Here is a 144,179-nt window from a genome sequence, read left to right as displayed (position 1 = left end):
TTTTCAAATTCTCAACACAGTAGTCAGAGAGATTACGTTCATGTGTGAATTAAATCAAGCCAGCTTTATGCTAAGATCCCTCTAATGGCTTTTTATCCACTTGGATTAAAAGTCGCAATTGTCTTAGTACATTCAGACTGCTTTTAAAAAAAAAAAAGAAAAGAAAACTACCACAAACTGGGTAGCCTAAAAACAATATAAATTTATTTCTCACAGTTCTAGAGGCTAGGAAGTCCAAGATCAAAGTACCAGCAGATTCAGTGTCTGGTGAGAGCCCACTTCTTCATGACCATCTTCTTGTTCCATCCACATATGGCACAAGGGGCAAGTGATCTCTCTGGGTTCTTTTTCATAGCATTTCTTCTCTGGTTCATGAGGGCTCCACCCTTATGACCTAATTACTCCCAGAGGCCCACTTCAAAATATTATCATATTGGGGATTAGGATATAAACACATGAATTTGGAAGGACTAAAACATCAGGCCATGGAAAATATCTCTGATCTATAAGGCCTTACCAAATATGGTTTCTATAAAGTCTGATTCCAATTCTATGACTCTCATCCCAGTTGTCTCTGTGCAGCTACAAGGGTCTCCTTAAGTTTCTCAAATATGCGTAGGCCTCTTTGTCAGACTTTTTCCCCTGTTCTTTCCTTTTCTTGAAAGGGTTTTATCATGGATAGCACCATGAGTTCCTCTACCATGAGGTCAGGTCTGTTGTCAAAATTACTCTTCAGTAAGTCACTTTGGGCTACCCTATTTAAAATATACTTCCTAATCCCTCAATAAACCAGTTTTTTTTTTTTTTTTTCATCATTGCCTTATACATTCTATCCAGTACTTATTACTCTATAACATACCACATAATTTCTTTTTTTCCAGTTTTTGTCTAGCATCAATACAATTATATACATAAAAGAAAAAAGATTTAGTCTGATTTCTTCACTGAAGAATTCCACAAATGTGAAATGGTGCTCAATCACTAAGTCATGTCTGACTCTTTGCCAACCCATGAACTATAGCCCACCAGGCTCCTATATCCATCGGATTCTCCAGGCAAGAATACTGGAGTGGGTTGCCATTTACTCCTCCAGGGGATCTTCCTGATCCAAGGATCAAATCTGCATCTCTTACATTTCCTGCATTGGTGGGCAGATGCTTTACCACTGAGTCACCTGGGAACTCCAAAATATTGTCTACAGCTAACTATCTCCTTTAGAGATCTTTCCCAAATCCTTACAAATGGCTCTCATCCAGGTTTTACAAAACACAGCATATTTGTATTTTTGAATCTATCTATATAAAACTTGGGTAGATACATTTTCTTTTGTAAAAGCTTTGTTTAGTTTTAATATCACAGTTAAGCCAACTTCCTTGACTTATAAAGGCTATATTTTTCTTTGAATAGATTTTCCACCAAAGCTAGGACAAAAGTCCCCCTAGACGTACTGAAATCAATCAAGATAGATTATCTTTTTTAAGTCAGAAGTGAATGATTTAATTTGAAAAAAAACCGTGTGCTCATTAGCAGAAGGGGGTACTTAATTGAAAGTTATAGTCACCTTACAGAAGTAAAAGCATTTTTGACCTCTTCATGTGAATGACTCTGTATGTTTCTAACTCACTGTAACTCACTAAATATTTGATTAAATAAATATTGCTGCTGTTCATAGATCTTGCCAAGCACTGAGCCAGAATATAGTGATTTACCCAGACACTATTTCCCTCAGTCGCAAAAGTGATCCTTCTTTCAGATACCATGTAAAGATATTTTGTCATATGTACCATGAATAGAAAAAAATTGGAAAGCACTAATCTAGGTTATTTTCTTTGGATTTGTAAAGCAAATAGTCTTAGTTGCAAATTCCTCTCAAATAATTTAATAAATACCAGGGAAATGAGTGAAACAGAATGTAGTAATACAAACCAAAATTTAAATATTAATTGAACCTATATGAGTTTCACCTTTAAGGGTTGATAGTTTATAAATGAAAATGCAATTATGATAATTGCCATACACACAAAGAACATTGACTGAAAATATTTATAATTCATTCCTAGCTAATGTCAGACTATTTGAAGGTCCTAAAGGGAAGTATCTGTGTGCCTACCAGATATTTGTGTTACTAATGAATTAAATACAACCAGAAATGAAAATAGTTTTATCTTTTGTAGATAACTATGGATAGCAATAGTCATGGTAATGCTGGGCTTCATTAATTAACAAGCTCATGAACACACTGCTGGGCTTGTGTATATTCGGCCACTTGTTTTCATGCCCCAAACTGATCACTATGATCACAATTCTCATGCTTATGTTACTGCTTGTTGTACTCGACCACCCCTCTGACATGTACCTTCAAACCATACTATCTTTTGTAATAATTCAGTGTGGTCTTCAGAACACATAATCATTCTACCAATACATTTCTTGTATGCAGAGCTAGAGGAAGCACAAGCTGGAATCAAGATTGCTGTGAGAAATATCAATAACCTCAGATATGCAGATGACACCACCCTTATGGCAGAAAGTGAAGAAAAACTAAAGAGCCTGTTGATGAAAATGAAAGAGGAGAGTGAAAAATTTGGCTTAAAGCTCAACATTCAGAAGACTAAGATCATGGCATCCAGTCCCACCACTTCATGGCAAATAAATGGGGAAACAGTAGAAACAGTGGCTGACTTTATTTCTCTGGGCTCCAAAATCACTGCAGATGATGACTGCAGCCATGAAATTAAAAGACGCTTACTCCTTGGAAGGAAAGTTATGACCAACCTAGACAGCATATTAAAAAGCAGAGACATTACTTTCTCAGTAAGGGCCCATCTAATCAAGGCTATGGTTTTTCCAGTGGTCATGTATGAATGTGAAAGTTGGACTGTGAAGAAAGCTGAGTGCTGAAGAATTGATGCTTTTGAACTGTGGTGTTGGAGAAGACTCTTGAGAGTCCCTTGGACTGCAAGGAGATGAGTCCAACCAGTCCATCCTAAAGGAGATGAGTCCTGGGTGTTCATTGGAAGGACTGATGTTGAAGCTGAAACTCCAATATTTTGGCCACCTGATGCGAAAAGCTGACTCATTTGAAAAGACCCTGATGCTGGGAAAGATTGAGGGCTGGAGGAGAAGGGGATGACAGAGGATGAGAAGGTTGGATGGCATCACCGACTCAATGGACATGGGTTTGGGTGGGCTTCCGGAGTTGGTGATAGACAGGGAGGCCTGGCGTGCTGCAGTTCATGGGGTCGGAAAGAGTCGGACATGACTGAGGGACTGAACTAACTAACTAAGTGCATTTCTAGTATATTAACAGGCTAAGAATTGCTTAGTTATAATTCAAGAGGCTCTGAGATTTATAGCCGCAGAATATTTGAGCGAAGTGCTTTTCCAGTATTATTTCTCATTTGATGCCCATCAGAACCAAAAATTTTAGGAAAAACTAAATATTACTATTCAAATTTCACAGCTGAGAATGGTAAGGAAAGTCTTCTCCTCTCCTTACCATTAATCTTACCATGTACAAGAAATGATTACGAATAAGGTCTGGATGTACTGATTCTGGCATTTGGGTCCCATTGCTTAAAATTCACAAGTCTATGCTTCCTTGTCTGCCAACTAAGATTTAGAAAGAAAATTTTACTCATAGGGCTATTGTGAACATCACGTAAGGTGATTTTCATAAAGTCCTTACAATAGGACCTGGAACAAGTTATGCAATGTGTAAGTGTGAGTGGACTTTATTGATATTAACAGAATTTCCCACATATAACCTCCAATTTCAATGGTCTATACCTATACAACTGGGCAAATCATTTACTTGATTGCCTTCCTTCTCATCAAATTTCTTTTCATTATGTCATTTTCATTTAAATGTGTTAAAAATCAAAGGCTTACTCCCAGCAGTTAATCTGTCATAAACAGAGGAATTTGCATGTCACTAATCTAAAACATTGTTAGTGTTTCTTTCTCAAGGCAATCTCATTTCCAGGTTTTTGAGCCTTAAGTTCCCCTTGATTTATGCTATCCTAACCTACCTACACATCATTTATTGCTCAAAAGAGGGAAAAATAATATTTGGATTTAAAGTGAGATTTGAAAGAAAGGTTGGAGGTTAGAGTAGAGTAATTCACATTGGGCTATAATGAGTCCATTTTTGACAGACGGTGGGATCATTGGATGTAAGAGAATCACTAATTCAGCTAGGTGTTGAGATTTAGATGTCTCTGATTCATGTCGTACCGTGTATCAATTTGACAGTCAGACAAGCCACATCCAAACAGAATCTAGTTTCAGAGCCTTAAGAGATTTACACATTCCTAATTAGTGGAAAAGTAGGAAAATATCATATCTGTACTGCCCTCAGGAAAAAGAAGAAATGCAATTTGGTAATTGTCAACTGCCAGAATGTGCCCTTTACTTGTCAGTCATCCTAAGAAGGAGAGCTGTGGTTACTAAATTGATCCTTTAGTAAAATAGAAGAAAGTCAGTGAGTAAAGCTATTTTCACAAGTGAATGTTATAATTCAACAGATATCAGAAACAATTACCATTAATTCACTCATATGATGTCACATTGAATATTCACATCTGGATAAGTGTTTACAAAGATTTCATTTGTGACCTTGAATAGTTTTACCAAAGATGTTAATGCAATGAGAGCTTACCAATGTAGGGAGGTTGTCCTCAGCATGACTAACTTATGATTACCCACACTAAGTCTGTACTTCACAGGGCTATGAAGAAACTTAAATGAAAACAGTCTAATTGTGCAACTAAGGAAGATATGTTCTGATGCAAAGTAGTTTCTTTTTTAATATTAGAGAAGAAACAAATTCTTGAATTCTACTAAACTGAGGGAAGATTCTGTTCAACTGTTCAAAATGTTTTCAGAAATGCCAAATAAGTTAGTTAAATGCTTGCAAAGAAAATATGTAGATCAATGCTACTCTGAATCTGTTTATCAACCTCAGCCGAAACTCCAAAATTAAATTCCAGTCTGACTACATTTTTTTCTGATAGGTTCTGATGCACTGACCACGTTGACAATTTCTAATCTTCTGCATGTTTCACTTATAAACTCTAACTCTTCTCTAGTCCCAACTCTTAGCAGATGATCATTTCTCATAATTCACACAGAAACCTGAAGTTATCAACTCACTACTTCTCCAATTTCAGACCAAAAACTCAGGAATTAATTTAAATTGCCTTGTCTAGATCTTTCTTATTATTTAAACACACTCAAGTTACTACCATATTAAAAAAAAAAAAAAGAAAAGAAAAATACAAAACTGAGATGCTACTGAATTTTTCAGACTCCTAAAACTGTTACTTCATCTTTCTCTTTCCATTCATAGTCAAACTGCTACAACTACCTCTATTAGCTATCTTTACTTCTTTAATTTGGATTAATCTTTAAATCACTGGTTCTGAGTCTCATACCTAGGCAGTTAAATTGCTTATTTTGTTTGGGAATGGTGACTTGAAATCATTATATTTAAGCTTCCCAGGGAAGATGAGGTACAAAGTTAAATAACTAATACTTCTCAGTGTCAAGACCTACTACAAAGTTACAGCAATCAAGAAAGTGTGGTCATGGTAGAAGGATAGTCATGGATAATGGGACAGAATTGAGGATCCAGAAATAAACACTTTCACTCATGGTCAATTGATATCAACAAGAATAGGATACTAATGAAGACAATCCGGTGAGGAAAAGAATAGTGCTGAATATTCACATGCAAAGAATAAAGTTGGATGCCTCTCTTATACTTCACTTGAAAATTAACTCAAGATGGACAATAGAAATACATAGAAGTATAAAAACTAGAGCATTGTTAGACAAAAATATAGGCATACATTTGACCTACATTAGTCTGAACCAGATTAGATATGACACCAAAAACATATGACAAAAAGAGAAAGATAAACTGGACTCAAAAAAAAAAGACCTTAGTACTACAAACAATGCCATTAAAAATATCAAAATTACACACACAAGGAACATATATTTAAGTCATATGTCTGATGAAAAATTGTACTCAAAACACATTTAAAAATGCTTACAACTCAATAATACAAAGGTAAATAATAAATAATAATATGTTGTCACTCAATAACATAAAGAAAATATTTTTAAAAATAGATGAAGAATCTGGTTATCAAATTCTCCAAAGAAAGCACACAGATGGTGGATGAGCACATGAAAAATATGTCCAACAGCATTATCTATTAAGGATATGGAAATCTAACCACAATCAAATACCACTTCACATATTCCATAATAGGTATAATCAAAAGAGCTAGATGATAAATGGAGTCAAGGAGAGGGAGAAATTTAGAATCTTCATACACTGCGGTTAGAGTGGAAAATGATAAAGCTGCATTAAAAAACAGTTTGACACTTCCTCTAAATGTTAAACATAGAGTTGCTATGAGATCTAGCAATTTCATTCCCAGATATGTATCCCAGATAAATGAAAACACAGTCCATGCAAAATGTGTATACTGATGTTTATAAGAATATCACTAAGCCAAAGTTAAAAGCAACCTAAATATTCTTTAGCTGATTAATGGATAAATAAGATGATAAAATGTGGTGAATTTTTATGATGGACTATAATTCACCAATAAAAAGTACTGGAGTATGATACATGATACAACATGGATAAACCGTGAAAACATTTATATAATATAGATCTTAATGTGACATAAAAATTATTCCAAGTTTTAAAGATTTAGAATAAACATTACTAAGTCCTTGCCACCAAATGATACATTTTAATTAGTTTTTTAAACAATTTTATATCATTACAAATTTTGGATTTGCGGAAGAAGTTACATTACAAAATAAAGTATAACACATTATTTATAGTCTATATAGACTTCCAGAGTGGCTCAACATTAAAGAATCCACCTGTGAATGAGAAGATGCAGGAGAAGTCCCAGGTCCAATCCCTGGGTCGGGAAGATCCCCTGGAGGAAGGCATGGAAACCCACTCCAGTGTTCTTGCCTTGGAGAATTCCATGGACAGAGAAGCCTGTAAGGCTACAGTCCATAGTGTTGCACAGAGTTGGACATGACTGATGCACTGAAAACACGTTTAGTCTATATAGGACTACCCTGGTGGCTCAGTTATAGAGTATATGGTTGCCATGCAGGAGACCCGAGTTTAATCCCTGGGTCCAGAATATCCCCTGGAGAAGGAAATAGCAACCCACTCCAATGTTCTTGCCTGGAGAATCTCCTGGACAGAGAAGCCTGGTGAGCTACAGTTCCTTGGGTGGCAAGAGTTGGACATGACTTAGTGACTAAACCACAACCATGTTCCTTATGATGCCCCAGTTTGCCTACAATTACCTTGCTAATTCATCAAAACTTCCCATGAAGAATATAGCAATTTTTCTCCATCATGCAGAAATTTTGCTATTCAGTTACTAAGTGGTGTACGATTCTTTGAGACCATAGCATGCCACACTCCTCTGTCCTCCACAATTTCTTGGAACTTGCTCATATTCACATCCATTGAGTCAGTGATGCAGAAGGATATATGGAGGCAAAGTACTATAAATGATCATCTCCAAGTGATAATTAAGTTGAATAATTATTTATGTGATATTTTCTAGCAACATAATTATAATTATTCTAAAAGAGAAAAGCACTTTTATCCATAGTAAATAGATGGAAAGGAGAATTAAGGCAATTATTTAAATAAGAAAAGGAAAAGGGAAAATATTTTCAATTTTCTAATTTTGGGTTGAGGCCTTTTTTAGGTCTAGAATCACAGGAAAAATTACCTCCTTTCTTTATTTCACTTTGTCTGTGTATATTTGAGTTCAGTACCATGATGTTTCAGTCAGTCAGTTCAGTCGCTCAGTCCTTCCAATTCTTTGCGACCCCATGGGCTGCAGCACACCAGGCTTCCCCATTCATCACCAACTCCCAGAGCTTGCTCAAACACATGTCCATCAAGTCAATGATGCCATCCAGCCATCTCATCCTCTGTCGTCCCCTTCTCCTCCCGCCTTCAATCTTTCCCAACATCAAGGTCTTTCAAATGAGTCAATTCTTTGCATCAGGTAGCCAAAGTATTGGAGTTTCAGCTTCAACATCAGTACTGTCAATGAATATTCAGGACTGATTTCCTTTAGGATAGACTGGTTGGATCTCCCTGCAGTCTGAGGGACTCTCAAGAGTCTTCTCTAACCTCACAGTTCCAAAACATCAAATTCTTCAGCTTTCTTTATAGTCCAACTCTCACATCCTTACCTGACTCCTGGAAAGACTATAGCTTTGACTAGATGGAATTTTGTTGGCAATGTCTCTGCTTTTTCTTCCAAGCAGCAAGCATCTTTTAATTTCATGGCTGCAGTCACCATCTGCAGTGATTTTGGAGCCCAGAAAAATAAAGTCTCTCACTCTTTCCATTGTTTCCCCATCTATTTGCCATAAAGTGATTAGACCAGATGCCATGATCTTAGTTTTCTGAATGTTGAGTTTTAAGCCAACTTTTTTACTCTCCTCTTTCACTTTCATCAAGAGGCTCTTTAGTTCTTCTTCACTTTCTGCCATAAGGGTGGTGTCATCTGCGTATCTGCAGTTATTGATATTTCTCCTGGAAATCTTGATTCCAGCTTGTGCTTCATGCAGCCCAGCATTTGCCTGATGTACTCCGCATATAAGTTATATAAGCAGGGTGAAAATACGCAGACTTGACTTACTCTTTGCCAATTTATCCTTATTGAAAAGTATCCAAATGATTGCTGTACATTTTACCTTGCCAAGCCCCTTCATCCAAATAAAGAAAGTATTTGGATCCATAATTAGGACATTTTCTAACCCTCATATTTCTTTTCCTTGATAAATATTTGTTAATTAAATTTATTGTTGTCGTTCAGTCACACAGTCGTGTCCAACTCTTTGTGACCCCATGAACTGCAGCATGACAGGCTTTCCTATCTTTCACCATCTCCTGGAGTTTGCTCAGATTCATATCCATTGAGTCAATGAAGCCATCCATCTATCTCATCCTCTGTCATCCCCTTCTCCTGGCTTCAATCTTTTCCAGCATCAGGGTCTTTTTAGTAAGTCAGCTCTTGGTATCAGGTGACCAAAGCTTCAACTTCAGCATCAGTCCTTTCAATAAATATTCAGAGTTGATTTCCTTTAGGATTGACTGGGTTGATCTCCTTACAGTCCAAGGGACTCTCAAGAATCTTCTCCAACACCACAGATCAAAAGCGTCAATTCTTTGATGATCAGCATTCTTTATGGTCCAACTCTCATACCTCTACATGACTACAGGAAAAATCATAGCTTTGACTATATGGAACTTTGTGGGCAATTTTTCAATATCGACTGATTCTAACAATGCATCAAAAGAGGTTGAAAGTAAGCTTATCACAAGAAAGAAAAATATACCATTTTTCCAAAAAGATTACTGACATGCATTTCTACTTAACAAATATTAAGTAGTCTAAACTTCTCCAGATGTGGTCAGAATGCAAATTAGATGGTTCTCAGTCACTTCAGTTGTGTCCGACTCTTTTGTGACCGCATGGACTATAGCTCGCCAGCCTCTATCCATGGGATTTCCCAGGCAAGAATACTAGAGTGTGTTGCCATTTCCTTCTCCAAAATTTTAGATAGTAGACCCACATATTTACCTATGTAAAGTAACCAATAGAAATTCTCTGGATTTTTACACAGACTGAAAACAACTAAGCTTTCTACTGCAATTTGGTATTTAATCAACATTTCAGGTTTTCTCTGAAGGTCAATTAAAACTAATGACTAAATATGGGTACAAATAATTGAGATTTTATTTATTTTTTCCTCTAAAGGATACAGGACAAAATTATCTTCCAATAAGAAATGAAAAACAAAAGATAGGTTTTACATATGGATTATCTAGATTTATTATACCTACTTTGAAAAATGTTCTATTTCACTCTTCACTCAGGTTAAAGAAAGATAGACCTTTTAAAAATATGGCTAAAGAATGAATTTCAAATTTACATTCTCCTTCAGCCGTTTTATTACTAAAAGAAAATAAAACTTCAAAGTGCAAAAGAAGTGAATCAGTGCTTTTGGCACTAAATTACTTATGTTAAAAGTTTCAATTCAAATTATATTGAGATTGACCAAGTCTATTATATACGGGTTTTATACAGACTATGCAAAAAGCATTACTTTTACATTTTGCTCTGTTCTGCTATCTCTATGACAATTGTAATTTCGAAGATGTCATCATATCCATTCCATATTTATGGACATGTAGAGAAAAATAACTTGTTAATGTTTGTCAAAACAGCATACTACATATTCATATACAAAATACCGAGAAATTACCTTTATTGAAACAAACTATAAAAACCTTTAAAGCTTTACAGTGACAGACTTGCTAGGCCACACAGCCAATGTAAAATTGGATTCAGTGTGATTATTTCTGGGCAATAATTCAGAGCAAACAACATCAAGGAAGGCTTGCATAAATCTGAATGGAAAAAGTGGATTTAAATCAAACTAATAGGTTGCAAAACATATGAAATATGCTTTGTACTGTGCCTTGGAGACACATGGCCAAATCCATATTCAAAAAGTAAAAACAAACCAGAGTGATTTGAGGAATAAATTACTTGTCATCGTGATCTTTAAAAATGCCAGAATTTAATGCAAAAATATAATCCTAACATTTATTGCAGCAAAAATAAATGTCAACATATTAGACTTAACTGGCGAAGCCTTGTGGTAGCATTTCTACAGAGTGAAAGGAGCATGACAAGCTGTATTTCACATTTATTAGAATGAGATTTGGTCTTCTTTATCATAAGTAGTAGATTTAAACACTTTATTTTAATTTACTTCATGGTATTGAGGAAAACACTGACTCAGATAAGAAAAAAAATGCCATATAATCTTGTTCACTGAAGAAATCCATCAATCTCAGAAGCTAAATATGTATGATGACAACACCAAGCCTTTATAGTTAGAAAGAGGAATTGAGTACTAAATGGCTGTGACATATTCCATGTACCAGGAAGCATATGTGACTGGGAAATCCTCTGTGGACCATAGTCATATATAATATATAGAGTAATTTTATGTATCTTTCTTTCATATTGTTGCAAAGCTGACAGTAAACGGCACCTTGGCCTAAGAATGTCCTTAACTTATCCTACCCAAATAAGCTCCTTCTGTAGCAGTTACAGTTTATATATATATAATAAGTAATTGTTATTTGAGTGTCATTCCTCAAAATAAACATTTCTGAGCTTTAGATATTTGATATTTTATAATCTATTTTTTAAAAATGTCCCCTATATACTCAAAAGGGAGAAAATATCCATAAAACTTAGAAACTATGGACAAAATGGCAAGCACGCTTTCTATAAACTTGCTAAAGATTGAGTATACCAACGTTCATCATATTAAAATTAAAATGTGTAGAGCACACTACATAAAGCCAATAAGTACATAAACACAATAAATATGTATATATGTAAATCCAAATGTTTGCATACACATTGAGTGTGCATAGATAAATACATAAATACCTTTTCCAGGAGGGAAAAAACTAAGTTTTTATTTGCATGAAGGAATGTGCAATTATACATGCAAATCTTGAAATGTCTAGTATGAAAATTAGTAATTTCAACACACTGCTCTCTGCAAAGATATTTACATTTAAATATGAATCCGCTTAGCAGTTAGGGAGTAAACAAAATTCCACATGTCTAAGCATAAATGTGTTTTATATAAATACCCTAAATGTTGAAAAACTATGTTATTATATGGACTCAGCATATGCTGCCATGCTGCCACTAAACACCAACAAGAAATTAATTAATGTATTTTGAAATTTTCCTGCCCAAATAGCTATTATAGAATTCTTTTATTTTAAAAAATCACTACCTAGAAATAAAGACGTTAAAAATAAACATTTTATATACATTTGTTTGACCGCTTATTGTTAATTTTAGTTGCTCAATTATTGCTCTAAACAGTATTATCATTTTACATTGTAGCGTCACAATTGCAAAGTATTGCCTTTCACATTGTTTGGGGCAAGATTGAGAAGTTTATAACACAAACTAGGAGTATGATATGCCAAATATTATAGTTTTTTTTTTCCTTAGTTTATTCTATATATTTTTCTGTCAAATTAACATGTTATAAAAATAATAAATAAATTGTGTTATAGAAATGTCTTTTTGTAATGCAATTCTGTCCACCATTTACAGCTTCTTGTTTTCACTTTTGAATCATATAAGTAGATACTAAACCCAGTGTTATGAGTGGTAGCAGGGCAGTGGAGGCCATCTGCTTCTACATCTTTGGGGCAGCAGGTAGGTAATTGTGAATATAAAGCGTAAAAATATTTGCAACAGTTAAAAGCAATTAACTAACTGAACTTTTCAAACCATGACTAAAGTGCTGGAGTGGGCAATCATTCCCTTCTCCAGGGAATCTTCCTGACCCAGGGATGAAGTCTGGATCTGCTGCATTGCAGGCAGATTCTTTACTATCTGAGCCACCAGGGAAGCCCTAAATATGTGTTACTGAAGTGAAAAATTAAATGAAAAATAAAATATATAATTGCCAAATAAAAAGTGAAAATGCATGCAAGAAAAAGAGTCATAACCATTTACAAGAACACAGATCAACATATAATGCATTAAGAACATCAGGATGGTTGCCTGTGGAAGGTGGATAGGCAGTGGGGGGATAAGGATAAAGAAAACTGGAGATAAACTTTGAAAGAATAAATGATAATATTTCATGCACTGAAGGTATATGATTTATTTATTACTCCAAACCTGAGGTCCAACAAAAGGAAAAAAAAAATCTAATCTCTCCAAAATATTTGTTTCTTCAATAGATCTCACCATAGGTACTGCCATAGTCCAAGCCTTTCTTATGTCTTAAATGGATCACTGAAGTAAATACTTTACAGTTTCATCTTTCACACCTTTATCCCTATGATCCTTTCTTCACCCAGCAGTCATAGTGAGATTTTTTAAACTTAAATCCTACCAGGTCTCCTTTACTTGCTTGTTTAAATAGCTGATAGAATTTCATATTAGATTATTTCAGTCGAAGTTAAGCTGATTGGTACATGTAGCAAAATAGATCAAACACTATAGGAGGAATATTGGGGATCTCCATAGGAAGAAGGGACTGGATATAAAATCTGGACTTGTGTTGAATGATTTTAGGGAAGGTTCACGGAAGCAAAACTTTGCTTTGGACAGGGTACTGGCAGAAAGAGGCAAATTTTATCAGTAATCGATAATTTCCATCTAGTTGGTAGAAGAATGCAGAAAAATTAAAGCTGTATCAAATTACTTACCAAAAAGAATGAGACTAACTCATGTTAGTCTAGTGAGAAGATGCTTGGTTGTATCTGTGATTTGCATTGAGTTATCTGTTTTGTCTAAGAAATGGTCTTTTCTTTTGTCTCATCCCATCACAATCCAGAGTCACAGAGTTACCTTACTTGAACTTATTTTTATGTTTAACAGGAGAAAAGCCTAGTTTTTAATGCCACGACAAACAGCTCAAAGGTTTCTTTTCTTCCCCCACCCCCCCCCCTTTTTTTAATCAAGGCAGATGAAGTTAAGTTGCAGGACATTAATTCAATATGTATAGATATTTGCCATTGCCAGCATTGTTCTGGAAGGTGTCAAGAGAATATGGTGTATGGTTACACATAATTTGGTCTGCTTTGATCTTTTTGTTGCAGACTGAATATTTGAGTTACCTCTTGTGTAAATGGCGGCAGAATCACACTCAGCACTCTGGAGAGAATTCATCAACCAACTGTAACACAGACAATTGCCAAAAATAAAGCGGCCATCACTCCTTGTAATTGATTCTAAAACCAGGGTCTTATACAACCAAACCCAGGCAATGAAAATAGGTCACAAAATGCAACTGTGACTTCACTAGTTACAGAATTGTAGAAACTAAGAATAAAGAAAGAAAAAAAAATATCAATAATAGTGATAAAAAGAGAATCAGTAATGGTGAAGATACAAAAATGACTACAAAATATACAGCTGAATCATGATAATTGCAGAGTGGGCTTTCCTGCTGGCTCAGAGGGTGAAGAATCTGCCTGCAATGCAGGAGACCTGTGTTCAATCCCTGGGTTGGGAAGATCCTCTGGAAAATGGAATGGCTACCCACACTAGTATTCTGGCCTGGAGAATTTCATGGACAGAGGAGCCTTGCAGGCTACAGTCCCTAGGGTCTCAAAGGTCTGACACGACTGTGTGACTTTCACTTTTCAAAGAACAATGGAAGGAAGCAATGATATCTTAATCTGAGTGATGAACAAGATAATAGGATTCGAGAAATTCAAAATACATTATATTTTGAATGGTCCAATGTCCTTTATGATGCTTATTGAGTTTTCTGCTCTTCTTTTCTGTGTCTCCTCCCTCTAGACTTCCAATACTACAGATAGCCTGAATAATCACTAGTACTTCTCTAGTACAGAGAATATACCAGGTAACACTGATCACTAAATATAAAGCAACAAAGAATGAAGAGTGTCTCTCTTGCTGAAAGAAACCAAAACACAACCTACATCATCATTCATATTCATATAGAATTTTCTCAGATATAGTTCTCCATCTCTAAGATTAAAAATCTGCATAGACTGTGGGAAATGAAGTTGAACAACTGCAATTGCATCTTCATGGAACTGCTTTTTAATACATCCTATATCATATTGTTATAGTTCTTCTGTGATTCACATATAAACTCCAGATTGAAGATACCCATTATCCTTTCTAGGCATCAGCAGCCATAGTTTAAGGCTATATTCCTTACTTGGAGCATATCTATGTTATTTTGTGGAATTTGCAAGTTATTTCACCAGAGACTCAAGTTTTATCTTGGTTCCTAAGAGCCTCAGTTCACAATGAAAAACTTAGGTAACCTAAGGCTAAGAGAAACTGAAAAAATAAACACACACACAAATATAAATGCAAAATTATGCCACCTGCATATATCAAAATTACTCACTTTTCAGTCTTCATAATTGAAATGAAGTAGGTCTGGAGATATTGCAGAATACCTAATTAAATAATAATTTTCAGCAGTGGGATTGCTTGTCCCTAAAATCCATAATCACAAACTGTTAGAGATAAAATGGATAAGACACATTATGTGGCACCACCCATTCATTTTCCAGCTGAAAAAAAATCAAGTGACCTGATGTCATATTCCAAGTACAATTGGTAATTCCAACTGATATGATTACCATCACCCTGCCTGTGTTAACTTATTATATTATATATTTTTCCCTCTCTCCTTTCTTCCATAAATATATGGTATCATCTGCCTACCTTAAGTGGCTTTGTTTATTGTTGAGGTTTAGCATGACACATCTCTTTGTGTATGAGCCTTCTATAAGTGGTTTTAATAATTGAATTAATAAAGGTATGAACAGCTCTTCAAAATTATCTGAAAATGAGTAACATTTAGTAAATTTTAGGTGTCATGCATGTGTGTGTGCTAAATCGCTTCAGTCGTGTCTGACTCTTTGAGACACTATGGACTGTATGTAGCCTGCCAGGCACCTCTGTCCACTGGATTCTCCAGGCAAGAATACTGGAGTGCGTTGCCATGCCCTCCTCCAGGGGATCTTCCCGATCCAGGGATCAAACCTGCCATCTTGTGAGCCTCCTGCATTGGCAGGCGGATTCTTAACACTGAGCCACCAGGGAAGCCATTTAGGTGCCATAATTATGCTTAACTGAGACTGTGAGATTTCTATGCCCTTACCAGAACATTTACTGTGTCCCTTCTATGATCTATAACTTCGAGTATGCAGATGACACCACCCTTGTGGAAGAAAGCAAAGAGGAACTAAAAAGCCTCTTGATGAAAGGGAGAGTGAAAAAGTTGGCTCAAAACTCACACTCAAAAAACTAAGATCATGGTATCAGGTCCCATCACTCCATAGTGAATAGATGGGGAAACAATGGAAACGGTGACTGCCGCCATGAAATTAAAAGACGCTTGTTCCTTGGAAGAAAAGCTATGATAAACTTATACAGCATATTAAAAAACAGAGATATTACTTTGCTGACAAAGATCTGTTATAGTCAAAGCTATGGTTTCTCCAGTAGTCATGTATGGATATGAGAGTTGAACCATAAAGAAAGCTGAGCACTGAAGAACTGATGCTTTTGAACTGTGATATTGAAGAAGACTCTTGAGAGTCCCTTGACTGCAAGAAGATCCAACCAGTCCTTCCTACAGGAGATCAGTACTGAATGTTCATTGGAAGGACTGATGCTGAAGCTGAAACTCCAATACTTTGGCTACCTGATGTGAAGAACTGACTCATTGGAAAAGACCCTGATTCTTAGAAAGACTGAAGGCAAGAGGAAAAGGGGATGACAGAAGATGAGATGGTTGGATGGCATCACCGACTCAATGGACATGAGTCTGAGCAAACTTTGGGTGTTGGTGATGGGCAGAGAAGCCTGGAGTGCTGCAATCTATGGGGTCACAAACAGTTGCACACTCCTGAGTGACTGAACTGAACTGAACTTCTATGACTTGTCATTCCAACTACTGGAGAAATAAATGGATTATCCACTGTCCATTCTAATGCAGTTGGAATGGACAGTTTGAAGAGTTGAACAATAAACTGGTAAATTCATGCAAGCATGAATATCTTCAAGGAATTACAAAAATGCAGTGTAAAAGTGAATGCTTTATGTTAGTTCAACTATGTAAAGAGAATACTTATGGATGTTCATTAGCCAAAGGAATTATACCAGTTATTTCACAGATATATATTCTTATTATTTCCTTTTCTCTGTTTGCATTGCATTTATTTTGCTCATTTTCTAGTTTGGGGTAATAGAAACTTAGACTAAGACCTTCCCTCTTTTATAATGCAACCACTGAATATTATAAGCATCCCTCCCAGTTTCAGTCTACACATTAGTCTATTTTCATTCTTATTCGGTTCTCTGTATTTTTTTTTTTTTTTGAGACTTCCTTTTTGAGTATTAAGAGCAGTGTTCTGCATATATGAAATATAGGTTTGCTTGTGTCATGGAACTTGTGACAAAATAGTTTAAAATTACACACTGCAAAAATTTCACCCTAGAACTCATTCTTGTTGGATAAGGCATCGTCTTATCTGGGAGATGCCTCACATGACATCCAATCAAAACCCAATATTGAATTAATGTTTTATTCGAGTGACTCGACACTTTAAAATAAAAAGGAGGGTTCATATGGATATAAGATACAGATTGTGGTGGAATAAAATAATAAAGAAAATTCTGGACTAGTTACTAGTGAAACTGGACTCTGGCTGATACTTTCGTGAGGATAGTGAATGTGACATAAGATGGTAGTAGACATGAGATAATCTATGAGTACTGCTCTGAAAGAATTGGTTTGGGGTAGATGAAGGCATAGGTTGCTCTGACCTAGGAGATATGTGAATGGGATAGAACCTTGGGAATGTTAAGAAACATTGATATAGAATTTTTACAGGCTTGAAGGTATGCAAGAAAATAAATTATTTTGGAATCATTTCAGTGGCTGGTTAGTGTTTTTTTGATCTGTACATGTTCTGAGACTGAGCCATATGTAAATGGCTTTGATTCAGGGGATCCAGAGAAACCCTGAAATATGGCCTTAGGTAATAAGTGTTGTCATTCTGCAGAGAGGACTTTCGGTTAAATAAGATCCCAAAGTCTTTGAGATAATTTAAGCAAGGATGCTAAGAGGAGAAATATTGGTGAGGCAGATGAGGCACAATATGATGTCAGGTGATTTACACTTAACTCATGATAATTCCATCTAAGTTAAGGGAGCCTAAATCCATGTCATTATAATACAAAGTCAGACAATGAATAAGACTGTGGACATTTTCTGAATTTCAGTGGCCCAAAATGTGTTTCAGTTAAACAGAATTGGGAATAAGCTTCTAGTTCCAATATAACTCATATTCAATAAAACAGGAATTTTGTTTATTTTAAATGATTTCAATATTTAACATATAGTACAAGTCTAGTATTCATTCCATCAGATCTTTTGTCCTCTTGACATATCAACTGATCTTTTTTTTTATTGCTTATGGTTACCCTTCTTTAAAAACTGATTGAATCATGCATGTTGTTAGTTCCCTAAGTTAACTATTTCTCAGATACCTTAGTACATGTAAAAGTAATCTATACTTGGCATGGAACTATAACATAATACTGTAACATTAACATCACATTTTTATTTAACACAGGCAAAGTTAATTTATATAAGCAGTGTTAGGCTAACAAGTTCAAATGGACTTAGAAAAATATTTTTAAATTTTCCTGATTTCAAGATTAATACTTGAGAAAATTAATTATATTGCATTAAGAATACCTTATTTGCCCCAGACAATCATTTCACCAATCTTGTCAACACTTTTTAAAATATTTTACATTCATTTTTAGGTTTGAATAATTAAAATATTCATCTTTTGCTGTTACAAAATATGTGTGGTCCTTTCAAATAATATCATCCACAGTTAATATAGGATAAATCAGTGTTTATACACAAAGACATATAAATGCAAATATATGAACAGAGTTTCTGTCTTAATTCAAGTATTATTGCATGCCTATACCTATGTGTGTGTGTGAGAGAGAGAGAGAATTCACATTTGGGCTCAATATTTAATGCCTTCATTTATGCTATCACTATCAATCAAACCAGCCCTAATATATACAGAGGAGTTATTTATCTCCAAACTAGCAATTACATTACTGCACTGATAGCACAACCATTCATATCCACTTTCTTTCTCACTCAATGTATTCATTCCTTTTCCTCCACCTCCCAGCACAAGGCTTTCTCATCAAATTCTAAGTGTGCATGCCAAAAGCTTATCTAGTGTGTCTCTTTTCTGTTCTTATTTGACAAATATCAATTCTGAATTGCTACCCTTGTTTGTGTCAGTTCTTGTCATATCTCCCATGTTGGGGATGCCAGTGAAGAAACAAATTTATGTTATGAAAACTGGGCACGTTTGCGTTTTGAGTCTGCTTGACTGGGCATTGCTCTGGTTGCTGTATCCTTTGTCACTGAAATATCTGCTGTCTTATAGTACACGAAGTCTTCATCAGGAAAGAAGCTGTTTTTGAATATGTTCTGAAGTCTACAGAGTAGTAATAATACTCTGTAGTACTACAGACTAATCCAATTGGAAGAAAAATGATTGGGAATCATTAAATTGTCTCTAACATTTAGAGGGCTGTGACGACTTGATCAGCTTTGTCACATAAACATTAATGCTTTCTCCTTCAGACTAGCTGTGGTTTGTGAAATCTCACTCTGACTGTCATTAAAGGCATCACCATTTCATTGAAAATTCTCACTGCACCATTCCCAGGTGCGTTCAAGTTTCTGACTAGAATGTGTGATTTTCCTATAATTAAAATATAGGGCAGAATTAGTTTCTTTTGCATGTATTTCTGCCCTGATTTTTAAGATTTCTTTCCTTCTGCTAACCCTGGGGTTCTTCATTTCTTCCTTCTTAAAGTCTACAAGCAATAAATGCTGGAGAGGGTGTGGAGAAAAGGGAACCCTCTTACACTGTTGGTGGGAATGCAAACTAGTACAGCCGCTATGGAAAACAGTGTGGAGATTTCTTAAAAAACTGGAAATAGAACTGCCATATGACCCAGCAATCCCACTTCTGGGCATACACACTGAGGAAACCAGATCTGAAAGAGACACGTGCACCCCAATGTTCATCGCAGCACTGTTTATAATAGCCAGGACATGGAAGCAACCTAGATGCCCATCAGCAGATGAATGGATAAGGAAGCTGTGGTACATATACACCATGGAATATTACTCAGCCGTTAAAAAGAATTCATTTGAACCAGTCCTAATGAGATGGATGAAGCTGGAGCCCATTATACAGAGTGAAGTAAGCCAGAAAGATAAAGAACATTACAGCATACTAACACATATATGTGGAATTTAGAAAGATGGTAATGATAACCCTATATGCAAAACAGAAAAAGAGGCACAGAAATACAGAACAGACTTTTGAACTTTGTGGGAGAATGTGAGGGTGGGATATTTCAAAAGAACAGCATGTATACTATCTATGGTGAAACAGATCACCAGCCCAGGTGGGATGCATGAGACAAGTGCTCGGACCTGGTGCACGGGGAAGACCCAGAGGATTCGGGTGGAGAGGGAGGTGGGAGGGGGGATCGGGATGGGGAATACGTGTAAATCTATGGCTGATTCATATCAATGTATGACAAAAAAATAATAATAATAATAATAATAAATATATAGGGCAGATTTAAAGTTATTTTGTGTGGGTTTCAATCTTCTTTCTGCTTCTACTTAGAAACCTGACACTGAAAATCCTTAAACCCACACAAGTCCACATGTTGCCATTTCTTTGAATACTGGCATTGGCCAAATGAAACTAAGGTAAAAACTACATTGATTTTTTCATCCAGAAAGTCCTTCTGGCTCTGTGATAAGTACCTCAAGAGGACAATTCTTTGGATGAAATCAAGACTAAGTTGGCCTCAACTTTTCAGACCCAGGAAAGATTTTCCACTCTTCATAGATGCAATTGTTTTTAAGGGGACCTAATTCACACTAATCCAATAGAAACAACTGATGTAAAACCCAGAGATTCAATCTCTTATATCCTTAAAATGATACAACTGGCAAGCTAACGAATGTGCATGGTGGAGATCAGTGCAAGATCTTTCAGTGAGAAAGCTCTATAGAAAAGAAGCTTATGATTGATACATCATATGTTAAGCACACAATCATAGCAAGGAGAAGCCCTTAAAGATTTTAATGACAAGTGTCATCAAGTCATTTGTAATTCATCTGTCATTTCTGTAGGAATAATTCTGCTCAGCAGACTGGAAGACTAGTTCAACTTACATGAAATATCTCCTCTTGACATTGAAGCTACACTGACATATCCTTGCTAGATGGAACACCTGTTCTAAGATGCTATGATAACTTCCTCTTTCTGTCTTTCTAAGGACAGAGTCTTATTCAACTAACTTGAGTAAACTTATTAAGCGATTTTTACTTCAAAGCTAATTAGGCAATACTCTTAAAAATCAGTTCACCTTTACTTGATAATTTCCTTAGCTATATACCCTACTGAACAGGATAAGGTTTATCATCCAAACTGAGACCCTATTTTGCTGGAAATACCACTATAACTAGTTTTTCCAAACAAACTAGTATATAGTATTACCTTGCATGCGTGTGTACATGGAAGTTGCTCAGTCATGTCTGACTCTTTGTGACCCTATGGACTGCAGCCCACCAGGTTCCTCTGTCCATAGGATTCTCCAGGCAAAAATGTGGAGTGGGTTGTCATGCTCTCCTCCAGGAGATCTTCCCAACCGAGGGATCAAATCCATGTCTCTTATGTCTCCTACACTGGCACGCAGGTTCTTTACCACCTGGGAAGCCTATATAGTCTTACTTTACTAGTAGGTAAGACTATACTGTTTCAGATCACTAATCTCATCTGTAGAGTTTTGTTGTTTCCTCCTTTTATATCAAATTTTATCTCAAATTCTGGTACTGAATTTTTGTCATTCTTGACTTTTTAATGACTATTGCTCTTTCCTCTATATATTTACTTTGGACTCATTGCACACTGTTATTCATTCCCTCCCCCCCTTTTTTTTTTAAACTCATACTTTCTTATTTCAATAGGTTGCTGCAGACATTAGGATTCACATGTATAATTATAATTATTTGGTTGCATATTAACAGCCTTGCTAATATGTCATATTCTCTCCATTTCATCTGAAAACTTATTTTAGGGAAGCAAGTATTGGGACAACCTTAACACATATATTCCAAGTCATCCCAAAATGTTTTTCCCTTGGCAGAGACAGTTCTATGTGCTCATATTATAATTAGCTGGGACATTCTTCCTAATAATTACTAAGGGCTGGAGGAAGGTGGAAATTATTTAATGGTTACAGAGTTTCAGTTTGCAAGCTTTGTGAATACCTAGTCACTGAATTATATATTTAAAAATGGTTTAAATATGCTATGAATATATAAATAACATGGCTTATCTTAAAATATTGGCAATTCATTCATGAAAAAAAATGTGTAAGAGTTGGATCCAAGTGTTTAGGGACTGATGCTGATGAAACATAATAATGGGTTCCTTAAAACAAGGTTAAACCATTGAATGTGTTACTGATAGGGGAGAGCATCTGTTTTTACTTATTGGAGGGAAATAAATTCTCCTCAATATTTACACATTTGATTAAATGAATTTCACACACTGGTTAGCTTCTGTTCCAAGTAATTTGAAAAAATCCCTCCCGTTCCATTACTTACATAATTCAGACCTCAGTTCTGTAGAACATTTCCAGGTGATTTCTAATTTTGCAAAATCATGTAAAAACTCCTGAAGTCTTTCTATATGAGCTGGTAATACTAGTCAGGGAAGTAATTGCAACCCCATGGAAATATCCACCTAAACTTATAAAAAATGTATCCTTCTTCAGCAGAATCTTCTTCACAGATTTTCAAAATGCTCACAGCTACCCTAAGTTAAGATGACATCCTGAGGGAAAGTGAAACAGAAGCAACGTCTCAGTGGAAAGAATTATTTCTCTTAACCAATTGAAAAAAATCACTCTGTGTTAAAAATAAACAAATTGTAATTCTGAGAGAGCAGCACCCAACGAAAGAAAGGGTAAAAAGACACTGTAGAAAAGTGATTTAATTAGCAGTGCTGAAGATACATAATATTAAACAACTTTGCTTGGATATTAAGATACAGACATTGGTATAACCTAGAACAAGACTAATAGGAATTATAGTTCCATGAGATCTTTGGGTCAGGAGAAAAGAGGAGGAGGAAGAAGGAATAAAGAGAGCTTTATACACAAAACACAGTTATTCACCAGAGCACTCACAATAAAGCAGGTGGAAAGAGATTCTGCAACAGAAGGCCTGTTCAGTGAAGCAATGGTAACAGGACAGGGAATGAATGAACTTGACTGAGTACTGGACAGAGAAGGAATGCCAGGTTTATGCACTAATGTGCAAAATATAACAAGGAGGTACTCAGAAGAGGAAGAAATGAATGGATTCAAGAAGATTTACTTGCCAACTACACTTTCCATCTTGTTAACATGACAATGTTTATCATAAAGTAAAATTATTCATAAACACTAATGAATCAACTTTAAAAAAGTACAACCTGGTGACATCTGATATGAAGCATAGATAATTGAACTCTTGTCAATTTATAGATAAAGCAGAATTATTTGATGGGCTGAGCATTCAAACTGTTAACAAAACCTGTAAGTCCTGGGAAAGAGAAATGCTACCCTGAATACTATTTTAAAAATTAATGTCTTTATATTTTTATTGGCATATATTTTGTGCTTAAGTTCAAGATACTAAAACTGAAGTTTTTAGAGAGAAGCTAAAAAGTTGATACTATGATACTAAGATTTGAGGATAACTTACATTTCATGGGTTTCCCTGGTGGCTCAGTGGTAAAGATTCCACCTGCAGTGCAGTAGGCACAGGAGACCTGGGTTTGATCCCTGGGTCAGGAAGATGCCCTAGAGGAGGGCATAGCAACCCACTCCAGTATTCTTGCTGGGAGAATCCCATGGACTGAGGAACCTGGTGGGCTGCAGTCCATAGGGTCACAAAGAGTCAGACACAACTGAAGTGACTTAGAATGTATGCATGCATATTACATACTATTCCTCATTAGTAGAAATTATGCAAATGTTCATAAAATCATAATAGAAAATTTAGAAGAAAATAAATTTTAAGCAAAAATGCACATCATAAATTATATATTATTGAATTGGTAGTTGCTTAAGAGGAACTTCCAGGGTAGCTTAAGTATTTTTTCCTATTGTTTCTTAGGATGTGGTTGATCTTGCTATGGAAAGAGAAATAGTATTTTGGATTGTAGGAGTGGAGGGTATATTCCTTCAGAGGTAATCATGACAGTAAAAACAAAATTCAGAGATCTGGAAACAATTTATCTCTGCTCTAGCAGGATGGATTATTTTCCTCAGAATGGATGACATGAAGGGAATATTGGCAAAAAGACCCCTCAAATATAAGCACCCACTGATACTCTGGAGATAAGAGATAGCTTCACTTCTAGACATCTTCATTTATTCTATTTATTTTGTTCTATCTTGTCACACTTTTATTTCTATAATTATATCCTTAAAATTTCACCTTTTGAAACTTCCTAACAGTTGGATAGATTAGACACTCCAGGCTTTTGTTCCCTCAATAAGCAGACAATGATTAAGGTCATCTTGGTCAAGATAGCACAAATGAGTAGTAACAGAAAATGGTGAGAGTCAAATTGCTTACTCTTACCTAAATAAGATGGGAATGGCAACCCACTTCAGTATTATTGCCTGGAGAACTCCATGGAGAGAGGAGCCTGGCAGGCTACAATCCATGGGTCACAAAGAGTCAGACATGACTTAGTAACAAACACACACATGCACATGCACAAATTGCTTACAGTCCATTCTCACGAAAAAAAAAAAATAATAATAATCACAGCTTATTTGAGATTATATCTGAAGTTTTATATTTTTTAGATTTTTGCATAATGCTGTGGTTTGATGATGATGATGATCTTTGTGGTTTGTGTTGAGAATCTTGGGTGTTAGGTGGTAGAAGGTGCATGTATCCATCCTTTTAGCAAGCCTATGCCAAAACATAATCACTTAAATATTTTTGGATAGTACTCTGATTTAGTTCATGGTGATCATTGTAAGAAAACTGAACCTGAACATTATTACTAAAATATGAATATTTTTATCCTTCCCTTTATTATTAAAATTTTACTGACATGCTTTGCAGAGATTACTTTCATGTTTTAGTTATTTATTAGCTTAAAAAATAAGTAAGCAGGCAAACATTTGGGTACAGTAAAGATAATCCTTTTTACTACAGTCATCCTTTAAATATAAGATTTGAAATATAGACTTTTTCAGAACTGTAAGTGAAAAACCAAGCCATCATATTTCACTTTCCTCAGGAAAACAAGTATTGATTATATACATGTGTGTGAAACTGTCTCAAAAAAGTTGGAGCTTTTGAAAATCTGCCTAGACATTTAGGCATTAATTACTTTGTGATCCTTTTGTAACACAAAAGCTGATTAACTATTACTATTAATACTAGAAATTATTCTGTGCGCTTCCAGATGAGTGTGATCTAGCATGTCAGGTAGTAATTTAAATAATTTCCCTTGAATTTAGGAATTAAGTGTTTCTTATCAATAAGTAGGTTTATACTGATACCAAAAGATCATACAAGTACATGACAGTACCTATTATTAGAGGCTCTATATTTTTAAGACAATTTAATTCTTAGGTTATTGTTGGTTTTGCATCATTGGCATTAGTTCTCTGGAAAGATAGACATAAAGGTATATTTTAAATTGGTAAAGAAAATGGAGCAAACTGAAACTGCTAGCAAAACACAATAAGCATTGTCTTTTTTTTTAAGTAGTGTATAATGCATGAAGTTTATTTATTGATTGATTGATTTTGCTTCTTTTTCTTTTATCATTTTCTCTTTTGCTGATTTTTCCCCTTCATTCTTTCTTTCCCATACGTATTTCTATTTCCTGAATTAACTTATGGTGATGTGTCTCAAGAAAATGGATGCATAATAGACAGGAAAGTGATAGTGCTGAAGAAAATAATTGGTTGTATATTTTTTCATAACTATATCTGTTCAAAGGAATTTCAAAATGTAATAAATGAAAATATTTGTGATGAAACATAAATTTTTTGACCATAAATAATTTCAGAGTTCATTTTTCTTTTGCCACAGATTTGCTGACCAGTCATTACTGAGATCCAATGATCAATTTTAACTGCTATATTTATTCCATTTGAGAGAAAAATATATTTGTATTTATTCCTCATTGTATTTTTTAATGTATTATAAAGCATGAAATTTTATTTCTTGGAAGGTTTAGTAAAACTATTTTTATAGAACACTTCACTTTTAATCTATTGAAAGCATCAATTCAATAATATTCATTGAACATTTGATATATTTTAGCCACTGTAACAATGAGGATATGATGTTGCACTGAAGAAGAAAACATTCCTGAACTTCATGCAACTGGAAAGAGCCTAATGTGGGTAGAGTTAATAAAGGAGTTTAACAAAGAAACAGAAAAATGAGTAGAGTTGGATATTGACAAATCAAAATTTCTATGAATAGAGAATGAGAATGCTACATGAAAAATAAAAGGAAAAAATGAGAAAGAGTGAAGTCTTCAAGAAGGTGACACAAGATGTTCCCCACTTCTGTCCCCCTCACAAGAAGGCCAGCGTTAGCTATGTCTATAGATAGGATACTGCTGTGAAAATCTCAGAACCGGGGAATGAGGTTGAAGCAACCTCAGGGCCTCAGAGACCTAGGACAGCAACTGGAAGGTGGAGGAGTAACTATACCGCCTGCATTGCCCCTCCCTGAGGCTAGGCCTAGGCTTCCTTCAATGGGAAAATAGTCTAAGGTGGACACCCAGCCCCCTCCTCCGGTTCCCAGTAGCCTCTTGGATCTCCTCTTGTAGGGATCACTGGGGAAATCCGTCAGGCTTTCCCATTGAAGATCAGATAGAAACAAAGGAGAGGCAAAGATTACAGCCACAAGCAATCAGCTCTTGGCAAAGCACATTTTGGAATTTCTAATTCTCAAGCAATCCTGGGCAGTGTGTTAGATATCTCCTGGGGGTTTGCATTTCAGAGAGGATGAGATTTACACCTCCCAGGAGCAAAGAAAAAATGCAAGTTTTCTCCTAGGAAGTTTGGGGTATATTTTTCTATTACCATAAGTTTAAGGCAATTACTAAGGGCTTCCCTGGTGGCTAGGAGTAAAGAACCTGCCCATCAATGCAGGAGACATGGGTTTGATACCTAGATCAGTATCTGGTGAAGAAAACAGCAAACCACTTCAGTATTTCTGACTGGGAAGTCCCACAGAAAGAAGACTGTGGTAGGCTACAATCCATGGGGTCACACAGAGTTGCACATGATTTAGAGATTAAGCATGCATGCAAGGCAATTAGTATTTAAAATGTTTCTTTGTGTCAGAAAATGAATTACTTTGGGAGCTTGTCCATCTCTCACTTGTCAATCATCACATCTTCTTTGTTCTCATTTTCACAGGGATTCTACCTCTTAGTATCCTAATCAGGCTTTGTCACAAGAGCTCAGATCTTAAACTATGTCAGCTTGCTCCCTCCAAGCTTTTCAAAATGGCACCTAAGGTCTCCAATTTATTATCCTCCTTTTCCACTTTATCTGCCAGCCCTGAAGCTGGCAGAGCAGTGGACACCTGCATATCCTTCCCTATCCTCAGCTCTTCTTCAAACTTTCTAACTAGCAATTCAACTCTTGTTGGGCATTGGTTTCCAGACAGCCTGCCCACAGTAGAGACCACCAGTGCAGAAGTGGTTCTTCTCCCCTCTTTGCTGCAGCATTAGGTGCAGTTCCTCAAATATGCACATCAGACCGGCCAGCATTTCAGAGCCATCCTCACACTCACGTGGCAGTCCACAGGCATCTAAAACCTATGGGCCACCCCTCCCTGCATAGAGGTCGATGGCCAACTCAAGATTTCTTTTGTGGATGCCTTTGCTCAAGGCCCATTTCTTCAGTTTCCTGACTGATTTGCCAATTGTTGGCCCCCACACATGGAGGTCAAGGAAAGATGCCAAAAAAAGAGGCAAGCCACTCCAGATTGGTAGGGGATAGGTTTAATAAGCAAGGGAACTTACATCCAAGGTTTGTCTTGGATGACTACAAGATGAATAGAGCTCCTCACACACCAGCTAGAATCTAAAAGTTTATATATGATTTTAACTAGGCTAAGTAACATGCACCATCAAGATGGTCTCAACAACACATTGCTCACCCAAGGCTGGGTCCTTGAAAGCGGGTCCCACTATTGGAATGGTGAGCAGAGTGTAATTACTAAGGGCAGGGGAAGAGGAGTGAGGAGACTTTGACTGCCCAAGTCCAGCTCTTGGGTCAACTGCTGGTCATGTCCTCTTAACAACCTTTTCAAAGATTTAAAGATTCTATTGCTATTTGAGAAGGTCAATTTAATTTAATGTACAGTATAAAATATAGATTCTAATCAGCTTTTTCATATAGGGTAAAAAGATTTAGTTGAAGTTTGCTGTAATGATTTTATGGTGAAAATCTTAAGTTAACAGAGGTAAGAGGTCATCCTACAGTGAAATTCATCAATCAGACTATAGTTGGAGGCTGCATCAAATGACACTATTTGATAAGAAAACTACACATATGATTATGACAATAAGAAAGGGGTAAGCACTCAGAAAAAGCACATCAAATAGCAAAATATAAAGAGTGATTTCAAAATTATTCAGTGCATATCAAGACAAAAAGAACATTTTATATATGACATTTAACAAATGCCTATTTTCAGTAATAACAAAGGAAAAAAAGTATGAAGATTATCAAATCCAATATTTTCAACAGTTTTTGAAAGACATTATTATTCAATCAATAACACATGCATGAAGAATCTACATGTTGTTAGCATCTGTAATTGCATTAAAATTGATTAAACTTATCTAAGGAAATAGTCTCCTGAAGTTACATAAAACATAATACATTCAACTGTTCATTCAATATACATTCATGCAGAGCAACCATTTTACTAAACCCACATAAAATGCTTAATCTGAAATAGGATTCAAAAATTTCAACTAAAAAGTTACCAGGAGTCAATATGAAAGAAATTCAATAAATGCATCTGGAAGTAATTTCCAAAAGAACAGTAGAACAAAACTGTAAGAATTGCATTTATCCTTAAAATAGGTTAGATTTGAAACTTTCAAAAAGAAGTGCTATACTTTGAACATTGATTATAAAAAGTTGGAAATATAAATACCACTAAGTCTAGAGAAGCATAAAAATTAATCTGCCTGAGTTAGAGAAATATGGAATATCAAATTTAAAGAAAATGTACTGTGGCCAAAGAGCTCTTTATTAAAATCAAGATATTTGTATGTATTGAACTGCATGTAAGAAGGAAAATTTGATTTTTCAAGATTTTCATTTTACTATTAATGATTTATGAGTAAGAAAGTTGGTCAACAATGCATGCCTCAACAACAACGAGAGGCGTGTCTTGTCTTTCAGACCACAGAGTACTATGGAGAGAAATTATGAAATATTTAGTATTAAAATATATATATATATATATCAACAAACAGGAGTTGGAAATGCAGCGGTGCAACTATGTACAGAGTAAAACAAGCATGAGAAAGTTAAATAACTTAAACTAATATACATTATGAGCTGAACGGTGTCCCCACAAAATTCATATGTTGAAGGTTTAACCTCAAGTATGTTAGTGTTAGGTGTTCAGTTGTGTCTGACTCTGTGTGATTCCCAAGGACTGTAGCTCACCAGGCTCCTCTGTCCATGGAATTCTCTAGGCAAGAATACTGGAGTGGGTAGCCATTTCCTTCTCCAGGGAATCTTCCCAACCCAAGGATCAAACCTGGTCTCCCCTATTGCAGGCAGATTCTTTACCATCTAAGCCACCAGGGAAGCCCGCAAGTATTTTGGAATGTCTATATTTTCAGATATGTCCTTTAAAAATAGAATTAAAGAAAGGTAATTAGGGTGGATCCTAGTCCAATGCACAATTATGGGCCATAGGATTACAAACTATATCTATTTAAAACTGAGGATAAATGAGTAAAATAGAAGTAGTTTCTTCCATGGTAAGCTAAATTATGCTTTGCAAGGAAACAATTTTACTTTAAAATAGCTAACACATAACAAAGTATTTAGAAAAGGTCAAAATTTCTAAATAACAAAAGGCAGTCAAATATTCCACACAGCTGATCAAATTCAAATGAACTCCTGGAAAAATAACTTTACATATTATTTGTCTTAGTTCAAACTATATCCTGGTGAATCCAATAAGTAGTTTTGGTCAATAAATCATATATGCAATGATCATTGGTGGTATAGTCACTAAGTTGTGTCCAACTCTTGTGAACACATGGCCTGTAGCCCACCGGCTCTTCTGTCCCTGGGATTTCCCAGGCAAGAATACTGGAGGGGGTTGGCATTTCCTTCTCTAGAGGATCTTTCTGACCCAGGGATTGAACCCATGTCTTCTCCTTCATTGCAAGCAGATTCTTACTGATTGAACCACCAGGGAAGCCCGCATAGATGTTGCACTACTTGAAAAATAGGACGCCAAGTTTAAAGGTAGATTCTTTACCACTGTGCCACCTGGGAAACCCTCAGAAAGATCATTAACTAAACTAAATTTTATTAAGATACTCCATCTCTTATTTGAAATCTAACAAAACAACCTTTAAAAAATTAGCTCCTTGTTCTCCTTCCCCTTCTTCTTTTGTTTCTTTTTGTTTTTGAAAGATGGTATTTGGAACACTAGTTTGGAATAAATTATGAAGGAGGTAAAATAACCCTATTGCCATGTATTCACATTTTGGAATGTGATCCTATTGAGATGTTTGCAGATGACAATATTTGACAGGAAGTCAGAGTTCAAAGTACTTTATAAAACTCTATCACTTGCTTTGCTTCTGCTATTTATTTAAACACTTAGTGTCCCATTTCTCAATCAGTGCAACCTCTTTTTGCCATGTGACCCCAGGGTCAGGATATTATATTATCATAAAAGCTCATGTTCATTCTGCATTTGACTTAAACTCTTGAATAATTTTTTTGACCTTCTGTCATTGTTTTAGACAAAGAGATTGAAGCTAAATGACTTATTCAAGGGCACTAGGCCAGCCAGCATTATGCTGTTGATTTAGATTAATAGTTTTTATTTTCCCAGTTGGACTGACCCCGTGAGCCTTGTCAACTCTAATTCCATTTCCATAAAATAGGGATAATAATGTTAACACCTAGATCAATTGAGTGTCTCAGTAATTATTCTCTTACACTTGTGAAGTACTTTGAGCATAGAAAGTGAAATGCAGTCTTTTAAATCGCAAGCTGCTTAGAAGAGATGGCTTGAGAGATATTATAGGTCTGTTTGATTTTTGGATGAGCTGACACTTGGCAGAGGAATTAGATTTATTCCCTGTCGCTGAAGATAGTGACTTTTCTTTCCTGGATTGTTTTTTTTTTTTTTTTTCTCTTTTACAAAATCCAACAGAATTGAAGTATCTAAACATTACTGTTGTCTCAAACGGTTACCGTGAAGGACTGGGTTATTATTTATTGAAATATCTTGACCACGCTTTTTAGTAGCCCAGTCCTCTTCCCAACAATTTAAACCCTCTTATCCAAAAGCATCTTTTCTTTTTTTTTTGAGTTGTTTTTTAAGTTATTTAATACTCACTTATTTAAATACTGTTTTTTTACAAATTAGGTTTACTTTTAAAATTCTATCATTTTTCTCTTCCTTCAATCATTTACTAATTTACAAATCCTATAGGACAGGAATGTTTGTTTATTGTTATCATTGTGGCAGTGGTGGTAGCTATTGATATCATTATTATGATTATGATTATCAATATTTTATGAGTTTACATTAAACTTCTACATAATGTCTAGCTCTGTTGGTGAAGGTCACAGAGTTAGTAGCAGAACCAGTAATTCTTTCCTAACACCATATTGTTTATCATTATCTATCTATCTATATTTATTTCTGGCTAAAATTTTACTTCTCTCTTTACATTTTTTCTTTCACTTTTCCTTTTGTGTGAGTGTGTCTGCCGTTTGATACCTTTTCCAAAATGGAAAATTGCCTGTAGACTTAAAGTGCAATTTGGAAATATAAGATGTCAATTAAAATGCTTATTTCTCAGAAATGTTATATGATTGTTCTAAGTTAGTGAATCACACAGGATCATTTTACTTTCCTTTCCTTTCCTGAATAAGCTCCCTCTTAGCTTAAATCCCACTTGTGACAATTAGCTCAGATAATGTGCACTGTATCATATGCATTACATTGCAAAATATTATTTCACTTTTACTTTCAGTATTGCCTCTGCTGTGACTCATATATTACCATCAAACATGCATTTTTGCTTATGTGTAAAATTAGATATTGTTCTTCAAAAAAGAAAAGGGCTTTGCCCATGAGGTAAAGCTGGCAAATAGTAGTATATTTTCCTACATAGTCTCAAGCATTGTATTACGCTCAGCAAAAGCTCCGCACTCAGCTACAAATTGCTCATTTACCTGTGCTTTATAAATGTAATAATTTGTTGTCATGGCATCCCCTAGAAGACGTTGGCTAACTAATCCAGATATCTCACAGCTTTAATAGTGTTAATATTTTTAATCCATATTTAACCAAAAGAGTGTTCTATTGTTTTCAGTTCATTTTACAGAGATACATAAAATATATCTAGGGTAATAAAAATTAACAATTTGGAGTTTCCAAATCATTTAATGTCAACATTTCTTATACTTTTTACTCTAACAACTTTATAAGCCGACCTCCCATGCTATACAGTAGCCCACCTTCAATTTGAAAATAGCTTTTTTTTGTAAGATTCAGTGGGAAATAGTTTTAGAAGTCCCTCAATTTTCTAATTATTTTAAAAATAGGTATCAAAATTGCTTTTATCATTCCAATTTAAGGACAAATATGAAAGTTTTAAGTAATGTTATAATACTTGCAACTTTGTTTTTAAGTGTCTGCATGATCTGTGCTATATGTGTATGTGCGTGCATGCTAAGTCATTTCAATCATGACCAACTGTGTGCAACTCTATTAACTGTAGCCAGCCAGGCTCCTCTGTTCATGGGATTCTCCAGGCAAAAATATGGAATGGGTTGCCATGTCCTTCTCCAGAGGAGCTTACTGACCCAGGGATAGAACCTGTGTCTCTTAGGTCTCCTGCTTTGGCAGGCAGGTTATATTTGCACTGTAATGAGAACGCTACAGTGCATATTGGAAAACCTAAATATGCTGTTCGGTTTAGTTCAGTTCAGTCACCCAGTCATGTACAATTCTTTGTGAACCCATGGACTGCAGCACGCCAGACTTCCCTGTTCATCACCAACTCCCGGAGCTTACTCAAACTCATGTCCATCGTGTCAGTGATACCATCCAACCATCTCATCCTCTGTCGTCCCCTTCTCCTCCCACCTTCAATCTTTCCCAGCATCAGGGTCTTTTCCAAGGAGTCACTTCTTCGCATGAGGTGGCCAAAGTATTGGAGTTTCAGCTTCAGCATCAGTCCTTCCAATGAACACTCAGGACTGATCTCCTTTAGGATGGACTGATTGGATCTCCTTGAAGTCTGAGGGACTCTCAAGAGTCTTCTCCAACACCACAGTTCAAAAGCATCAATTTTTCTGTGCTCAACTTTCTTCACAGTCCAACTCTCATATCCATACATGACCACTGGAAAAACCATAGCCTTGACTAGATGCACCCTTATTGACAAAGTAATGTCTCTGCTTTTTAATATGCTGTCTAGGTTGGTCATAACTTTCCTTCCAAGGAGCAAGCGTCTTTTAATTTCATGGCTGCAATCACCATCTGCAGTGATTTTTGGAGCCCAGAAAAAAAAGTCAGTTACTGTTTCCACTGTTTCCCCATCTATTTGCCATGAAGTGATGGGATCAGATGCCATGATCTTAGTTTTCTGAATGTTGAGCTTTAAGCCAACTTTTTCACTCTCCTCCTTCACTTTCGTCAAGACGCTTTTTAGTTCCTCTTCACTTTCTGCCATAAAGGTGGTTTCATATGCATACTTGAGGTTATTACATTAGTAAAAATCTTGTTTAATGCATGCTTTCCATGAGAGAACAAAGAATAAATTATATTTTGAATATTTCAAAGAGTAGAAAGCAACATAGCTTTTCAGTTCCTCACCTTCAGGTATATAAATTTATTCTTCGTGTAATAGGAACATTTGGATTACTATCTTTTTAATTAATTTGTTAAATATTACACTCCAATATTCTTGCCTGGAGAATCCCAAGGACAGACGAGCCTGGCAGTCTACAGTCCATGGAGTTGCAAAGAGTCAGACACAACTGAGCAACTAACATCATATATTATACATATAAGTCTTTGCAAGTATTAATTTCTGAAAATGCAAGGAAATAGATTAATGATGTAATTTAGGTATTTTTTTCAATAAAAAGATCATTTTAACACTTCTTTCTTGTTAGAAATTATTATTTTTTAATTTAAATATTAAAAACAGCCACACTTGGTTTATGCTTTGCATTAGATATGAAAAGATACTGCAATAACATGGAAGTTAATGAGATAAGCTGAATTTTATAAGCATAAACAATAAGGTAAGTTCATTAATTTTCTATTAAGGTCAAATTGTTCAGTTTACCTCTACATTGGGCTTTAAAATATTCAAATATAGAAATTTGATTAATGGTTTCTTGCTTTCTACACACACCACTAACCAGACTAATCCTTTTCTGTCATTTATTCATGTGACAGAATTGATTTATTCATTCAACATACCTGTATTGAGTCTTATAGTTTGCTAGCTAGTTCTTTAGTGGTTCCATGAAGCTTAACTCCCACCTAATTTTCAGTCCTTCTCCATCTAAAATTTCCAACTTAACCACCTTTCCTTTTTACTGTCAAACCAACAGTTCCTCTTTGGTGAACTACAAAGACCACATAATACTAGATATCCCATTCTTATTCCCACCTGCCTTTCCAGACTAATCTAACTTTAATATATTTTGAGCCACAACACTTGGAGTATGTAATCAAGTTTTGCTACCACATAATACATTTTAGTTATTTATCAAATGTTAATTATATATTCAAACTTACAATATGAGTTTTGCATTAGCTTCTGTGGGAAGGGATCATCATTCATTATGAATGTTTTTTTTTTCCCCTAATGAGGAAAGCATACATATCAAATCAATGTCATTTATATAGCTTAAATCCATGTTTTGTATTATCACACTCCTTGATTAGTTAAGACTCTCATCATGCCACCAAGATTATGATAAAATCTTCCCATCTGATGGTTCTGTGGGCTCTTCTACACTGCCAACAAATCCTCATTGTACACTCAAAGCTGACCTCTCCATTATCTTTGCACTGTACTCTGAAGACCTCCAGTACAGAAAAAAGGCCAATTCCCATGCACAGAAGACCCTCCAACACTGGCTTATTTTGCTGTTTGTTTTCTGTTTTTCTCCAAAGGTGTACTGGATATTTTACTATCTTCAGAAAACATTTGTCCCTTTTATTGTTTTGCATATTTGTTCACAATTCTTGCTTGGAATATCAGAAAAATTGAAAATAAAGAGCCATGATAAAATAGCTTTTTCATATTCTACAGCTTAAGTTGAATAATGTTAAAACATTACTTATTGCTCTCCTTCAGCGTAAGGCAATGTTATAACTTTCAGTCTTCCTGAAGTTCCTTATTTATGCAGTGAATATGCCCAGTAATAATTTATTTCTCATTTATTAAAATACTTTGTATATATAAGAAGAGCTTAGACTTTTTGGTCTCATAACTTCTTCATATTTTTTAAAATTAGTAAAGTTGCCAGTTAGATTTGTGTGAGCTATGTGGATTGGCATCTATTGTATTTTAAATAAAACTTATTTAAAAGTAATGATGCATTAGTGCCTTTATAATAATAAATCAATTACATGATACTATAAGGAATTTAATGAAAATTAAGTACGTTTTTTAAAAAGAAAAAAGTGCAAAGAGTGGTATTGTTATATTTTACAAAATTTTTAAATATCTTGCTTAATAGAAGGCATCCTGATCCTATTTTGGTTGGCATATGTGAAAAAATCTAGCCTCATACAGATAGATAATTGCAGTATTTGTTTAAAACTTCTACACAGATTTTTATTTCTTTTGACATATTGATTCTCAACATGGCAAATAAACAGTAAGTCTTGATTATTGATCTGTTTTCTTACCTACATATTGATGCTGATGTCATATGATCATTTTATCTTATGGAATCAAAATTTTATGCAAAAATATAGAGGGGGGAGATAATTCTCTGAATTATCAACTCTGAATTGCTGAGAAAACCATATGTACAAACCTTCTTCTCCATTCTCGTATTACTCTGCCCTAAGGTCTTCATTATTCTTTTGATTTCCTGTGTTTACAGTTGACCAGTTTGTATATTCTTCAGGGCTGTTTTCTCACTCTAGATGACCTCCTACAGCTTTTGAGACCACTGGTTTGACCTTCTAAAATGTCTATATGACTTAGTAAGACGTGTTCTCACTTTAACACCTCTCTTCTCTCACTGAATGTCTCTGGCAGCCCACTCCCCTCCTTTTTTTAAACAAATAAAATAGTAACATTTTTTAAATTAAATTGGGCAAAAAGAGATTGAAAACCATATTATTAACTAAATTGGTTAAATTTAAAGGATTTTTAAGGTAGTAACATTTCATACTTCTGTGGACCTTATATCTTAGGGTACTACGGGCATATTATATATATATATATATATATATATATATATATTTAGTAAATACTTTTGGGTTGGGTGATATATGTGGTAGATTGGTTGCAATGATGGCCTGGTTAATGATCTCTTGTATCCATACAACTTGATTTTGAAGCTTCTTCCTTCAATAAGTGAAATTAATTTTCCCACCTCTGAAATCTATACTGGACTTGTGATTTCTTTTTTTTAATGGAATACAATGGATGCTCTGAGTTTTGTCCTTAAGAGCCTTGAAGGCAAGGGTCTTATTTTTCTCCTCTCCTTCCTCCTCCCTTTTTTTCACTTCTCTCTCCCTTTGTCTCCCTTTTCCCCTCTTCCATCTCCACCAAGAGAAAAACTCTGGGCTAGCCTGCTGCAGTGAGTCAACATGAAAGAGGCTCTTGTCCTACAGGCAGCTTATACCTAGAAGCAGATTGCAAATTTTCAGCAGACACATAAGAAAGAGCACTGATACCAGAAGAACCACTAGAATGACCACAGGCTAAGCTGTTCAGTTGCTCAGTTTTGTCCAACGCTTTGCGACAATATGAACTGTAGCCCACAAGTTCCTCTGTCCATGGGATTTTCCCTGGCAAGAATACTGGAGTGGGATGCCAATTCCTCCTCCAGGGGATCTTCTCAACCCAGGGCTCTAACCCACATCTCCTGCATTGGCAGTTGAATTCTTTACTAATGAGCCATCAAGGAAGTCTTGCAGGCTAAATTATTGATCAAGAAAATCATGAACAAAATAGATGGTTATTACTTAAAAGATTAACATCTGGAAAGGTTTATTACTAAGCAATATGTAAATGATACAACATTGTACAGGGTTTTATATATATATATATATATTATATATTGGTTATATATAATATATATAGTGGTTATATATATATATATATATATATATATATAGTGGTTTCTTTTTCATATATTACTGTCTGGAAATTATATATTTTTGGCTTGAGATAAAATTGATTATACATTGAAAAATAAGCTTTTCAGCCTTTTCAGCTTTCTCATTTCTTGGTGAATTTCATGTTCGGTTTATTTCAGTCTCTTCTTCAGTCAAAGTTATCCATGACTCCATGACTTTGGATGGACAATCCAAGAAACTTTTGTTTTAGAGAAAGTGCTTTTATAAATAAATGTTAAATGCTAAAATTTTCTTTTCCAATTCAGCATCGCTCCAGTGTAATTTATTCAAAATATTTTCTGATTCTATTTTACTTCTGGCCTCACAGTATATTAGATATAGATAATAAAAGAAAGAAATAATGATCACTGGCAACGATTCTCATAATTTCTTAAAACAATAGTGATAAAATAAAATGATGAGTGGTAGGAGATTAATTTCCACTTCCTATTCCCTCTTTCATTTCTATTACAATAAAAAATGGATCAATCTTTAATTCATTCCACAAACAGTGTATCCACCCTGAAGCAGGTGTGGGCCAGGATCATAACAGAGTATACAATGGAGAATAAAATAAAAGTGGACTCTGCTATTATGGAGCTGATAGCAAAGCTAAGGAAAACAAATGTCATTCAATAACTACACAAATTATATATCATAGTAAGAGCTACAAAGGAAAGTTATATGACCTATAAAAAAAAATGGAAAAAAAAATTGGGGGTGAGGTGGACTATAAATTAAGGATCCACAAAAGTGTCCTGTTAAAAGTGACATTTAAAGAGAGTTAAAGTTTGAGTAGGAAGCAAATATATTGCAAGTATAGGAAAGATAATGCCAGAGAGATGAAATAACACATGTAAATGCCTTAACTTGAGAAGCATGTTACTATTTGAAAGAAATAAAATATCAGTTTAGTTATTGGAGTGAGTAAGAGATAACTGATGATCCATTAGTTTGGAGATGAAGGTGAGCAGTTGACCTCGTGTGGCTAAGTATACCTTGATGAGGATTATATATTATATCCTAAGTACACAGTGAGTCACTGAAGAGATGCAAGGAAGCTGGAGGTAAGATTCAATATATATCTTCTTTTTCTTTTAGTTGAACATTTTACAGACATAAAGTTCATAAATCATAAATGTATATTTGTATTAGTAAGGATTCTTCAGAGAAACAGAAACAGTAGGAGACAGATAGATAGATGATAAATTTATGATGAAGAATTGGCTGACATGATTATGGAGGCTGAGGTCTCATGATCTGATGTCTGCAAACTCTAGATCTAGGAAAGCCAGTAATATTATCAGTCTAAGTCTGGAGGCCTGAGAACCAGGGGAACCAACCCATGTGGTATTAAACCCAGTTTCCCAGTCAAAGGGCTGGAGAATGTGGGATGAGATGTCCCAGCCCAAAGAGGCAGGCAGGAAGCAAACAGGATAAATTTCTCCTTCCTCTACCAGTTGTTTTATTCAGACACTCAAGGGGTTGAATGATGCCCCTCCCCCACATTATTGAGCCCACTGACACAAATGTGAATCTTATATGGAAATGGTCTCATATACCCATCCAGAATCTGTCCCCTCCTCTGCCTCATGGGCATGACACACAAAATTAACCATCACAGTATTAAATAATAATAATCAAGTGAACACACCTTTGTAACTTGTGTCTGTTGCCAGAGACCACCTTCAGTAACTTCTTCCTATCTTTATCCTACCCTTTTCCTAGGGTCCATCATCCCCCTGACACTTAACATTTTAGATTAATTTTGTCTCTTTAAAATTTTGTATAAATAACATCATATAGCAAATACTCGGTGTCTGACTTATTTTATTCTGTTTCTGCCTGCAGCAGTAGTATTATACACCATCTATTTCCTGTATAATATTCTGTATTCTAACAATAGCTCTATTTATTTATTTATTCTATTATTGATGGGCATTTAGACACTACATTTGGTTTTTCTGTAAGGCTAATGCATCCATCAACACTTTGTACATTTTGTTGCATTTGTATACACACATTTTTTGTTGTTGTTGTTGAATATATACAGAAAAGAAAAATTGCTAGACCAAAGGGAATATGTATATTCAAATTTAGTACTACTAATAAAACAGTTTCCAAGGCCTGTTGTGCTCAATTGCACTTCTGCTAGCAGAATAAAGTAAAAGAGAAATAAATTTACTATAGGGAAAAAAAAAATAAGAAAGAAACTTGTCTGTTGGGATTTTGGCACCGGAAGGAAAGAAAAAGAAATCTCTCCTGAGAATTCATACTCACAAACTGGTCCTCATCTGGATTTGCAGCTAGTGAGCTAAAACTTTCAAGTTGAGAATTTATTTTTAAGTGATTCCATGTAAGTCCCTTCAGGCACCAGGCAGAAGCAAATGCAAGTACTCTCCAGAGAAATGCTTCTTTCAATCAGGTCTGACCATAATCCCATAAATAATGTTCCAGAAGAAATAAAATACAGTTAAAAAATCACACAACTAATTATAAAAGAAACAATCATGAGCAAGAACTTACAGAAACAAGACACAGAAAAGTTAAATTGACAAAAAGTACAGATTTGGGGGTTGTAAGACAAAATATAATTTAATTGAATATACATTATTTTAGATAAATAAATAAAGCAATTAAAATATAAATACTTAAGAGACAAAGCAAATATCTAAGGAGACAAGAGGAAGGATCAACTAAAATGTAAACTGAAATTATGTAAATTTTGCAAATAGAATCACAGAAGAAAAAAAGTTAAATATTTTGAAAAGAAGATAAATGCAGATGACTAAGAAGATATAATTGCCTAGATGCATAAGAAAGAGACGTGACACTATTCAAAGAGATAATAGTTGATAATTTTCCTCTACTTTTGGAGTAATCCTCAGATTTAGAAATATAATCAATTCTTAACAATTTTAAGTGGAAAGAAATCAGAACTTATACATGTCACAGTTTAATCTGCACTAAACAAAAGCTTAAAATAAAACTTGAAAATTGTATAGAATGATAAGATAAATTACCTACAGAGGCACCATGGTGAGACTGAGAACTGACTTTCCAATAGCTAAAATCGTAACTAGAAGACAGCATAATTTCATGCATTGTGCTAAGAGAAAATAACTGTGAGGCTAAGAATGAATCCCAATGGATTCTTGGACTATCTTCCAAGAATGAAGGCAAAATAAAGACATGATTGGATGAATCCAAATTTAGGTTTGTTCTCTCTCTCTTTTTTTTTTTTTTGCTTTGGTTTCTATTGTTTTTATCATCAAAATCCTTCGTATAAATATTTTCTAGATTATGCACCAGACAAAGTGGAATAAATCCCAGATAGAAAATTGTTTGGCACATACACACACAAAAAACTCATGAACCAAGATATTAGAAATATATGGGGGCATATAAATAAACATTTCTTGACAACACAATGATAGTATCACCACATTTGAGGGGTGTATTCATTTCTTTGAGCGCTGTAGCTAAGTGCCACAAACTGCATTGCTGTAAACAACAGCAATTTATTCTTTCACACTTCGGGAGGTAGAAAGTTCAGAGCTCTCTCCGAAGTCTCTAGAAGATTATTGGTTGCATACTGTTCTCTTAGCTTCTGATACTGCTGGCAAATCTTGGCATTCTTTGGCTTGTAGATGCATCATTCTTGGCACTGTTCCATTGCCACAAGGCATTCTCATTGTATGTCTGAGTATCTTTTCTCCTCTTGTAAAGAAACCAGTTATATTTGATTTAGGTCTCACTCATGGGGTTGCAAATAGTCTGACACGATTTAGCAACTAAACCACCACCACTACTGGATTAGGAGGGCTTCCAGGTGACGCTAGTGGTAAAGAATCGCCTGCCAAGGCAAGAGACCTGGATTCAATCCCTGAGTCAGGAAAATCCCCTGAAGTAGGAACAGCAAGGCTTTACAGTATTCTTGCCTGAAAAACTCCATAGACAGAAGAGCCTGGTGGGTTACAGCCCATTGGATTGCAAAAGAGTCAGACATGACTGAGCAACTGAGCAGACAGAGCTACTGCCAGTAGGACCTCATTGTAACTTGACTATGCAGAGATTCTATTTCTGAATGAAGTCAGCGTCTCAGGTAAGGAGGATTAGAATTTAAACATATCTTTTCAGGAGACGCCATCAACTCACACAATGGATTAAAATAAGATATAAAATCTAAGAATAGAAAAAAGGGAGAAAAGGGAACTACGCTAAACTGTTCTTAGGCCCTTGTAATATTCTAGAGAAGAATAAATTTATTGTTTAGTCTTTATTATTTGAGCATACATGATGAAAATATTATTTGTATGTAATTAATACTTAGTGGAAGATTAAATTCAAACTGTAGACATGTTTATGTTCTTATAAGACTAAAAGTTCTTAGCAGAGATCTTAAAACATAAACAAATGAAGGGGAAAACCTAGATTTTAGAAAATTTCCATGTGGTAACAGAGGAGTAATATGTATGTGCTTTGTCTTAAATATTCTAAAAAGAAAGAGAGTTGTTTTGTAGTTTTCAATGAATGCTTCACGTCATGATAATTAAGGAAAGAAAATGAAAATTTTTAACAAAAAAAAATATTGCTAATGGCAAAGTAAAGACACTGCATATTAGTCAATGTAAGACAAGTTTCTCTTCTGTCTCTCAGGTGCTATCACTATAAGGAACACATAGAAAATTAAGAAAAATTTGTCACAAATTATTTCTAACCAGGAAATTAGTTTTAATCAAACTTTCACATTCCTATTACTATGAGTCATGCACTGGCACACCAAAATGATTTTGTTATAAACAGTGTTCTGTAAAATGATATTTGCATCAATGAAAATTTATATGAATCAAGTAAAGAGAAAAGTAAACATTTTCTTCATGTTCTTTCCACCTGAACTTAACAACCCCTGCTTCACTTACCTGGCTTTACAGAGCCAAATATTAGATCCATCTAAATTCTACTGATAACTTTCTAACTGGAGATATTTGGAGCAAGCTTATTTGCTATTTCTACCTGCTAATTATTTGTAACAGAATTTTAAAATATCACCCTAATTTGTATCCTTATTTTCTTTTGTTCTATGCAATTCCCTGTTAGTTTGTTTAAATAGGTTATGTCTTTGGTGGTAGTTGTCTGTGAGTGAGATTCGCTCTATGTCGGGTCACTGTTGTCTGTACCCGTTATTCTAATTTTAGGACATCACAGGTCATATGTGAAAAGGAAACAGATTCTATAAAGTTTGGGTACTACATTTTATGTTTACCAATTATCAAGGGACTTGGCTGGAAAATGTGCAATTTTGTGAAAATTCTTCCTAAAAGCACTGTTTGCTGAAAGGGATTGATAGGTTCTCACATGTACAAATTAATTACTTTTGTCACATATTATTTGTGGTTGGTCTCATTCTTCTTGTCAAAAATGACAATATCTGTTCTACACATAGGTCAAGGAGGAGAACAGGCTGGGAAAGGCTAGGTCTTTCTCGTTAGCAATTAGAAGCTGCTTGATGCATTAAGTGCTTGTGGATAAATAAAACTATAATTGCAGAACCATTTTTATAATTGCATATCCATTGAGGCATTTTGCCCTGCAGCAATAAACTATCAGGCAGTACCTGAACTGTTTATATCAGTTAATTAGAAAATGGATATGTAAATGGATAGATTAATTCAACAACTTATGTAAGAATAGCAATTGTGTCTTAGCACCTCAAACCTCTACTATTTTCTTTTGTTTCCCCCCTTTCTCTTTTATATTTCAAGAACAGCAACTCATATGTGAATTTTCCATTATAAAGAAACAAGTAAAAACAAGTTGTCATTTTTCCCATTAACTGATATCAAGAAAATATTTTATTCCTATTTCTTGAACACAATGGCTATATCAAGCCTATGTATGTAGCTCACAAATGAGATGACCCTGATGGTCCAATGGTTAAGAATTCATCTGCCAATGAGGGGGATGTGGAGTCAATGTCTGGTTGGTAAGTTCCCACATGCCGCAGAGCAACTAAACCAGTGCACTGCAACCAAGTCCCAATGCAACCAACAATAAAATAAATAAATAAATGTACATGAAGCTCACAAATAATCACAATCTTCAGTCATTTGTTCTGGCTCCTTCTCTTCCTCATGAAGAAACACAGCTTCCCCTCCAATGAGCAAACTGGATATTCATTCATTTATTTATTCCACATTTTTTGAGTGCCTAGTGTAACAAGCACTAGATAAAATAAATAAAATAGAGAACAATGACATGATGGGTCAGAGAGCTTGATTTTTAGGAACTTCCCTGGAGGTCTAGCAGTTAAGAATCTGCCTGCCAGTGCCAGGGACACAGGTTCAATCCCTGGAAGGGAAATAAGCCCACATGCCATGGGGCAACTAAGGGCTCACCCTACAAAATAAGATTAGTTAATTAATTAAGATACATTAAAAGTAAAAGAAATGTTAAACTTATCCACACATTAAAAAAAAGAAACCTTGCTTTTTAAATGAGCATATATAACATAAACATAAAATACATAAAAATACTTATTCAACATGTGAAATAATATCAGGTTTTAATTTGTACTATCAATGAAATAGCAAATGTTTGCATGAAAGGATATCAGTGAGTCTACTTTAGATGCAGTGATCAGGTAAAGCTTCCATGGGGATGGGTGCTCGCCTCATGAACAGTATTGAATCACTCAAGTCAAAGAAATGGAAAGAAAAACCAAGGTCCTGAGAGTAGGAAATGGATTCCCTGTCCTCATGTCTTATTCCTCAAGTGAAACTGATAAAATGTACTGATTATTGTTTAGTAAGAAAAACACAGAATCCCATATGGTTAGAAGACAGGCTAGAGATGGATGAGCAGAACCCAATAACAAGTATTTTGGATTTTATTCTTCATACTGCAGAAAACAGCTGAACAACTTTAAGCAGGGGATCACCTTCTCTGACTTACATTTTGAAAATAAGGTATAGGTTGCTATGTGAAGAATGGATTAGTTCTGGAAAGAGGAAAGTGAGAAATCAATTAGTGAAAAATGTTGCCATTCATTAGGATAGTGGTAATTGGGATGGTGAGAAGGCTATATCCCAGGATTTGTCTTGCAAAAGATTAATAAACAGAATCTCAACTAAGTTAGCTTGAGACACCAGATGGAGATCTCTCATGCCCTACAAAGACAGCAGAGCACAATGGGAAGAAGAAATGTATCTCTTCTTTCTAGGGAAGAACTAAGTAAAAGAAAGGCCAAGAACTCTGTCTTCTATAGCTCTCCCAACTTTTCCTCTCTATAAAAGTGTTCTTCTACCCAGGCCATGTGTGGCTTGCATAAGTCACCATGTTTGCAGATCTGGAATTGCAATTCTCTACTGATCCCAAATAAACTCTTCTTTACTGGAGAGATATCTGGCAATCTGTTTGTCTCAGGTCAACAGTCTTTAGCAATTATTTGAAGGATATCGTCATTTTCTAAGATGAAAATCCTGGGCAATAATTAAATTGAAGGGAAAAGTGATGATTCTGTTTTAAAAATGTAAAGGTGGAAATATTTAAGATGTGTTCAAGTATATATGTCAAGCAAGCTGTTGTAAATGTAGTTCAAAAGAGATATCTAGACTAAAAAATGTGTATTTTGGAGTTATTGGCACATAGGTGATGTTTAAAGTCATGATATCAATGGGGTATCTTAAGGGGAGGAAATTCAAGACTTAGGTATCAGGTCAAAACATGATCTCAGGGATGGAGCAGGTGAAGGAGTAGCCATTGACGGGGGAGAGACCCTAAGAAGAGTGTTCTATGATAAGGTAAAAATGCATTTCAAGAAAAAAGTGAAGAATTTATTCTCTTGGACATCACTGATGGGTCAAGTAAGATAAGGAACTAGAATCATCTAGTAGATTTGCTCCATGTAGAACCTTGCTAGGGCTACCAAAGCAAGTTATCTAGTCACTGGGTAGATTCTGCTTTGCTGGGAAAGATATACTCAGCATAGCATAGACACACTTAATTCATAAAAAGAGGAAATTGTATGTCAGTAACCCTTTAGGATGTCATAGGATCTCTCTTCCCTATGGTACACGTTATAAGCAAAATGTGTGCCTTTTTGCTATTTCTCATAGTAACATTAGTAATCAATTCCAGATAGATTCTAATTTCATAAAATCTCTTCTAGGAAACCCAGAGAAGTTTCTTTACTATAGAAAGGTAAATAAAATGAGCATGGTAACTGCTATCATCCAGTTTATACATAACACACATTAGGACCACATAGCAGAGAATGAGAAATTCTTTGCGGCTACAGTTCTGGAAAGACTTGCAAGATAAACAATATTTAACCATGCTGAGATTAGGTGATGAAGAAAGGCTTTCTACATAGCTGCAAGTCAACATTTTTACCCAAAGTGAATTAGTGTATCTGATTTTATAAGCTGACTATGCCTCAGAAATTTTGGGAGGGTGGGAGCTGCAAAAGAAAGAGGGCATCACTTATGAAACATTGTCACAGTGAGCAAACCATGTGTGCATGATGTGTATAACTGTCTTTGTAATTAAAAGTTCACACTGTACATTAGTACATTCATTGACTACCTACACTTGAAAACCAGCTACCGAATAATACAAGGAGCAGTCTATGCTAGAAAAGATAGTTCAATGTATGAGAAAAGGCCAAGAGTGGAACATAAATAGCTTTAATTCACTTAAATATAAATATTAATAGACAAAAAAGTTATTAAAGAATTTGAAGATAAGACTTGAATTCTCTGAAATCAAATGTGAAATATTTTGTGAAGGATGCAAGTGCACCTGAAATGAATGTTCTGTTTTTGGGTAGAAGGTTGTACAAATGTCAACTATTTTGAGTTGTCTATATGTAGTAAAAGTACACTACGTTGAGAGTACTTGGCTTCAAACACAAGTTAGGTACTTACTAAGTCTACAGAGAAGTCATTTTAGCTCTCAATGTTTTATTTTCTCCTCTTTTTATCAAGGATGACATAATCTTCACAGAGTTATCATAAACATTGCTGCAATTTTAAAAACAGTTCACTATAAAGCATCACACACATGAAACCTCTTTTTTAAGAATTCTCTGAAAATCAAATAAACTGATTCACTCTATAACACAGACACAAAAATATAATAATTTTCATACTGATGGTCATACGTTCAATCTGCTTCTATCAAACTTACAACTGCACCAGTCTCCATTTTCCTTTCCATAAAATTAGAGTGAACTTGGCTTCAAAAGGAGCTACTCCCGTCCCTTTAGTATTCTTGTTTTTTCTTTATTGGCATGTAATCCAATGACTTTGGAAGTTCTGCAATGGATTATAGGTGTTCATGTCATGGAAAAGAAATGACAAGTTATAATGGAAAGGTCAACAGGAAAGAAATAAGAAACACTAATTCAAATTACAGATCTTGGGACATTCTTGGTGGTCTACTGGTTAAGATTCCACCTTCTGATGCAGGGCATGCCAGTCAAGGACCTAAGATCCCACATGCCTCATGGCCAAAAACCTAAAACATAAAACAGAAGCAATATTGTAATAAATAGACTTTAAAAATGATCCATGTCAAAAAAGTCTTTAATAAAATTGCAGATCTTTTACTATTTAATTTTTGATACAAAGGAAGCATTATACAAAATCACTTCAGACTTTAATCCAACACTAACCCATAAAATGGACCTCCCAGGTGGTGGAGTGGTAAAGAATCTGCTTGTCAATGCAGGAAACTCAAGAGACTAGGATTTGATCCCTGGGTCAGAAAGGTTCCATGGGATAAGAAATGGCAACCTGCTCCAGTAATCTTGCCTGGAAAATTCCATGGACAAAAGAGCCTGGCAGGCTACTGTCCATGTGGTCACAGAGACTTGGACACCATGGAGTACCTATGCACAGCACTCATGCATCCCATAATACACACCTATGGCAAATTTCCTGTTCTATTGGAAATCCTTTTTTATCTACAAATTGTGTACTTAGTCACGTAGTCAGGTCCAACTCTTTGCAACCCCATGGACTGTAGCTCACCAGGTCCTCTGTCCATGTGCATGCTCCAGGCAAGAATACTGGAGTGGGTTGCCAAGCTTTCCTCCAGGGAATCTTCCCAACCCAGGGAAGATTCAAACCCAGATCTCCTGCATTGCAGGCATATTCTTTACCATCTGAGCTGCCAGAGAAGCCCATCTACAAATTACTGAATATTAATAGTAAATTCATTAACTATGATAACATATATGACAGATGTAATATAGTAGTTGGCAAATTAAGTCAATCTCAATTTTTAACTATTTTTTCCTGCTCTCCCATCTTCTATCCTTCTTTCCTTTCCCCTCTTGCCTCCTTTTATCCTGAACTTCCTTCCTTTTTATGCTGCTATTTATAAAACAGGAATATCAAACAGCTCAAAAGTTTATTCCAGTTCAAATACTCAATGATAAGCTAAAAATGAATATGGAAAACTCAGAACCCTCATCATCTCAGAATTTGCACAATGATGTCATGGATGGTGCTCTATCCTCCATATAATTGCTTTCTGCCTTGGTATCAGAAGCAACTTAAAAGAACTAAAATAATAAACCTGAAAATTTGGCTCTTTTCCTGTACCTAGAACATATTAAAAATACCAAGAAGAGTTTTGGTCAGATTCCCAGATAAGAAACCCGATTCAAAGAGGTCAAAGAAAAATTAGAGAAGTCTAATATTATAATAACAAAACCCTTCTCCAGGTTTTCTATGTTTCTCTTTGGTAAGGTTACAGACAGGAAATAGGTAGTTAACAAATCAAACTGAAGAATATCATTATTCTTGTTATTTGTACCAATTATAGTTGTAAAAATGTATGAAATACAAGGCAAAATTTCTTCTTAATTTTTTATGCAATTCTGAGACAAATTTTCTCAATCTAAAATGTCTTAAAATATGAGTTAATTGTCAGAAGTCATAAGAACTCTCCTGAAGCATTAAGGTAGTGTTTTTATTTAACACTTTTAATATCAAAGAATTATATGGCTAAGGGAGGAAGGGATTCTTATGTAAGAAAAGCCTGCAATATCCTTTCTGGAAAATAGGTTTTATAGCTGAAATGCCTGAGTTTAAAACCCACCTTAACCATTTGTTGCCCAAGTTACTTGCCAGGACACTTAACCCTTCTATATCACAGTGACACCTACTATAAAGTGAAGAAAGGAACTGTATCACATGACTTTCTAATAAGGAATAATCAGGCTATATATAGGTAAAGCACTTAACACATAGTTGCATCCATATTAAACACTTGTTAAAAGATAATTTTGTAATTGAATCATTGGATTTTTATTTGAATGATCATAGAAGGGAACTCAGAGAAGGTAGGTGACTTATTCAAGGTCACATTGCATGCTGGTGGCCTTTTTACTGTGTAAGTCACATTTCAGGGTTCATTACTGATAATTCACTTACATTTAAGGACACTGAACAGATACTTGCCATTAACAATAATATTGGGGTAGCTTGAGTTTCTTGAGTATTTTTTCACATCTTTTCCTTTGTAAACAATATGCAAGTCATAATTGTCTCTATTGAGCAAATACCAAGAGAATATCATTTTGGATATTTTCATCTTAAATGGCAGATTTTTACTTGAATTTAAAGAAAGAAGTGGTACATTTCTGTGTCCATCTATAGCCTATTTCTTTGTCTTTTGTTTTCAATATACATGACACATATTAGTGAGACTGCCTATAATCAGAGAATGGGTTAACATTCACTAGCAAACCAAAAAGTACAAATATCATATTTGAAATAGCAGGACTACCTAAGTATTTTTATAGCAAAGTTTAAGTAGCTGCTTACTTAAAAGTTATAGAAGTTAAATTATAGTTTATAAAATTAAATTATGACTTTGCTTATGGAATACTGTATGGATTAGCATACTGTTTCTCAGCCTGTTATCTATGAGTCAAGAGAATTAAAATTTCCTTGGGTGCTTTGTAAAAATGTATTTTCTTAGACATCTCCATTTATACACCGAGTCAGACTGTTCTCGCCATCGTTCACCTACTACCAGGAATTCCCCTGCTTGTAAAAGTTTATATTCTTTTGGCCTAGTTCTCAAGGGCAATGTTATAGACCTGAGTTTAAATTCTAGTACCACACATGAGAGATATAGAATGTCAGGCAAATTAATCTGATTTCTACTTAGTTTTCTCATCTGTGAAAAAGAGACAAAGAACGCATCTAATTCATGGAGCTACTGTAAATTGAATGAGCTAATGTATGAAACAAACACTCCATAAGTAACAGCACATGGACCTTGGAAGAGCTTCTTGGGTGATTCTTTTCATTACAAACCATTAAGTTAAATTGTGATATCCCTAAAGACAACATCTGATTCACTTTACTTTCTATTTCAGTATCTAGAAAAAGGAATAAATTAGAAAGAGATCTGTTAATAATACAGATTATTCAATTTGTATTCTGACCTCTACCCTCGTATCCAATCCCTAGGACAAAACATTTCTGAGATTTCTGAAATTAATGTGGATTGCCCTCATTCAGTACAAATACCATAGAATTTTTCGTGTCTTTTTTCCCTCCCATCTTTGATTATCTTACAATGTATATCTAACAGAGAACTAATCTTGGCAGATGCTTCTAAAAATTGTTTCATAGTCTCATATGTAGAAAAATGTTATATCCATTGTAAAGTCCCAGAAATGTATAATTCATATTACAGGTTACAAGAAGTCTTATATCAAAGAAACTTGGTTTATTTCTTTAACTGAGGATTTCTTAAACTTACTTGGTTAAAGAATTTTTTCACTGTATAATACCTAAAAATATTTCTAAGCATAAGTGATTATCCTAGTATATTCTCTTGTTCATGTGATGTTTTCAAAATTATCCCTTTCCTCAGTCTTTCTCTTTCATGTGTTCAGAAGCTGATATTGGAATTGTAATCTAGTGTATAGACAGCCATATGTGTCTTGAAACCCTGATCCTTCACTTAGTTTTAAGTTATCTTAAGCAGGTTAACTAAACTCTCTAGACCTCCACTTTCACATTTGTAAAATGGAACTAATAACATTCAATTTTTAGTGCTTTTGTGAGGATTCTATTCCGGATGTGCTTAAAGTACTTACCCCAGTCTAGTGGCTGTGAAAATGACCTGTTAACTTCTTTTGTATTGATTTCCATTGTTGCTTAGAATTCTAACAATAATGTGAAATGTCCTTTTTTCCTTTCATAATAGTTTCAAATCACTACTTTTCTTTAAATCATTTCAAGTATCCAATGCAAGGGACTGCACTTACCTGTCAGAGAGAGGTCATTGCCCATGATCACTCACAGCAAAAGAGCAGTTAAGAACTATTAGAAGCAAAACTCTTGGTCCAACATGGGGCCTTTTTCAATGTTATCCTTATACGTGTCACTACTTCCTCTTCTGAAATGTTTGCTACCAATATCTGCTAAATTCTAAGCCAAGAAGGAAATGAAAGTCAGGGTCAGAAAGAACATGTATTTTATATGCAACTTGTTCCTTTGAGAGGAAATGCGGTATAGTTAACGTATTTTCTTTCCATTATCATTTTCTCAAGCTTACTGCTGACTGTCTCAGGTGGCAAGAGGAAGTGGTATTTGGACAAAAATAATTTAACCCTTTTGGTAAGTTTTTTTTTTTTTTAAGATAATAAAAAAACAGCTTCTTCTTAAGTTCTCCATTGTGTACTAAAGGCAAAATGTCACCAGGAACAATAAGCAAAAATGATTGCTTTAAAAATTATTGGTCAAGGCTCATTTTGGAACCACTCACTGGTCATGTGATTTGGTATGAGTGGTACCAATTTCCAGCTTTTACTCCAAAGGCAAAATCCTCCATTACCACATCTGGCCTGGATCACACATCTTGTACCCTTAGGGTTTCAAGTGTGATTCATTCTGAAAGAATATATTCCATATAACTGTATGAAAAGTTTATAATTAAGGATGGTTTGACCAGACTTTTTCTAGGGCCTCAGTGGGAGGGAAAATCTTAGTGACTTAGGTATCCCAAGAAATAGTTCAGAGTTATTCAATCTCAATTTTTAATTTCTTTCTATATCTATGAATCATGTTTTAGGGACAGAGTCATATTAACCATGTCATTACTGATACAAAGGTCAGGTTTCTATTTCATTAATTAAGAATGATATATATAAACTTCTAAAAGATCTGAAATAATCTAAACTAAATTTCTTCCCAGTTAGTGATGTGCCTAGGAAACCAAATTATAATGCAAAATTTAATAAGTGAAGGATAAGAACTTATATGGGAAGACAGATAATTTTATCTTGCTTATCATTTTTTATTTTTTATTGAAGGATAATTGCTTTACAGAATTTTGCTATTTTCCGTCAAACCTCAACGTGAATCAGTCACAGGTATACATATATCCCCTCCCTTTTGAGCCTCCCTTCCGTCTTCTGCCCCATCCCAGCCTTCTAGGTTGATACAGAACCCCTGAGCCATACAGCAAATTCCCCTTGGCTACCTATTTTACATATGGTAATGTAAGTTTCCATGTTACTCTTTCCATACATCTCACCCTCTACTCCCCTCTCCCCATGTCCATAAGTCTATTCTCTATATCTGTTTCTCCACGGCTGCTGTGTAAATAAATTCTTCAGTATGTTTCTCAATTCCATATATATGCATTAGAATATGATATGTATATTTCTCTTTCTGACTCACTTCACTCTGTATAATAGGATCTAGATTCATCCACCTCATCAGAACTGACTCAAAGGTGTTTCTTTTTATGGCTGAGTAATATTCCATTGTGTATATGTACCACTTTATCCATTCATCTGTTGATGAACATCTAGGTTGCTTCCATGTTCTAGCTATTGGAAATGATGCTGCAATGAACAAGGGATACATGTGTCTTTTTCTATTTTGGTTTCCTCAGGGTATGTGCCTATGAGTGGGATTGCTGGAATAAAACCACCATATGGAAACTCCATACTGTCTTCCATAGAGGCTGTATCAATTTACATTCCCACCAACAGTGCAAGAGCAGTCCCTTTTCTCAACCCTCTCCAGCATTTATTGTTTGTAGACTTTTTGATGATGGCAATTCTGACCCATTCTGACCCAAGCACCCATTCTGAGGTGATATCTCATTGTAGTTTTGATTTGCATTTCTCTCATAATGAGTGATGTTGAGCATATTTTCATGTGTTTGTTAGCCATCTGTAGGTCTTCTTTGGAGAAATGTCTGTTTCAGTCCTTTTCCCACTTTTTGATTGGGCTGTTTGTTTTTCTGGTATTGAGTTGTATGAGCTGCTTGTATATTTTAGAAATTAATCCTTTGTCAGTTGTTTCATTTGCTATTATTTTCACACATTCTGAGGTTGTCTTTTCACCTTGCATATAGTTTTCTTCGTTGTGCAAAAGCTTTTAAGTTTAATCAGGTCCCACTTGTTTATATCTTGCTTATCATTATACACTCATAGTAAATTTAAATTACAGATAATCCTCAAACAGCAGGGGTTTGTTTGAACTATATTGCTCCACTTACAGGTGGATATTTTTCAATAGTAAATACTATAGTACTACATAGTTTGTGGCCAGTTGAATGTGTAGATAAAGAGGAACCTCAGATATGGAGAGACAACTATGAGTTATACAGGTATCAGTCCCTGAATTGTTCAAGGGTCAACTATACTTCATTTGTTCATGTATTTTTGCAAGAACATGAACATACAAAGTCATGAGTGAGTCTTCAGTTTCTCTCTTGATCCAAGAATATGGTTCACAGAATAGAAATGTTAAAGTTTCTGCTGATATGGCCTAAATTGTTTGACTTGGTCTTCCCTTTCAAATAATCATATTCATTTATCTAATACTTGACAAGCATTTAATGGGTGCCCACTATCTGTTAGATTCTTTACTAACTTCTAGGAACATAGAGATAAATAAGAAATGGTACCTAGCCACAAGAAAGTTAAAGTATCAGACAGAATGTGGATTAGTCATAAGAAAGTTGAATGAAAGCTAATTACAAGACCATTTGATGACTGTTATGGTAGAAACAAGCATGGATTTCAACATGACCACAAAGAAGGAGTAAGATAATTCAAACCTGAGGAGCTGGGGAAGGTTTCTTGGAAAAGGTAACATTTCAGCATGCCTAGTGGTAATTAGGATTACTTGTTAACAATGGAAAGCCCTGCTAATTATTCAACAAGAGATTGAATAAACACTAAAGTAATCCATTAAAACAAAAAGATAAACAGTGAAAAATATACAAGGAAAGCAACCAGGATCACTCCAGTAATCTCAAAATCAGGAATTTATGGACTTTGTCTGTCTTGTGATAGTGATAAGATGACTTAACTCTGATGATATATAAGTTCTTCGTTTGTTTGTATTTTTGTGAGTGTATTTCATTGTTAATTTAGAAAGGTCTAATTAAGGTCAGTTGTCTATATCTGGATAAATAAGCTGTGACCAAAAGAGCAGAATAATAGAAGTGACTGGTGAAAACCTAAATCAGTATATTTGGTGCTTCTCAAGGAAAAATCTTGGGATGAGTTGACAGTCACCCAAAGAGATACCATTATCCTACTTTATGGTACTACTAGTTTTCTTCATATTCTCAATGACCTCAGTATAAATTTCAAGCAGCTTAATATATCTGACAAGGACCTTTACAGGCTGACTGGGGTTCTGCTAATCTCTCTGGACTTATTTCATTAGACCACATCTTGAAATTTAAGCCCCAGGTAAACTGCGTGATTCTTATCAGGCCCCATGAGTGTGGTTATGCTCTTTCTTTCCCATAGGCCTCTACCTTTGTCATCACCTTGAAACATGCTAAAAGGTTTGAAATCCTCTTCTTATTTGACTGATTTTTATTGTTTTTAGCTCCTTCCTATGAGATCATTTCTAATAAGAAGACTTCCTTGACTACTAAAGAATGTTCTTTTGAAGGAGTTCCCTGTTGGCCTAATGATTAAGACTCTGCCTTTCAATGCAGGGGACTCAGGTGTGACCACTGGTAGGAGAACTAAGATCCCACATGCCCCAGGGCAACTAAAGCCTGTGCACCTCAACGAAGATTCAACGTCGCCAAACAAATACATCAATATTTTAAAAAATAAAAGAATGTTCATTTCAATTCCCACAGAGACTTATTCCCATCATACTCTAAATCTATAATTTGTCTTCCTTGGACATAAATCATATCTGTCCTATTTCATATTATATTCCAAGAGCTTGCCAGAATATTAGCACAGAGTTTTTACTCAATAATTATATACTAAATCATTAACAGCAGTTCTAAATCCCAGTGTCTATTAATTTGTATATTTTTAATATTTTTCCAAAAGCTATGTTTCTTTCAGCACTGTATGGTATTCTTACAGCACTGTGCTTGGAGTATAGCTCAATAAATATAGGTCAAATAAACACCAATGAAAATAATCTTGTGATATTAAAAAATGATGTGCTCTTGTGTAAATCATATACTAACTGGTTGCTGAGACCCATCTGTCTTTACACCTCTACTTTCTCATGGCCTACAACAGTCCCTGGCACATAGGAAATGGTTCATACCTGTTATTGAATATACAAGTGAAGCAGCATCAATACCAACATGTTATTAATAGCCATAAAGCTATTCCCATTGTGGGAATTTCCTGGCAGTCCAGTGGGTAAAACTTGCTGCTTTCACTGCCAGAGCCCATGATCATTGGTAAGGGGGAAATAATTATTCTCATTGTAAGAATTTTAAGATAAGTTAAGATCAATGTCATCATAATGATCACCCAGGGTACTGTGCGGTAAAACAACTGTGCAGTGATGTGCAGAGTTTCCAAATTGAGGAGATGGCAATTAATCTGGCTTCATGGTCTGACACTTCTGTTTTTCTTATTTCAGTAATGACTTCATTTGGACTAAGAGTCATTAAGTATTATTTATTACATATAATAAATATTGATATATTTCCTATAAGATATTTGGTTTTTAATTTATTTTTGTTTCTTAGTAAAATAGTAATCACAAATGATTGTCCTTATTCTTCTCTCAGCTAAGTTCAGAAAAGGAAACTTTGAACAACTGTAGATATGCTGAAAGGCTAAGTTTTTTGTTTTGATAGATGGGAACCCCTTTTCCAGCCCCACTCTCTTTTTTCTTCCCATTTGTTATCAAAGAGGCAAAATATCTCACCTTGATGTGGGTGCAATTGGCCATTTGAGCAATGAGTGTATGTCATTTAATTTTCTGTGAGATTCCACCAGCTGGTTAGGCTTCTATGTACATCAATCCCAAGATCATATCCTTGAAGTAAAAATGATAATGGGAAGACAAAATTGGCCTTGAGAGCAGTAATCTTAAGATAAACTTTCCCTGAATATTATTAGAGGAAAAAAAAAAGTGTGATTTTTTTACAACTGAAATGGCAGGCACAAAAGGAAAGAAAAAAATGTTCAAAGTGGCAGGGTCTCTACTTGTTCAAATTCTTAAAATATGTCTTAACACATAGTTTCATAAAAAGCACTAAATAAGAGACAAAAAGAGAAAAAAAAAACAATCCTTTTTTTTTTTTTTTTGTATTCCCTCAGGAAAGCATAAAAAGACAGATGGCCCAAATAAGAGGGTCCCTGGTCAGACAAGACCTTAATAATCTTATTTGCTTTGACAAAGGAGTGCATGTGGTGAACTATGTGATGACTTTGTTCTCCCAGGAGAAAGGACAACAGAGAAGACAGAAAGACACCTAAAAAGGGCCACATCTTTGAAAACGTGGGTTATGATGCTTCGTTTTGTTAAGTAGTGAAAGAACAATAAAAGCCTTTCCTTTTATAATTTGTGCTATCCTTGCTCAATTGTAAATCTGAAAACAAAAGTTCAAAGCAGTGCAATTTCTTTTTTTTTTTTTTTTCCCTTCTGTTATATAATGAGTGAAGAACAAAGAAACTTGTTTTACTCTATCTCTGGGAAATGAATAAAGGTTAAAAAAGGGAGAGAAAGCAGAAATAATCTAAACTAACAGAACCTTAAAATCTCACACAGAACCGTTTGTGGAGTTCAAATTTCCTCCATCAAGAGCAACTAAAGACTGTCTTGAAATCATTTCAGTTCCTATAAGTTAATAATGCTTATGGAGTGAACTTCTGGACTAACTATAATAGCATGATCCTTTTAAACATATCTCTGTGACTGGAAGATAAATCACTTTTCCCTTTCAAAGACTCAATAACACTTCCTCATGCTCTACTTAGGGAAAATTTTGGATAGGAAACTGAATTTCAGAGAATCATGCATCCAATATCCAACACATTCTTTTAAATATTCCAGAAAAGAAGCACCAAAACGATTGTCTATAACATGAAGTATGATATAGTGGAAAGACTGTTTTGTGTTTTGTTTTCAAATTCCAACTGTGACTCTTGGCTGTGTTGCCTTGCTCAGATTATTTAACCTCATTGCATTGTATGTTTTTCAGACATAAAGATTATTTTTTAAAAATATATACTTCATATGTAGAAAACAAACATAGTTACTGGGGTGGGGGAAGGGGAAGGTGTGAGGTAAACTAGGAGATTTAGATTGACATATACACGTTACTATATATAAAATAAGGGCTTCTAAAGTGACATGGTGGTAAAGAATCCACCTGCCAGTGTAGGAGATATGAGAGATGTGGGTTCGATGCCTGGGCTGGGATGATCCCTCTCCAGTATTTCTTGCCTAGAAAATTCCATGGACAGAGGAGTCTGGAGGGTTATAGTCCATGGTATCACAATGAGTCAAACACGACTGCATACACACACACACATATGTATAAAATAGATAACTAATAAGGGCATACTAAATACCACAGGGACCTCTACTCAATACTCTGTAATGACCTATACGGGAAAAGAATTTTAAAAAGAATGGATATATATCTATGCATAACTAATTCACTTTGTTGTAAACTTGGAAGTAATACAACAATGTAAATCAACTATACTTCAAAAAAAATTTTTTTAAAAGAATGCAGATTGAAAATTTGGCAAAAAATAAAACCTGTATTTCAGGAAGGGTGTTTTAAAGTTTAATATCAGCGTAAGTATTGAACACAACACATTTTAGGGATTTTCTTTATTGCATATTAAAATATCAAGTATGTGTGACATTTAAAAAAAACTCTGAAATAAACCAGAGACAATGGCACACTTTCTTCCTTCCTAAGTGACAGACCCAACCAATATAGAGATAGGTCAACTCCAGCCTACAGACCAAACACAGCCCTCATTTGACTTTGTACACAAAATTATTTAGAAGACAAGCATGCCCATTCATTTCTGAACTTTCTGTTGCTGCTTACATGCTTCAGTGGTATAGTTGTGTAGTTGCAGTGGAAATCATGTGGTTTCCATATTCAGACTCTTTACTATCTACCCTTTTACAGAAAAAGTTGTGACCCTTAACTTGAAAAAAGAAGAGGGAGAGGTTAGCAAAAATTCTAGGCAGTTTCCAAGATTCAGTTCAGTTCAGTCGCTCAGCCATGTCCGACTCTTTGTGACCCCATGAATGGCAGCATGCCAGGCTTCCCTGTCCATCACCAACTCCCGGTGTCTACCCAAACCCATGTCCATTGAGTCGGTGATGAAATCCAACCATCTCATCCTCTGTTGTCCCCTTCTCCTCCTGCCCTCAATCTTTCCCAGCATCAGGGTCTTTTCAAATGAGTCAGCTCTTCGCATCAGGAGCTTCAGCTTCAACAAGAATCCTTCCAATGAACATCCAGGACTAATTTGCTTTAGAATGAACTGGTTGGATCTCCTTGCAGTCCAAGGGACTCTCAAGAGTCTTTTCCAACACCATAATTCAAAAGCATCAATTCATCAGCGCTCAGCTTTCTTTATAGTCCAACTCTCATATCTATCCATGACTACTGGAAAAACCATAGCCTCAAATAGACAGACCTTTGTGGACAAAGTAATGTCTCTACTTTTTAATATGTTGTCTAGGTTGGTTATAACTTTCCTTCGAAGGAGCAGGTGTCTTTTGATTTCATGGCTGCAATCACCATCTGCAGTGATTTTGGAGCCCAGAAAAATTAAGTCTGCCAATGTTTCCACTGTTTCCCCATCTATTTGCCATAAAGTAATAGGACTGGATGCCAGATTTTAGCTTTTTGAATGTTGAGTTTTAAGCCAGATTTTTCACTCTCCTCTCTCACTTTCATCAAGAGGTTCTTTAGTTCCTCTTCACTTTCTGCCATAAGGATGGTGCCATCTGCACATCTGAGATTATTGATATTTCTCCAGGCAATCTTGATCCCAGCTTGTGCTTCATCCAGCCCAGCATTTCACATGACATATTCCACATATAGGTTAAATAAGCTGGGTGACAATATACAGTCTTGATGTATCCTTTCCCTAATTTGGAACCAATCTGTTGTTCTATGTCCTATTCTATCTGGTGCTTCTTGACCTGCATACAGGTTTCTCATGAGACAGGTAAGGTGTTCTGGTATTCCCATCTCTTTCAGAATTTTCCACAGTTTGTTGAGATCCACACAAAGGCTTTAGCGTAGTCAATAAAGCAGAAGTAGATGTTTTTCTGGAACTCTCTTGCTTTTTCAATGATCCAGTGGATGTTGCAATTTGATCTCTGGTTCCTCTGCCTTTTCTAAAACCAGCTTGAACATCTGGAAGTTCTCGATTTATGTACTGTTGAAGCCTAGGTTTGAGAATTTTGAGCATTACTTTGCTAGCATGTGAAATGAGTGCAATTGTGTGATGGTTTGAACATTCTTGACATTGCCTTTCTTTGGAATTGGAATGAAATCTGACCTTTTCCAGTCTTGTGGCCACAGCTGAGTTTTCCAAATTTGCTGGCATATTGAGTGCAGCACTTTCACGGCATCATCTTTTAAAATTTGAAATAGCACAGCTGGATTTCCATCACCTCCTTTAGCTTTGTTCCTAGTAATCTTGTACTTTCAATATCACCAGGCAGCCAGACAGAAACCATTCAGTAAATTGATCATAGATCCTGTTATTTCTCAGAGAAAATAATTTTCAAATAATATGAATCTGTAATAGAAGAAAGAACCTATCACAGTCACAGCAGGATCACATGTTCATAAAGACTTAAACAAAAATCTTGTGAATAATTAGACTTGCATTTGCAATGTGATTATATGCAATGTATTTTTAAGCTACATTTAATTTGTTCTTACCATGTGCCAAAATTCCATTTTGAGTTCTTTACACATATTAGCTCATTTAATTTTTCTTGAGATAGATACCAATACTATACCCATTTGGCAGATAAGAAAAACAATGCATAGACTGCTTGATCTAGGACTTTGTAAATGGTGAGGATATACTGGATCTTAGTGGAGCCTAGGCACAACTATAAAACTATATCTACAACCTAGTAATATGAATTATTTTGGGGGAGCAAATGATCACTTATGATGACCAATATATTTTTATTCATTCATATATGTTCATATTTTCCACCAAAACCTACTCTGTAACAAGCAGTGTATAGCCTAGCAATCCATGAGTGATCAATAGACATGTCTTTGTCCTCATGGATATGACTGATGGATTCAATGCAAGATGAAGAGAATAAGGAAAAAAAGAAAACCAGAATGATTCTTAGAAGTTTTATCTGAGCAAGTGGATGGACATGGGCATTATTTACTGGAAATGGGTCACCAGAGCCTTAGTCAGACTCATTTTCAAAGTTTAACTAATTGGCACGACTAGAAGTTCTTATTGATGCTGATTTTTTTCCTTTTATCATAAGTTGGACACAATTAGTAACCGAAAAACATATAATGTCTGAGAGTTTTCTTTTGTCTGATATCTGACATTCAGTGCTGAGATTCATTAATACATCAGAGGCAGGAATTCACTGATTGTCAAAGTCTAACAATTTCATTTTCATTTTTTTTCTGAATACTTTTATAACAAATCATTTCTTTTTTGTATTTGCTCTCTGAAATCTCCACTTCCACATTTATGTAGTGACACCTGTTTTATTATGGGATGTAGCCATTGTTCACTATATTCTCACTCTTTTACTATTGCATAGCCTTAGTTCTAGAAGTAAATATATATCTAATTCTCACTCTCAGTCTCTCTGTTAGTGTGTCTATTCATTTTGTTGTCCAGTGCTCTGGCTCTACATACTTTTCAGAAATGGTGCATTGTAATATTTCCCAAGTTCCTGCATGTTGATAATACCTTGTCTCCACCCTTTACTATGGAGAGTTACTTTTGCCATTTATTCAATGCAAATTCCCTGGACATTTTCTGCCTTTAAACATCTGAAATACTGTTTTCTATTTCCCTGAGGCAAAAGCATTGTTCTTAAAAAAAAAGAAGAAGAAGAAGAGTAGTGTGTAATCTAATTTTCTTGTAAATTTTTCCTCACTTTGCGTAGATGCAAGAAGTTTTTACTTTTCTAAATATATCAATAATTTTTAAAGAATATATCTTTCTTAAAAGCAGTTTCTACTGAAGTATGACCAATTAGCAACGTCATGATAGTTTCAGATGGACTGCAAAGGGACTCAGCTATACACACACATATATAAGCATTCTACCGCATACTCCCCTCCCATGAAGGCTGCCATAAAGAATATATCTTGATTTGAGTTTTTCTCTGAGTAGTAGTATTTTTAGGTACATAGTGTACCCTTTCTTTTGTATGAACACTATTTCAATATAGCTTCAAGCAACTTTTAAAATTTGCATAATGGTTACATTGCACTCTACATTATTTTTTCTTAAGACTTTTATTCAGCCTTGTCTAACTCGATGAAACTATGAGCCAGGCTGTGTAGGGCCACCCAAGACGGAGAGGTCATGGTGGAGAGTTCTGACAAAATGTGGTCCACTGCGGAAGGGAATGGCAAACCACTTTAGTATTCTTGCCTTGAGAATCCCATGAACAGTATGAAAAGGCAAAAAGATAAGACACTGAAAGATGAACTCCTCAGGTGCCCAATATGCTACTGAATCAGTGGAAAAATGACTCCAGAAAGAAGGAAGAGACAGAGCCAAAGCAAATACAACACCCAGTTGTGGATGTGACTGGTGATGGAAGCAAGGTGTGATGCTATAAAGAGCAATAGTGCATAGGAACCTGGAATGTTAGGTCCATGAATCAAGGCAAACTGGACGTGGTTAAATAGGAGATGGCAAGAGTGAACATCAACATTTTAGAAATCAGTGAACTAAAAAAGACTGGAATGGGTGAACTTAAATCAGATAACCATTATATCTACTACGTGGGCGAGAATCCCTTAGAAGAAATGGAGTAGCCATCATAGTCTAAAAAAGAGTCTGAAATGAAGTACTTAGATGTAATCTCAAAAACGACAGAATGAACTCTGTTCATTTGCAAAGCAAACCATTCAATATCACAGTAATCCAAGTCTATGCCCCAACCAGTAATGCTGAAGAAGCTAAAATTGAATGGTGCTATGAAGACCTACAAGACCTTCTAGAACTAACATGCAAAAAAGATGTCCTTTTCACCATAGGGGACTGGAATGCAAAAGTAGGAGGTCAAGAAACACCCAGAGTAACAGGCAGATTTGGCCTTGGAGTACAGAATGAAGCAGGGCAAAGGCTAACAGAGTTCTGCCAGGAGAATGCACTGGTCATAGCAAACACCCTCTTCCAACAACACAAGAGAAGACTCTACACATGAACATTACCAGATGGTCAACACCTAAGTCAGATTGATTATATTCTTTGAAGCCAAAGATGAAGAAGCTCTATGCTGCTGCTGCTAAGTCGCTTCAATAGTGTCCGACTCTGCGCGACTCCAGGGATGGCAGCCCACCAGGCTCCCCTGTCCCTGGGATTCTGCAGGCAAGAACACTGGAGTGGGTTGCCATTTCCTTCTCCAATGCATGAAAGTAAAAAGTGAAAGTGAAGTCGTTCAGTCGTGTCTGACTCTTAGCGATCCCATGGACTGCAGCCCACCAGGCTCTTCCATCAATGATATTTTCCAGGCAAGAGTACTGGAGTGGGGTGCCATGGCCTTCTCCTGAAGAAGCTGTATACAGTCAGCCAAAACAAGACTGGCAGCTGACTATGGCTCAGATCATGAACTCCTTATTGCCAAATTCAGACTTAAATTGAAAGTGGGGAAAACAGCTAGACCTTTCAGGAATGACCTAAATCAAATCCCTTACAATTATACAGCAGAAGTGAGAAATAGATTTAAGGGACTAGATCTGATAGACAGAGTGCCTGGTGAACTATGGATGGAGGTTCATGACATTGTACAGGAGACAGGAATCAAGTCCATTCCCAAGAAAAAGAAATGCAAAAAAGCAAAAAAGCAAAATAGCTGTCTGAGGAGGCCTTACAAACAACTGTTAAAGAAGAGAAGCCAAAAGCAAAGGAGAAAAGGAAAGACATACCCCGTTGAATACAGAGTTCCAAAGAATAGCAAGGAAGTAAAGCCTTCCTCAGTGATCAATGCAAAGAAATAGAGGAAAACAATAGAATGGGAAAGACTAGAGATCCGTTCAAGAAAATTAGAGATACCAAGGGAACATTTTATGCAAAGATAGGCTCAATAAAGGACAGAAATATTATGAACTTAACAGAAGCAAAAGGTATTAAGAAGAGGTGGCAAGAATACACAGAAGAACTATATAAAGAAGATCTTTATGACTCAGATAATCAGGAAGTTATGATCACTCACCTGGAGCAAGACATCCTGAAATGTGAAGTCAAGTGGACCTTAGGAAGCATCACTATGAACAAAGCTAGTGGAAGTGATGGAATTCCAGTTGAGCTATTTCAAATCCTAGAAGTGGATGCTGTGAAAGTGCTGCACTCAATATGTCAGCAAAATTTGGAAAACTCAGCAGTGGCCACAGGACTGGAAAGGGTCAGTTGTCATTCATATCCCAAAGAAAGGCAATGCCAAAAAATGCTCAAACTACCACACAATTGTACCCATCTCACACATTAGTAAAGTCATGCTTAAAATTCTCCAAGCCAGGGTTCCGCAATACATGAATCGTGAACTTCCAGATGTTCAAGCTGGTTTTGGAAAAGGCAGAGAAACCAGAGATCAAATTGCCAACATCCACTGGACCATCAAAAAAGCAAACGAGTTCCAGAAAAACATCTATTTCTGCTTTATTGACTATACCAAAGCCTTTGAATGTGTGAATCACAATAAACTGTGGAAAATTGTGAAGCAGATTGGAATATCAGACCACCTGTCCTGCCTTTTGAGAAACCTGTATGCAGGTCAGGAAGCAACAGTTAGAACTAGACATGGAACAACAGACTGGTTCCAAATAGGAAAAGGAGTATATCAAGACTGTATATTGTCACCCCACTTATTTAATTTATATGTAGAGTACATCATGAGAAATGCTGGTCTAGAGGAAGCACAAGTTGGAATCAAGATTGCTGGGAGAAATATCAGTAACCTCAGATATGCAGATGAAACCATCCTTATGGCAGAATGTGAGGAAGAACTAAAGAGTCTCTTGATGAAGGTGAAAGAGGAGAGTGAAAAAGTTGGCTTAAAGCTCAACATTCAGAAAACTAAGATGATGGCATCTGATCCCATCACTTCATGGCAAACAGATGGGGAAACAATGGAAACAGTGGCTGACTTTCTTTTCTGGGCTTCAAAATCACTGCAGATGGTGATTGCAGCCATGAAATTAAAAGACACTTCTTGGAAGGAAAGTTATGACCAACCTAGACAGCATATTAAAAAGCAGAGACATTACTTTGTCAGTAAGGGTCCGTCTAGTCAAGTCTATGATTTTTCCAGTGGTCATGTATAGATGTGAGAGTTGGACTATAAAGAAGGCTGAGAGCTAAAGAATTGATGCTTTTGAACTATGGAGTTGGAAAAGACTCTTCAGAGTCCCTCAGACTGCAAGGAGATCCAACCAGTCCATCCTAAAGGAGGTCAGTCCTGAGTGTCCATTGGAAGGACTGATGCTGAAGCTGAAACTCCAATACTTTGGCCACCTGATGCAAAGAGTTGACTCATTGGAAAAGACCTGATACTGGGAGAGATTGAGGACAGGAGGAGAAGGGGACAACAGAGGATGAGATGGTTGGATGGCATTACCGACTCGATAGACATGGGTTTGGATGGACTTCTGGAGTTGGTGATGAACAGGGAGGCCTGGAGTGCTACAGTTCATGGGGTCACAAAGAGTCGGACACGACTGAACTGAGCTAATTGTAGAAGACTCTTGAGAGTCCCTTGGACTGCAAGGAAATCCAACCAGTCCATCCTAAAGGAAATCAGTCCTGAATGTTCATTGGAAGGACTGATGTTGAAGCTGAAGCTCCAATACTTTGGCCACCTGATGTGAAGAACTGACTCATTGGAAAAGATCCTGATGCTTTGAAAGATTGAAAGTGGGAGGAGAGATGGCCGACAGAGGTTGAGATGGTTGGATGGCATCACCGACTTAATGGACATGAGTTTGAGTATACTCCGAAAGTTAGTGATGGACAGGGAGGCAGGCGTGCTGCAATCCATGGGGTCGCAAAGAGTTGGACATGACTGAACGACTGAACTGAACCGAATTTTATCTATTTTTTCTTTTCTTTTCTTTTTTTTTGCTTTTAAAAGTTTATTCTTTGTCACATTCTACTCTTTCAACATATTATTATTATGATTTTTCCCTATTGCACAATTTTTCTTTTCATTTTTTAGTATTTATTTCATTTTGAATATTTCTGAGTTGTGTGGTTTTCATATCTTGTACAAATTTTTAAACGATATTTTTGTTGCTTTGAAATAGTAGATTGTTATAAAATTAGACCCCTATCTTATAGTTCTCACAAATAAATTAAAACTAAATGGACTATAATATCTGAAACCATGAAACTTCTATGAGAAAACATAGGAAAAATGCTTCTTGATATGAGTCTTAGTAATGACTTTGGATATGACATCTAAAGCATAGCAACAAATCAAAAATACACAAGTGAGACTACATCAACCTAAAATCTCTGAACATAAAGTAAACAATCTACAAAGTGGAAAAACAACTAATGAAGAGGAACAAAAATATTCACAAATCATATATCTGATGAGGGGTTAATATCTTATTTCTCTATAGAAACATGCCATCTGAATAAAGGTGTTAATGAGGAGAGAGAGAGACCTGAGGATGCACTCTTTCACTCACTCACTTTTCAAAGATTTTAAACAGTTCTAATTTTTGTAGCCTGTCTGCCAAACACTGAAGTATGAGTGCTTAAAGCGGTTCAGAATAACTAATATATTTTCATTGTTTTAATCATCAATTACATAAATGTTCTACTAATATTGACGGACTGACAATCATCTTCCAAAACAAGCAGAAAAAATGCATGTACTTTCTTAAAGAGATTCAAGAAAGAACTTCCTTTATAAGAAATCTCAGTATCATCAAGAGGAAAAGTCACTTTTTAAAATATTTTCTATTTTACCTTGTAGTATTTGAGTCATTTTCAAACTCTTATTAGGTGTTTTTTAAGAGTTGTTATGGAGTTTAAATACGGACATTCATTCTCATCTAGACTTAGTGGATTTTGTCCTTTTTTTCCCAATTATTTTCTCCCCCTCTAAGGTGTAAGTTGTCTTAACAATCCTTCTGAGGCTTACAGGAGAGAAACAGTATAAGCAGAGAGAAGGTTGGTTGTTCTCTTCCTAAGAAGCAGGGATTTTGTAAATGAGAGCATACAACACACGATCTCCCTGAAGGCAGAAGAGTAAGAGCTTAGCGTCCCAACTCTGCATGTGAAATGGTTCACTAATTAGTAGTCCTGAATGTTAAGGGAAGAGAAATGAAGAAATAAAAGCCACTTATATGGCGTTTTGTGTATGATGAAAGTGCTGTATGAAACTTTGCTTCTTCATGGAAAATACCATTCTGTAAAAACGTGGTCCTATAAACTGTTATTTAAGCGGGTTCCTACAGCTGCAGACTGATTAAAACCCAGCAGGTAAAGCTATAATAAACAAATGCCACCTGCTGCTGGAACAGGTGTTGTGTCCTCATTTAGAAATGAAACTAAATGAGAGGATGCAGAGGGGTTAGAAGACACCATTGCCTGAATTACTAGGAGCCTAGCATTCTGTAATTCAATGCTGTTTGTCCTTGAACTTAATGCTGGGGGCTTTGATTTGTCAGGTTAGTTGATAATGCCTTGAGAATTAAACTTCAATACAATTAAGAAGACCTATATCTTCTCCTGATAGAATTCCCACACTCAGTGCTGGCATTTTTTACCTCTTTGTTTTATTGTTGACCTGTCTTCACCCTGCACTACTTAGAAATCAATTATAGGACACAAATTATTGAGAACAGTTCTTTTCACCTCCTAAGAACAAATGAAAAGATACTTCACGCAGGATAAATTAAAGAACAGAATATATTGGATAGCATGCTATGAAATTTAATGAGTACCTTTTAAATATCATGTCTTATATGATGTTAGGCTCTTCTCTCACTTTTTTTCTGTATTTCATTTCTCATCACAATTCTAACACTCACAATTTACTGGAAACAGAAAAAGGTTACTTCTATTGTTTTAAAAACTTTTGGCCTCTTCTTTTCTCTTTAAATAACATAAATTCATGAAAGTTATTTTAAAATGATTTTGAGAAAGTGTAACTGGAAGACTCAAGAAGTCTTGGGGGAAAATGATTTGCCCAATGTGTTTGCAATGGTTGCTACTTTAGGATGAATCTAAGCTACTTTATAGATATTGTTATGAGATCAAATAAATAAGCAAATGTGATAATGTTTTGACTATCTCAAAGTGCTTTATGAATATAAAAGAAATTTGAAATAGAGGTTTTATTTGAAGCTCATTGGAAATAGACACATTTTGATATAAATTGTAAGACATTTGCCAAGAGCTTACAAATAAGGTAGGATAAATGTTTCGTGAAATTTAAAAGTTTCTGGCAGGAAGCAGAGGTTGAGCAACTTATATGCCCAAATTTTCTGAGAAGACAGTATGAAGTGTTTACCTTTGACCATAATCAACAATCATAAGCAATAACAAGGCTTATACCTATAGCTTCATGGGAGGATGTTTTAGTTACAATAATGCTAGGATTGTTATTATAAAGACATTCACCCTACACTTTCAAAGGATTAACAAAATGAAATTTTATTTCTGCTCATATTAAATTCAGGTAGGTAGGAAGGAAGCTTGCTTCCTTGTAGTCATTTAGGGATCCAAGGTCTTTCTATTGCATGGTCCTTCTAGACTCTTAGAATTTTTTTTCCATTCAGCTGAGTGCTGGAAAGTCACATCTTCTTATCCACTTTGATTCAGTACTGGTATATGTTGGGTCTTTTCAGATCGCAAGGCCTGCATAGATGCAAAAGGGATGCCCCAAAATGTAGCCCCTGGTTAAGACACCACAATAAGAAACAACTCTACAATGTGAAAGAAGAGTTGGTAGTTAGCTATCTATCTCCTCCACAAGGAAGCATAAATTAGTAAGATGGAATTTCCAGAGACAGGTCCTCAGGCTTCTTAATAGAATGGAAGGTGTAAAACGTCCTCCAAGTGGGTGTGTGAGTAAATCTCTAAGAAAGTCAATAAAAAACCATTAAAAGAAAAAGTCAGCATTTAAATTTTTCAGCAGCCAAAATAAACAGTTTAGTGTCAGTCCAACTATTCCATCCATGCTCTCCAAACTCTCTTCTTTTCTACTTCCCTCATCATCAACCCCAGGCCCTACACTGTTGAAGTAAAAAAAAAAAAAGAAAAGAAAAGTTGATAGCAAATTGTATAATAGAAAGAAATAAAAGTGGAGAGAGAAAAGGAGGTTAACATCACCCCTCTCTCACTATAGTCCTACAGAATTCTCAATAGAGAAAATGAGAGTAGCTGGCAATAAAGTTTAAAATTGTATTTTATTATTAATATACACTAGATATTAATTGCTACCCAGAGAACTTTTGATTACCTGAAAGTAATATAAATATATATGTATATATAATAAAATAACACTAATGTTTAATTTCAACCAGTTACTTGGGAAAACCCTGTTCCAGAGAATGAATTTAAAGGGTTAGTGAAAAGAAAAAAATGTGGATTTATGATTATATCCCCTGAAATGTGCATTAAGCAGAGAATGGTATAAATAAGAAGCATTGGAGACAAAATCTTTCATGGGTATACACAGTTAGAGGTTGTGTTTGATCAGTTTTCTTGTAAGATGTGTACTGATTTCCATACCCATGTTATTATTGTTCAGTCACTAGCTAGTGTCCCTCTCTCTGTGACCCCAGGGACTGAAGCATGCCAGGATTCTTTGTCCTTCACTACCTTCCACAGTTCGCTCAGTCTGTTGTAATGCACACAGTCAAAGGCTTTAGTGCAATGAAGCAGAAGTAGATGTTTTTCTGGAATTCTCTTTCTTTTTCTATGATCCAATGGCAATTTGAGCTCTGGTTCCTCTGCCTTTTCAAATCCAACTTGTACATCTGGAATTTCTTAGTTCACATACTGTTGAAGCCTGGTTTGAAGGATTTGGAGCATTACCTTGCCTGGATGTGAGATAAGCACAATGGTATATTAGTTTGAACATTCTTTGGCATTGTCCTTTGTGATTGGAATGCAAACTGACCTATTCAGGTTCTGTAGCCGCTGATGAATTTTCCAAATCTGCTGACAAATTGAGTGCAGCACTTTAACAGCAACATCTTTAGGATTTGAAATAGTTCAGCTGGAATTCTATCATCTCCACTAATATCTAGCAAAATTATATGTAATTATATTTTAATATACTTTTTTTTTCTTAGTACAAAATAAACTTTGCTTAATCTTTGGTGATTCATGACTTTGAAAGTTTCAGAATCATTTAAAATAATGTAATTATAAAAGAAATAGGATATATTAGAAAAATTGACTCCTTTTTAAGCCTTTCTTAACACATTTCTTCTTCTTTTCGAGGTAGAAGTCATTAATTTTTCTTGCCTTTGGCTCTGTAACTTGTGTGTATCTATCCTTCCTGTTGAACCTGAGCATTTAAAAGGCAGTGATCTTTGAATTTCCTTTATTATCAACAATATCTGATATGTAGAAGGTCTGGTAAACACAGAGACTTACTGATTTGTAAAACAGGCTGAAAGTTGAGGTTGTATAATAAATCCTTAAACTTATCTTTTTTCTTTTAATGAAGCACTTTTCTCTCTTAAAAGTAGAACACATACAAAAAAAATCAGTTAATTGAGGATTTGGATCTTAAGTTCCTATTAATCAAAGTTTTAATGAATATAGACATAGAAGATAGATGAAGACTTTGACAAGATGCCTCTCTTGGTATGTAATGAAGGTTAATATGTGAAAAGTCCCTATAGTAGAGAACCTGTGGGAGACAGAACTCACAAGCTCCCCTGCATAATCAGAATTCTGTTTCTTTGTCTTTCACAAGATAATTTAAGTGGTACAGAGTTGAACAACCCTAAGGAAAGGATTATCCAAGAAGGAATGATATTTCCAATGGAGCATGCAGGCTTAGAAAAAAGTTAGCACACTTCAAGCTTGGTAGTAGTTAGGCCACATACTCAGAATTTCCTGGGTATACTTAAACTCTTCCAGTTTGTAAAATACGTGTTGTCATTTACCTTCAAAATCAAGTTATAAAGAGTTTTACACACAAATTGAAAAAGCAGGCCTTTTTAATGAATTATTTTGTTATTAACATGTCTTCTTATTACCTTTTAAATTAAATTTATTTAAGATTCCTGATACTTTGCAAAGAAGTCAGCATGAAAGAAGCTCCAAACTTAACATCTATTGCTATTGTCAACTTAATTGATTTTCTTAGGGAAGCAGGTTGTACAGAAAAGACAAAGTATGATTTGAAAGAAATATATTATCAAGATGTTAAATTAACTATGAAATAGTTGTAGAGCTTCTAAATGCTCAGAGTCCTTCTGTTAAATGTAAAAAGAGAGTAAATGCAATATGCTCAATATTTTTCATATTTTTCTTTGTCTTTGGAGGTCACCCAAATTATTTCTAGTCCCAATTTTCTTCCTATTAAGTAGCACATCAGAGTAGCTGCCTTGTTGAATTTCTCTGATGCTAGACATTTATGACATGCTGGACTTTAAATGCTTGAGGCTGTTTCTAGCACATTCTCTAATTATGTTTAAATAGGAGCCTGCTCTTATAGTAAATCTGAATTTTTAGAGCAGAACAGTTAAAACTGCATTGATGCAAATCCAAGAAGAATAAGGTTAAACTTGAAGCCAGTTTAACCAAGTATAACTGTACAGCAAAAAGCAATTAATTTTTCCATATTTTTCAGGGAGGATATTTCAGGGCTTCCATATTTTTGGCCTCCCTTAAATACATTTTCCTTTAACATATATGCAATTCATCACTGGCCAGTACATTTCAAACAGACAACCTCAGCAATTTAAATACAGACTTATTGGACTTTGTTGTTCTTGTTCAGTGATGTAAGACACACAATTTGACATTTGCCATCATTCTGTCTATAACCAACACCAAAAACCAAAAATGTGATTCTCTATACTATTATTTTTTTTCTGAACCCAAATTTATGTTGCAAATTATTGACGGTGCACGTCTATCATAGGAATAACATCAAAGAGAGGAAAGAGATAGAGACTTTAGTTTAAATTTTTTACTCAACTCATGGCATGCATTTAAGAAGATCACTTAAACTTCTTTGAATCTTAGTATTACTATTCCTAAAATGAGAATTTAGGTTGAATTATTTTTCCCCCCAATTGGCCAGCTGTTCTATGATGATGTTTATTTCATTACCACAGCTTTCCATTGATTTTTTTTTTTCATTGAAGTATAACTTTATACAATGCTGCTGCTGCTGCTAAGTCACTTCAGTCATGTCCGATTCTGTGCGACCCCATAAACCACAGCCCATCAGGCTCCCCCATCCCTGGGATTCTCCAGGCAAGAACACTGGAGTGGGTTGTAATTTCCTTCTCCAATGCATAAAAGTGAAAAGTGAAAGTAAAGTAGCTCAGTCGAGTCCGACTCTTCGCCACCCCATGGACTGTAGCCTATCTGGCTCCTCCATCCATGGGATTTTCCAGGCAAGAGTACTGGAGTGGGGTGCCATTGCCTTCTCCGACTTGATACAATCAGTTCAGTTCAGTTCAGTCGCTCAGTTGTGTCCGACTCTTTGCGACCCCATGAATCGCAGCACGCCAGGCCTCCCTGTCCATCACCAACTCCCGGAGTTTACTCAAACTCATGCCCATCGAGTCGGTGATGCCAGTCAACCATCTCATCCTCTGTCGTCCCCTTCTCTTCCTGCCCCCAATCCCTCCCAGCATCAGGAATAAGAGTATCCAAATCTTCAGTGCACAATTTGAGGAATTTTTAAATATGCAAGGACCATTCAGATCGAAGAATAGATTTCCAGTCCCAGTGAGCTCCCTGGTTTCACTACTGAGTCCACATTCTTTAATACTCTTTTAATTTCTGCCACCATAGCTTAGTTTTGCCTACTTTTGAACTTTATGTAAATGGAATCATTCAGTATGCACTTTTTTTGTGTGTTTGGCTTCATTTGTTCAACAATATGTCTTTGTAAGTCATCTATACGCTGAGGAGTAGCGATGACTTGTTCTTTTCCATTGTAGTCTTGTATCCCTTTGCGTGGGATATACATGTGCCCTACCAAGGCCACCTATATACTAGCCATCTGTTTCTAGTCCTGCTCAACCCAAATAAACACACTGACATGATGGATCAATGTAGTTTGCTCTGGGGGTTTCTAGGAGGTCCAGATCTCTTCAGACTCTATTAAAAGCTCTGAAGTAAAACTGTAAATATATATTATAGTCTGTCCCAGAGGAGTGCAACCTATTTCTGATCCCCTATTGTAACTGAAGTTCAAAACATATTTAACAAATCAATGGACACCTATCATGTTCCTAAAAATTAATCTGCTTGCTACCATAGCAGTTGTGGTTGGGACCATTACTTGATTGAGCCTATAATCATCTACTATCATTCTCTGGGACTCAACTGGTATCTGCAAAGATCAGACAGGCAAATTAAATGGAGATATAATAGGGACCACCACTATATGCTTTAGTTCTTTAATGGTGACACTAATCTCTGCTACCCCCACTGTCTAGAATGCAGTATGGTTTTAGATGTACTATCGTGGTTGGGGAGAAGGGACAAGTTCTAAAATTTCTCCTTGACCTTCTTCAGTAAGATAATTATTACATATAATTCAGAGACTCAGTGTGGGAATTATCCAAGTATAACACTTCCAGTTATGCACTTAGGGACTGGAAACTGGCTAGCGGGTGACTCTATGGATCCCCTAGGTACACTATGTACCAGACTTAAGACTAGAGCCTCATGCATTACTTGGCACCTTCAGCTTTCCCTTTAATAAAAGCCTAACGAGAGTATTTGAATCTCGAGACATGAGACTTTGTGCCCACTAACCTTCAAATATATGGATATTTCCTTTTCTGTAGGACATGATTACTAGGATACATGGTCATAATTCCCTTTGTAGAAGGTCCTATGGTAAGGTCCTTCCTGTTACAGACTGGGCTGCTCTTCAATGATGGGATTCTGGACTACAAAATTTACTCAAATCCAGAAACCTAGATTGTGACTTTTCTTAGGTGGTGAAATTGTATTCCTGTTTCCTAATCTTGCATTCTTGCCTTTCTTTCTTTATTCTTTCTCTCTCTCTCTATGTCAAACACCACTTTTATTAATAGTCTATTTTGTCACTAGCAATGGAATGACAGCTCTTAGATCCCCTGGGTCAAGCCCCCTTAGCTGCCCTTCTTATCTTGCTGACATTGTTAATTTTGACCTCCTGACTTCTTGTGGTTAAGAGTCCATTTTTTTCAAAGATATTAAGAACCCCAGATATGTAGCCACCTGTCCTGCAATCAGCTATAACCATGGGGTCATAGGTGATTGACAGAGTCTTTAGCTAATACTAAACCAAAAGCATGCCACACAAAATTGTAGGCTCTAGTTCCCAAGAATGGTGCATGCTTGATAGGGGACAAGATAACATTACTGGTGCCTAGGAACCAGTAAGCGAGCGGCTCAGTTACCACGGCAGCAATAGTCATTAACTGTACTGAGCAGCAAGAGAATGCAGGGCTACATTAATATAGTGCAGCAGGGAGGAATATCTGTGTAACACGGGTGAACCCCTTGGTGTCTCCACACTCCCTTACCATGTTATAACTTTGAACAAACACATGTGACAAACCTGGCCTAAGATGACACTAGGAATTGAATGTTTGTGCCGCTCCCTGCAACTTCATAAGTCGAAGCCTCAATCCTCAAGGTGATAGTATTAGGAGATGAGGTCTTTGGGAGGTAATCAAGTCATGAGGGTGGCACCCTCATGAATGGGATTAGTGCCTTTATAAGAAAACACAGGAGAGGGATGATCTTTCTTTTTCTCTCCATGTGAGCACATAGCAAGAAGGTTATCATCTGTAAACCAGGAAGAAAATTCTCACCAGATCTTGACCATGTTTGTACCCTTCCAATGTCCAGAACTGTGAAAAAATAAATGTTTGATTTCAAGCCACTCATCTGTACCTTGTATTAGCCCAAACAAAGACAGAAAGTTATGATTATCTAACATTAAGAACACTCAGAAAAGAAGTGTTAGAAAACCAAATTAACCACCAAGACTGTGGCGGTGATAGCTTAAAGGAAAGCATTTTGAACGGATATTGTAGGGTTGTAGGGGGGAGTTTATAAGCACCTGTTTTGGTTATGATATCAACTACAGCAGCAGATCAGTACTTGGTCCCACTAACCTCTTTTAAGTTTCCTCTTAAAAGAAGCTCATGGAAACTTTGGAGGAGCTGGCTATGAAAATCCCCACCTTGGATCTTTTTCCGCAGCAGGAAGGGGATTGGTTGTTATGAAATTTATTTTAGCTGCTATACTCAGAAATTCATTACCAAGTTTGCACCAACACCATAATGTCCCATTGTGCTTAGTTGCTCAGTCATCTCCAATTCTTTGCAACCCCACTGGACTCCTTTGTCCATGAGGATTCTCCAGGCAAGAATACTGGAGTGGGTTGCCATGCCCTTCTCCAGGGGATCTTCCCAACCTAGGGATCAAGCCCAGGTCTCTGGCACTACAGGCAGATTCTTTACCATCTGATCCACCAGGGAAGCCAACAATGTCCCATTAGCTACTTCCAACCATCAACTCAGCACAACTGTCTTTCTGAGAGCCAACAGATTTTTCTGATTAACAGCTCAGGCTCAAGAGCACTGACAGCCTTACCAAACTTTTTTTTTTTTTTTTTTTTTAATTAGCCTCACTTCCTTTCCTTTTCCCTTTCTTAAGAGGCAGAACTGCATCAAGTTCAGAAGGTTCCCACCCCCACCCACACCCCCAAATGGAGCACTCCTCATTTGCCCTCACAGGCTTTTCCTTTCATAAACCTCTTGTATATCTTACTTCATTTCGGAGGCAGCTTCCTGGAAGACACAGACTAATTTATATGTGTGTTCGAACACAACCTTACTCACTATACACATAATTTTCTGGAAAACTGCATATCCATCATTACATATCAGTTATTCAGCTTTAATTTTTTGGATGTGTTTTCTGGGTTTTAGATGTACAATTTTTTGTTATTCAATGGCCAAGTCATGTCTGACTGTTTGTACCCCCATTGACTGCAGCACGCCAGACTTCCCTGTCCCTCACCATCTCTCAGAGTTTGTCCAAGTTAATGTCCATTAAATTAGTGATGCCATCCAACCATCTCATCCTCTATTGCCCTCTCCTTCTTCTGCTTTCAATCTTTCCCAGCATCAAGTTCTTTTCTAATGAGTCAGTTCTTCTCATCAGGTGGCCAAAGCATTGGAGTTTCAGCTTCAGCATTGGTCCTTCCAATGAGTATTCAGGGTTGATTTCCTTTAGGACTGACTGGTTTGATCTTCTTGCTGTCTAAGGGACTCTCAAGAGCCTTCTCCAGCACCAGAGTTCAAAGGCATCACTCTTCAGCACTCAGACTTCTTTATGGTCCAACACTCACACCCGTATACAACTATTGGAAAGCTCATAGACTTGACTATACAGACCTTTGTCATCGAAGTGATGTCTTTGTTTTTAATACACAACCTAGGTTTGTCATAGCTTTCCTCCCAAGAAGCAATTGCCTCCTAATTTCATGGCTGCAGTCACTGTCCACAGTGACTTTGGAGACCAAGAAAACAAAAGCTGTCACAGTTTCCACTTTTTCCCCCCTTCTATTTGCCATGAAGTGATGGGACTGGATGCCATGACCTTATATATATATATTTTTTTAATATTGAGTTTTAAGCTGGCTTTTTCACTCTCCTCTTTCACCTTCATCAAGAGGTTCTTAGTTCCTCTTCACTGTCTGCCATTACAGTGGTTACCATCTGTATATCTGAGGCTGTTGACATTTCTCTGGGCAATCTTGACTCTAATTTGTAACTCATCCAGCCTGACATTTCACATGATATGCTCTGCGTGTAAGTTAAATGACAGAGTGACAATATACAGTGTTGACATACTCCCTTCTCTGTTTTGAACCAGTCATTTGTTCTAACTGTTTCTTCTTGACCCACATACAGATTTCTCAGAAGACAGGTAAGGTGGTCTGGTATTCTAGACATACAGTAATAAAGATCAGATAGTAAATCCTAAATCAGCCTAAGAATAAATGAGAAAAGTATACAGGGGTGGTATAAAACAAGAGATAAATAAGTTTTCTCTTTTTTAACTGTTACAGGGTAGGTGCATGCCTGCTCAGTCGCTTCAGTATGTCAGACTCTCTGTGACCCCATGGACTATAGCCACCAGGCTCATCTGTCCATGGGATTCTCCAGGCAAGAATACTGGAGTGGGTTGCCATGCCCTCTTCCAGGGGATCTTCCTGAACCAGGGTTCAAACCCAGTGTGACTGAATCTCCTGCATTGAAGGCAGATTCTTTACCCACTGAGGTACCTGGGAAGATCAAATTATTGGTAGGTAATTACAATTTTAACAATAATACTCTTAAGAAAATGGTTTTTTGTTTAGTAGTGCAGCATTATCTAAGGCAAATGATTTTCTTCTCTTGAGTGATAGATAAAAATGGCTTATTTTGTGAGATATGTACAGATTTTATCTAGTTGTTCAAAAATACATCATCACCTGCCTTTGAATATTTATATTTTTTGTCCAGTGCTTGAGGTGATTTTGTACTGTTTTTTCATTTTGTTATCACCTTGACTCAGATTCAATATTTTCAAAGCAATTGGTCTAGTTTTGAGGTTTAGCTATTTTGTTACAGAACAAAATCAAGACTTTTTGTCACACAGCAAATGTATATATATGCAAACTTAAGATATACACACATATAGTTAGGATCTGGTATTTTAGATAGATAGTAGATAATGAACACATACATGATACCTGCTTTGAACATATCGACAACACAGACTATTATAGAGAGGCTTGCAATATGCCTAAGGTCTCAAAACCTTTTTCATTTCACTTTGAATTCAGTGCTATTTTGATTGTAAACTACTATTTATTGCTTAGGTCCAGCTATTGCTTGAGTCTTTTCTAGATCTGATTCATATCAATGTATGACAAAACCCACTGGAAAAAAATAATAATAATAATAAAAAAAAAAAAAAATTTTGATACAGCTTTAAAGACTGAGAAGTCCATTCCCCAAATATCCAGGCTCCACTTTTTTTCAACACTCCACACAAAATTTTCTTGATTTATAATCTGGAGGCTGCTTACATCCTCTTGCTGCTTGTTCTATTCCTTTCCCAGAAAGAAAGAAAAATTGGGGGAAGAAACTGCATGTTTAGCCTAGTTCTTGGGGCATGTGCCCTCAGGACAAAGATTTTCTCTGCTCAGTCAGATGGTAAATGCACCACAGCAAAATCTGTCCTTGAAAAGGAGGCCTTCAAAAGTCTAGCTGAGCTGGTCACGGCCCATGTCTGTGTGTCTAATTCAACAGTGTGTTTTAGAGAATTGATTTGGCTACAGTGCTGAGACATGTCACCAAGTGAGGATGAGCTGAAACAAAGAACACATGTTCAACTTGTCTGATTTCTGTATTTATCTATCCAGTGAATTTGGAAATAAGAGAGAGAATTGATCATTTTAAGTCAAGTCTAAATGTCTGATAGTATGGCAGCCATGTTGGAATAAATAGGCAAAAAGAATAAAACAAATACAATAAGGCTAGAACTGAGAAAGGCAGTGGGAGCCTGTATAACAGATGGAACCCTGAGTAGTTGGAACAAGGACGGCAGTTGTCTCGCTTCAAAGTTTGCCTTTTATGATAAAAGTAAACACTTCCTTTAACTACTGTTAGGTTTTCTTTTACCTTGTTAGAAGCAATTTTACAACATAGCTAAATTTAAAGTATGTTTGGACTTGCAAGACACATTTATATTTATTCATTCACTCACCCACTCATTCATTCTTTAATAATTATTCCTCTTCACATATTTTAGTTTGGAATCCTGTCTCTTTTCACCAGAATGAAACTTAATTTCTTCTATATCCCAGTGCTTAGGACACTTTCTGCTATAAATAGGTACTTAATAAATATTGTTGTTTGTTTAGTCATGTAACTGTGTCAAACTCTTTTGTGACCCCATGAACTGTAGCTCTCTAGACTCCTCCATCCATGGGATTTCCCAGGCAAGAATACTGGAGTGGATTGCCAGTTTCTTATCCAGGGATCACCTAGGGATCAAACCCGGGTCTCCTGCAAGTCTCCTGCATGGCAGGCAGATTCTCTACCACTGAGCCACTGGGAAAGCCTGCTTAGTAAATAATCACTGGGTAAATAAGTAATATATTATTTAGTTAAATTATCTGCTATTAATGAGGTATACAAAGAAAATACGAGGAATATACATGACAACATAAATACAATTCAGGGTTATAGGAATGATATATTTTAGTTGTGAGTGAAAAGTGTGAACATGGTACATTAAAAGGAACAGAGCTTTCCTCTTCTCAATTCGCTGATCTGAAAATACTCCTATGTCATCCCTGTGGGTATCAGACGATTATCTATTTTAATAACTTTTTGAAATATATATAATTGAAATGCAGAAGGTTTAAACTGTACAATTTGATCAGTTTTGGAATATGTGTAAGCTTGTGAAAATCATCACCACAATCAAGATAGAGAGTATTCTCATCACCCAAAAGGTTTTTTGTGCCCTTTTCTAATCCCATTTCCTTCTCCTGCTCTGTCTGTAGGTGATGACTAACTTGTTTTTGGTCATTCTAAACAAGTTATAATTGTTATTTTATTTTTATTTATAAATATATGTTGTTTTATGTTGTTTATGATTGTTTATATTTATTCATATTTTATTTAATACTCTAATTTTATATTAATGATTCATGTAGTACAAATTTGTTTTTGCTTGGCTTTTTTCTCTCAGCATAATAATTTTGAGACTCATAATCTTTGCTGTTGTGGATTAACATTTTTTAATTGCTGAAATATTCCATTGTAAGAATACACTATAATTTGTGGACATGGAATAGAATATGTATGATTGTGAACAGCTGGATCATTTTTAGTTTTGAGCTATTGCAAAAAGTTGCTATAAACATTCTTGGAGGAGGGAATGACAACCCACTCTAGTATTCTTGCCTGGAAAATCCCACGAACAGAGGAGCCTTGCAGACTACAATCTATGCAAAAGGTCGAACACGACTGAGTGCTAACACATAAGTAAAGTTGCTACAAACATTCTTGTATAGTATTTTTTTTTTGTATGAATATATCCTTTTGTTTCTCTTGACTAAATTGCTAGGAGTCAGTTGCCTCAGTCAGACAATAGGCTATGTCCACATTTTGAGAGCCTGACCAACGTTTTCCAATATGATTGTACCATTGCACCTTCCCTTCACAGTGCAAAAGAGGTCCCATGGCACTGGATCCTTAACAACAAACACAATGTTTCCTATTTTTTTTTTAAGTTTAGCTCTTTTTAAAAATGTATAGTAGCATCCTACTGTGGTTTTAGTTAGCATTTCCTTGTTAACTAATTATTTCAACCATTGTTTTCACATTATCATTTGTTATTTTTATTCTTTTATTAAGAGTCTGAAGATCCCCTGGAGTAGGGCATGGCAACCTACTTCAGTATTCTTGCCTGGAGAATCCCATGAACAGAGGAACCTATCAGGCTACAGTCAATAGGGTCGCAAAGAGTCTGACATGACTGAATTGACTTAGCACACACGCATGCATGAAGTGTCTGGTAAAATTGTTAAAAATCAAAGGAACAATAAATAGAGATTTAAGGGTGGTGGCCCCTGTGAGAGATATAAAGGAAAATGTGATGAGAAAAGTGCATACTTCAGTTTTCTTAAGTATCATTAGTGCTTTGTTTGGTAAGTTTGATGATGGGGGAAATTTTTTAGTATTATTTGTGATTAACAGTTTATTTAAAAGATGAAAGAAAATTGTTGCTAACCACCATTTAGGAAATTGTCATAGGTAACTTCCATATCTGATACCTAAAGGGTGTTTTAATAGAGTTTGTACATTAAGAGAGCTGATGAATTCATGGACTTAAATCTAAAAATAAAGCTTCCAAATCTTAATATGAATTAATTTCTATGTAGTAAAGCTTTCATAAAAACCTTTCGAGTGTTTGAATGACACATGTACATGGATACTCATTCAAGGGTCAGTAATATTCATTACTGCAATATATCCTGAGAATACAGCACTATTTACATAGTTATAATTTTGTTTTGATAAGCAAAATAAAAATAACTGGAAATACAAAAGAGATATCCTTTATTCTCTTCGGGTTGAAGGACTGGATTCTTAAGCTTCTTATTATGATGTGTACTCTTGTGCATAAATCTTTGAAATTGACCAATAGAAAAATATGAAATCATGTTATCCCATATTTTATGGAAATTAGATATAGCAACCTGAATCCTTTAACACAGGACAAATGCAGGCTACTTTTTGAGGCACAAAGTTTTGCATATCTTGGATCCCATGTGTTCTACTCTTGACAGCTATGATGCTGAAGTGAAATAAATGCTACAAAAAAATTCTTTGAGTTTGAAAAAAATTCATGGTTATTTCAGAGCCTCTGCATTTAATGGAATAAAATGACCCTGTCGTCATAGGTTCAACTAAAAAGTGACCCATGCTTTGAGTAAAAGGAAAAGGAAGAGCTAAGAAAGATTGAGGTAACTCAGCTGATTGGAAGGTGCTAAGTCCTCTGGGTACTGTCCCAGGTCAGAACTCCATTCCCGTAGGCCCAGGTTTACTGGGACCCAATATCTACTAGAGTCCAGTAACTCGTGATCCCTGTTCCTGCTTCCCTCGTTCCTGCTCTATGGTCCCCATATATATGCCTTAGGTGTCTGACACGTCTGCAGTTCTACCGGTAAAAGTGTGTCTTGTGATGCCTCATGTCTAAGCCAATAAATATTACATTAGGAATAATGAGCAACTACACAAGACCTTTGGTTTCAAAGCCTACATTTTCAAGCATATGTTCCTCAAGAAGACTCAAAAATGCATTGACTGCCACGGTTAAATAAGAAAGGTACACTGTTTAGGTATGTTGATTTGAACATCAGGTATTTATAAATATCTTATTGTGTAACTCTTTTCTCCTTTGAGAGATTAATATAATATGTAGTGAATCGGGATGAAAAATTATATTTCTTCAGAGTGAGCAAAACTGTATAAATTGGGGACTTTCCTGGGGCTTCCCTGGTGCCTCAGATGATAAAGCATCTGCCTACAATGCAGGAGACCCAGGTTTAATCCCTGAATTGGGAAGATCCCCTGGAGAAGGGCATGGCAACCCACTTCAGTATTCTTGCCTGGAGAAATCAATGGACAGAGGGGCCTGGCGGGCTACCGTCCATGGGGTCACAAAGAGTCAGACATGACTGAACAACTAACACTGGTACTCCAGTGGTTAAGGCTCTGAGCTTCCAATGCAAGGGGCGCAGGTTTGATCCCTGGTCAGGGAACTAAAACTCTACATGCTGCATGGTGCAACCAAAAGAAAAATATATATAAATTTTATAATATTCATTGAGAACAGAAATTTATAATCAGCTAGTACAGTACCCATGCTCACTACATAAAGGAGAAAGCTCACACTTTGTGGGGGCTAATGATGGTTCAAAGATGTCAAAACCCTTAGGAGAGAGAATTGGACCTGCTAGAATTCTAGCAGAGCTAGAACTGTTGGCTATTCCAGCCTCTTATAGAACACTTGATTTTCAGTACAAAAAGAAGGAAACTGAGAGAGGAATAGGTAACAAGAATACAGAAATACCTTGTATCACCTTTTGCCTTTCTTTTTTTTAAAAAATTGTTTCTAAAAATTGTTACTCCCTCTCATTTCTATTCACATAAAAATCAGTTTTCCTATCCAATATGTCTTAGTATAATAACTTGCAGAAAAAATTCATATCCATGCAATTATTTCTAATGTCCTAGGCAATTTTATTTTTAAAACTTATTTTAAGTGTTAAAAAAGGAAAAGCATTTATATTTCTGCCATATAGAGTAGATTAGAAAATAGTTTTGTACTTTGGAGAGTTAACAATATAAGTACACATACAGAAACAATACCTCAAAATTAGGTATTGTTTCACTGAAGCTTTGACAGCCCATTTCGTTAGTATTTTCATCTGTAATAAAACCTCTTTTATGGTAATAAAACCTTTCTGAAGGGACAATTGTTGGCGGGAGGAAAGTATCTTAGAAATGTTACTCGACTTTCTATAGTTATCTCTTTAAAAAGTAGCACTATGTCTCAAATAAGGGATTTTACAAATTAACATTTTGACTGTCTACTCTCACAGAACAACTTAAAGTTTGACAGTTTCATGAATTGCAATGACTGAAATAATTGCAAGTATCCCTCATTTTGCAAATTTTACTTTATGCATTTCACTTTTGCAAATGACCTACATTAGCACCTCTGTTTGCTAACCAAAAAATCTGAAGAGAATATTCACTTTTATGAAAAGAAAAAAAAAAAAAAAAAAGGTAAAAAACTAAAGTAGCCTTCAGGGTTTGTTTGGCAGTGAGCCATTACAAACGCGGTATACACCTCAAGCCGTGAGAGTGATAGGTACCACCAAGTCCCTTCCCCGGGAACTACACTCTGAGTCTTGGCATCCAGTCACCACAGCTTTGAACTGTGTCTGTGAGCATCTGTGCTTCATCTCGATTAATTTTGTGACACTCTTAGCAAGATGTGTTCTAGATGTAATTGCTTTTTTCCTTTATGCCTTTGTGGCTCAGGAAAGGAACATTTTTCTTCAGAGAGTGGGAGAGAGTTGTATTTGGTTTACCAATAATTATATTTTTAACAAAAAAGACAAAAACTTACTGCAACAATGTTTGGGGATGAAAAATAAATGTTTTAAACATTCATTGTTTAAATACTTATAAATATTTTAATCAATATAGAGTTTCTCAGTTCCTCAGTGTGGAATTCTCAATGTTCTCACTGTATCCTGGGAAGTCTAATAAAAATATTGTACAGTATACTGAAATCCATATGCTATCTCTACATTTTAGTACTATAACCATATACAATTATTTTTTATATTCATGTATTATCTAATATATTTTCTTAGATAAATTATTTAATTCTCCTTTTCTACCTCTTTCTCAAATTTATTAAAGAAATTCAAATTTACCATCTTTACTCCTGAATGTGAACTTGGACTTGACATTATTGCTCTCTTTACCAAATTTACATATTTAATTTCTGCCTTCCCACTTAAGAAGTCAATTGTCCTACATCTATAAAATATCTTACTGTCATTTTAACCTCTTTAACAAGTGGTGCTGGGAAAACTGGTCAACCACTTGTAAAAGAATGAAACTAGAACACTTTCTAACACCATACACAAAAATAAACTCAAAATGGATTAAAGATCTCAATGTAAGACCAGAAACTATAAAACTCCTAGAGGAGAACATAGGCAAAACACTCTCCAACATGAATCACAGCAGGATCCTCTATGACCCACCTCCCAGAATGTTGGAAATAAAAGCAAAACTAAACAAATGGGACCTAATGAAACTTAAAAGCTTTTGCACTACAAAGGAAACTATAAGTAAGGTGAAAAGACAGCCCTCAGATTGGGAGAAAATAATAGCAAATGAAGAAACAGACAAAGGATTAATCTGAAAAATATACAAGCAACTCCTGAAGCTCAATTCCAGAAAAATAAATGACCCAATCAAAAAATGGGCCAAAGAACTAAACAGACATTTCTCCAAAGAAGACATACAGATGGCTAACAAACACATGAAAAGATGCTCAACATCACTCATTATCAGAGAAATGCAAATCAAAACCACAATGAGGTACCATTACATGCCAGTCAGGATGGCTGCTATCCAAAAGTCTACAAGCAATAAATGCTGGAGAGGGTGTGGAGAAAAGGGAACCCTCTTACACTGTTGGTGGGAATGCAAACTAGTACAGCCACTATGGAAAACAGTGTGGAGATTTCTTAAAAAACTGGAAATAGAACTGCCATATGACCCAGCAATCCCACTTCTGGGCATACACACTGAGGAAACCAGATCTGAAAGAGACACATGCACCCCAATGTTCATCGCAGCACTGTTTATAATAGCCAGGATATGGAAGCAACCTAGGTGCCCTTCAGCAGATGAATGGATAAGGAAGCTGTGGTACATATACACCATGGAATATTACTCAGCCATTAAAAAGAATTCATTTGAATCAGTCCTAATGAGATGGATGAAACTGGAGCCCATTATACAGAGTGAAGTAAGCCAGAAAGATAAAGAACATTACAGCATACTAACACATATATATGGAATTTAGAAAGATGGTAACGATAACCCTATATGCAAAACAGAAAAAGAGACACAGAAGTACAGAACAGAATTTTGAACTCTGTGGGAGAAGGTGAGGGTGGGATGTTTCGAGAGAACAGCATGCATATTATCTATGGTGAAACAGATCACCAGCCCAGGTGGGATGCATGAGACAAGTGCTCGGGCCTGGTGCACTGGGAAGACCCAGAGGAATCGGGTGGAGAGGGAGGTGGGAGGGGGGATCGGAATGGGGAATACATGTAACTCCATGGCTGATTCATGTCAATGTATGACAAAACCCACTGCAATGTTGTGAAGTAATTAGCCTCCAACTAATAAAAATAAATGAAAAAAAAAATCTTACTGTCATTTTATGTCCTGGGTGAATATTTTCATTCTGATACCTGGTAGAATCTAAATAGCTGTTGAGTCCCAACTTAGTAGATGTGACAACTGTTCCTAACTCTATTTTACACACTGCTTTCTACAGGTAAAACATAATCTTGCTCTGTTATTTTTTTCTAATGTAAAATATATGTCTGAGACCTGGTTGCCACTGGCAAGGTGAGCCCTAGACAAGGACTGATTTTGTAGGAGTTTCAAAGACAGAAGTTGGAGACAAGCTGCTTGCTAAATAAAGCAAGAAATAATGTAAAAGGTGTGCTGAAATGATATGAGCTGGGACATAGTGATGTCTGAATCCAGAGGTGTAAATAATCCTTGTTGCTGTTTAATGTGTCCTCAAAACACAGTATGGTCCCAGAAGATAAATTCTTGACCTAATTCTTCATGTTTTTCTTTGCTGATAATATTCATTACAAGGAGTTGTTGAACTGTTGTTTAGCCACTAAGTCATATCTGACTCTTTTGTGACTGCATGGATTGTAGCCAGCCAGGCTCCTCTGTCCTTGACATTTCCCAGGCAAGGATACTGGAATAGGTTGCCATTCCTTCTCCAGGGGGTCTTCTCAACCCAGGGATCAAACCCACATCTCCTGCTTTGGCAGGTGGATTCTCTAACACTGAGCCACCAGGGAAGCCCTGGTTGAATACTCATTCATTTATCCACTGATTCATTTATAGTAAAATTATTTAACATGTATAATATAGAAGTAACTGAATACTCACTTATTTTATCTTACATCAGGCTTCCCTCATAGCTCAGTTGTTAAAGAATTCTCCTGCAATGCAGGAGACCTAGGTTCAATTCCTAGGCTGGGAAGACCCCCTGGAGAAGGGAAAGGCTACCCACTCCAGTATTCTGGCCAGGAGAATTCCATGGACTGTATAGTTCATGGGGTCGCCAAGAGTCGGAGGCAACTTTCACTTTTCATCTTACATTGCATGTTGTCAATTTTTCTTTGTATTTATGAACAATTAGATCTTTGTTGTCAATTCTATATTTCAGCTGGGATGTTTAAAAATAAGCCCTCCCCCAATAAGCCAATATGGACTCCATTTCTATGAAAATGGAGTTGAAGCCCTTTTTTATTCTTCCCTCTCAGTTCAGTTCAGTTCAGTCACTCAGTGGTGTCTGACGCTTTGCAACCCCATGAACTACAGCACGCCAGGCCTCCCTGTCTATCACCAACTCCTGGAGTTTTCCCACTAAGTACCACTAAAAATCATGGAAATTAAATATTATGCTCATAATACATAAAGCAAACATGAAAACTCTGGAAGAGGAAGAAGGCAAGTGGCTAGAGATCTTGGGACCCAAGAAATGCTTTAATTGTTAGTTCAAAAGATGCTATCTAGATCTAAAAGAGATCCCTGATTTTACTTTTTTTTCTTTCTGTGTTGATGTGTCTCTCTCAGCAGGTCTCACATAAATCCAATATTATTTTTCTATTACCTCTGAGATTTTTTTCATTCTTCAATAAATTAAGTTCACTTAAAAGCTTCTGGAAGGAGAAAAAATGAAAGGCTTCCTAGGATCAGATTAGACTTTATAGTTCTTAACTTCCCTTGTGCATGTTGCCTTAAGTTGATCAGGAGCAACTGGTTTACAGTAAAGGGGTTTATCTCTGTGATTAAATTTGCTGTGATCAAAAAAATCAGGAATGTTTTGCCTAAGCAATCCTCAATCCCATTAAAATAGCCTTCAGGGCCAGGATTAAACTAGTCCTAGAGCATACTCTATTTAAAACAAATAGCTTGCTTAATCAAATAATAGCTCCCCTAAAGAGCTCACTCAGTGAATGAACCTTTTCCTCTTAGGATTCTCTTTACTGCACCCAGATGTAATTTCTTTGCCAACTGCCTCTGGCAATTTTTTTTTTTTTTTTTGTCTTTTGTCTTAATGTACAGATTATAAAATTCTATATTCATTCACCATAGTCTTCAGTGATTCCTCACTGAACAGTTTTCTGTTGAGTAATATTTTACCCTATGGAAATCAACTATTTTTCCTACCTGAGCTAATGCACCTAAGCAATCATTTAAAATAAGATAGTATTGTGGTATATACAGGTTCAGTCAACAGCAACAATTTATCAAGTATCTCCCATTTCTTAAATGATTTTTAATTCACTATTAATCGAGGCATTTACCTTTGGTTAGTAGATACTTCAATAAGCATGGTAGCAGAATACATTTATCAAACAGAATATTTGTCCCACAGCACTTTTTGCCCACAGAGGTGGTTAAGCCACATCAAACCACTTAGAAGAATCTCTATCACTTCAGATTCAGACATTAGAAGATCCATCCTAGAGTCATCTTTTGGTTCCTTTGTTATTATTTTCTTTGTTTTTGACCACAACTGCCTCACAGTTTGGTGAACTTCACTATTCATAATTAACTTATTCTTCTGGGGTTTGTTTCCCGATCAATGAAATAGTAACAATTCTCTATATTTTACAACGCTGTTAAAAAGATTCATTATGCCCAAATTAGTAGTGCATCATCCTAAGTAAATGTTTAGAGAATATGGTCTCTCTCTCTCTCTTAAGTTCTTTTCTCTCTGCTTCCCCTAAAAAGTATCATTTTGCTTCGGGCTACTTTTGAATTTTTTACTTTTGTATTCTTAGACAAATTTGCAAGGAAGAATGACACAAGAAAATAGGCTGTTTGTGATGATGTAACGTGTAAGAAAGAATAAAATTCATTCTAGTTGTGGCTGATTTTGGTTGTTGCTGTTGTAATTGTTGTGGTTGTGTGTGCTGACTCGCTTCACTCATGTCCAACTCTTTGTGACCCTATGGACTATAGCTGGCCAGGCTCCTCTGTCCATGGGATTCTCCAGGCAAGAATACTAAGCGTGTCGCATATAGGGTCATCATTATCATCTTTCTAAATTCCGCATATATGCGTTAATATACTGTATTGGTGTTTTACTTTCTGATTTACTTTACTCTGTATAATGGGCTTCAGTTTCATCCACCTCATTAGAACTGATTCAAATGCATTCTTTTTAATAGCTGAATAATAACAATGCAACGGGGAGGGAGGTGAGGGGGGTTTGGGATGGAGGACACATGTACACCCATGGTTGATTCATGTCAATATATGGCAAAAAACACCATAATATTATAAAGCAATTAGCCACCAGTTAAAATAAATGAATAAATTAAAAAAAAAAAAAACAACAACAACACTAAGTGTGTTGCCATGCCCTCCTCCAGGGGATCTTCCTAACCCAGGGATCAAACCCATGCCTTTTACGTCTCCTGCATTGGCAGGTGATTCTTTACCACTAGCTCCACCCAGGAAGCCCACTGTTTGTGGTTATGATTCTTGATAATTTTTCTTTTTGCTTGGGTTTTTACTTAAGGGAACATCTTGGTGACATTCTCTTCAGAAACATTACTTCTACACTTGGTTGGTATTTTACCACAATATTTGAAAAATTACTCATAAGTGTTATTTTTAACCATTATTGCTATTGTCATTGGAAATAATAATTAAATGGATTTCTTAAATTAATTTATTGCATAACATAATCCAGTTATTATATCAAGATTACATATTATATCAACATTACATATACTGCTGTATTTAATCCCTCAAAAATTTAAGAAAGCAGAAGCTGAGACTTAAAGAGATTTGAGCACTGAAGAATTGATGCTTTTGAACTGTGGTGTTGGAGATGACTCTTGAGAGTCCCTTGGACTGCAAGGAGATCCAACCAGTCCATCCTAAAGGAAATCAGTCCTGAATATTCATTGGAGGGACTGATACTGAAGCTGAAACTCCAATACTTTGGCCACCTGATGTGAAGAACTGACTAATTTGAAAAGACCCTAATGCTGGGAAAGATTGAAGGCGGGAGGAGAAGGAAACGACAGAGGATGAAATGGTTGGATGGCATCATTGACTCAATGGACATGAGTTTGAGCAAGTTCCAGGAGTTGGTGAAGGACAGGGAAGCCTGGCATGCTGTAGTCCATGGGGTCACAAGGAGATGGACATGACTGAGTGACTGAACTGACTGACTGAAAATAATACAGTTAATGAATGGCACACCCAGAATTGCAAACCATGCTCAACCAATTGTCATCCTCAACCAATTTTTTAAAAGGATCATATGGTATTTAATAAAGGATATTGTCACTTAACTCCTTTGTCTCCTTTATTTTAACTTTTTGCTTTGCTTTTTGTCAGTAAGTCTTGTCTGAATTTTTTGTGACCACACAGAGTGTAGCCTACCAGGCTCCTCTGTCCATGGGATTTCCCAGCAAGAATACTGGAGTGGGTAGCCATTTCCTTCTCCAAGGAATCTTCCTGACCCAGGAATGAAATTCACATCTCCTGAATTGGCAGGCAGATTCTTTACCTCTGGGCCATCGTAAGTACTTCACTTCATATTTATTTTATCAATTTTTCATAAATATTCAAAGTGAAACATTTAAAATAAAAATCTCATTGTGACCTTTCTCTTCGTTCCTCCTAAAGTCCATCTATGGTTCCCAGTTTTTTGGTGTAAAGTCCAATTTTCCAAATCAGTGCTGGATCTCTCCATAAAATGTTCTCTATTTACCCATCTATATGTGCCAAGTCAAATTATACACACTCCTTTCTGCAAATCATGATCCCTCAAGCTGATTGACATCTATACATGTTGCCCTCTGTCTGGATTTCTCCTCTAGTTCTCATTTTCTAATACCTACTCATCTTTCAAGACTAAGTCCATCTATTATTCACTCAAGGAATTTGTCTTTGATTTACCCTGGCTAAATGAGATGTACATAACTGGTTGCTCTCAGAACACCTGGAGTAAATTTCTACTTTAAGGTGAATTTTACTTTTGATGAATTTGCCTGTTATATGTAGTAGGATATGATCTGCTTGAAGGCAGGATTGTGTTTTATTCTCTTAGCACAATGCCTGCCCCTGAGTTAGAGTTTACAAAACAATCAGTTGATTAGAATTAAATGAAATTAAATGCCTATTGGAAAAATACACTGCCAAATCAGTGTATCAAGAGCTATCAATTACTTTACTTGTTCTCTGATATTTCTCTGTAAGTCTGGAGCCATTCTGATGTTGTAAGTGTGTAGGAAAACTCCACCTCTACCAGTGGCTAAGACACTGATGCTCAGGACTCAAGGGTGTCAAGGATGACAAGGGTAATGAAACAAACAATATCCATCTGCACATTTTCAGACACAAATCAGCTATGACCTTCAACATCAAGAAGACCAGAGGCATCAAAAGGATCCTTATATCATGTGAATTAGTCAGAAAGCAAAAACTAATGAGTAAAAGGTACAGTATCAAAAAAAGGGCTTCCCTGGTAGCTCAGCTGGTAAAGAATCTGCCTTCAATGTAGGAGACCCTGGTTCAATTCCTGGGTCAGGAAGATCTGCTGGAGAAGGGGATAGCTACACATTCCAGTATTCTGACTTGGAAAATTTCATGGACTGTATAGTCCATGGGGTCATAAAGAGTCCGACACAACTGAGTGACTTTCACTTTCATCAAAGAAGATGCTGATTTAACTGTTTTGTGGTATATTCTTCAAATTTGATTGTTTCTAGTTTGACACCCCTCATTCTCTATGAATCAAGAATGCAACCCTAAAAGCAACCACCAAATATTATGATTGCCATATTTTTAACACATGGTTAAGTTAGTTTTCATTCTTATCAAGCAAAAGCATCTTGAGATTATATTAACTAAAATTCCCACTCAATTCCCATCCTTTCAGTTGAAGTAAAAGGCAGCTGTCAGTAGATATGGATGGTGTTGGATGTAATTACATACAAGTCTACTACAGCAGAAGAATGCCAGATTTTCCCTTGCCTAATAATTCTCATTATTCTGTTTTGGATCCTGTCCAAGTCTCTGAGGATAATTTTGAGAAGGAAAGCCCAAAATGGACGCCACAATTCTAGTCATCACATTCTTGATAGCAAGATGATTTCTCTAACTGAAGTTTACTTTCTTTTCTGCCCCTACAGCTTTAATCTATTTGAGAGGAATGGTGAGGGAGATATTTATAGCATCCCTCTTTCTGAGTTTCTGCATTTAGCTTTTCCGCTATAGAATAGATAGCAAGTAAAAAAAATAATAATAATAGATAGCAAGTATACTGTACTTGATGCAACTGCCAGTGAGCCCTGTTTAACTCAACCTATCAGTTTGCAGTAATTAATGCAAGAGTAGGAAGGACTGGAAAGTTTGCAGACCAGCATTTCTGAAGCCTGAAATTCCTTAGTCAGTAAATGCAGGTCTCAAATTGGTATATTAGGTTATCAAAGAAGTTTTTAAAACCTGGGGACTGAGAGTAAGCAGAATCTACACATCGTAAGATATATTCTTGCATGCTAATGTATTCGTAGAATTTTGTTCACCAGTTGCTACAGATAATGTTCTCTAGACAGACCATTATTATTACTATTTTCTTAGAACCATAGTAGATGATTTGTTTAGTTTTGACATAAGTTGGATTATTTGGATTCCACAATCCTACATTTCATATGCAGTACTGTATCTTCTTAAAACAAACTCAGTAAAGACAGATTTAATGCAGATTTGCACCTAGCAGTCTGTCAGCATTCTTAAATATTTTATTATCAGAGCTAACAATAATAATTTTCCAAGTCCCAAGTTTATGCTGTTAGCTGAGCTGAAATCACATTTTAAAATGATCCATACCTTTTTAGGTCAACATCTAAATGAAAAGAAAGAGAAAAGGCAAAGGCATGGGACTTCAGACCATGAAATTTGCCAGTCCATGATTATATACTCTTATATCTCCTATGACATGATAGACACAAGACTGAGCTAATTGGTTTTAGGAAAATATTTATAGGACACTGAAGTCTGGAACACAAAGACTTTCAAAATGTCTACAGTCAGTGCTCCTTAGAGAGAGTATTTCCACACTGAAATTAGGTATTGCTGTTTAAAACAATGGTTGGGAATAGAATGAACTAAGGTGAATTGGGGAGAACAAATGTAATTATCTAGTTTCAATTTCAGTTGAACTTCATGAATAATATGCTGACCACTGTAATCAAGTTAAAAATCAAAGACAGAGTCTCTTGTTTTACAGCTTCTTCAAGGACCTGTTCTCCAGTGGTTACCAACCTCAATCTTCAATAAAGCTATTGATGCTGGAGAGGGATTCCAACAAAGCCAGATATCTTAGCCATTGAGGAAGCTGAAAATACACAAAAAAGACATAAACACTATGGAAAAGACAGAATATTGAAAAAGAACATTAATTTTTAACTAACTGACAGTTCTCATTTTCCCAGCCCTTTGAACAGAGACTGCTTTTTCAAAAGATTTTGCAATTTTGATTTTACATTTAAAATATAAAGATAATATATATTTTTCTCTTTGAGGATTGATCACAATTTTTTTTTGTTAGTGATATCAACACATAAGTTTATTTAAGCTTTCTAATTCTATCACGGATGAGATGTTCATTTAAAAAATGTTATTAAGTCAGGAAAACTTCTATCAAAAAGAGAACTTCTGAATTAACTAGAAACATTATAGAACTGAATTACTCGCTTACTACTTTACAAGTCCAATAATAAGAGAATTTTCCAGAGCTTCTGTCTGTGAACATGTCCAAGCTTGTTGTTTCTCCACCAGCCATACTTCTGGAGAAGGAGATGGCAATCCACTCCAGTACTCTTGCCTAGAGAATCCCGTGGACAGGGGAGCCTGGTGGGCTGCTGTCCATGGGGTCGCACAGAGTCGGACATGACTGAAGCGACTTAGCGTGTGTGCATGCGTTGGACAAGGAAATGGCAGCCCACTCCAGTAGTCTTAAGTAGACTGAAGTGACTTAGCAGCAGCAGCAGCCATACTTCTGGCTACTATTACAATCACACCTCAGATCATAAATTTTTGAGTCCTAACATAGGTGAATTGGCACAAGTGAAAGTCACTCAGTCGTGTCCGGCTCTTTGCAACCCCATGGACTATACAGTCCATGGAATTCTTCAGGCTAAAATACTGGTGTGGGTAGCATTTCCCTTCTCCAGGGGATCTTTCAACCCAGGGATGGAACCCAGGTCTCCTGAATTGGCACAGTGCATGGTATAAATGTTATAGGTGCCGTTCCTATACTATTAATAAGATGACTGACAATACCTACATGAACCACATAAATATAACCTATTAAATTTAAATTAAATATATTTCCAACTCAACATCATTTACATTAATCAAAAACAAAAATTCCAATCTGACAACAGAAAATAAAGGGAACTTGGAGTAGAAGGAGACAGTATTCTTAACTGACTTCAGCTAAAATATTATATTGTGAAGAACTTGCAAATAAACAAAACCAAGTCATCCCTAAGGTCCTTTCAAGGCTTTGGAAAGGGTCCATTTAAGTGGAGCCCTGAAATCTGTGCTTCTTTAATTTCACAGTGAATCCACTTTTCATGCTATACTTTATTTAAGAACTACACGGTAGGATTAAAAGAGAGGGAGAGAAAGAGAGAGAAATAGGAATGAGTTAGTGTAATTGATGAAAAATGGGGAAATTAAAGGAGATAAAATAAATATCAAGGCTTGATACAATACAAAGAGCTCTCAGCTAAGAATAATAATCATAACCATAATGATAACAATAACTAAAACTTTTGTGACAATTGCTATGTGCATTTTTTGTTAGTGTGTTTTCTATCTCAGAGAAAAGACCCTACAATTGCTAGTTATAACTATAATTAACATATTATGGACTATAATTAGCATATTATAACATAATATAACATATTATGGACTCAATCTGTCATCTTATAAGCATCAAACCCCTGCTTTGTAATTGAGAGTACTTTTTACAGAATCTGAACTCTTGGCGTGAACACCACTCCATCCACATTTTAACTCATAATGGGGTTTTAGACTTGATTCTTAGAAGCCACGGAACTCACACACAGTCCATCTGTGCATTACAGGGCAATGATTCTAAGTAATAGCAAAGTGTGTAGAAAATTTTCCAAGGAGCCAAATGTAGGGGATTGTACCAAGCAAGGTTTCAATTCAAATGTAGGTAGTGTTTATTTAATACCTATTAACGTGCTACACCTCTCCATAAGTACTTTCACAAATACTAGCTTTACACAACAACAGACAACAATTAAATCTCCATTCACATGTACTAAGTTTATAGAAACCTAACATTAATGCCAAATGGAGTTAGACTTCTGGATGAGCTAGAATATTTTGGAAATCTTCAGCAACTTCTCCTCATCAGTATAAATTTAAAATCAGAATGCTGAATGCTTTGAGAAACTAGAAAATCATAAATAGAATTTTCATTCAGTCCTTATAATCTACTTCAAAGATTGACAAACTTTGTGTAAAGGGCCAAATCATAATTTTTTTAAGCTCTGCAGCTAGATAGACTGTGTTACAATTACTCTACTCAAAGATGAGTAAAGAAATAGCCGGGCCATATCCCAATAAAACTTTATTTGAAAAATCAGACAGAGGACAGAAGGGATTTGCCTCGTGAACTATAGTTTGCTGATCCCTGTGTAGCATGTAGTATCTGATCATTTAAACATGATTTTTAAGAACAGCATATTTTATGGGTAATTTAAGTGTTTTTTTAAGGGGTATTTTTACCGTTATGATATTTGCTAAGCAGCAACTCAAGATCTTAAGACTAGTCACAACTAGTATATGTGTAATACTAGTTATTGTATATGTACTAGTATATGTATTGTATGTGTATAATAAAACATATGTCACAATTCCAATACCTGTGGGTTATTTAGATTCTTTGAAGATAGTTAATTTCTCCAAAAATATTCTGCTGAATCAAATTGACCCTTAGAAGAGATTAAATAGTATGATAAACCATCAAAATACCTAATGATTATATCCATAAAGCACTAGTCTAAGCAATCTGCCTTTCTTTAAAGAGGGTAAATTGCATGTCCTAAATTTCTTTTTCTTCTATGGGAAATTGCCATGTTTAAAAAGTTATTTGTTCGAACTGACAAACATGGGTCAGGATAAAGAGGCTTTGGTATTTAGTTAATGCTTTGCATAAATTCAACTGGGTAAAGTGTGTATCCCTGTCTAGGGTTTTGTTTGTCTGTTTTCTGTTTGTGTTTTTTGGTTATTCAATAATGGGATTAGAGTGATTATATGGCTGTATGTGATCAGTTTAATAAATAGTGAGGTAATGATAAAGTTTGTGACTTTTTCCATCATTATAAATAAAATTTATATTGCAATTTATATATGCAAATTACATATCCTCCTAATGTCTATATTTATTAAAAAGTCTATAGAAACTGAAATATTCTGGAAAACAAAATAAAATGAAAAATTGAAAAAAAATCTTTAAGTACTACAGAGGGGAAAAAAATGTTCTCCATGGTTTGTTTCTATGCCTCGAACCACTAGCACTTGATTAAAGCAAAGATAATAATAACTACAATAATTAAAATATTATTCTATTAATACAGCTTTTATTGTGCAGATGCTTACTTGAGAGCTGACTGTTCCTCAAATGCTAAATAGCACACAAGGACAAAACCCAAAGCCCCTTTATCTCTATCAGTGGTGATCTTTTTACAGTTAAAGACTGTTTACTGGCAATTGGATCCACAAGAAATTGCTGCATAGCTCTTAGTTTTTAACTTGTGGTTTTAACCATAAAAGAAAGGATTTACATTCAAGCTTATTTTTTATAACTTCCTAGAAAATTAATGCTGGGATAAAGACTTACTCCTGAGACTATTATAATCCAAGGGTGTCTTAGTCAAGACTGCAAATGCTTGAGTGTCTTACACTCTTCTCACCTTTGAGGAAAAGAGTTTAAAATATCTATATGGAGCTATTTACTTGGCAAATGGTTAGTGTATGCCTTTCACAAACGTAATTGAGGGCTAGATTTGTGGGAAAGGCTAGCAAATTTCTATTTCTTTTGGATTAATTCAACATGCTAAGTACAATATCTATACTCATAGAAACGCTTATGGTTAATTTATGGTGTAACATCTTGCTTGGCAAGTACATATAGTTGTTTTTTTTGTTGTCTCTGTTATAGCAGAAACATAAAGGCAGGCAGTGGAATCTACAGTCAGTTGAAATTGCAAACCTCTAGTGGAAAACATTAGTGGCTGGTATCTTGCTTATAAAATTTGTGAGGGTATTTCCAGAAATCCCCTTCTCACACTGCACTCCCGCTAAGTGGGATTTTTATTGGATTGTAGCGTTTTTCTTGTTACCATTGAGCTGTTAACAATATCACTTCCCAAAATACGTTTGGAAAAGAGTTCCTTCTAGAAATGACATTTCAAAAGTGTTGGCATGTTAGCTTTTGGTTCAGATTTTGTTTTCTTTTTTAAAGCAGAACATCCAAATTATTCCACAAAATATAATCACAGGACAGAAGATATGGTAGAAACTGAATAGCAAAATCATTTCTCATCTACCAGAAGGACTTTCTCTTTTCCTAGGTGTTCAGATATGTATTCTCTAAGTCAGGATGGTTACATTCTCAGCACATCAGAAAGGAAGGACTGGAATATGGAAGGAAAAATGCCCCTAATGTTTGCATGTGAATACATGTGATGGCATCACTAAAACAAAAACAACAGGAATAACAACAAAACCCTTAATACTTCAATTAACTTCATTATGTTGTACTGGTTTTATTTTGAAACCTAAAAGCTATGATTCACCTTAGAACACTTTCCACATTATAGTTTAATAATTTACAGAGATTATAAAGTGCATAAAGTCTTTCAGACTCACCTAGAATTGCTAATAAGCAAGCCCCAAATTCCCCAAAGTTTAACACTTTGAAACAGAATGAATGGCCTCAGGTTATTGAGAATTTGGAGGGGAAAAATGTATATATTACATCCCTCTCTCCTGACAGATCAATTTAGAATGCCACTGATCACAACTCCCTAGAACCACTGCACTATCACAAATGAACCATCACAAACTTTAGTATATTTGAGTAGTTGTAAGACACATCATTTAAAGTAACTATTATGAGATGTCAAAATTTCCTCCAACTCCTTGAAGAAAACAGTATATTTTCAGTAACCTTTATATTTTAATTTCTCATTAACTAATTTAAATCAAAGTTTTCAGCCAGAGCCACTAAATTAACCTTAATAAAGATCTTCAGACTGGATGTGGTCTGGAAGATCAAAAAGAGTCAACTTCCCTAGCAAGTCACATCCACCAACCTTAGCCACTTAACATACAGCAGTACCAAAATTAATGCCATGATAAATATTTAAATTTAGCCTATTGATGAAATTGCTGAATACCTAAAGTTGATAAAATTTATTGGGAATAGTAAGAAAAATAATATAATTTGAGTAAGATGCTGGAAGAAGTTTCCTTAGACTTCATAATTTTATAGGTTTTGCAGTACATTTAGGATGAATAAATTTAAAGTGTGTAGGGAATAGGGGACAAGGATAGATTGACGCAATAGAAGGAAATGCAAACAAAGATGCCATAAAGAATATTTATGAAGGTTTTTGCAGAGAATGCATTGCAATGTAATGCTTCATAGATACAATTCCAAAGGTAAAAGTCAAACTAACAACAAAAATGTATACAAGTGAAAAACGTTAAGTAGCAGGTCATACTGAATTCCCATTAAACACTGAAATTAATGTTTCCTAACCGTGTCCAAGTCTGCAAAGCTTTTGATCTGTCTTTACTGTATTAATTCCCAAACACAAAGTAAAAAGATAAAAACAACAACAACAAAAAGATGAAGAACAACCTCAGGATTATTTTTTTTTTAAGAGCAATGGCATTTTTGTGTGTGCATCAAAATGTGGTGATTTTAATTCAGATTGTACTTATTAAAATTATAAACAATTATTATTTCAGTGATCTTACAATGCATGGAATAGAGCTATTAGAAAGTGCTATAATATTAAATTACTGATAGAGTCTTTTCTTATTTTGTCTACTATTACATTATTCATTTCGGTTGCTCAGTCATGTCCAGCTCTTTGTGACCCCATGGATTGCAACACGCCAGGCCTCCCTGTCCATCACTAACTCCCGGAGATTACTCAAACTCACGTACATTGAGTTGGTGATGCCATCCAACAAACTCATCCTCTGTTGTCCCCTTCTCCTTCAGCCTTCAATCTTTCTCGGCATCAGTCCTTCCAATGAATATTCAGGACTGATTTCCTTTAGGATGGACTGATTGAATCTCCTTGCAGTCCAAGGGACTCTTCTCCAACACCACAGTTCAAAAACATCAATTCTTTGGTGCTCAGCTTTCTTTATAGTCCAACTGTCACATCCATACATGACTACTGGAAAAACCATAGCCTTGACTAGACAGACCTTTGTTGGCAAAGTAATGTCTCTGCCATTTAATATGCTGTCTAGGTTGGTCATAGCTTTCCTTCCAAAGAGCAAGCATCTTTTAATTTCATGACTACAGTCACATCTGCCATGATTTTGGAGCCCAAAAAAATAAAGTCTACCACTGTTTCTCCATACACTTGCCATGAAGTGATGGGATCAGATGCCATGATCTTAGTTTTCTGAATGTTGAGCTTTAAGCCAACTTTTTCACTGTCCTATTTCATTTTCATCAAGAGGCTCTTTAGTTCTTCTTCACTTTCTGCCATAAGGGTGGTATCATCTGCATATCTGAGGTTATTGATATTTCAATTATTACTTTATTATTATGTATTAAAGAAAATAGATGATTCCTTAATTAATGAAACCTGCAAGTATTAAGAACTCATTTTGGGGTTTGATTTTATTAGAAATCTGTAAGTAGTAAACAAGGTTGCCTAGAGTTTTAATTTCTCTCCTCTCACCTACTGAAGAAAGTTCTTAAATGAGCAGAAACTGTGAAAAGGCAGATAAATCAATAGAAGCAGAGTATCTTGATAATCAGCAGTAGTCAAAATGAACATATGGGTCAATCCAGGATTTTTTAAAAGAAGTTCCCTTTAATCAAGCCAAAATTATACTTTTGATTTTTTTATGAATCTTCTCTTTAAAATATTTTAATTCATTTCTAAATTGAGAATTTTATAGCACAGCTAACCATATTACATTTCTAATTAAAATCCCAGTATGTTATTTGTATAACCATGACCTAAATTTCAGTGTACTCTTTAAATTTTTAATGGAAAATGTACTCTTGGTGTCTGTCTCAGAATAGTTTCTGATTTCACTTAATATCAACTCAGAACCTTTTTGAAAAGAACAAACACCATTCACAAGGTTTATTCTTCATAAAGCTGAAATTCAAAACCAAGTACTATAGATTCAGAGGGATATTTAGATGGAACAATTAAGTATTTGTCAGCTCCAACCCCTGATTCTAATATATCTGAAATGTGCAAAAATAAACATATTTTGCTTCGGCTCCAGAGACAGCTGTGTATTTACCAGAACCAATGTATTCTCATTGTAGTTTAGGAGCTACATAATGAGCCACAGCAAAGGTATATACTATGTAATGATAAAGAATAAAAGGAAGATTGCTGATTACATTTCAAGATTCCATGGGTACCTTAGTCTATCCAGGTTGGTATAAAAATATTACAAACTGGGTGACTCACCAACAATAAATACTTATTTCTCATAGCTTTGAAGACTGAAAAGCTCAAGGTCACAGCACTGACAGGTCAGTATCTGGTGAGAGACAAACAGTGTCTTCTTTCTGTGTCCTCACGTGGTAGAAGGGCCCTGGGGAGCTCCAGGGTCTCTCTGGTAAGGGCATTAATCCTATTTACAGAGGCTTTACCACCATGGACTAATCACTTCTCAAAGACCTCACCTCCTAGTATCGTCACCTTGGGTGTAAGATTTCAACATATGAAAAGGAACACAGATATGCCTCCATAGCAATGGCATACTGGGACAGTTTAACAGGGAGGTGGAGGGTGAGGATTAAGTCCTTGAAGTTATAATGAAAACAATTATAGAATTATGAGATCAATGATACCACTTGTGGAAAGCTTACATTTATAGCAGTAACTGAGTTCAATAGAAATATGAGAAATTATGTGTTTGATCCCAAACCTATCTTGGCAGTATTAAGCACTGGAGCCCAGAGCTATGATATGGAAAAACCTCCTGCCTTACTTTAGGAGCAACTTGGCAGAGGCCTGCATCTGGCTTTATATGGTAGTTTAGTTACCTTGAAGGAAAACTAGATAAAGATAAAAAGTTAAGTATACACAATAAACAAACAACAGGTTTAAGAGCTAAATGAGCATGATAATGAAAACATTCATTACCTGATGGACCTAAACTTGTTTTTTTTTTTTTTTTTCCCTTCATGAAATGGCATGAATGTTTTGCAAATAACTTATATCTCTATATAATTATTTTTAAATACTTATGGGTTTTAGAATCAATTTATGTTACTTTTGGCTGCTTATGTCACATTTTTTTGTTGACCCTGAAAGTTTTCAATCTTGAGTAGAATACACAGCAAGAGAAGGCTGGACCAGTTTCCAAAATCATTAACTCTTTCACTAAGCCATTGTAAGTTATCAATTTCCATGAAGCTCAAAGTATCATCTGCTGTTCATTACATCATATAGAACCTATAGAAAGCCTCAGAATCACAGAAGATATCATTATTCTTTTAAAAAATTGCTCTTCTTGCTTCCTTGATGGTCCAATGTTTAAGACTGTGTACTGCCAATGCAGAGGACTCAGATTTGATCCCTGGTGCAGGAACCAAGATCCCACATGCTGTGCAGTGCAGCCAAAAGATAAATAAATAAAATAAAACAACTATGAAAATATAGGAAGGATTTATAAATCTGAATCTTAAAAAGTAATTTAAAAAATAGCTTCTGATTAGCTAGTAGACCCTGATAGAAAGGAAACAATGGACTGTGGATGCTAAGCAACCATCACTGGTTGTTATTTCTTTCTGGGACCCATCAATTACCTATAAGCAACAAAATTCTGTCTTCAAGTGAGAGTATATGTGAGGAATGAGCCTGAATAGGTACTAAAGTCATACATGTATTTCATAGTCATGGAGCCCATCCTATCATCTGGCCTACTCTTGCCATAGTGTTGATTGTCCTTCAATCTACTTTGATAATCTCATGGAGAGCTCCATTTAACAATTTGAATATAGATTAGAAAAGTGGTGCAAATATACTCAATAAATACACATGCAACACAAACAGTAGCCTATTATGTATCTGGCTTCCCTGGCAGCACAGTGGTAAAGAATCTGCCCATCAATATGGGAGATGTGAGAGAGATGGGTTCAATTTCTGTGTTGGGAAGATCCCCTGGAGTAGGAAATGGCAACCCATTCCAGGAGTCTTGCTTGGGAAATTCCAAGGATAGAGGAACCTGGTGGGCTACAGTTCACGAGGTCTCAAAGAGTCAGACACAACTGAGCAAGTGTTACATGAGAGCATTCAGAAGTATCATAGAAAGAAAATGTTCTCAGTTACCCAGTCACAAGAAAGAAAATAGAAATGTTAAAACTTCTCTTGGGCCAAATATCAAGTGCATCTTGTATTTTACTTTTCCAGGAAGAAAATTGACATGTTAGAAACCAGCAATTCATGGAAAGAGGTAAATTTTCTGAAGATAATCAAGAGTTTTGAAAGAACAAGAATGAATTATTGACAGTAAGAAACTTAGTGGAAGATGGAGTAGAGGGTCATTTCTAGGTGGGTCCAGAATGTGAGAATATGTGGTTTGCAAATGCTCAGCATTATAACTCTAACCACTGTGCAACCTTACTTACTAAGTGCAACAGCTTCAGCTACTTTGTGGATGGGAGTCAGCAAATCCAGTGTTTTCCCAATGAAATTAATATCAAAAAGAACTATGATGGGTGAGAAAGAGAGGTAGGCTCTGAATAGTTTCAACAAAAGCTTTCTCTTTAGCAAGACTAGACTGACTCTTCTGTTACTGAAGTATAAAACTGATACTAATTATCTTGAGTAGCAAACAACTTCACTCTCCAGTATGATTCCAAAACTGTGTAATGGAAATGACAACAATTCCCACCAAACAGGCTATCAGATCGGTGCCTGACACATGGTGTAAGCACTACCTATTATGATCATCATGCCTAGAGGTTCATATGCATTATAATCAGACCTCTTCAGACACAGAAGAGTAGTCATTTACCCCTGATGGAATAACTACTTAAGTTCATTTTACCTGACATGATAATAGATGACCAAAGCACATATTCAGGTAGAGCTTCAATAATCACATATGCTTTGGGAATACAGATTTTTATTATAAGATGTATTAAAAGATCTCTCAACCAACTATGTGATGGCTGGAGGAAAATAAAATGTGAAAGGGAGGATGTGAAAGAGGAGGGATGCTGTAATGCAAACTTTCGTTGATTGATTCGTTGTAGAATGAGGAAGGTAGTCTCCAACTGATTTCCACCTTTTTCCTTTCTTTCCCAATATCATGTGTGAAAATTGTTCGTAGAATTCACCTTTAATATATTTGATTATATTTTGCCAAAATAAAGAGTTCCTGCATATTGATGTAGATATTGATGGAAACCTTATGTATCTCCCACTAAGGAAAAGGTAAGTCCAAGTCCCATTACCCCAGAGTTAGTTAGGCCAGAGCATATTTTGGGGACTACAAGAGGAAGAATCATGTATATAAATATTTAGAGTTTAAAATAGTGAAGTGCAGCATTAACTTCTATTTAATTTTGTTTAACTAGAAACTCAATTACCTTTCTACTTTTAATAATTCCAAATATGTGAATTTGGAAAAAAGAGAAGTCTATGCCTTTCATTCTCAAAGCTAAAGGGAGCCAGTACTCACTTTCTTCAGCTGCTGGGAGTTAACACATTGGACTATGGCATTGTTTCAGTCAAGCAGAGATTCCCAACTGGTCTGGATCAAGTGCTATTGACAGAAAGTCTTACAACATTTCATGGAGATGATGTCCAGCATGGGTGTCAGTATCCCCTGAATGATGAACCACCTAATGGCATACACCCAATGAAAGAATTCCCTTTAGACTGTTTCTATTGTATAAAATGGGTAGATTTTTGGATGCATGGTTTGGAGGCAGGAGGTAGATGCCCCTCACTCCAGGGTAAAGTGATTAGAGATTTGTTCCCTGTGGAATGAAACTCCAAGACATGAATGAAAGTGAAAAGTTGCTCAGTCATGTCCAACTCTTTGCGATCCCATGAACTATATAGTTATACAGTTCATAGAATTCTTTCTCTTCCCCAGGGGATCTTCCCAACCCAGGGATCGAACCCAGGTCTCCCGAATTGCATGCGGATTCTTTACCAGCTGAGCCACAAGGGAATCACAAGGGAAGATGTGAATAGAAGGACAATTAAGGGAGGAGGTTGGGACCTGCCCAGACTGCACATTTCTTTTCTCGAAGTCAGGAGACCTCCCTGACCAAATATATACAGAAAAAAGTTCCTTGGAAGTCAAAGGGAAGTTATATCAAGGGTATTCCCTACCCATATGCCTTTTCAATAAAATCCATCTTGGCTAAGAGAAACAAGTTCACACACGGGAGGATCCTGAAATATATCAAATATGGACTGTGAACCAGGCAAATTGAAACAATTAACCAAAGGAAACCCAGAAGAAATGCTCCACAAAAGTGATTCAAACTGCGATGAGGAAGCAATTCTGTAACTCTCTCTCCTTGAGTCCACCCATGTGTTTATCCACATGTACTATACGTTTTCCTTTTAATAAATAATAAGAAAAAAACACACAAGATAAAAAAATAAAAAGCACATTTTATTTATTTGCTTTACTGCTTTCTCTCTTTGTGGAAATTCTTTTCTGCAAAGCTGAAGGGCCTAGCTGGACCCTGGTCACTGACCACTGATCTAGCAGCTAGGATCTGGTGTTTTCATCACGGCCATCCGACCCTGATCTCTGTCTGGGAACCAAGCCCCACTCCTAGCTGTTGCAGGCAGAAGCCATCTGAGATCAATTTCACTTGGTTTCTTTCCATATTCTGACCCTATTCTCTAAGCTTTCTCTGCTGACTCTTTGGATTACTTAAAATCATCGTATTGTTTACTTTTTACATAAGTAAATCAAAGTTAATTTTGCTTATTACTGATTCTCATCAATAAATATGTGATATGGAATATAATCTATGAAGAATCTGGGACCTGACATTCAGCAGCATATCATTGGTGCTATTAATAGTATTTATCCCATTATTTTTATTTTCTTTTGACACAATGGATACAGTAAATAGCTCTGCTAATGACACCATATTCAGTTAAGATAACGCTAGTGAAAGTGAGAACTAGCAACTCCAAAACAAAAGCTCAAAAAATAGGCAATATATAGTATTTTACTTTTAACTTATGTATAATCTAAAATAGGTGCTTTTTGATCTATAGTTCTACCCTAATTAGTGAGTTTTTCCCAAATTCTTTCATTATGCCTCTGCCAACTACAACATATCATAATAAAGGTGCTGAGCTTGTCTATATAAGTTGATGACATGATAGGGAGCATGGGAAAATCCCACTTGAGCAGTTTCCATGGGCCAAGTCTGGAAGTGATGCCTGTCACTTCTGTTTACTGGACATCAGTGACACAGCCTCACCATGACGCAAGTGGCATTGGAAAATGCTCACTATCTATTTACTTAAAAGGAGGAAAATGAATTGACAAAGGGTTAACATATCTGTGACAAATAATAATCATCCTTTTTATATCTTCTAGGAGCCAGTAGTGTACTAAGCAGTTTATAGCCATAATCTATCTCATTAAGTCATTCACAACAACAATGAAAGGTAGACATTATTTTGCCCATTTTATGCATGATGTATTTTAGGTTTCAGTCAGTTCAGTTGCTCAGTCATGTCCGAATCTTTGCAGACCCATGAACTGCGGCATGCCAGACTCTCTGTGCATCACCAACGACTGGACTTTACTCAAACTCATGTCCATTGAGTTGGCAATGCCATCCAACCATCTCATCCTCTGTCATTCTCTTCTCCTCCCACCTTCAATCTTTCCCAGCATCAGGGTCTTTTCAAATGAGTCAGTTCTTTGCATCAGGTGGCCAAAGTGTTGGAGTTTCGGCTTTAGCATAAGTCTTTCCAATGAATACTCAGGATTGATTTCCTTTAGGATGGACTGGTTGAATCCCCTTGCTGTCCAAGAGACTCTCAAGAGTCTTCTCCAATACCACAGTTCAAAAGCATCAATTCTTCAGTGCTCAGCTTTCTTTATAGAAACTGAAAACTTTCTTTATAGAAACTTTCTAGAAACTCTCACATCCATATATGTATACTGAAAAACCATAACCTTGACTAGATGGATCTTTGTTGGCAAAGTTATGTCTCTGCTTTTTAATATGCTGTCTAAGTTGGTCATAACTTCACTTCCAAGGAGAAAGTGTCTTTTAATTTCATGGCTGCAGTCACTATCTGTGGTGATTTTGGAGCCCCCAAAAGTAAAGTCTGTCACTGTTTCCCTATCTATTTTCCATGAAGTGATGGGACCAGATGCCATGATCTTACTTTTCTGAATGTTGAGCTTTAAGCCAACTTTTTCACTCTCCTCTTTCACTTTCATCAAGAGGCTCTTTTGGTCTTCACTTTCTGCCATAAGGGTGGTGTCATCTGCATATCTGAGGTTATTGATGTTCTCATGGCAATCTTGATTCCAACTTGTGTTTCATCCAGTCCAGTGTTTCTCATGACGTACACTGCATATAAGTTAAGTAAGTAGGATGACAACATACAGACTTGACGTAGTCCTTTCCCGATTTGGAACCAGTCTGTTGTTTCATGTCCAGTTTTTTTTTTTTTTTTTTTTGATGGTATAACTATGGTTGTTCTTCTTTTTTTTTTTTTATTAGTGGGAGGCTAATTACTTCACAACATTTCAGTGGGTTTTGTCATACATTGACATGAATCAGCCATGGAGTTACATGTATTCCCCATCCTGATCCCCCCTCCCACCTCCCTCTCCACCCGATTCCTCTGGGTCTTCCCAGTGCACCAGGCCTGAGTCATGTCCAGTTCTAACTATCACTTCCTGACCTGTATGCAGTTTTGTAAAGATGCAGGTCAGGTGGTCTGGTATTCCCATCTCTTTAAGAATTTTCCACAGTTTGTTGTGATCCACACAGTCGAAGGCTTTAGCGTAGTCAATAAAGCAGAAGTAGATGTTTTTCTGGAACTCTCTTGGTTTTTGATGATCCAGTGCAAGTTGGCAATTTGATCTCTGGTTCCTCTGTCCTTTCTAAATCCAGCTTGAACATCTGGAAGTTCACAGTTCACATACTGTCAAAGCCTGGCTTGGAGAATTTTAAGCATTACTTTACCAATGTGTGAGATGAGTGCAATTGTGCAGTAGTTTTAGCATTCTTTGGCATTGCCTTTCTTTGGGATTGGAATGAGAACTGACCTTTTTCAGTCCTATGGCTACTGCCGAGTTTTCCAAATTTGCTGGCATATTGGGTGCAGCACTTGGACAGCATCATCTTTTAGGATTTGAAATAGCTCAACCGGAATTCCATCACCTCCACTAACTTCGTCCATAGTGATTCTTCCTAAGGCCCACTTTACTTTGCATTCCAGGATGTCTGGCTCTACCTGAGTGATCACACCACCATCGTGATTATCTGGGTTGTGAAGATCTTTTTTGTACAGTTCTTCTGTGTATTCTTGCCACCTCTTCTTAATATCTTTTGCTTCTGTTAGGTCCATACCATTTCTGTAATTTATTGCACCCATCTTTGCTTGCGATCTTCCTTTGGTATCTCTAATTTTCTTGAAGATATCTCTAATCTTCCCCATTCTAATGTTTTCCTCTATTTCTTTGCACTGATCACTGAGGAAAGCTTTCTGATCTCTCCTTGCTATTCTTTAGAACTCTGCATTCAAATGGGTATATCTTTCCTTTTCTCATTTGCCTTTGACTTCTCTTCTTTTCTCAGCTATTTGTAAGGCCTCCTCAGACAACTATTTTGTCTTTTTGCATTTCTTTTTTCTTGGGTATGATCTTGATCCCTGACTCCTGTACAGTGTCACGAACCTCCGTCCATAGTTTTAGGTGTAGAGAATTTAATTTTTCTAATATTATGCAGCATTGCATAAAAAGAACTGGAACATATACACAGAAGGTCCTATCTGAAAAGCTGATTCTTGTTACACTATGATACACTATTTTTTTCATTTTCATCAAAGCTATTACATTTATCTCATCAAATATATTTGGAAGCAAAACCATGGTTATATAAGCATTATTGTTAACTAAGCCCTTTTACCAGATGTCACTTGGCCCAAAACTCAAACTTTGTACATAACAACAATTTGGACCAGAAATACATAAATTAACAAAATGTCTACATGAATGTATGTCTATTATTACATGTCTACATTAATGTATGTTATATGATTTTCAATCTTTACACTATTTCATATTAAAAATCACTCAAAGTGTGCCCCATAGTAGACCTAAATTTAGTTTGAGGGCTAAAGATTAATTACTGAATACTTCTATTTCATTGGACTTTCCTGGTGTCTCAGAAGTTAAGAATCCACCTGCAAAGAAGGATATGCAGTTTTGATCCCTGGGTCCAGAAGATCCCCTGGAGAAGGAAATGGCAACCCACTCCAGTATTTTTGTCCAGGAAATCCTATGGACAGAGGAGCCTGGCAGGCTACAGTCCATGGCGTTGCAAAAGAGTTAGACATGACTTAGCGACTAGACAACAACAAATTTTAAAAAGAACATTAGAAAAATCCTGATAACTGAAGTTATATTTCAGGAGGCAAACATAAAGGTACAAAGATATACTGTACGCTTTTTTCTAACCTCTCACCAAGACTATTCAAAATCAGTATGCCAGTTGCTTGTGAAATTTGCTTTTCTTAAAAAAATTTTTTAATGGTATGTTCAAGTCAATTCCTTGGTATATAGAAAATGAGATTCTTTTTGCCCTTTATTGGATAATTGTAACTTTTATTTTCCTACTGTATCAACAGGAAAAGATGAGTACACTTTTCACATCCACAAGTGAAGAATATGAAATGAACAAAGAGCCAAAAATATATTTTTTTCATAAAATATATTGCTCATTTTGGGAAAGGAAAGAAAGTCTACAGAGATTCAGTCCAGTGAGGACACTTTAAATGGGTTTTTATTCAGAAACAAGGACTGTTGAAAGAATACATTTTCTGAATGGCAATTGAAACTTACATGGAATAAATGTAAACTCTCTCTGAAAGGAATATCTGATAAAGGAGTAAGTCTTATTATCCACGAAGGAGATAGAATAATACAATCCCAAACTCTTCAATTTTAAATAATAGATTTTCAGTAGACTTCTTCAAATAATAGCTCAGAAGGTAATAGACTCCTTTAAATAAAGATATTACAAAAATCATTTTATGAAAAGAGAACAATCTTTGAGGAGTAAAGTTTTTCACTGTTTCTTTCTATTCTTAGTTTACTTTGCAAACTGAGATCTTGTAAGTTGAAGGGAATTCATATGCAAATATCTTAGATCTTTGGAGCCAGACTTTAAAAAGAAATGTGAATTATAAGGCTTTCTTTTTCATTCAGTCAGAATCATCATGTGCTCTTCCTTTTTCCATGTAATTAATAGAAAAAATTATAGATTCTCATTTTATTTACTATCTCAAATCATTTTCACACTTTTGCAACTATCTTTGTGGCAGAGCTCTCCATGGTCTTTAGAGAACTACTCAGAAGAAGAAAAGAGAGACTAAAGTGGTATTATCCAACAACCACATTTGTATTCTATTTTTTGTCTTATGAAATACATAAATTATTCTAAAGCAAAAATTTCCATATCAATGAATAAAGTTCCCTGAATAAATTGAAGACTTTTGTGTGGTAATTCTCCAATTTATTTTTTCTTTTGTTTTGCAGAAGAAAGGTACATTAGAGATTGAGTTTAGATGCCCTTGCCCCTAGCTTGAATCTATTATACACACACACAGAACACATCTATAGTTTATAATTTCAAATACTGTATAAAGAAAAATGATATTTCTACAATAATATATTGAAAGGGCTGGATAACTCATCTCCAAAGCATCTTGTTATGACTTCATTTTGCATTCTGATATGGGTAAAAATCTAAATTGCTTCTTTTTATCTGTAATTGTAGATTGAATACCTCAGTATTTTGGTGATTTACACTGTGGGTTCTGGCTCTCTGTATTATCTTCAATTCTTTCTAAGGTAACTGTAGAACTTGAAAATTCAAATATCCAAATAAATATTGTAAACCCTAGAGGTAGAAAGTGAGTTTTCACTGCTCTTTCCTTTATTTGAGAGCTAAACTAACTGTTTGAACATCAGCTATATCTACAGACCAATTTGAAACCGATACTTCCTATAAATCAGAACCTAGTAAGATAAAATACTCACTTCATGAAGTCCACTTTGCATCAGGCACACTTATTGATAGAAAATTCAAATGAGAAATGATGTCTAGGACTTCATTAGTCAGTAAGCAATGAGCTTTTTCACAATGCCAATATGTCATTAACACCTTTGCAAAAGTTAATTTATTGAATTTATCAAGTTACCCATGAATGTTCACATTTGAAAACTCACAAGGTTTCAATAATTAGATGCTTCATGCTTCTTAGAAAATGCAATGCTCAAAATTAAAAGCCTCCTCATAGGTAACTTGATAATTTTTACTTATATACCTGCTTATTCAGCTCCAAAGTGTGCTGACTGAAGCTAGCCCTGCAAGGATTATCCACTGTACATGAGGACTCTCGCTTGTCCTCAGCCTCCACAGTCCCAAAGAAATGAATCCTAGAAAACTATAAAAATAGGAAAGGCTAATATGGTACCTGCAATTTGAGGCTCACCATACTGAAGCTCAAGAATTATTTTATATAAAATCTTTAAGCTCCTTGTGCAATACCACATTTGTGATGCCTCAAGTGATGAACTCCCCACTCAACCTCTTCCAGCAGGACGTGGGCGCTGCAGGGTGTCTGGTGAAACTCACACTAATGGTTTTGCCCCTCATAGTCTCTTTCCCTTTGAAATATCAGTGACAGAATGTGGAAAGATAACTTGATCATGATCAAGGCAGTTTTATGAACTCCCCCTGAGCAGAGTATGAGCTATAGTTTTTTACATATTAGTGTGAGAAATTCTTTGATTTTACACATGTGATTAAAAATCCTTGCTAGCATCAGATGTATATGATGAGCTCATCATTCAGGATCCATTTATGCAATGAAAAAATAACTCCAGAGGACACAGTGGAAACAACATTATGAACTCCTGCTATGAATATTTGTGTATAAGCCTCTGAATGTGTTTTCATTTTTCTTGCTTAAATACCTAGGAGTGGAATGACCAGATTATAAGGTGGGTTTATGAGCAAATAAACTATCCAACTTGAGCATTATATTTGAACATTTTCAATATTACTAAGGACTCTTTTTTTTTTTTCCCTAACTTACAGAGGCTTTTGGGCATTAAATCTTATGGCTATTCAACAATTTATTACACTAATTTCCAAAGACTGAATATTTAGGTTATAGCAATATTTCAACCCACTAAGTATATATTAATAAATAGCATTTTCATTTATAAGTCTTTAACTCTGATTAATTTTAAAAATAAATGATTATAAGTGGAATTACTAGAATTACTAGATAAGTAGAGCTACATTTTTAAAGACTTTTTGTAGAGCAACTTTAGGTATAGAACAAATCTGAGAGTAAGGTATAGGGATTTCTCATATATCCCTCCACCCACATGCAAAGCCCCCTGCATTGTCAACATCAATCCACAGAATGGCATTTTTTTTTTAATATGAAGGATGATCCCATATTAGCACATCATATTACCCAAATATAATATACCTTAAGTATAACTTACAGTATATCTTAATGTTTACCTTGAGTTATATTTTTTAAGTCTCCTTATGCAATGTGAAATTGATTTTTGAAAGATTAAAAAAAATGTATATTTTTAGAGTGAAAAAAAAAAAAAAAACCCTGAATTAAACTTTTACCAAAACAAATGCTTTTCTACATTCGATGGAATTTTAGGATTAAAAGGAAAAATAGACTTTTTCCTCTAATCCCATGTTTTATCTAGCTCTTAAATATCCTCTGTAAAATGCATAAAAGTACTTTTCCGGGACCTGCATGGATAAGAGAGTATATGGGTTTTGTCTGTTGCTGGGCTACATTAATAACTGAAGAGAGCTTCCTTCAATGAGCAGTGATATGTTTCATTTGATCATTTCCCACATTTTAACAAGTTTCAGATAAACAGAAACCACAGTTCAGCTGAGGTTCTGGGCCAAATTCATATACTTCATGCAGTGTAGAAATGAAAACATGGAAATTTGCTGTGCTCCAAGAAATGTTCAGTTCTACCTGGACTTCACTACTTCTCCATTTTCCAGCTGTCCATCAGTCTTTCTTTGAGTAGTAGGAATAGTTTCCTAACTAATAGTGAAATTTAAATAGTTTGCCTAATATTTGGCACATTTAAAATACTGAATAAAAACCAGATGTAATTTCTATTACTTTTAATAATTGCTATATTTCTTGCATGCATAGAATATGTATTTATAATTTATATTTATAGTTTTGAAAAATAAATAAATTTGATAAGTTCTAGTTCTTAATTCCTATTTTTTGCTTGTTTTTGAGTTATTTTAACTGATTGTTTGCTTTGAAGCAATGAAAAAAAAAATGCTACTTCTAATGTGATGGTTAATTTTCTGTGTTAACTTGAGTAGGCCATGGGATGTCTATTTATTTGGTCAAACATTATTCTGTTTCTGTGAGGATATTTTTGGATGAGATTAAAATTTAAATTGGTAGACTGTGTAAAGCAGATTGCCCTTCATAATGTGTATAGGCCTTACCTTGTCAGGAGAAAACATAAATAGAACAGAAAAGCTGAAAGTTCCCTGAGTAAGAGAGATTTCTTTCTACCTGATTGCCTTTGAACTGAGACATTGGCTTTTTCCTGCATTCATACTCAAGCTGAAATATTAGCTCTTCCAGGATCTGTAGATTTCTGGCCTATGAACTAGAGAAAACAAATATTGGGTCTCCTATATCTCCAGCTCCCTCACAAACCCTGCACATCTTGGGAATTGCCAGACTCTATAATCATGTGAGCCAATTCCTTATAATTAGTCTTCTTACTGTATATTCTTTATGAAGAACTCTGATAAATAAACCTAGTTTAAAGAATTCAACAAAATGAACTAACCACTGCATTTGGAATTATAGAAAACACAGACTTGCAATTGCCTAGCTTCCTTAGAATTAAGTCAGGAATTTAAAGGTTAAGTTCTTTGCTTCTTAATCTGTAACTGAAATTGGAGTAAGACTACAAAATAATTTTGCAAAAAAAAAGACAAAAGCAATCTATCCTGGAAAATAATGTGGTTACATCTAAAAGAAAAGCCTGAAGCTCTTATTCCTAGCCCTAAAAGCCATCCACTTCTCCTTCATGTCCATCTTGACTGAGAGCCTTAATGCTAGCTGTAAGTCAGAGTAAATACAAATAGCAAAAAAGCCCCTAGGACTGATATGAAAGCCATAACTTGAAGAATAAGAAAAATTACTAGCTACTGAGAAAAGAATTCACTTCTCTGCAATTACGTGCTTGAAGAAACCAACTGGAAATCTGAATGATAAAATAAAGATTCACTCAACCTTGTTGTCATCTCCTCACCCACTCCCTCCGAACAAAAGCTTATTTAACTTTACAGAAAGAAAATTGACAGTTTCTCCAGGTTGACCTTTACTTTGCAGACAAATTTCTTTTTAGTGGTGGGGTAGTCTTCCAAGGTCTCAAGAGACTGTTTTCAAAGAGATATTAGTTTATTGTAGAGAGATACAGAGCTTTACTTTCCAACATTGTACTCGATTAAATGTATTCAAATATATTATCTTCTTTGAAATGTGTTTTTGAAATGCTTTACAGCCTTCCTGCATTCATCTGTCCTGAAGTGGAAATTAAGTACACACTTCTCTGTGCATTCAAAATATCTGTATATATCCTTCTTTAAAGTTCTTTGTATCATTATTATTTCAAAGAATATATCAGAGTGGATTCACTGAGATATTTTTAAAATGATTATTCAGTTATGTAATTTAGATAGATGGTATTTTATTCAAACTTTATACTGGAGTTTTAAATGAATTTCATAGCACTTTAAAACACTTTCCCACAATTGAGATAATCCTTGTTTAAAATAGAAAGCAAAGAATAAAAAAGCACCATATTTCAATGTTCCATTTCTTGAAAATAAACATGGGTTTTGCTTTGTGTGGCTCCTAAGAAGTTCTTAGAACTCTTCATTCATCATTAATTCAATAAACATTTAATAAATGGCTTCTATGTGTAAAGAGTTGTACTCTATCATTAGATTTGTATATTTCAATATGCTTCTGCCATAGAACACAGATGTTATCCATCTCTGGATAACATGGTATCATATATTTTCTATCAACTATGTTATCATAAATCATTTAATTTTAGAGATTTACATCTTTAGATTCCCTGGTGGCTCAGAGGTAAAGAATTCACCTTCAATGCAGGAGACACAGGAGACCTGGGTTCCATTCCTGAGTTGGGAAGATCTGCTGGAAGAAGGAATGGCAATCCACTCCAGTATTCTTGCCTGGAGAATCCCATGGACAGAGGAGCCTGGTGGGCTACTGCCCATGGGGTCTCAGAGAGATGGACATGACTGAAGCGACTGAGCACACATGGATGCATGCACAGCTTTACTTATCTCAATTCTTTAACAGTTAATTTTCAGGAATTCTTTCTAAAATCAATCGTTTCTTTATATACATTCAGTATTAAAAAGTAATAGTGATTTTTCTTTATATTCAAAATAAAGTTCAAATTCCTTACTGTGACTAAAATTCATTTCAGGATCTTGGCATTTTAGCTTCATCTCACTTTTCCCCCAAATATATGGATTTGGGAATATGTGTGTGTGTGTGTGTGTGTGTGTATTGGGGAATATATATGTGCATATACATATATGTATATATTGTGTGCATATATACATATACATGCATATATGTATGCACATATATGCATGTGCACACATATACACATATGTGCACATGTATGTGTATGCACATGTGTGTGCAGACCTACACACACATGTACATGGCTTCCCTGATGGCTCAATGGTGAAGAATTGTCTGTCAATGCAGGAGACGTAGGTATGATCCCTGGATTAGGAAGATCTCCTGAAGAAGGAAATGGCAACCCAAATCCAGTATCCTTGCCTGTAAAATCCTATGGACAGAAGAGCCTGGCAGGCTACAGTCCGTGGGATTGCAAAGAGTCAAACATGACCTAGAGATTGAACAACTATATATATATATATATATATATATATATATATATATATAATACACAGATAGATATAGATGGATGTGTAATGGTCAAGAAAATATTTAAGCTGTCGCCATTCTATAGCATGGATTTTCCAAAATTGCCCATCATATCCTACAATTTACTTCAAGTCCTTAGGCAAGAAACAATGCTGAAGAATAAGCCAGCTATAAATTTCACCACACAGAACTTCTAGAATCACACCTTCACTTGCTGAAACAGGTTGCCTGTGTTACCTGTCAGATTAGAATATGGTATCTGGAGGTACAAGAAATGGCTGATGAAATCTATTTCAACAATCTTTGTCTGCCTACAACTATTAATAGCAGAACTACAGAAATAATCTCATGAAACTAATTGCCTAAAATTATAATGAGTACAGTATTCTTCTAAGCTTTGTACATGTAAACATAACAATAGAATAACAAATGATAGAAAGTTCTCGAATGTAAGGTAGTCCACAGAAAAAAGCCAATAAATGAAGAATCATAAAATGCTGACTCTGCGGCTACAAGTCTAGGGGAAGGAGAACCTTTGGCATAAATACAGTTGAAGTGTGTTAGCTGCTCAGTAGTGTAGAAGTGTCCAACTCTTTGTGACCCCTATGGACTGTAGCCCACCAGACTCCTCTGCCCATGGACTTTTCTAGGTGAGAATACTAGAATGGGTTGCCATTCCCTCTAAGAGGTCTTCCTGACCCAGGAATTGATCTTGGGACTCCCACATTGCAGGCAGATTCTTTACCATCTGAGCCACTAGGTAAGTCAAATATTATTAGTCTGATATAAACTAAGGGAATATACTCATATGGTACAAAGTAAGCACTGGATAATTTTTGCCTTCTGGCTACAGATGCAATTGAAGGAAGGACGGACAAAGATGGATTTAGCTTTGGTCAGGATGTTTGCCTGCCATGTATTACTACACATAAGATTTATATCTAACTCTTTCAAAAAATAGGTGAGGAGAAAATTTTGAAAGAAATCCATTCCAGACACTTAATTAGCACACAAAATAATTCGATAGTATCAATATAAAAAAAAATCGTTGGAAAGACTGGTGCTGAAGTTGAAGCTCCAATACTTTGGAGCTCCAATACTTTGATGAGAAGGGCCTACTCATTGGAAAAGACTCTGATGCTGGGAAAAATTGAGGGCAAGAGGGGAAGAGGGCAACAGAGGATAAGATGGTCAGATGGTATCACCAACTCAATGGACATGAGTTTGAGCAAACTCAGGGAGATAATGAAGGACAGGGAAGCCTGGCTTGCTGCAGTTCACCAAGTCACAAAGAGTTGGACACAACTTAGTGACTGAATGACAACAAAATTTTCATCCACATATAGCTATCGAGAGGAAAAGTTAACTTTTATTAAATAAGGGCAAATATAACTTTCAGAGACCATGGTGTAGGTAAATTTAAATTAATTTCACTTCTATAATTTCAAATCTATTAATTGCAGTTTTTCAAAGAGTAGCTATAATATCAAAATATATTTATCATGATTATAAATGATACTAATAATTTTGTTAATGAAATATCTTCTATGAGTTTTATTTTATAGCCAAATAAACATACCTATTTTTTAAAAATCTGCTTAACCCAAAGACTGGCAAAGTTTATAGCAACCACCTAAGACACTGCTCTAGTAAAAGTGTCTATAATTCTGTTAATTGAATGTATACTTGGACAATTCTTTAAATATAGACAAGGGTACTTACTGAAATATGCACACAATGTATCTGATTTTAAATCATACTATTTTATACAATCTAAAATGGTCCAAATAATTATTAAGGTAGTTTCTAGAACTTAAAGAAATTAGATTTTTTTTTTTTTTTTTTTTTTTTGGAGTACCTACACTTATGGCCTAAAATGCAAATATAACACATTTGGCCCCATTGGGCTATATGCATTTTCAGTAAAACATAATTTAAACTATAATGTGTGATTATTCATATGAAATTAGTTAATGTTAACTCATTGCTGTGTAACTTGAATTTCTCTTCAATTTGTAGTATAAATTTGTTCATTATGTAGTAGCATTACAAAGTACTTCTGCTAGATGCTAGGAAGTCAAGGAAAACTTTTCAGTATAAGAATTATTGTCAGTGTCTTTGAAAGAAGTGAGATCTAAAATAGCATCAAATAAGTAGAGCAAGTAGAGCTCAAGTGTTCTTATAACACAATGATGTCTCAAAAACACATGGAAGCATTCCTAACTCTCGCACTTCATTATGTTTTAGCAGTAGGCTTATTGTCCTGACCATATGTACACACAAAATAATTGAATACGCTGGAAAATACTTCCCGATATGACCTCACAGAAATATCATAATCTCTACTGTCATTCATAGCAGGTTATAATCTGCTCTGTATATCATGGCATGAACTCAGTTTAGCATTCTGTTTAATAGACAAAATCATAGCAGATTAAGTTTTAGTTGAAGCACAAACAAATTATACATTTATGTACCTAAATAAACTCCTTTTGTGCTCTAAGTGTATCTTTCCATTCTTCTTTTATTAATTATATATATATATATATATATAATATACATATATATATATATATATACATATGTTGAAAGCCAAGTAGGAACTATAAGGTTTGCTGGATGCTGGCATTTTATAGATGAATAAGACATTCTCCCATCTCTCAATATGATTAAATGTTGACCAGGGATATTTCAGTAAACCCACACTTTAATAGAGTACATTTAGGAATCTCACAGTAATTTGCTGTTTCTATCGCTGAGAAACACAGCTAAAATTCATTTTCTAATGTCCCAATTAACACATATGTATTTGATGTAGTAGCTTCAGGGTACATTTAATTTCTGATAATGAAATAGTATAAACTCTTCCCAAACTGTGAAACTTGTTTAAATTTATTATTTTTAAACACATAAGCCTTTGAAGAAACTAATTAAATCAATTAAACATTAAGATTGGAGCATTAAAGCATTACAAAAACTGTTTTCTTAGAACTCTAACAATTTGTGTCTCTCACAATCTATGAAGAAGTAATAATTAGCAATTCCCTTGGGGCTCATGAAAGAATTCCTTCAAAGGAAAAAAAAAGACACTTTAAAATATTATAATTTTTTATTGCCTTAAATTTACTTAGCATGAATGTCATTAATGCCATTCCAAACCTCTCAATCACTCTTACATTTAACATTTTGATAATATTCAGGTTAAAAAGTTACTGAGTCTGTCCTATTTCCATCATTCAGAGAGAGTTCTCTGTTTTATTTTGCTAATTTGAATTTGTTTTAATTTGTTAATCCTTATGATCTACAATGTCTTCCTAGAAGTAGGTTTTAAAAACTGAATAGTGTCTTCCAGGTTATTGGAGCACTATTCTATAAACATTAAGAAGTCATAATGCTCTAAATGATATTCTGGTGATTTAAAAAAGTTTCCAAAACTAGCTACTTCATTCTGTTAGGTGGTTAGAATAGGAAAAAGGAGTCCAGAATGGTGGTGGCTAAAAGACAAGGAAGGGAAAAACCTGCGAAAATAGAACAAAAGAAGGTCCAAGGACAGGAGTGAGGACCTCAAGTAAAAAAATCAGCACTCCTGCCTAGCCCAGTCTACATAGGGCAGGCTCAGGGGGAGGAGAAAAAACATAAAAAGAGGAGCCAAAGGGCTGGGTGTCTCTCTCTCTCTCTCGCATGCACTCTCTCCGTCTCTCTCTCCCTCTCTCTTCTCTTCATTTCTTTTGGGTCAGCATGCCCTCACACCTCGAGGATGTATTTTCCTTTATTTTCTAAATAAAACTGAGCTGTGACACAGAGCTGTAGTACTAAGCTATGTGATGCTGAGTCTAAGAGCTATGACACGGTCTGTCCCAGGGCTTGAATGCTGGTCTGCCACTTCAAATGTTTGTTGTGACGAGACAGAACTGAGGAAATTACACACTCCCTCGACATCTATGGTGCTGTGACTCTGATTTAACCTGGCTGAAGCAACCTCGGCGCGGCCCCCCGCAAGGAGGAGGCCAAGCACAGTAGGAGCCCAACCTGGCGAAAGCTCCCGCAGTGGAAGCAGAACGCGAAGAAAACTCAGCGCAGAGGAAGTGACAAGAAGCCCAGCGTGATGGAAACTGGGACAGTGGAAAACAAACTCAGCAGAAAGCTCACACGGCTCAGTCTCAGATTCCAGAAGACCTCCAGTTAAGGTAGGAGATCCTTGCTCCTATGGCTGGAGGGACATATGCCTAACAAAATCTTAATTCCTTTACAATCTCGCATTTCTTGTTTCCTAAACACCAACCCCCTCCCACCTCCACCCCCCACCCACCTTGCTGGACAGGCAAGTAGCAGTGGGTGCAATTGAGGGACTCTGGAAAGACTACTCCTCAGTATGTCCCAAAGGCTCCACTATCTGCTGAGCCCCAGTAGCTGTTACCCAAGCCAGTGGGGTCTTCTGTCCTTAATCTTCTTTGTGCCAAGAATCAGGACAATGAAAACTGTGGGTACAGACCAGGTATTTAGTAGATTTTCAGGCAGGTTATGAAGGAGATTCCTTGGCACGTTTTTTCCCATTGATTTTTCCTACTGTTCTTCAGCTCCTGTCTCCTGGGACTTGAACCCAGCCAAAACCCATGCATGATGCCTGGCTTCAGGACATAATGAGCTCAGGCTCTGATGTCTCATTGCAAAAATGCAGTTAGAGACACAGCGATAGGTAAGAGGTAGACTTGTTAGGATTCCGTGAGAAGCACACTCTGCAGGGTGTGGGCCATCACACAGGGCAAGTGCTTAGGCCATGGAATGTGGCCTGGCAAGGTTTTGCAAGCTGGGTGAATTCATATTCTAATGAGTGGGAGGATCTGCCAAACCATTGTGGAACCATCTTTTGACAGTGCCTTGGAGCTGTCCTGCCACCTCTGAGTGTGTCATTTAGCTTGCAGATTGGGGATTAAGGTTTACTTGAATTTGACTTGTCATCTTGGACCCACTGGTTTTAATTGGTCTATGTTATGCCCTTGTGCTATGCCATTCTTTCAAAAGTTGTGCCCTGCCCCCTTCCCTCCTGTTTCATGCTCTTTTCCTGAGCCCCTTCCAGGCCCACAATGCTCCCTCTAGATAGTCAGGCCTTCATCTTCCATGGTTCCTACAACGTGTGCAACATCAAAATCTCAGTGAAACCACTAGGGTGGGAGACAGACACACAATGCCTGCTAGAAGTCCATCTGTTGGCACCCCTTCAAAGGCAATTGGGCTTCCATGGATAATGTTTGCCACTTTGGGAATTAGCCCTGCAGGCCATTTGGGCCCAAACCCTTACCACTCTTCTCCTAAAGTCACAAACATACCCCTGGATCAAATCTCCACTCCACTTTTATGAAACATCTGGTCTGTTGCCTCTTATAAATTTATTCTTAGGCCACTTATTAACTCCTACAACCAGGACCTGTCCCCTTGTGGGCAACATTGCTCCACCCCACTTATTATTAAAATAATCTTAATGCCCCTAACAGGGCCAGGTAACCTACTTCTTTGTCATGACTTCTCTTATTACCTAAACTGGGTCTATGACAATGAAATGTTTACCATCGGAGACACCTTAACCTGCTCTTATGGAGGACTAGGGGAGGAAATCAGTGATTTACAATCCCTTAGACCAGTAAGAGGATAAGGCTTATAACTGTTTTACCAGGTTCCCAGTCTCAGGGCACAGGCTTGAACTGCTTTACATCGTGATATCTATTCCCATCTGTGGTGAACAAACTGGCAATAAGTTAAGATTACAACCCCTTCATCCTATTCAGCACTGGTCATACTGGAGACCTTGGGGATGCCCAACTCCAGTTCGGGGGTCTCAGGAGGTCAACCTGCCTCGATCTGCCTAGGGATCTGGTCCTCAAAAGTTTGTCATGCCTCAACCTGCTCCAGGATCCGCCAGTCCAGGGGTCCCAGGAGGTCGTCATGCCTTAACCTGCCCAGGGACCCAATTCTTGGGAGGCTGACCTCCCTTGACCTGCCTGAGGATTCAATCTCCAGGAGGCTGTCATACCTCAGCTTGCTGGGGATCTGCACCCCAGGGATACCTGGCTCTCAGGTTGCAACAGTACTGGGTAGGATAAGCTTCACAAAGACTCACCCCTAAGGAAGTCCACCCATGGAAATGGAAATAGAAGGAGGCCTATTATTGTGGGACTATGCCCAGTCTCAGCAATAACTCAGGAGCCCAATGAGAAACCCACTGCCTTTCTGGAAAGGCTAACAGAGGCCCTCCAAAAGTTTACCAATCTGGGCTTAGACTCTTATGAGGGACAGGTGACTTTAAAGGACAAATCCCTGTCCCAATGTGCACCAGACATCAGAATCAACTTACAACAGCTACCCTGTTGCCTCTTTAGATTAGATGGTCCAGACAGCCACCAATACCTTTTAACAAAGAACAGGCCTAGGAGAGGGAGAAAAGAAAAGAGATAAGACATGCCCAGATGCTGGCCAACCTCCAGGGAAGCCCTATGGCAAACCCTGAGTCCTTGAAGGACAAGGCATGAGGCAAATGCTTAATCTGTAGACAGGCAGGGCATTGGGCCAGAGTGTCCAAACCATCACAAGTCCCCTAAAACTGCTTGATATAAATGACATCAATTGGGACATTGTATGGCACTCTGCCCTTGTGACACAAGAGCCTCAAGGTCAAGTGGCAAGCCTTCCCTCAGGATGATTCAACAGGACTGAAGCAGTCCACTCCAGCCAGCCTGACTGTCACAGATAATCATCACGGGGCTGAAGCCAAGGGTGCAGTTGGATGTGGCAGGTAGGTCTGAGGATTTCTTGGTTGACACAGGGCTACCTACTCTGTCCTGACCTCCTGCTTCTGAGCCTTCTCCTCCCAAACCTGTACCATTTTAGGTGCTATAGGAAAAACAACTACTAAACGATTCACCCAAGCACTTCTTTGTTGCTGGGATGGACAAATATTTTCCCACCAGTCTGGTGGTACCTGAGTGTCCTGCTCCCTTATTTGGAAGAGATATACTCACTGAACTGGGGACCACCCTTGTGATGGGAAGCTTTTCAGCTCCTAGAGCCCTACAGTTTCTGTTTACTACTGAAGAACCCATTACACCCTCTCCAATAGAGAGGGACCAAAAACTATAGGAGGACAAAATTAACCCCAGGGGACTCTTGGACAAGCCCACCAAGCTGAACCAGTCATCATTTTCCTCTGAAATCCCACTTGGTTTCCTAACCGGAAACAATATCCACTCAGAAGAGAGGCTCAGGAGGGACTACAGCCTCTAATAAATAAACTTGCTTGTGGGCTATTGGTCCCCACCAATTCGCTGTGTAACAGCCTAATTCTCTCTGTAAAGAAAAAGGATGAAACCTGGCGAATGGTTCAAGATCTCCAGATCATAAATGAAGCTGTAGTCCCCCTCCATCCCACAATACCCAATCCCTATGTAATCTTGGGAGAAATCCCACCCAGTGCCAAGTGGTCTTGGGTCTCTAAGATGCAATTTTTTTTTTTTTTTTTGCATTGCACTGGCCAAAGAATTCCATTATATTTTTGCCTTCATGTGGGAGGCTCCAGGAGAAAAACACCAACAGATGACTTGGGAAGTATTACCTCAGGGGTTCAGAGACAATTCCCACCTCTTTGGACAAGCTCTTAGCCTGGATCTCCTAGATCTGAATCTGGGACCTAATGGGAAAATATTACAATATGTAGATGACCTACTAATCTGCTCTCCAGATGAGAAAAATGCACGTTAGGTTCTAAACTTTTTGGCAGAGAGGGGATATAAAGTTCCCTGGTGGCTCAGATGGTAAAGCATCTGCCTATAATGCGGGAGACCTGGGTTCAATCCCTGGGTTGGGAAGATCTCCTGGAGAAGGAAATGGCAACCCACTCCAGTACTCTTGCCTGGAAAATCCCATGGACGGAGGAGCCTTGTAGGCTACAGTCCATGGGGTCACAATGAGTCGGACATGACTGAGAGACTTCACTTTCACTTTATGCTAAGGCACAGGTGATCTAGAACTTACCTGAGAGTTCAGATTACACACAGGTACAGGAGGCTGTCCTCTGATTGGGTACAAGGAATCCTCCAGTTGCCCTCCCCTACAACTCAAAAACAATTGCGAGCTTTCCTGGATATTGTATAATCTGGATACCGTATAATCTGGATACCAACTATGGTCTAATTGCCTAGCCCTTATATGAAAGCTTAAAGAGACAGGATGATTCAATCCCACTGATGTGGGGACCTCCTCAAAAGAAGGCAGAGGCTAAACTAAAATAAGCCTTAACTCAAGTACCTGCCTTGAGGTTGCCAGACCCAGAAAAAAGGATTTTAACTTTATGTCCATGAAAGAGAAGGAATAGCCTTCTATTGTGTTAAGTCAAAGGTTGGGATCTGAGCTCCAGCCTGTAGCTTACTTATTCAAGAGGCTCGACCCAACTGCCCGAGGCTGGCCTCCTTACCTTCGAAAACTTGCAGCTATTGCAGCTATTGCAATCCTGATAGAAGATGTTTTAAAACTCTCTTTTAGAGGCAAACTATTTTTACCAGCCACCAAGTGAAACGACTCCTAAATGGGAGGGGTCATTTATGGTTGTCCAATCAAAGGATCCTCGGGTATCAAGTAGTGCTGATGGAAAATCCAGGCCTTGCTATATCCCCTTGTGAGGTTCTTAACCCAGCCACCCTCCTGCCCACCCCCAAGGGCTCTCTACCCTTTCACTCTTTTCTAGAAACCTTGGACCACTTGATTACCCTTTCAGTCTTGTCTAGAAACCTTGGACCACTGGATAAAACCCCGAGAGGGATTGTCAGAAGATCCTCTGACCAATCCTGAGGAAATCTGGTACACTGATGGAAACAGCTTTGTCTTGGATGGAAACAGCAGACCTGGATATGAGGTAGACTCCAATTTTGAGACCATAGAGGCTAAACCTTTGTCACCAGGTACTTCAGCCCAGTTAGCTGAGCTCATAGCCCTGACTCGAGCTTTAGAGCTGGGAAAAGGAAAAAGATTAGCCATTTACACTGACTCCATGTATGCCTGTCTGGTGCTACATGCACATGGCTCTATTTGGAAAGAAAGAGGCCATTTGACCACCCGAGGCTCCCCAGTCAAAGATGGTGATCAAATCCTTAGACTCTTGGAGGCAGTCCACCTGCCCGCTGAGATTTCAGTCTCCCACTGTAAAGGGCACCAAAAAGGGAGCATAGAAGTGGCAAGAGGGAACCAAGCAGCTGTTCAGGCAGCTAAGAGAGCAGCATTACAGAACAATGACCTAATGGTGGCCACCTTAGTTTGCCAGAAACTCCTTCATATACTGAAGGTGAGACTCTTAAAGCTAAGAGTGAGGGCTTTCAAGGAGATCATATGGGGTGGTTCCAAAGGGAGGGACTCCTTTTTCTGCCTAGGAACCTCCAGTGGAAATTGGTTAACTCCTTAATGTCACCACTCATTTAAGGGAAAAGGCCCTTCAAAGATTACTAGAAAGGTCCTTCAGAGGAACAGACCTCCAAATGACTATAAGGCAAGTGGTCTTCTCTTGTCCCACTTGCCAATTAAACAACCCCCAAAGGAGCTCGAAGACTCCAGCTGGCCCAGCCTATCCAACAAGGTGGGACCTACCCAGGAGAGGACTGGCTGATGGACTTCACCCAGATGCCAGTTTCTCAAGGGTATAAATACCTATTAGTCATGATGGATACACTCACAGGATGGATTGAAGGCTTTCCCACCAGGACTGAGAAAGCTGAGGAGGTGGCAAAAAACTGCTCTATGAAATCATTCTGAGATTTGGTCTGCCCAGGTCATTACAAAGTGACAATGGGATATCATTTACTTCTAAGGTCACCCAAGGGGTCTCTAAAGCATTGGGCATTACTTATTATCTCCATTGTGCCTGGAGGCCTCAGTCTTCAGGAAAAGTAGAAAGAGCCAACCAATTCTTAAAACCAGAGATAAAAAAGATAACCCAGGAGACCTCCTAGGGATGGAAAGAGGCTTTACCAGTAACTCTCCTCCACACACTTATTGCCCCTAAGGAATAGGTTGGTCTTAGTCCTTATGAGATGCTATATGGGAGACCTTTTATTTATGTCAATGACTGTTGGGGTCCTTTAATGGAGTGGAACCTGGTGGTACAGAATTGACAATAAGAAAGTAAAAGAGAGAAAGTCTGATATTCCCCGGTTTATGCAGAGGACCAATAAAGCCCTTGACACAGGACTTGCATTGCTCATGAAGGCACCAGGCGCCCCCTTGAGGGGGTGAAGGCACAAAGTGCCTTCTCGAGAGGGTCTTAGAAGCCCAGGCAGGAAAGTGAGCACGACGGGTCTCCACGCTCCAGAGAATCAGTCAGAAAAAGAGAGAGAGAGAGAGAGAGACAAAAAAGATCTGGGCACCTAAGCTCTGATGAAACAAAGGTGCTTTAATGATTTTTCTATGAGTATATATAGTCTGTGGTACAAGAAACCACAAGAAATATCATTTTGGGAATGATAGAGATCAGAAAACCAAACATACAGCAACCGTTACCAAGGGAACAAGCGGTAATCTTAGTCACAAGGTCAGGAGACAATCCATATCTCAAGAAAGGGGAGCAAGACTAAGCAATTTTGTCAAAAAGAGAATATTTACTAAAGGAGACCCAAGCCTGCCTCACACAATGACCTCAGTCCCTGGGAGCAGCATGCTGTTGCGCTTGAAGAGGGATAAAGGACTCATGAGAGACAGCATGTAGGCATCCTCCCATCAAACACTCCCTGACAAATGACCTCTTCCTAGATCCAGAGGCTCAGACCCTGGATGGCCGTTGGGCAATTCCAACAGGGTATATGCTTTTGGAGTGTGAACCAGGATGAACCAGGACCCAAAAGATTCTAAGGAGTCACCAGTATATGCTCCATGGACTCAAGTCCTAATTAAAGTCAAGAATGATGGGTCCCCAAAGGTTCAACTCCAGCCCACATGGAAGGACCCCTACCCTGTAATACTTTCTATCCCCACAGCAGTCAAGGTACCAGGACATGACTCCTGAATTCACTACTCATGAGTCAAGCCATGGAAAAAAACAGAAGAGGACACTCAATACACCTGAGAGCCCTTGGAAGATCTGATACCTTTTCAGAACTACAGATGAGTGCCATTCTAATAAAACACCCAAAATCTAGTTTCTGGGGATAAGATTTCTCAGGACAACTCTAAAGAATCAAAACAGTTTGGCAGGGGTTGTACTCCAAAACAGACAGGAAATAGATCTTCTGATCCCTGAACAGGGAGGGACTTGAGCCATCCTGGTGATGGAAATTTGGAGTTGGCTAATGCCCCTACTAGTCCCTGTTATACCATATTGATGCTGCTTATGATTACTCCATGTATTATCAATGGTCTAACCCATTTTGTCTCTGCCCAGGTCAACAAGCTACAGCATGCAATGCCAGTTCAATAAGGATATATAAAACGACAGCCACCTACAGAAAATATCACTCACCCTTAGATGGACACTACTATAAGGACTCTGAGGTCTGAGACTAGCAAGAGGGGGAGGCCCAATGCCCCTAGCTGTACCAGTCCAGCAGGAAGTAGCCAGAAAGACCTCGATGCCCCTATTCCCAAAGAATTGGGCCTCCCATCTCTTAAGGGGGTGAGGGGAGATGTTAGGTAGTTAGAATAGGAAAAAGGAGTCCAGAATGGCTGTGGCTAAAAGACAAGGAAGGGAAAAGCCTGAGAAAATAGAACAAAGGGAGGTCCGAGGACCAGAGTGAGGACCTCGGGTAGTACAAACAGCACTCCTGGCTAGCCCAGTTTACATAGGGCAAGCCCAGGGGGAGAAGATAAAGCATATAAAAAGAGGAGCCAAAGGGCCAGGGGGTCTCGCTCTCACATGTGTCCTCTCTCCCTGTCTCCCCCCTCCCTCTCTCCCCCTCTCTCTCCCTCTCTCTCTATTCTCTTCGTGTCTTTTGGGCCAGCATGCCGTCATGCCTCAAGGATGAATTTTCCTTTATTTTCAAAATAAAACTGAGTTGTGACACTGTCTGTCCAAGAGCTCTGACGTGGTCTGTATGAGGGTTTAACGCTGGTCTGTCACTTCAAATTTTTGTTGTGACAAGACAGAACTGAGGAAATCACACACTCCCGCAACATCTCTAGGAGAATTATAAAGGTTGTAAATTGATATATCTTAGTTTGTTAGAAAAGAATCTTATGGCTAGAGCTATTGTGTTTTTGAGACTGTAAAATATTAATACTAGTTTTGTTTGAAACTAGACAGTTTATATAATTTTAAATGTAAAAATAAGAATGACAAAGTGAGATATCAGTGGTAATATTTAGATCATTCTAGGCTGGAGGAGTCAGAAATCTTCTAATTACGCTTTAGCTCTATGATACCTTTTTCCTGAAAAGTCCTTAAGGGAGATATCTGTGCAAAGGGGACAAAAAAGTTGATAAAGGAAATGGTTCTGTGTTAATAACTTCACAACTCTGGTTAACTAGATTAGACCAAACTGAGTGTTCTGCCTAGACTAAAGGTTCTAACTCTAAAGGATAATTAACAGCCACCTGTTGCAGTACAATAATGTTAACCAGAAAAATACGGGAAAATGTATACAGGCTTATTGGAATGTACCAACACAGCCAGAAAATAACTTCACCTCCTGTCCATCAGGTTTACTGAGGCCTTTCTAAGGAAGGTGGAAATTCAGAAGACAAAGACAAAGATGATCGGTTTGACTCCATAGAATCAGGATTACTTCATCTTATCTCGACTACTCCATGGAAGTTGACATACAAAGCCTTGTGAATTGGCAAATTGTTTGGAAGGATCCAGGCTACAATAGAAGGTGGTCTCAGAAATCACAGAATACAAAGAAGCCTCCTACCAACCAAGAATCACACAGGCAAGAATAAAAGATGCAATAAAACCTGTGCCCTCTGTCAAATCCAGCCCAACTTAACTCTCATACTGTTCACCACATATATTTAAACTTGAAATAAAGACATCTCAAATAAAGTTAATTCACTATGGAATCTTTTGTCTATAAACTCCCTATGAGAGTTTTACACTGACTGCACTTTAAACCATCAATTATATTGCATATGTCCTAAGTAAATTTTACTGATTCCTCTGTTCTGCTCTAGAGATTCTCATACTCAGGATGGGAGAACATTTGACGGCCTAGTTATGAAAAATTTATTCAATTAAATTAACTTACTGTGCCTGTTGCAATGAAGAAAACAATGACACTAATATTGTTTCACAGAGCTTATATTATGTGGTAGGAAATAACCTATGAATGAGTATGTAGTGAAGCTTAAGTATACAATTAAAATCAAGGTAAAAATGAAAGACTTGTCAAAGTTGATTTTCTTTTTTCTCTCTCTCTCTCTCTTTTACTCTCCCCATCCCTCCCTCTCTTTTTCTTTTGTCTCCATTTCTTTCTTTTATTTGACCTGCCATCAAGCGTAGGGCCTGGAACTCTAGAGACAGCAAAGCACTGCTCAGGAACCTAGGTGTAAAGCATTGGAAATGGGACCCAATTGGTATTATGCAGACAGCTAGGGACACAGGCTGGTTCTATGCTCCCACTGGGATCTAAAAGAAAGTGAAATATCAACTTTTCTTATTTTTCCTATTACTCTCTTCTCAGCTTTTAGGTTCTTGAGTAGATTCAGGAAACTTTCTGTGATATATTTTACCTGATCTTTTGATTTTTTTTGTCCAGTATGTTGTCAATATAAATATCCTGAATTTGATCCCCTTCTTGCTTGGATCCACTGCCCTTTTCTCAGGAATCAATCCCTTTTTGTAAAACATTAATCATTGTCTTTGGGACTTTAACTACTGGACATCCTGAGGGTTAAACCTTCTGTAAACCTGACCCCAGAGTCTTCCTTTATTGTTCTATTGGCTCCTAAATCCTCCTGGGAAAGTGAAAGTTGCTCAGTCCTGTGTCTTTGCAACCTCATGGACTATACAGTCCACTGTATTGTCCAGGCCAGAGTACTGGAATGGGTAACCTTTCCCTTCTCCAGGGGACCTTCCCAATCCAGGGATTGAACCCAGGTCTCCCACTTTACAGGAGGATTCTTTACCAGCTTAGCCACAAGGGAATCCTCCTGGGACTCAGTGCTTTAAACTAGTTTTATATCTGAATTGATCTATATGTAAATGGTGTGCTTCTCATATAAGTGGACTGGATTCTAACTTGAGATCATCAGGACAGACCAACTCCAGTCCAAAATTTGTCATCTTTTAAATGTATATCTAATCAATCAGAATTGGGTTCTCAAACCTTGAAGATCTCATTAGGAAAAAAAAAAAAAAAAACAGTCTCAATGACTTGTTTCCATAAAAATCTCCAAAAAATGACTCTCTTTTTAGCTCTTTAATATGTTTCTATTAGGCTTACCTGGTAACTCCCACAGTAAAGAATCTGCCTGCAATGCAGGAGACCCAGATTCAATCCCTGGGTCAGGAAGATTCCCTGGAGAAGGGAATCACTACCCGCTTCAGTATTCTTGCCTGGAGAATCCCATGGACAGAGGAGCCTGGTGGGCTAAAGTCCATGGGGTCTTTAGAATCAGACATGACTGAGTATTAACATTTTCACATTATATTTCTATCAAAGTCTGCAAATGTTTCGGATAATTTTTCTTTTGTATGTTTGTTTTCTAATTTTCTCGACACTGAGCAGTATATATGCACCATATTCATTTTATTTTGAATAAAGCATGGACACATGCTAGACTGTTTTATATTTTAACATTTCTATCTTACTACTCTTCCTAACATTTGCAGCCTTGCACACTTTGCACCTTCCTAACATTTGAGCCCTATGTCTGAGATGAGTATTTGTCTACTAACTTACATTAACTTCTTCCATAGTACAGAGTCATTACTCACAGATAGCTTTCTAGCCATGCGATGTATTTCTTAGCCACTGTTCTCTCTTGGATTGGACATTGGACTAGCTTTTGTCAAAGAAATCCCAGTTCTGGTCTAAGGCTTTGAAACACAAATCTGCCTCCTCCATATAGTCTTCTTATTTCCACTCTTAGTCGCTCAGTCATATCTGACTCTTTGTGACCCCATGGACTCTAAGACCAGGTTTCTTTGCCTATGGAATTTCCCAGGCAAGAATATGGAATGGCTTGCCATTTCCTTCTCCAATGGATCTTCCCGACCCAGGGATCAAAGCTGTGTCTCTTATGTCTCTTGCATTGGCAGGTGGATTCTTGACTACTAGCACCACCTTAGAAGCCCCATTATTTTCCAAAAACTATGTGCAAATAATGATACAGAAATAAGGGATGGTGGAACCGGAGCCCCCTAAAAGGAAGACTCCTCAATCACTCTATCACTAAAGGGAAGAAAGACATGCTGCAACCAAGAATAACAAATTAGAACTGTTTTGTCAATAATAAAGAAGTTATTTTTCAGGTATCATATATTAATATTTTAGATCATTTTATTATCACCACACATTTGCTTTAACTACCTAGAGCAAACAGAACACTTTTAATTCAAGTAACATTGATGTTTTTTCCATTGGGAAGTTTTTTGTGGATGCTCCTAGACTAGGTTGAGTGTTCCTCCTGTGTGTTCCCCTTGTCCATGCTATTAATATATCACATATAATGTCTGTAATTAAGCTATACTATATATATATATATATATATATATATTTAATGTACAGAAATACAGGTATTTAATGTGACCCTTCTAATCTTATTCCTAAAGAAGACTGGACCTGGAAGGGACAGAGTGTAATGACAAGAATACATAGGTAGCAGATGAGATCTAGTTAATACAATACAATACTAATACTGTCATCTCTGTATTTACAAGGCACTTTATAGTTTTACAAAAACACATTTGCATTTGCTATCCCACTTAGTAGTCATAACAATCCTGTAAAGATGGCAAAGATTATCATCCCCATTTTGCAAATATAACCTTAGAAACCAAAGTAGAAATGGAATTCAATTAACACATCTGAGTCAATGTATTTAGAAACCTTCTGAAAATGTTGCAGAAGACATGTATTCTATTCATTATAGGTTTAATTTAACTTTCCCAAGTAGGCTGTATTTGTATTTGCTCACAGAATAAGAGTAGTTTCTGCCTTGTTCTGGATAACAACCTCAGCACCTTGCCTTTTGACTTGAAACATATGAAATCTTAAATAAATATGTATTCAAGTGAGAAACAATTGAACACATAGCAACAATTGGAAAGCTACATTGATTTAAGATCTAAAGGCTCTACTGACACCTCAGAAAGTCAACAGATACACTAATGTTTTAATTTTATTTTTTAACTGAAGGATAATTGCTTTACAATGTTGTGTTTGTTCCTACTTTATAGAAACTCGAATCACTCATAATTATGCATATATCCCCTCCCTTCTCTGTCCCATTCTACCCCTCTAGGTCATCACCATAGGCCAAGCTGGGGTCCCTGTGTTATATAGTAACTTCCCACTAGCTATCTCTCACATTAGTTGGATTAGGCAGAAAGAAAGGGCATTTCAGGAAAAAAAAAAATCTATTCCCGCTTCATTGATATACTAAAGCCTTTGACTGTATGGATCACAGCAAATTGTGGGAGATTCTTAAAGAGATGAGAGTACCAGACCATCTTACCTGTCTCATGAGAAACCTGTATGCCGGACAAGAAGCAACAGTTAAAAATGGACATTGAAAGTGGACTGGTTCAAAATTGGGAAAGGAGTATGTCAAGACCATATATTGTCACCTTGCTAATTTAACTTATATTCAGAGTACATTAAGGGAAAAAAAAAAAAAAAAGAGGGCTGGATAAATCACAAAATGGAATCAAGATTGCTTGGAAAAATATCAACAACCTCAGAAATGCAAATGATATTATTCTAATGGCAGAAAGTGAAGAGGAATGAAAGAGCCTCTTGATGAAGGTGAAAGGAGAGTGAAAAACCTGGCTTCAAACTCAACATTGGGAAAAAAAAAATCATGGTATCTGGTCCCATCACTTCATGACAAATAAATGGGGGAAAAGTGGAAACAGTGACAGAGTTTTTCTTGGGCTCCAAAATCACTGAGGATAGTGGCTGTAGCCATGAAATTAAAAGATGCTTGTTCCTTGGAAGGAAAGCTATGACAAACTTAGATAGCATATCAAAAAGCAGAGACATCACTTTGCTGATAAAGATCAGTATAGTCAAAGCTATGGTTTTTCCAGTAGTCATGTACAGATGTGAGTAAATCAGTCTGAGCACTGAAGAATTGATGCTTTCAAATTGTTGTGCTGGAGAAGACTCTTGAGAGTCCCTCGGAAGTAAGGAGATCAAACAGGTCAATCCTAAAGGAAATCAACCCTGAATATTCATTGGAAGGACTGGTGCTGAAAGTGAGTCTCCAATATTCTGGCCACCTGATGCTAAGCTTCAACTCAGTTTGGAAATATTCAGGGCAGGAGAAGAAGGGTAGGACAGAGGATGAGATGGCTAGATGGCATCACTGACTCAATTGACATGAATTTGAGCAAACACCGGGAGACAGTGGAAGATAGAGGGGACTGGCATGTTGCAGTCCATGCAGTCACAAAGAATCAGACACGACTTGGCAAGTGAACAAAAACAACTAACCATGAAAGTGTATATATGTAAATGCTACTTTCTTAATTCATCCTACCTTCTCCTTCCCCCACTGTGTCCAAAGTCTGTGCTCTATTTCCGTGTCTCCATTTCTTCCCTGCAACCACAATTTCAAAAGATATACTAATTTGAAAACAGTGTTTTCTCCTGGTTTATTCATTTAATATCCTTTTAAATGAGCCCTTAAAACTTCACCAAAAATATTTCTAACTGAATATTTGTGTAAGCTTATTTTATTAACTGCTAGATTTGTAGAATTTGAAAAGTCAGTACTGTTCACAACACCATGTGAGACAAAAAAGTCTAATGAACAACTGCTATTTTTTCTTCTTTGGTGCAAAACTGGTAGTCAATATTTGTGTCATGCCCATCAATATGCCTCATACCCTTATTTAGCATTGATATATCTTAAATATTAATCAATATTAAAAGTGTTAGTGGCTATGCCTATCTGCATTTGGTATGATTAACTTTCAAAGGAGAACATTATCAGCAGCCAAAACACTTCAAAAATGCAGTTCAGAAATTCAAAGAAGCTTTTACTAGATTAATCAGCCATGTGAAAATAGCATCTTTGAACTATAGATAATTTTACATAATATGACAGCTAACTAAGCTTTTCTTAAGTACAATTTTTCTAAAGAAACTGAAAAGCTTTTCCAACTCATTTTTAGACTGGACATTTTTATATATTCAAAGCAAGATGATATTTGCTTCCTTACCTCTACAATTTTAGGTGCTTGCACTCCTAAATAAAATAGATTTTTTTTCAGGTTAATCACCTTTAGCCAGAATCTGAACTGTTTCTTGTTAAATTCTATTGCTTTTAGGTTTAAACTACGTCTTAGATGTTCCTTTTCATAATTAAGGTAAAATCCTCAATTAAAATCCCTTCTGAAGTTCTGGTTTATTGTCAGTGTGCCGACATAGTTCACTGTTAGGTCTCTAGTGTAACTGAAATGCACAATAATTCATGTTTATCTGAGTACACTTACAAATTACAAGTTGAACATTTATTTGAGGCTTAATGAATGTGGTTTTATTTTTTGTTTTTTTTCTTTTTAGACTCATTTTGGAGTTGCAATTCACTTTCCAGTTCTATTCTATCAGTTCCAAAATAATCAGCTCTTTCCTGTTATTTCTGTTAAGGTTTTTATTTTTGAATTATTCTAAAGAAGAAAGGGAGGTTTGGTACATTATATTTTGTATCTAAAATATCTGACTAACACTTGGAACAAATTGTACTGCTTAATGATTCTTACTGTTCCATACCACCATTAAATACAAGTAAGGAACTCTATCACTTTTTAACCAAATATTTTTGGTTTCATGCCTGCTTATACATATGTACCTTAATTTATCCTATTACCAATGAAAATGTTCTTTATTTATGGAAAGTTGTTTGTTGAATTTTGAAAGCAGGACATATTAGTCCAAATCATTAGTCATGATTCACAGAGACCCAAACAAGTGAATCCTTTTGAAAACTGAATTATAGCAATTTTATACTCTCCTTTATGATTTTGTTTGTCTGTTAGTACTTTGGAAAATCTAAACATTTTGGAAAAGTACACAGAGTTTCAAGATCTCAGGCACAATTCACAATGGTGTATCCAGCCAAAACATAATCCCTAGAGTGAAAATAAATGAAAGTAAAATACAAGTAAAATAAAAATTAATTTCCAATATAACTTCATATTTCTGTTTATCAGCAAAAAGTAAAACTTTTGCAAAGGATCAGGATGCCAATTATTTTATTTTTGCATGCATTTCCTAAGTAATTCTTAAAAACATGTTCAAGGTTTTAATTTTATTCCTTTGGAACATTTTGTTGCATCTACAGTGTCCATGAAATGATTAAAATATTTGTGAACAAAAGGAAAAACTATACATGCCTGTATATGGTATTCAAGTGTTATTTTCTTCCATATAATCATGTTTAGATGGTTTCCCTCCATCTCATCCCTTCTTTTTCTTCATTATTTAACTATTTTTGATCTTTGCCAAAATCTTGAAAGCTAACTTGGCATTTTTCATAATTTCACTCTTTCGATATACAAAGTATATCATGAATAACTGAATATTTCCCACAAAATTAGTTGCAAAATAGCTTTTCATGATACTGTTTCCCATAAAATGAATACCTTCCATTCTCACTCACCTGAACTTCAAAGTCCACTCTATTCTTGATAAATTGTGATGGGAAGAGCACCTGACAGTAATTAATCTTCTTTTTCTTTCTTTTTTCTTTTTTTTAAATCTTTTTTGCTGCACCATGCAGCATGTGAGATCTTAGTTCCCTGATCAGGAATCAAACCTGTACACCTGCATTGACAATGCAGAGTATTAACCACTGTACCACCAAGGAAGTCCCTACTTTCCTAATCTCATATGCAGTTAATGACCTCTGATTTCCAGATATGAGATGTAAGAGCTTAAGTCATTTTCCCCAAACTGCAGAATTAGTTACTAATCTTTCCATTTTGTTTTGATTTTAGTATCTTCATGGCTAGCACAGTGCCTGGGGCATAAGCAGTCCTTGATAAATATTTGTTGTTAGAAGTAGGCAGAGACAAAGGAATAAACCAAGAAAATGACCTTCAGTAATGGAATACCAGGTAACAAAGCTATCAGAAAAGGTAACTATTTTGTGGTCACAAATTTAGAACACATTTACTATTATAAAACTTACAATGTATAAATTATGTTAAAGGTTATGTAAAGATTATGTAGTCTGGATTTTAAGCACACTTAGCAGGAATTAAGAACTTGCAAAAAAGTTAGCTGGGCTCCTGGTCATCACTGTATGAAGCTTCTGCTGAAACTAGAACAAGTAAACTAAGTAAATTAGGTAGTAAATGGGAAACACTTACTGATCTTATCTTTCCCTTTAGAGGTAATCTTCTAAGAAAGTGAGAAATAGAGCATACCTCTGGTCTTGTAAACAAGACTGGGTAATTTTAATAATGAGTCTAGTTATTTTACAACATTGGCTCGCCTTAGGACTTTATCATTTGAGTTTTGTAGTACCTCTGAGCTTCCATTTCCCCTGCTGAAAAATGAGGTGTTTGTTCTATGGTCTCTGAAGTCTCCCCAAGCACAAACATTCTCTGAATCTATGAACAACACTTGCTCATTTCCATTTGTATCATTTCTCAAATTTTTATTACTTTATATGTTTTTTGTTTCCCAGTTTATCATGCAGGACTTTTTGCAACCTTACCCATTCCTCTAGGTACCTTTTCTCACATATAAGGCACATTTGTGGCTAAACTATCAGAATTATACTTCTGAGAATACTGATATTGTTAGTTTCTAAAATATTAATATTTGTAATCATTAAATGCTGAATCAAACCTTATGAATGATGTCCTGTAAGGTGTATAGACTGTATTAACTTCTTTTTTTTTTCTTTTTTGTATTAACTTCTGAGAATCAAAAAATAAAACTAAAATATTTTGAGTTCCAAAACTTCTAGCTCTATGAAATTCATGTCAGTTTAATGGACCCGAATATATATTTTAAAAAATAAAGAGATTGTTGTTCTTGAGACTTAGGCATGGACTTTTAATTAGAATGACTTTTATCTCTTTTCACAGGTTTGGTAGTATGTAACTTTCAACATACCAGAAATTTTATTTCTCAATTGATATGAATCATTACTTTTCTAATCTCTCATTACTTATTGTTTTAATTCTTTGCTAGTCAATCAAAGACCCTAACTTACTATTATTCCACTATGTAATGCTAAAGAAACACTTCTACTTGCCTGGTATATTGCACGTGTAATTCTTTTTTTTTTTTTTTTTTCGCATATACAGGTTGGTTTATTTACAAATACACTGATAATCTCATCTTATTTTGTTGTTTCCTTTTTCCGCTTTTGTGAGAAGAGGCGGAAGGTGAGAATGGAAGGCACAGTGGGGAGGGTGTGGTGTGGTAAAAGGCAATAAATAAGTTAACAATGACAAGTTATTAATGACACATTAATAAAATGTGTCTGGGGATGGCAGTTTCTTGATTAAAAAACAACAACACTAGGCAAAATATAGTTTGCAACGATTTTCTAACAGCTTAAATTAGTTCCAGGTTTTAGACTTTGAATATTTTTTTTTTTCTTGTTGCTATGATCTTTCAGGATTTTTTCTAGTGTTCAGTCCAGTGAGATTTCCAGTTTGAGTGCTAGCATTAATTTCTGGAGCTGGAACCTACTGAATGCAGAAAGGCTATTTATTGTTACAGAACAGCAAAGCCTTGTACTGGAAAAAATGTTCCCTAGGTCCCACACGCTTGCTACCAACTTTCATCTTCCAGAGTGTGCCTTTTGACATAAATACCTATGCGAAAGTTACGAAGTGCTTCTGAATAAATCTACAGCATATTTTTTTTTAAGAATAAGTCTTCCAAAGTAGCCCATGAGGAGAAATATAACAAACAAACAAGACACTCACTGAAAAGTATGGTCTGAAATGTAGTTGAAAACTGTTGTTTCACTGCAGAGAATTTCCTAATTAATTCTCCTGATTATTGCAGTGATTATTCAAGTTCTAATGTATTCTAGCAAAACTTCTTCCAGTACAATGATAAGATACTTAAAAATTAGTGACCATTAGCTGCGATTCATGGGGTCTCAAAGAGTCTGACATGACTGAGCAACTGAACTGAACTGAACAGTTTTAAAGAGCTTTACAAGTACCTCAGTGGGTAGAAAATCTGCCTGCAATGCAGGAACCATAGAGCTGTGGGTTCAATCCTCAGTTTGGGAAGACCCCCTGAGGAAGGGCATGGCAACCCACTCCAGTATTCTTGCCTAGAGAATCCCATGGACAGAGAAGCCTGGCAGGCTACTCTGTCCAAAATGCTTATGAACTGCAAAGATCCAGACCTGAAGTGACTGAGTACGCAGTCTTAAAAGCTTTAAAATTGTGTTATATTTTGTCATATGAAATCATGCAAATGATAACCATTATTGCTTTGGCTCTTATTATTTTCCAAAAATGTAAACACTTTTAGATTTTCCAACACAGTATAGGTTTCTCTTTTGTAGAAGTTAAAAAAAATAATAATAAAATAAAATTGCTATAAAATACATGTTATATTAGAGGTAATCTCTAACAAAAGTCTACAATCCAATATTTCTGTGAAGAGCTTGCTTACATAGAACTTGACATTATGGAAAGCCAGTGTTGTTTCCTAATGTGGGTGTGGGGATGAGTGTGCATGTGTGAGAGAATGTGTGTTATTTAAACTCTCTAGCCTCAATATTAAAGATAGTTTAGGCACTAGTACGCCCTATTCTGTATTAGAGCTGAGGTGTCCAAAGTCAGTATTATGAGCAAATCTAACCATCTGTGATATGCACATGAGAGGATGTTTCTGCCTACTAGACATCTCCTGAGTTTAGTGTAATCCCTAAACTGGCATGCATTTGAACTGAGTCAGCTTACTATTTTCTTAGGGGAGGAAGTGACAAATATAGAGAGATCGTCTTAGAGACAAGAGCTCTAAAGCTCAGACACAGATGAGGCAGGAGAGTAGGACTCACTGGGTACACCAGAATGCCACGTACAGTGGTGCTAGGCTTTTGGATCATTGAAATATATTAGGAAGCATCTAGCCTACATTTTGTTTGTTTAGAAGCAAGTTTAGCAGAGACCGACACAGTTTTAAATTCTAGTCTCATCATTTATGAATTTGTGTGACCTTAAGCAAGGTACGTAACTCGATGCTTCAATTGTCTTATGTGCAAAATAAGGGTAATCAGTAATGGCTTTTCCTGATGGTTCAGCGGTAAAGCATCCACTTGCTGATGCAGGAAATATTGGTTCATTCTCTGGGTCGGGGAAGATCCCCTAGAGAAGGAAATGGCAACCCACTCCAGAATGCTTGCCTGAGGAATCGCCTGGACAGAGGAGCCTGGCAGGCTACAGTCCATGGTCTCACAAAAGAGTCAGCGGGACATGGCGACTAAACAACAGCAACAAGCGGTAATCACCAGGTAATTACCATGTAATCATAGGGCACTGCAAGAATTAGAAAGTTTGCATATCTTTGTTTTTTGGAATCATTCAATAAATGAGAATTATATTAATACTGAAAATAATTTCAAATAACATTACCTGCTTGTGTTCAAAGGAATTTCGTCGTTGTTTTTGCTGTTGTTTAGTCGTTAAGTCATGCCCACTCTGTGACCCCATGGACTGTAGCTCACCAGGCTCCTCTGTCCATGGGATTCCCCAGCGAAGAATAATGGAGTGGCTTGCTATTTCCTTTTCCAGGGGATCTTCCCCATCAAGGGATCAGAACCCTTGTTAATTTCAGTAAACCAGTTTATATGTCATCTGACTATTAATATTTACAGTTCTTAAAGCTATCATCTATCTGTTTTGTTTTCCTAGTAGATTCTCTCTCACCATTCTCTGTCCTTCTACTTCAATCTTAACTATTTACTTTCTGGGCTTACTGAAGATTTTACACCCTAAATTTAACTTCTTAATTTCTAATGTAGGAAATCTTGATATGTAGATCTTACTTCATTTTTCTTGTTTTTTTAAAGAATGGGTACATATTAGATCATTTCTGAATTCTTGCATATCTGAAAATGCTTTTCTCCCGGAATTTTTGATTGAAAATTTGGCTAAGCATAGAATGCCAGGATGAAATATTTTCTCCTTAGTAAGAAAGCGTTGCTCTATCACCAACTAGATCCACTATTGCTATTGAGTAGTCTAACTTACTCTTTAATTCTTGGCATATAAATCATTTGTTTTTAACTGAATAAGTTTTGATCTCTTACTTATCACCTATCTTCTGACATTTCACAGTCAGTTGAATAGTTGGGTTTTGATTCTCTGTCAATGTGTCTACTACCATGATGGAGAAAGTCATATTCATTAATTAGTATTAGATATTATCAATTAGATGATAAATAGCTTGTCTCCATTAACAGAACTACAGAAAATCTTAGGACCAGAGCCATAAGTTGGCCAAGGTGTCATTTTAATAACAAAATTTTGATTAATTATTTTACATGTTTCCATCTGTTAAATGATACTGGCTTTATTTTTATAGTGGTAACATAAAGCTTCCTTTTAATTTTTCATTTTTACTTATTTTTTATTAGCTATACAATAAGAGCAGAGTCCTAACCACTGGACCATCAAGGAATTTCCAAGTTTCCTTTTTAGGTGCATTTATATGAGTCAAAAAGGTGGTCCATAAAATATATGGAGGAGGGAAAAAAGGTAGTAATCATGTGTGGACAAAATCACAAACTGGTACGTACATTTAGCAAAATGCACAAAAGATAGATGAGAACATGAAGGTGGTGTTAAAAGGTAATGTTCCACTCTGCTACTTCTGTCCCTTTGTGTATAGGCCTAATATTTCCAGTGCTTAAGAGCTAAAGGACTTTCTAAAACTACTTTTCTGTTTGGTATAACAGAAGCACTGTGATTCAGTGTCAATATTTTTGTTTGAGCTCTTACAATTTCACACCACAAAGATGTAGGGTGCAATTTGCTCAGTATCATTTTACAGCTGTGATACTGTGGCTTTGAGGATAGTTTCTAGTTATTTCTCTATTTGTTTCTACCGCTTAGCTAAATGGGCCCAAGGAGATAGCACTTATTTGATATCATTTAGCCAAATATTTATAAAATGGTGGACTGAGTCACTCATATTTTTTTAATATGACTTTCTCAGGGTAGGGATTTTGATCACCCATATTTACTCAAAGACTTTCTGGTGGGGGGTAGAGACAGAAAGATGTCATGGGCAAGAAGTTGAATAATTCATTGTCTGCTTTTCGTCAGGGCTCTTAAATATTGCTTTTTTGGGGAATGTGGACCCAAGATTGATTTCGTCTGAGGGTCTATCACCTATCAGATTTTTCCCACGCCTGTGTATTTTTAAAAGGGAAATTGCAGTTAACTGTTTCTCAAACTCTACTTTATTTCATTAAACTAGTTGGATTAATTATATATTTGAAATCATACTCACAGGAATGATGGGCTACTTTTGTACTGCACTCATACCAGTTTTAGGCTTCTAAATAGGGGTCTTAAGATACTTTTAATATAGTTATAATTTTATCATACAAGATACTATCTTTTGAAACTTAGCTTCTGACTTGGAAATTTCTAATACATAGAGTCCCCATGTGTGTTTCATAATGGTTGAAGATGTTTTAATTCCAATGGGATTAAAAAAGAAATGTGTGTACTCTTGGAATTGTATATACCTATGAATGTATGGTGAAGTGAGTGAAAGTCACTCAGTCGTGCCCAACTCTGTGCACACAGAAAACTGGAGTGGATAGCTGTTCCTTTCTCTGGGGGATCTTCCCAACCTAGGGATAGAACCCAGGTATCCCTCATTGCAGGCAGATTCTTTGTCATCTGAGCCACCAGGGAAGCACCTATGAATGTGTAAGGCAAATATTATGGAAGTAGTGAGAGTTAGAAAAAAATGCTTCTTATAATAAATCTCAGCAATCTATTCCATTATACAGAGAAGAAAAGTTCAGAACTGAGATGAATTACAGAGACTGCATTTGAAGAAAAAAAACCCTTAACATTTTGAAGTAATAGCTTACAATTGTTCCTTTTGGTTCAGACACTAAGTTAATTATTATTAGCATGTCACATTCTGGTGCCCATACAATTGAATATCACTGTTTCCCTATAAACCTGTAAGCATATGTATTTTAAATTAGTTCATGTAAAATTTTGATCTGGACTGTACTTTGTTTTATCAATAACAATCATTTTCACCTGTGAAATAGTGGGAACGTACATCTTCTTCTTAAGTTGTTCTAAGATTAACTTGTTACATTAGTAAAAGAAAATAAGTTTATTTCTTTTTTTGACTATTTTTCCCTATCAAATATTTTTTAACTTGCTTTTAAAAGCAGAGCATCTAAAAAAGTTTTAATCAGAATATCTAGGAGCAAAGCTATCAAATAATTTATCCTCATTTTTTACCTTTTGAGCTAATTTTTGAATGCTATTTATTCCACATCTGAAAAGAACCAAAGCTTCCAATCAGTATCTTCCCAGATATTGAATGCTTCCTCGGTTGCTTTGTTAATCTCTGGTGTAGGAATAATAAGTTTTAACTGGAGATCAGAGGAAACAATTAACCTTGAGGAGAAGTACATGGCACTCTAGTTAATGGAAATACTTTTCACATTTTATTCACATGAATAAGATGACCTTAAAACACATTCTGGTTACCACTCTACAATAATAAGAGATCTATTGAATGACTTTAGGCAACTAAGGAAAAAAAAATCAATGAAATGATCAAAACTTTGTTAATGGAGAAGTTTCTAACACTATGTTATATGGAGAACATTGTTACGTTGATATGCATGGCTTACTGTAAGTTGGAAGACAGTAATGATTTTAATACAGAGTTTAATCTTCTGTGGAGATGGCAGGAGATGGCATTATTAGAAGAAATGAAGTATGTCATATTAAATACTTAATATTTTAAAGCTGATTTTTTTGATTAAAAAAAGTCTTTCATCTTTTTTCTTTTTTTTTTTTCTTTACTCATCTTTTTTTCTTTTTTCATTTCTCATGCTCCCATTTTTTGTTTGTTTTTGTTTTGTGTTGACTTTTTTTTCCCATTGTGGTAATATTAAATTCCAAGAACTTGGAAGGTAGATACAGATGTCACTTTTTGAAATATTCTTCATTCTGACCCAGTGTGTCGCATACTTACCCATGATTGTAATGTAAGACTACATTCATGCATGCTAAGTTGCTTCTGTTGTGTCCAGCTCTTTGCAGCCCTATGAGCTGTGGCCCAACAGGCTCCTCTGTCCATGGGATTCTCCTGGCAATACTAATGGAGTGACTTGTAAGACTAGAATGGAACAAAGTCACATCTAGATAATTTCCAATCCAAGTGGCTGTTCTCTGTCTACAATGTGTGTAACAATCTCGTAAAAACTTGTTAAAACAAAAATTGCCAAGCCTAGCCCTGGAGTTTCTGATTCTGTAAGTCTTGGGTACTCCTGTTCCTGTTGCTTTCCCAAGGGATGCTGAGGCTTCTAGTCTAAGGATCAAACTTTGAGAACCAGTAACTTAAACACTTTCCCATTCTAGTCACGAATTGCTGTGTGTTCTGGGCTAAGTTGCTTCAGCTGTGTTCAACTCGTTGCAACCCTACGGACCATAGCCCACCAGATTCCTCTGCCCATGAGGTTTTCCAGGCAGGAATATTGGAGTGGGTTACGGTGCCCTCCTCCAGAGGATCTTCTTGACCCAGGAGTCGAACCCGGGTCTTCTATGTCTCCTGCATTGGCAGGCAGGTTCTGTAATGACTAGCACCACCTAGAAAGCCCCAGCCGTTAGTTCAGTCAGTCAGTCAGTTCAATCGCTCAGTTGTGTCTGACTCTTTGTGACCCCATGAATTGCATATCAAGCCTCCCTGTCCATCACCAACTCCCCGAGTTTACTCAAACTCATGTCCATCGAGTCGGTGATGCCATCCAGCCATCTCATCCTCTGTCGTTCCCTTCTCCTCCTGCCCCCAACCCCTCCCAGCATCAGGGTCTTTTCAACTGAGTCAACTCTTCCCATGAGGTGGCCAAAGTACTGGAGTTTCACCTTCAGCATCAGTCCTTCCAGTGAACACCCAGGACTGATCTCCTTTAGGATGGACTGGTTGGGTCTCCTTGCAGTCCAAGGGACTCTCAAGAGTCTTCTCCAACACCACAGTTCAAAAACATCAATTTTTTGGCACTCAGCTTTCTTCACAGTCCAACTCTCACATCCATACATGACTACTGGAAAAACCATAGCCTTGACCAGACGGACCTTTGTTGGCAAAGTAATGTCTCTGCTTTTTAATATGCTATCTAGGTTGGTCATCACTTTCCTTACAAGGAGTAAGCATCTTTTAATTTCATAGCTGCACTCACCATCTGCAGTGATTTTGGAGCCCCAAAAAATCAAGTCTGACACTGTTTCCACTGTTTCCCCATCTATTTCCCATGAGGTGATGGGACCAGATGCCATGATCTTAGTTTTCTGAATGTTAAGCTGTAAGCCAACTTTTTCACTCTCTTCTTTCACTTTCATCAAGAGGCTTTTTAGTTCCTCTTCACTTTCTGCCATAAGGGTGGTGTGATCTATATATCTGAGGTTATTGATATTTCCTTTGCCTAAATCCTATTTATCTCCCCTTACCCTCTTAATTAGCATCCTGTTGTTTAGTTGCTAAGTTGTGCCCTACTCTTTGCTACCCCATGGAGTGTAGCTCACCACTCTCCTTTGTCCTTGGAATTTTCCTGTATTCTACTGAAGTTGTTTGCCATGCCCTCTTCCAGGGGATCCTCCTGACCCAGAGATCAAATGCAGGTAAAGGATCCTGCAATGGCAAGTGGATTCTTTACCACTGAGCCAACCAGGGAAGCCCTAGCTATTAATAGTGTCTACCGATATCAAAATTCAACTGAGAAGACACACAGCTTACGGGAAAACTTTTCAAATACCTTAAGCTTAGATTTGATGCCTGTATCTGCCTGGTCTACTCAGGAGACAGAAAAATGGTAATTTGAAAATAGAACATAAAGAATACTAATTATGCCATGGGATTGGAGAAATGATGGGTTGGTGGTTAAGTGTTAAGGGGAACTCTAAGAAGTAGAGGAATAGCAAAGATAAGGAAAAACCACTGCTCCAAGGGCTGTGATCCAGATCTCACTGGAGAGGAAATAAACATGACTCACTGAATGAGTGGGCTTCTCTTGTGTCTCAGCTGGTAAAGAATCCACCTGCAAAGTGGGAGACTTGGGTTTGATTCCTGGGTTGATAACATCCCCTGGAGAAGGGGGTGGCTACCCACTCCAGTATTCTGGCCTGGAGAATTCCATGGACTTTGTAGTCCATGGGGTCACAAAGAGTTGGACATGACTGAGCGATTCCACTTTCACTTCACTGAATGGCACAGAAGTCCCTGGTGCTGCAGCAATGGAACTTGCTAGAAATCTGCCTTCTGAGGTTATCAGAGGAAGCTGTCCACAGGATGGGTGTAGCACATAGGTTCTGGGAGCTACAGAAGGTACACATGCTATGGATGTCTGGTGCTGGAGAATTCACCCCTGATGCAGGAGTTGGGTTCTGGGCATGTAAGAGGAGCACGCTAGAGGGAGGAAGGAAAGCCCCACCATACTGCATTCCATCTCCAGCTCACACAAATAGCAAAGCTTCATCGTGCCCTCTGAGAAAGAACAACTGTCCAAAGGACCCATTACTTTGTGCAGAAAAGACAATGTAGAATAAATCTGAGACTGAGAGCCAATATACTGATAACTGAAACAGTACCCCTGGTATTTGATCTGGGGGATGCACAACACACACACAAAAGTTTATACTGATCTGACCTCCCACGGTAGCTGTGTATACTT

At 36.3% G+C, this 144,179-nt stretch overlaps 1 long non-coding RNA gene across 2 annotated transcripts; it reads left to right on the top strand.

Annotated features, from left to right (window-relative positions):
- Positions 1-41,391: 41,391 nt before the first annotated feature.
- LOC133071926 (uncharacterized) lies at positions 41,392-103,459 on the top strand. Of its 2 annotated transcripts, XR_009696560.1 has the most exons (5): positions 41,392-41,530; positions 51,008-51,074; positions 99,344-99,382; positions 101,268-101,310; positions 102,964-103,459. It is a non-coding gene; the product is annotated as an uncharacterized LOC133071926 (long non-coding RNA). The 2 variants fall into 2 exon arrangements; XR_009696561.1 differs by lacking the exon at positions 99,344-99,382.
- Positions 103,460-144,179: the final 40,720 nt, after the last annotated feature.

Source organism: Dama dama, chromosome 17, assembly GCF_033118175.1.
Source record: "Dama dama isolate Ldn47 chromosome 17, ASM3311817v1, whole genome shotgun sequence".
Classification (NCBI taxonomy): Eukaryota; Metazoa; Chordata; class Mammalia; order Artiodactyla; family Cervidae; genus Dama; species Dama dama.
The sequence above is the reverse complement of the archived record's forward strand: the minus strand, read 5'-3'. Positions and strand labels throughout refer to the sequence as shown.